The 144,179-nt window shown below is 42.4% G+C and overlaps 2 protein-coding genes across 4 annotated transcripts; one reads left to right on the top strand and one right to left on the bottom strand.

The window, feature by feature from the left end:
- Nucleotides 1-46,305: 46,305 nt before the first annotated feature.
- On the top strand, nt 46,306-106,802 carry RMND5A (required for meiotic nuclear division 5 homolog A). 3 transcript variants are annotated; one of them, XM_027555496.1, is made up of 10 exons: nt 46,306-46,728; nt 65,038-65,180; nt 79,778-79,912; nt 83,028-83,128; nt 94,788-94,954; nt 95,772-95,937; nt 98,494-98,596; nt 101,103-101,257; nt 102,103-102,190; nt 103,251-106,802. In XM_027555496.1, the coding sequence occupies exons 1-9, from the start codon at nt 46,587-46,589 to the stop codon at nt 102,164-102,166; spliced, it is 1,176 nt and encodes a 391-aa protein (XP_027411297.1). In that variant the 5' UTR covers nt 46,306-46,586; the 3' UTR covers nt 102,167-102,190; nt 103,251-106,802. The 3 variants fall into 3 exon arrangements, with proteins under 3 accessions (XP_027411297.1, XP_027411296.1, XP_027411298.1); XM_027555495.1 differs by having other exon boundaries at nt 102,103-106,802; XM_027555497.1 differs by lacking the exon at nt 65,038-65,180 and having other exon boundaries at nt 46,392-46,728; nt 102,103-106,802.
- A 10,544-nt stretch (nt 106,803-117,346) lies between these two features.
- Nucleotides 117,347-125,258, bottom strand: CD8A (CD8a molecule). The gene is made up of 6 exons (XM_027555494.1): nt 124,387-125,258; nt 123,908-124,273; nt 123,244-123,360; nt 122,919-123,029; nt 121,427-121,457; nt 117,347-118,664 (listed from the first exon to the last, which is right to left on the bottom strand). Exons 1-6 carry the CDS (start codon nt 124,436-124,438, stop codon nt 118,613-118,615), a joined length of 729 nt encoding a protein of 242 aa, XP_027411295.1. The 5' UTR covers nt 124,439-125,258; the 3' UTR covers nt 117,347-118,612.
- Nucleotides 125,259-144,179: the final 18,921 nt, after the last annotated feature.

The following is a 144,179-nucleotide window of genomic DNA, read 5'->3' as shown; positions in this document are numbered from 1 at the left end:
ACCCTCACAGTCAAAAATAAATATATATATATATATATATATATTTTTTTTTAAAGACTGACCTAATACAGTCTTCACGGAAGGGGTAAGTATTTGCTCTGTAACACATGAAATGCAAGCAATGTTACACTCTTTTATGTTCCAAAATTAAATCAAATTTGCTTCATTTGTCAGAGTTTGCAAAAAAAAAAAAACAGTTTTGTTGCAGACAAAAGTGTGTTGGAAGGAGTTCTCCTCACTCTCCCAATTCCATTAGGATCATGTTAGAGGTCTGGGAGCTTACATATAACCTAAAAAGAAATCAGCTTCCCTAGTAGCTCAGTTGGTAAAGAATCTGCCTGCAGTGCAGGAGACCTGGGTTCAATCCCTGGATTGGGAAGATCCCCTGGAGAAGGAAATGGCAAACCACTCCAGTATCCTTGCCTGGAAAATTCCATGGACAGAGGAGCCTGGCGGGCTACAGTGCATGGGGTCACAAGAGTTGGACCTGACTTAGTGACTTCACCACCACCACCAAAGAGAAATCACTCAACCTGTGGCCCAGACTTTGCTGTTTCTTCCTATCCTGGAGCAGGACCAGTTACATAATTTGCAGGGCTCAGTGCCAAATGAAAACGCAGAGTCCTTTGTTCAAAAATTTTTGAGAATTTCAAGATGGTGACAGCAGAGCATTGGATCCCAGTGTGGGGCCCTTCTGTGTGTGAGTGCACAGATCTGTCTCAGACCCATGAAGCTGGCTCTGTCTGAGGGCAGGCAGCCTCACATGGACTACTCTACTTAGCAAAACTAAGCTCCAGGAGTCTCTACTAGAGTAAGATGTGAGGCCAGCAGGATTACAGTGGTGCCCAAGGGGTCTATCTCTTGGAATGCTTCCCAAACCTTAGTGTGCATGCAAATCACAAGGTATTGCTAGGATGCAGATTCTAACTCTGCGGTAGGTCTGGGGTAGCATTTGAAATTCTGCATTTTTGCAGACTTCCGCATGCTGCTGTTTCTGCAGGTCTGTAGACCACATTTTGATCCACAAAACGTTACCCCATAACCCTGTGCTGTGTGCTTGGTTGCTCAGTCATGTCTGACTCAGCCCTATGGATGGCTCCTCTGTCAATGAGATTTTTCAGGCAAGAATACTGGAGTGGGCTGCCATTTCCTACTTCAGGAGATCTTCCTGACCCAGAGGTTGAACCCATGTCTCCTGTGTCTACTGCACTGCAGGTGGACTCTTTACCCACTGAGCCACAGGGGAGACTCCATAACCTTAGACGCGTGCAACCAACCCTCAGACTCTCCTCCTGACTCTCCAAGAATTCATCCCTGGTGTCCAATCTTTTATCTCACAAAGCCTCGGCTGCTAAGGGCAGGGAAGGAGGTCAATATCCCCCTTCAGTCTATAACCTAGAAGACAAGTAGTACTTGAATTTCCTCATCAGGGTACCTGGACTGGTCTGTTTTATAAAGATAAAGGAAATGTCAGTATGAGGCATGGAGAAAAAAACATGAAGACATGAGAGGCAGTTATAATTGTGCAAGTTTGATATGGCCCTGAGGATTAGAATGGAAGCAGACAGGAGAGGCTTTTCAAAGGTCAACCTAGCTGGCTGAGGAAGCCAACTAGGAGGAGAGGGAGAGGGAGGAAATGGAGGTAAGTCCAGAGTTTTGAGCCTGGATATGCCTACAATGATAAGGATGCCATTAACCCTGGAGGGCAGAAAGGACAGCAGCTCTGAGAATACACAAGTTCAGTTCAGGTAACACTAAGTTTTAGGGGCTGTACATCCTTATAGCTGGGCTTTCCAAGTGGCTCAGCAGTAAAGAATCCACCTACCAATGCAGGAGACATAGGTTCGATCCCTGGGTCAGGAAGATCTCCTGGAGGAGGAAATGGCAAACCGCTCCAGTATTCTTGCCTGGGAAATGCCATGGACAGAGGAGCCTGGAGGGCTACAGTCCACAGGGTCACAAAAGAGTCGGACATGACTTAGCGACTAAACAACAATATCCTTATACTAGGAGAAATCCTAGGCATCTAAGTAAGTAGAAAGCAGAGCAAAATGGTGAAAGAAATATATTAATGGGTATCGAATGAGTATGGATGTAAAATGCAAATTTTTTCGAAATAAGAACATGAGGACACATGTTCACTGAGTGGAAGAAATCCAAAACAATGGGTGGAGGACCTGTTTTGGTAGTGCAGGGCAGTGCTACTAAGAAGTTCTAGGTGAAATAGAAACCTTTGCTCTTGAACAGGTATGCAGCATTTTCTTCTGTCACAAACTTTGATATTATCTTTATAAAAATAGACTAGTCCAGGTTCCCTGATGAGGAAATCTTTCAAAAAATCTTTGAAGCTTCCTGGAAAGCCTATTCAGTCCCTGCCATATCTGCTGTCATTAAATATATTAATAGAATCTAGAATGCTGGAGTTACTTGTCTGCTGCCTTTTATGAGCACTGCTTGTACACAAAATGGTCTTCTGTGTTCTCATTTAATGTGGTCAAACGAATATATTTTGGTATGTAAATTTCTTATTTTTTTTATTTTAATGGCTAACAACTTTACAGGAAAAAAATCATATATATAAAACAGCTTGCTACAGCTGTTTGGAGGTTTCTTCTATCCTTATCAGTATACATACACATGATTAATATGTTTCTTGTGGGACTGGTTGTGACTCATTGGTGTGTAAGTTCTTTAATGACCACAAACTCCATCCTCTCTGTTTATAACAGTCCCTGCAGTGAGACCTAGATGTTCTTCCATCAAGATATGGAATCTATTTCCTCCTATCTTGAATCTCTTCCAGCCTGCTGACTAACTTTGAGTAACAAGAGAATGCAGTTTCTTCTTTCTTTTTTAATGAAATGAGGCAAGGTTATTATTACTATTTAAAATTTTGGCTTGCAGGTTCTTCATTGCGGCCTGAGGGCTTAGTTGCTCCAGGGCACGTGGGATCTTAGTTCCCAGACCAGGGATCAAACACACACAGCTCCTGCATTGGAAGGAAGATTCTTTTATTTTTTGGAAGGCAGATTCTTAGCCACTGGACCACCAGGGAAGTCATAAGAGATTTGTGATTTCTGCTCTTGCCATGTTGCTACCATCCTATAAAGAAGCTTGACCTAGTCTCCTTGCGGCCTACCCTTTACCCAACGCCAAAATCCAGTCATGTGAATGAAACTGAGACTGTCAAGCCTCAGGTGAGCTGCCAGATGACTGCAGTCACGAGTGTGACCCCAGGCCAGGCCAGCTAAAATCCAATGGAGCTTAACCCAGCCCAAGTGTGTGAGCAAATAAAAATAGTTGTTTTAAAACACTAAATTTTAGGGAATTCCCTGATGGTCTGGTGGTTAGGACTCTCTGTGGTCAGTGTTGAGGTTGTGGGTTCAATCCTTGGCTGGGGAATTAAAATTTTGCAAGTCACAGGATGTGTCCAAAAACCCATTAAATTTTAGGTAATTTATATGGAATATAGATAATTGATTAAATTTGGTACATTATATTTGCATTCTAATTTTGGAATTATCATTATTTAGGGTATAATTTTGTATGTATATGAACAAGTTGTAAGATATTTTATATGCTTATACACAATTCTATGGTATTCCTTTACCACTGTTTACTTAACCTTTTCCCAATAATTAGACATTTGATGTGTATACAGCTTTCCATTTTTATGGATAATACTGTTCCAAGAATCTTTTTACAACTAGTCTCTAATTTTTTTTGCTTGCTATTTTCTTAGGATTTTTTTTTAACCTAAAGTGGAATTAGTGGGTAAAATGATGTAAAGTATTAATTCTCACTACATATTGACTGACTGCTTTCTAAAAGATGGTTATCAATTTACTGTGCAGCCAGCAATATATTCATCTCCCCATACCCAGTTAGCAAACTTTCTAAAAATTTAGCAATTTTGATTGCTTAAAAACTTTTTTTGGCCTCACCTCTCATTTTGTGGCATCTTAGTTCCCCAACCAGGGACTGAACCCTGGGCCACGGCAGTGAAAGCACTGAGTCTTAACTACTGAACCACCAGGGAATTCCCAGCAATTTTAAAATTAAGATGTAACATATATGCAGCTAAGTATGCAAATCTTAACTATGTATCTTGATTAATATTTACAGATATAGAGAGATAGACAGAGTTCATGTAATCACCCCCAGATGAAGATTTGGAACATTTCTAGCTCCCCACGTATTTCTCTTGTGCTCCTTTCCAGTCAAACCACCCCCAGAAGTAATCACTTCTTTGATTTTCATCACCATAGATTTATCTAATCTTGAACTTCATATAAATAGAATCATACAGATTGTACTCTCCTATGTCTGCCTTCTTTTGCTCATTATTATATCTGTAAAATTCATTCTTGTTCTTGTTGTGTATGGAAGTGGTTCATTCTTGTCCATTGGTAATATTATTGAGTATGCTGCAATTTCCTTATCTATTCTTCATTTGATGGACAGTTCAGTAACTTCAGCTTGGTGCTATTAAACAAAGTGTTTTAAACTTTTTCATTTATTTTAATATTTCAGTAGTCATATGTTCGGAGAAGGCAATGGCACCCCACTCCAGTACTCCTGCCTGGAAAATCCCGTGGACCGAGGAGCCTGGTGGGCTACAGTCCATGGGGTTGCTAAGAGTCGGACACGACTGAGCGACTTCACTTTCACTTTTCACTTTCATGCATTGGAGAAGGAAATGGCAACCCACTCCAGTGTTCTTGCCTGGAGAATCCCAGGGACCGCGGAGCCTGGTGGGCTGCTGTCTGCGGGGTCACACAGAGTCCGACAGGCCTGAAGTGACGCAGCAACAGCAGCAGCAGTCATATGTTGATACCTTAGAAGTGTTTCAGTACTAATTTCTTCATTTACTGTTGGAGTACAAATGGCGAGGGACTAGAGAATGAGTCTGAGTGAGTGAGCAGGGCCAGATTATGAAGGACCTTGTGAGAGGTGCTGAGGAACATGAACTATGTGGCATGGACAGAGGGAAGTCACTGAGGGATCTGAAGCAAGAGAAGAACCTTATTAACCTTGAATTTTAGAAACATGTCCCTGCCAGGAGGGAGGAGAATGGATGGTGTGAGGAAAAGTCTGAAGGCAGATTTCTAGGCAGAAGACATGGCAATAGCATAGGTAAGAAATGAGCTGGGCCTAACTAACTAGGAACTAACACAGCAGCAACAGAACTTATTAGGTGTTGATCTTTGGGGCATGATGAGCTAACTGCTGGATAACTAAAATGGCAGTAGATGCATTGACTAAGGCAAGGAAGGCAGATGGGGAGGAGGATAGAGCACCACAGGAAAGATAATGAGTTAATTTTGGATTTGTTGAATTTGAGATACCTGTGGAACATCCAGGTGGAGAAGACTATTTGTCAACTGGTTATGCGGGTCTAGATGGGCTTCCTTGGTAGCTCAGTTGGTAAAGAATCCGCCTGCAGTGCAGGAGACCCGGGTTGGATTCCTGGGTTGGGAAGATCCCCTGGAGAAGGGAATGGGTTACCCTCTCCAGTGTTCTGGCCTGGATCACAAAGAATCCAACACAGCTGAGCGACTTTCACTTTCACTTTTCACGTGGGTCTAGAGGTCTGGAAGTGGTCCTGCTAGAAGCAGAGATTTGGGAGATCACCAGAGCATAGGAGGAAGAAGAACCTGGAAGATAGACAAGGTTAATTAGAATAGTAGTTGAGGTGGATGGACAGGCAGTGAGAAGGAAAGCCAAAGAAGCCCAAGATGAGAGGTCTGAGATAAATGGGAAAGTTGTGGCTCTCAGAAGTTCAGGGGTTGAAAATTTCAAAAAAGAGGGTATCTCAGAGAGGGAGGTGAGATAAAGACTGCATAGTAACTTCTGGATTTGGAAGTCAGATTGTTGTGAGCTTGCCATAGCAGTTCCAAAGAGGTGATAGGAGTGGGTGCCAGATTGCAGCAAGCTGAGAAAACCAAGGGCGGCAATTAGACTTTCCTTTTGGAAACTTCAGTTACAGATAAAAAGAAAGATGACATTATTGAGGCCAATGTCACTTTTGTTTTTGTTTTTTGGTTTTTTTAATTGATAGAGATCTGAGTACCAAGAGCAGACTGGGTGAAGCCATCCCCTCCTGGACTGCTCCCTAGGGACCACACCGCGGATCCAGCACCTCTATTGTCTTCCAAGCCCTCATTTCTGCCTTCTCTAGTTTTAATAGAGCATTTTATATGATTCCTTGTTGTCTCCTCTCTTGGTCTGTTAATTATACGTTTAAAAATATATTTAACCATTTTCCTTAAGGTTTGCAATCTACATTTACAGCTAATTCACTCTAATGCTTCACGGGTAGTGCAAGTATTTCATAACAGAGTATTATCAATGGCTCCCTCCTATTTCTTATAACTATTGCAATAACTTATTGCTATTATTTATTCCACTAATTCATAAACTATAATCGCTGAAAGCATGGGTTGTATTAGTGAATCATGTAGTGAAAATTTATCATTTGGAGTAATTTTTCTCACAAAGTTATTTGTTATGCTCTACCCAAGTGACTCGGTAGTAAAGAATCTGCCTGCCAATGCAGAGACACAGGAGACCTGAGTTCAATCCCTGGGTCAGGAAGATGCCCTGGAGAAGGAAATGGCAACCCACTCCAGTATTTTTGCCTGTAAAATCCCATGGACCGAGGACTACAGTCCACAGGGTCGCAAAGGGTCAGACACGACTGTAGCGACTTAGCACAGCACCATTTCGTATTTTATTAGTGTTGGTGCTTTTAAACATATGTGGTTTCTAACATGATGACTTTTAAAGACAAGATGTGAGACAGAAGAGAAAAATTCAGATTGAGTTTATGATGAAAATTTCAATCTTTTGAAGCATCTCATTGTACCTGAGGACAATGAGCTCAAGTTGCTCTGTTCCTTTGTGCACTGTATTAAACAGCTTGCAGAGTAAGCAATGTGTCCCTGCGAATTGCAAAGACATATAACTCCACATCCCAGTCATTTTGACAAGGAAGGTGGCTGATTATTTTATGTGGCTATTAGAATCTTGAAATAGAGTAAAACTGTTGTTTAAAAAAAGTCACAAACAAATGGTATTTAACTAAACTTAAAAGCTTTTGAACAGCAAAGCAAACCATAGACGCAATGAAAAAACAACCTATAAACTGGGAGAAAATATTTGCAAATGATGCTACCAACAAGGGATTAATTAAAAAAAATATATATATATACAAAGCAGCACATACAGCTTAATGTCAAAACAGAACAAACAAAATAACCCAGGGCAGAAGACCTAAATAGACATTTCTCCAAGGATAGCCAACAGTCACAGGAAAAGATAATTAACATTGCTAATTATTAGAGAAATGCAAATCAAAACAGTTCTCACACTGGTCAGAACTGTTGTGTCCGACTCTTTTCGACCCCATGCAGCACACCTGGCTTCCTAGTGCTTGACTATCTCCCCGAGTTTGCTCAAACTCATCACCATTGAGTTGGTGATGCCATCCAACCATCTCATCCTCTGGCACCCCCTTCTTCTCTTGCCCTCAATCTTTCCCAGAGTCAGGATCTTTTCCAGTGACTCGGCTCTTCACATCAGAATGGTCCCATCAAAATGTTTATAGGACTTCCGTGGTAGCACAGAGGATAAGAATCTGCCTGTCAGTGCAGGAGACCCAGGTTTGATCCCTGATCTGGGAGGACTGCACACGCAAGAGCAACTAAGTTACAACTGCTGAGCCCTTGCTCTGCAACCTGTGCTCAGCAACAAGAGAAGCCACCACAATATGAAGCCCGCACACCACAAGGAAGAGCAGGCCCTGCTTGCTGCAACTAGAGAAAGCCCAGAGCAGTCAAATATAAATAATGTGTGTGTGTGTGTGTATATATATATATATATTTTTTTTTTTTTTAAAGAGAGATTTGCTTTAAAAAAAAAAAAAAAAGTCTACAAAGAATTTCCCTGGTGGTCCAGGAAGATTCCACATGCTGCAGGGCAACTAAGCCAGATACCACAGCTACTGAGCCCATGCTCTAGAGCCCACATGCTGCAACTGCTGAAGCCACAGGCCCTACAGCCCATACTCCACAACAAGAGAAGCCACTGCAATGAGAAGTTTGTGAACCGCAACTGGAGAGTAGTCCTTGCTCACCCCAACAAAGACCCAGTGCAGCCAAAAAGTAGTCTACAAATAATAAATGCTAGCGAGGGTGTGGAGAAAAAGGAACACTCCTACACTGTTGGTAGGATGTAAATTGCTGCAGCAGCTACAGACAGTATCGAGGGCCCTTAAAAAACTGAAAATAGAGTTACCATATGATCTTGCAATTCCACTTCTGTACACATATCCAGAAAAAATGTCTAATTTGAAAAGATACATGCACCCTAGTGTTCACTGCATCACTATTTACAATAGCCAAGCATGGAAACAACGCAAATGTCCATTGACAGATGAATTAATAAAGAAGATATGATACATATACACAGTGGAATACTACTCAGCCATAAAAAGAATCAAATAATGCCATTTGCAGCAGCACAGATGGACCTAGAATTTATCATATTAAGTGAAGTAAGTCAGACACAGAAAGACAAATATCATATGATATCATTCATATGTGGAATCTAAAAAAAGGATACAAATGAACTCATTTATGAAACAGAAATAGACACACAGACATAGAGAACAAGCTTGTGGCTACCAAAGCTTGGGTACTGAAGTCGGGATTAACATATACCCACTACTATGTATAATATATATAAACAACAAGAACCAACTGTACAGTACAGGGAACCATACTCAATATCTTGTAATAACCTATAATGGAAAAGATTTATATACACACACACACACACACACATATATACATATATGTATATCTGAATTACTTTGCTGTACACTTGAAAACTAACACAACATTATAAATTAACTGCTGCTGTTGCTGCTAAGTCGCTTCAGTCATGTCCAACTCTGTGTGACCCCATAGACGGCCTCCTACCAGGCTCCTCTGTCCCTGGGATTCTCCAGGCAAGAACACTGGAGTGGGTTGCCATTTTCTTCTCCAATGCATGAAAGTGAAAAGTCAAAGTGAAGTCGCTCAGTTGTGTCCAACTCTTAGCGACCTCATGGACTGCAGCCCACCAGGCTCCTCCATCCATGGGATTTTCCAGGCAAGAGTACTGGAGTGGGCTGCCATTGCCTTCTCCGATAAATTAACTATACTTCAATAAAGATAAGAAAGAAAAATGTCACAATTGGTAAAAATGCTCAGGAAATACATTATTTATTAGCCTTTATTTATTGTCCAGAAAAGGAAAAATCACCCAACAGTATAATCAGTCAACATATTAGTGACATGTAACATTATGCCAACAAAGTTTTGTGTGATAAACTAAACAACAATTGCTTGTCTAGCCAGGTTGATGAGTCAGTAGATTTTACCAATAAATGTCTTAGCACAACATTTGTAAGATTTATAAATAAAGATGAAAATTGAGAGCTTTTTTTTTTTTTTTTGCTGCTGCTGCAAAGAGCTCCCTAAACTAGTCAAGGTCAACATACTTGTAATGTTTTGTCTTTGTACCTGAAGAACTGTGTGAACATTTGTAATGACCGAGCCCATCAATGGTTGTCTCCAGGAAAGGCTTTGCTTCTAATGAGCAAAGAAAATTCTGACTTTGTTCACAACATACTGTTTTTCTTCATAGAGAAGTGCTGATGTCAAAGCCTGTTAAACAAGAAATTTTAAAAGTCTAGACAATGTGACAAAAACCACCAACTTTATTAAAAAGAGAACAATTCACTCAAGAATATTTTTTAAACTGTGTGAACATCTGGATAAAGAGCACATAAATCTGCTACCAACAGGAATTTAGTGGCTTAGCAGAAAAAGAATTCTCAGCGGGAGTTTAGGTTAAAAGATGAATCATAAAATCCCAGAGAAAACATTTCGATTTCGAGAGATAGGTTCTTAGATTGAAAAGAAATGAAAATTTGAGAAATTATGTTCCAAAGGGAAATATTGACGTGTTTCCACTGTTGATTAGGTTTGAAGGTGAGGAAGGGTCTCTGCAAGCCTCACATCTTATTGAAAACCACTTGGCAAAACCACAGAATCTCACTGAATCACAGTCCCTGTGTTGGGGCTTCCCTGATGGCTCAGCCAGTAAAGAATCCACCTGCAATGAAGGAGACATCGGAGAAGCTGGTTCAAGGTTGGGAAGATCTCCTGGAGAAGGAAATGGCCACTCACTCCAGTATTCTCGCCTAAAAAGTCCTATGAACAAAGGAACCTGATGGGCTATACAGTCCATGGGGTCGAAGAGACTCAGACATGAATGAATATGAGTATGCACCACAGACAGTCCTTGTATGCACAAGGTATGACTTGAGCAACTCATACTCCTTGAATCTTTTGCTCAGCCTGAGAACTGTACCTTTAAGGGAAGAGAAGGAAGACTTCCCTGGTTTCCCTTCTCTTCTCTTAAACCACTTAATCCCTTAACCAGTGTTAAGAATCTGCCCTCTATGGCAGGGATTCCCACCCCTGGTAGAGGAACTAAGCTCCCATATGCAACTAAGCCTGCGCTTGGCAACTACTGAGCCCGCTCATGGAAAGATCCCGAATGCTGCAACTAAGACCTGATGCAGTCAAATAAAAAAATATAAATAAATAATAAAGTCCACTTTAATAGATTTAAAAAAAAAAAAAAAGAGGACTTTTTGAACTACAGTCTGTATATTTAAATGAGGTTTACAAGTTCTGGATTCCTTTGAAAAAAAATAGGACCCCACTATTCATGGGAAGGGGGCTTTCCTGATAGCTCAGTTGATAAAGAACCTGCTTTCAATTCAGGAGACCCGGGTTCGATTCCTGGGTCCGGAAGATCCCCTGGAGAAGGACCCACTCCATGGCCTGGAGAATTCCATGGATTGTATAGTCCATAGGGTCACAAAGAGTCAGACATGACTGAGTGACTTTCACTTTCACTTTTCATTCATGGGAAAACAATGATCATTTTGCTGAAGTGTTTAACTTCTCTTAAATGTGTAGATAAGCTTTGTGTATTTAACCAGTGTCAGAAATTGTCTCATTTTAGTTGAAAATGAAATCTCAGTGTTGGACCAGCCAAAAAAAAAAAAAAAAAGGCACGTTTCAATTAAAAGGTAAATTTCATTCTTTAGTTTTAGTTTCATAAAGAATAGTTTTAATGCTTTTATATAGTCTGATAAAAGAGATCATGCAAATAGTATATATGTTGTAATTTTGCAGTTGCTAGGCCTGTATGGGATCAAGTGATCATGTCACTAAGTAAGGAAATCCTTTCATATAGTGCTGAATCAAGCTGTCTTAGGTCAAGATTTTTTTTTTTTGGCTGTGCTACATGGCTTGTGGGATCTTAGTTCCCCGACCAGGGATTGAAACCAGGCCCTTGGTAGTAAAATCACAGAGTCCTAACCATTGGATCACCAGGTAATTCCCTCTTAGGTCGTATTTTTATTCATATTGCTTGGTTTATAATTTTTGTAACTTTTCAGCATTGTCAATAAATTTCATGTTGTAAATAATATTAATTAAAACAATATATGATCTTTACATAAATTAAATCTACTCCCCCCTTTAAAAAATTAAATTTCATTTTGTATTAAGCTAGTTATTTGACAAAAATATATTATATTTGCCTCATGAGTTTTAAATATTTATGACAAGGCAATAAGGAGATAAATTTCAGGAAAAGTAAGCTGATTTTAGCTATTTGATTCTTTTGCAAAGACATGGTTAAAAGAAACTTTAAGTGAGGAAAACAAACACTCTTGCACATATCATATATGACATACTAACCTCATTAGAATATCATTTAGTAGGAATTTCTGATAAGAATTTCAGAATAGTTGGTTAAGATAAAAAATCAAGTAGGTATTATGAGTTAACATCTTTGGTCAGTAGGGAGAACCACACAAAATAGTAGGCTAATCAGTTAGTTAAAATAAATGGATCCTCAAGAAAGTATTTATTCTCTACTCAAAAAAATCATTGGAAGTTATTACTGGATTGATGTATCTACAATTTACTGATCATGCTGAAACTGTGTAACTCATACTGGGACTTGAACCTAGTTGGCCAGGACTTGAACCTGGCCAAAATCCAATTTGGGACTCAAAGGCTGTCAAAATCCATGATCTTCCAACTGAGATCATACACTTGGTTTCAGCACTTAATGAAGCTCAGATTCCTGATGTTTTATCGTGGAAAGAATTGAGTGAGAGACAAAGTGATAGGTAAGAAGTGGATTTATTTAGAGATACAGAGTGTGGATAATTTCAGAAGGAGAGAGTGGCCTTGAAATATAGTATGGTTAGCTTTTATGGGGTGGGTAATTTCATAGGTTAATAACTGGGTTTCCCTGGGGGCTCAGATGGTAAAGAATCCACCTGCAATTCCGGAGACCTGGGTTCGATCCCTAGGTTGGGAAGATCCCTTGGAAGACGTCATGGCAACCCACTCTAGTATTCTTACCTGGAGAATCCCCATGGACAGCCCCCTGGCAGGCTACAGTCCAGGGGGTTGCAGAGTCGGACATGACTGAGCGACTAAGCACACACACAATGACTGGGAGGGTTATTCAAACGATTTTGGGGAAGGGATGGAGATTTCCAGGGGTTGGGCCACCACTCACTTTTTGGGCTTTGATGGTCAGCCTTGGAACTGTCATGGCACCTGTGGATGTGTCATTGAGCTGATGTGCTACAATAAGCAAATGCTGAGGCTCAGAGTTACATGGAAGTTGACTCATCGCCATCTTGGACCCATTTGGTTCTAATCAGTTTATATTATGCCCTTGGGCTATGCGATTCTTTTAAAGTTTGTGCCCTGCCCACTTCCTTCCTGTTTCAATGCTAAGGTACTATGTGTGCGTGCTCAGTGGCTCAGTCATGTCCAACTCTTTGTGACTCTATGGACTAAAGCCCGCCAGGTTCCTCTGTCCATGGAATTTTCCAGACAAGAATACTGGAGTGGGTTGCCATTTCCTACTCCAGGGAATCTTCCCAACCTTGGGATCAAACCCACTTCTCCTGCATCTCCAGCACTGGCAGGTGAATTCTTTACCACTGAGCCACCTAGGAGCTGTAAGGGAAAAAAAAAAATTATATAGACATTCTCTGAAAATTATTTCAAGAGTTCCTCCGGAGGGAAAAGATTGAGAAAGATTATGTGAACCTCTGCATGGTATCTGAAAATTGCTCTGTGCCTTTCCTTCTCAGTACAAATATTCTATAGGGCCTATCACTGAAAATTCTTTAAAAAAGAAAAGATGAATCATGTTCATGGCATCCTGTAGTAAATATATTGTGATATGTCACAACATACAGAAAGTAAAATAAGAGGTCTATCACAGGGTCAGTTGACAAAGTCGTCAAAAAGAAAACCAGGGCCCAAAGTGGTGTAACTTTTACTAAAGCCCAGGATACCAAACCTAGATTTAATACCTGACCCAATTTTAGCTTCAGCTTTCCCCAGGAATGTCATCTTAATGGGCCAGTCTGGGGTTTTCTGATCAACACCAATGAGGTAATCTGGTGGGCCCTCTCCCTACCCACACCCCACCCCCAGGGGAAGAATGCATAATAAAAGCTGTTTTGTTCCCTTCTCCACAAAAGAAGATGGCTTGGCCTAAAATAATCCTTTGTTTTCTTTTGCTAATCCTTTCTTGTCCCATTCTTCTAGTTACAAAAACTTCCCATTCTGTACAACTCCAGAGAGTGTCTTTCTCTTCGTTAGATGGGGTGCTGCTGATGAATCATTGAATAAAGCCAACTAGATCTTCAGATTTACTCAGTGGAGTTTGTTTTAGGCTCACCTGGTGGCTCAGTTGTAAAGAATCCACCTGCCAATGCAAGAGACATGGGTTCGATCCCTGGGTTGGGAAGATCCCCTGGAGAAGGAATGGCTATCCACTCCAGTATTCTTGCCTGGGAAATCCCACGGACAGGGAAGCCTGGAGGGCTACAGTTCATAGGGTGGCAAAAAAGTTTTACATGACTGAGTGACTGAACAACAACAACAACAAATACTAAAAAGATTAATTTGTTAAGGATAGATAATTTTAATTTATATATTGTGTGATACTGGAGTGGGTTGCCATTTCCTCCTCCAGGCAATCTTCCAAACCCATGTCTCCTGCATTGGCCTCTTCACCACTGTGCCACCTGGGAAGCCCATATGTGTAAATCATATATTAAATTAAAACCGTATATAATTTTAATAATTTATTTCTGTATCTTAACAGATCATTTAAATAACTTCTTTCTGTATTCTAGCAGATCAAGGGCATACACACTCACTTTGGAAACTACTGTCTTAATCACAGAATTCCTAGTCACACCCATATATCTAATGTCAGTTGATTTTCAGCAAAGGTGCCAAGTCCATTCAATAGTGAAAGAATAGTCTCGTCAATAAATGATACTGGAAAACTGGATGGCCACGAGCAAAAGAAGGAAACTGAACCCATAACTCACACAAAATACAAGAATTAATTCAAAATGCTTTAAAGGTCTAAATATAAGAGATAAACCTATAGAACTCTTAGAGGAAAACATAGGGGTAAATTTTGATGACTTCAGTTTGGCAGTGGATTCTTAGATATGACTCCAAAATCACAAGCAACAAAAGAAAAAAAATACATAAGTCAGACTTCATCAAAATTAAAAAAAACCTTTTGTACTTCAAAGGGCATTATAAAGAGAGTGAAAAATCCACAGAATGGGAGAAAAATATTTGTAAATTGTATCAAAATTGAGCAGGACCCTGCAGGACCCTCCGGGTACAAGTCCCTCTGTTTCCCCTGTTTCTTGTTTGTAGAAAGAGGCTTTAGTTTCCAGGCCCTTCATTAAGTTCGAAAGCGCAGATTCAACAGTTATTAATAAGAAAGTGAAGGAATGCAGATAGAAAGAAAAATCAGACAGGCACAGAAAGAAATGATATCTTAAACAATTGTTTATTGTTCAGTCACTGAGTTATGTCTAACTCTTTGCGACCCCGTGGACTATAGCAAGCCAGGTTCCTCTATCATCCACTATCTACCAGAGTTTGCTCAAATTCATGTCCATCAAGTCAGTGATGCTATCTAACCACCATCATCTTCTATTACCCACTTCTCCTCCTGCCTTCAATCTTTCCCAGCCATCAGGGCCTTTTCCAGTGAGTCGGTTCTTCACATCAGGTGACTGAAGTATTGGAGTTTCAGCTTCAGCATCAGTCCTTCCAATGAATATTCAGGGTTGACTTTCTTTAGGATTGACTGGATTGATCTCCTTGCCATCCAAGGGACCCTCAAGAGTCTTCTCCAACACCACACTTCGAAAGCATCAATTCTTTGGTGTTCAGCCTTCTTTACGGTCCAGTTCTCACATCCATACATGACGACTGGAAAAACCATAGCTTTGATAGACATTTGTCAGCAAAGTGATGGCTCTGCTTTTTAATACATTGTCTAAGTTTGCCATAGCTTTTCTTCCAAAGAGTAAGCATCTTTTAATTTCATGACTGCAGTCACCATCCACAGTGATTTTGGAGCCCCAAAAAATAAAGTCTGTCACTGTTTCCCCATCTATTTGTCATGAAGTGATGGGACCGGATGACATGATCTTAGTTTTCTGAATGTTGAGTTTTAAGCCAGCTTCTTCACTCTCTTCTTTCACCTTCATCAAGAGGCTCTTTAGTTCCTCTTTGCTTTTTGCCATTGGGGTGGTGTCATCTGCATATCTGAGGTTGTTGATATTTCTCCCGGCAATCTTGATTCCAGCTGAGTTTCATCCAGCCTGGCATTTCGCAAAATATACTCTGCATATAAGTTAAACAAGCAGAGGGACAATATATAGCCTTGACGTACTCCTTTCCCAATTTTGAACCAGTCTGTTGTTCCATGTCTGGTTCTAACTGTTGCTTCTTGTCCTGGTTTCTCAGGAGGCAGGTAAAGTCATCTGGTGTTCTCATCATTTAAAAAATTTTCCAGTTTGTTGTGATCCACACAATCAAAGGCTTTGGTATAGTCAGTGAAGCAGAAACATGTTTTTTCTGGAATTCTCTTGCTTTTTCTATGATTCAGTGGATGTTGGCAATTTGATCTCTGGATGTACAAGCTGGATTTAGAAAAGGCAGAGGAACCAGAGATCAAATCACTGCATAAGTGTGTCGAAATTACTCAAGATTTGGGAATTAACCATCTGAAAGGATTAGAGGAACTCACATAGGGCCAGGAACTAGGCCTGTTTCTATTAGCCAAATTGGATAGCCTCATAATTTATGGCACACGGGGTAGGGTACTTAGAAGGATCTCACCTCAGTAGTAAAAAATAATTAACCTTTGACTAAGCATGGCCCTGGTCTCACCCAACAATTGTAAATTGAAAGGATCAAAGTGTTTCCAATTATCTTAACTGCATTCCAAAACAAAGTTCATAGATATACATACACAAGGATAAAAATAGCCACCTCCTAACAATGCAAAACTCATAATGTCTGGCATCCAATCAAGAATTACTACACATACAAAGAAGCAGGAAAATATGACCAATGATGATGAGGATTGAATCAATAAATCAAAACCAAACCAGAATTTACACAGTTGTTAGATTAGCAGTCAACGACATTAAAGAATTATTATAACTGTGTTCCATGTGTTCAAAAACTTAAGTTGAAACATAAAATAAATTTTTAAAAAACAAACTAATTGAATTTGTAGAGATAAATACTATAGTGTCTGAACTGGATATCATTAATGGTAGATTATAAATTAACATAAAAAGATTAGTAAACATCAAAGCATAGCAATAGAACCTATCTAAACTGAAGCATAGATTTAATAAAAATTTAATAAAAAAGGAACAGAAAATCAGTGATCTTTAGGACATCTTCTAGTAGCCTAATATAAAAGTAACTTGAGTCCTCAACAGATAGGATTGGGTATCTACAAAATACTTGAAGAAGCATTGGTCAAAGTTTTTTTTTTTCGCATTCATGAAGAATATAAATTCAAAGGTTCAAGTAGCTTGACAAACCCCAAGCACAAGAAATACAACAATAACTACACCAACGTACATCAATGAAGTGAAGTCGCTCAGTCGTGTCCGACTCTTTGCGACCCCATAGACTGTAGCCTACCAGGCTGCTCTGTCCGTGGGATTTTCCAGGCAATAGTACTGGAGTGGATTGCCATTTCCTTCTCCAGGGGATCTTCCCAACTCAGGGATTGAACCCGGGTCTCCCACATTGTAGACAGACGCTTCACTGTCTGAGCCACCAGGGAAGTCCTAGGTACATCATTATCATTTTACAAAAAAAAAAAAAGTGATTAAAAACAACCTGAAAAAAGATACAAGTTATGTAGAAAGAAACACCAGGTTTCTTTTTGGAAACAATACAAGTTAGATGGCAGAGAGCAGCATGTTTAAAATACCAAAAGAGGAGCTTCCCTTGTGGCTAGTGGTAAAGAAAGAGGTTAAAGTGCCTGCCTGCAATGCAGGAGACCTGGGTTCTATCCCTGGGTCGGGGAGATCCCCTGGAGAAGGAAATGGCAACCCACTTCAGTATTCTTACCTGGAGAATCCCATGGACGGAGGAGCCTGGTGGGCTACAGTCCACAGGGTCGCAAAGAGTCGGATACGACTGAGCAACTTCACTTCACCTCACCTCACTTCACTTCAGTGCTGAAGAAGACACAGGTTCCATCCCTGGTCTGGGAAGATCCCACATGCTGCAGAGCGACTGAGTCGTTGCACCACACTACTGAGCTTTAACCACTGAGCCTGAGTGCCCTAGAGCCCAAGAAGCCCAAGCACCACAATGAAGAGAAGCCCCTGCTCACTGCAACTAGAGAAAAGTCATGCAACCAAAAGTAAATAAATAAATAAAAAGAGAGAGCTCTCCTGTACCATGACTTTCTAATCTCAGTTTATAGCTGAGGAAACAAAGTCACAGAGAAGTAAATGTCTCACCTAATGTGAAGGGCCAGCTCATTGGAAAAGACCCTGATGCTGTGAACAATTGAGGGCAGGAAGACACGGTGACAGAGGATGAGATGGTTGGATGGTATCACTGACTCAACGGACATGAGTTTGAGCAAACTCTGGGAGATAGTGAAGGACAGGGAAGCCTGGCGTGCTGCAGTCCAGGGGAACGCAAAGAGCTGGACGTGACTGAGCGACTGAACAGCAACAACAAAGGCTCAACGAGTGGGGGAAGTGGGCTGGAACCCCAAACTTTTGACTCATGTTCTATGCCCTTTGTACTTCTTCATCTTCTTCCACTTTCAACTATGGACTCTCAATTTCTTTTAAAAGGCTCTCTGCTTAATCTCTCCCATGATTCGACACTGATCCTTTCATTAGGTTTTGTTTTTTTTTTTCCCTTTTATTATTTGCTATGTTGCTGCATTTCTCTGGGAGGAGCAGACCCATGTGGTCTGAAGAAATTTTTAATAGCCTTTCCTCCCATCCTGAACATGACTTATTAAAATGACCTCTTTTGATAAGACCACCCTATCCTAATTTATAGTTCTCAGGTCTTGTTTTGCTTTTGTTTTCTTCCTATGGATTGAGTTGCTTCAGTATCATTGTGGTTCTTATGATCTTTTTTCATTTTTTTCCTTTTCTTTGGGCCCTTGAGGATAAAAATTCTTCCCCTCAACCCTATTTTGCTTTGTAAATTCATGTCTTGTTTAAGTTCATTTTGCTTGTTTTCCATATTCCTACTGTTATATTAGTGGATTTTTTTTTGAAACATTCATATTCATTCCATTTTCTTTATAGAACCCTCCTGCTTACAAATTACAAACTATCATGTGAAGTAAATCATAAGTAGAAATTGCAATGGTGATTCTGGTCTAATTCCAGTTAGTGAACCATCTCACTGAGTTTTAGTTGTCTCCCTAAAAGGATGAAAGCTTTTTGCCAGGTACAGGAAACAAAACCGATATGACAACAAATAAAAAAAGAAACTTGAAAATAATTTTTTTAACTTAAAAAAATACTGGACAAGATATCATCATCAGGATTATCCATTAACTAGCATTACTGATTAATTAACTAATGTTGAACTTTAAACTAAACCATAAAGGATAGTTACATGTATATTATAGTTAAATTAAATGCTGCTTTCTTGGTGACACAGAGTGGAGTGCTGTCCTAGAATTACTTTCCCAGAATCACATTCCAGAAGATAGTTTTAAAAGTTAGAAAACAATTGAAATGATGGCAAAACACATGATACATTCTGATTAATGTAATGTTCATGTAAAATAAAACGTGCTCACTTTCTTGCAATATATAAATTTTATATATAAAATTATGTATATAATATATACATATCTACTTTGTTGTTGCTGTTTAGTCATTAAGTGGTGTCCAACTCTTTGGGGATCCCATGGACCTTAGCCTGTTAGGCCCCTCTCTCCATGGGATTTCCCAGGCAAGAATATTGGTCTGGGTTGCCATTTCCTTCTCCAGGGAATCTTCCTGACCCAGGAATCCAACCCAAGGCTCCTGTAATGCAGGCAAATTCTTACTGGCTAAGCCACTGGGGAAGTACTGGCTGGTACTTCAGGAGCCTTGGGTTGGATCTCTGGGTCAGGATGATCCCCTGGATAAGGAAATGGCAACCCACTCCAGTAGGCTATAGTCCATGGGGGTGGCAAAGAGTCCAATTCTTTGCCACCCCCACGGACTGCAGCACACCAGGCTTCCCTGTCCTTCACTATCTCCCGGAGTTTGCTCAAACGCATGTCCACTGAGTCAGAGATGCTGTCTGTCTCATCTTCTGCCGCTGTCTTCTCCTCTTGCCCTCAATCTTTCCCAGGGTCTTTTCCAATGAGTCAGCTCTTTGCATCAGGTAGCCAAAGTACCAGAGCTTCAGCTTCACTGTCAGTCCTTCCAATGAATATTCAGGGTTGATTTCCTTTAGGACTGACTGGTTTAATATCCTTGCTGTCCAAGTGACTCTCAAGAATCTTCTCCAGCACCACAATTAGAAAACGTTAATTCTTTGGCACTCAGCCTTCTTTATGGTCCAACTTTCATATCCTTACATGACTGCTGGAAAAACTACATATATGTATATGTATATACATATATATATATATATATATATATATATAAATATGTGTGTATATATATATGTGTGTGTGTATATATATAAAACTTATTTTTAAGACCCTAAGCCAGAATCATCCAGTTAAGCCACTCCTGGATTATTTAACCACAGAAATTAAGTGGAACAATTAATGTTTGTTGTTTTAAACTCTTAAGTTTGGGGATAATTTGTTATATAGCAGTAGATAACTAATATAGCAACTCTATCATGACATTTCCTCCTAACCCCTTCTGGGTCCAGATGTCTGAGTAACAGGAGAAGACCAGCTCAGGAAATTGTTCCACAGTTTTCATTCATGGGAGTTGTTGGATCAAGGCTTTATCACTTCTTCTCTAACAGTGTGTTGAGTCTTAAATTTTACTGTTAGTGTGAAAGTGTTAGTTGTTTAGTCATGTCTGACTCTTTGTGGCCCCATGGACCATAGCCCACCAGGCTCCTCTGTAGATGGAATTCTACAGGCAAGAATACTAGAGTGGGTTGCCATGCCCTTCTTCAGAGGCTCTTCCCAACCCAGGGATCAAACCTGGGTCTCCCACATTGAAGGCAGATTCTTTACTGTCAGAGCCACCAGGGAAGCCTCCTAAGGAAGGCAGATGCCAGGTGTAACACTAATGCCCTGACTTGGAGTTGTGGCGCAGCTGGTAAAGAATCTGCCTGAAATGTGGGCTACATGGGTTCGATCCCTGGGTTGGGAAGATCCCTTGTAGAAGGGAATGGCAACCCACTCCAGTATTCTTGCCTGGAGAGAATTCCATGGACAGAGGAGCCTGATGGGCTACAGTTCATGGGGTTGCAAAGAATCAGACATGACTGAGCGACTAAGCACAGCACAGCACTATACTACTTAAACATTGTGCTAATTTGGGAGAAGTGAAGGAAAGAGAAAATTTAAAAGAAACCTGTAATTTAGTTATGGAGTATGATGAAATCAGCTATTTTTCTGTTTCCCAAAAGGGATACTGTCGCTTTAAATGTAGTATGACGCAAACCACTGAAATCACACACACACACACAAGTTCAAGTGCTATAACTCGCCAAGGAAAAAAGTTGTTAAACTGGTAACTTAGGTCAGTAAATAAAAATTGCCAAACAGACTCCTTGCCTGAGATGGCCATGGGAAAGGGTAAAATTAAGATGAAGTTTTCTAACTGGCTGAATATCACCTTCTGTTTGGTGGGAAATATATAAGAAGTTATGGCTGTTGATTATAAAAGTGTCCTACTTATATTATACAGAGAAATGACTGGAGAGCAAAGTAAGAGAGAGGTTGAAAAATTCCGGAAGAAGTTTCCCAAGAAAGATGAATAAAACCTGTCACCATTACAGTTTACTTCAGAAGTTTGTAGATGTTTTACTTCTGAGCCCAGGAGTAGTCACATAGAACCCTTGCCAGAAAACACTAGTAAACTTGACAAGCTGCTCACAAAAGGACTTAGTTTAAGTAAAAATCCAGGGAAATTTGAAAATTGCAGAGTTTCACAAATAAGAAACCACAAGGCAAGGAATCCTCATGTATCATGGAATACAGATACACAAATGTGTGCATAGGCACATATACTATATATAATATTTTTTAGTAAGATATGCTATAGAAATATCAACTTTAGGTGACTTGAATTTGAGGTTGTTTTATTTATTTTTTTTTTAGGTTTTTTTTTTTGAGGTTGTTTTAGTTTATTTCTGCATTGTGATTTGGATATCTAATTTTAATATTTCCGGCAGAAACCTACCTTTTAATTCAGGAAAGACACCTTCTTCTGCTCCTGCCGCCTTCGACTTCAAGAATATGCAGCACTCTTTATCACCACCCGGTAGCACTGTCCAGCATCTGCAGAACAAACTCCCACTTTACAACCTGTTCATCTCCACGGGTCTTTGAAAATTGAGAGCAAATATCACGACAAGATGGCTTTATGATGGACACATAGAAAATGTTAGATGATAACTTTAAAAAGAATATTTGTTTATGAACCAAAATAAGCAGTGACAAATTTTATCTGCGAGAGTAATCCACAGGTGACCTACTGTGGAGCACAGGGAACTCTACTTAACGCTCTGTCGTGACCTAAATGGGGAGGAAATCTTAAGAAGAGGGGATGTATGTAGTGACAGATTTTCCTTTCTTGGGCTCCAAAATCACTGCAGATGGTGACTGCAGCCATGAACTTAAAAGATGCTTGCTCCTGGGAAGGAAAGGTATGATAAACCTAGATGGTATATTAAAAAGCAGAAACATCATTTTGTCGACAAGGGTCTGTACAGTCAAAGCTATGGTTTTTCCGGTAGCCATGTATGGATATGAGAGTTGGACCATAAAGAAAGCTGAGCACCAAATTGATGCTTTTGAACTGTGGTGCTGGAGAAGACTCTTGAGAGTCCCTTGGACACAAAGGAGATGAAACCAGTCAATCCTAAAGGAAATCAATCCTGAATATTCATTGGAAGGACTGATGCTGAAGCTGAAACTCCAGTCCTTTGGCCACCTGATGCAAAGAGCTGACCTATTGGAAAAGACCCTGATGCTGGGAAAGATTGAAGGCAAAAGGAGAAGAGGGCAGCAGAGGATGAGATGGTTAGATAACATCACTAACTCGATGGACATGAGTTTGAGTAAACTCTGGGAGATAGTGGAGAACAGAGGAGCCTGGCATTCTGCAGTCCATAGGGTCACAAAGAGTTGGACATGACTTAGCAGCTGAACAACAACAAATAGCTGATTCACTTTGCTGTACATTTGAAACTAACACAACATTGTAAAGCAACTTTACTCCAGTGAAAAGTAATTAAAAAAAAAAAAAGAGTAATCCATAGGAGACAGAGATCCAAGAGGGTCCCCATGGTGTGGGGAGGCTTCAAGGAAAAATCGTCATATAAGCTATTCTCTGAAGGGTAGGCTCAGACTTCAGGGGATTGAAAAGGGCATTAGATTAGCAGAGAGGTGTGGGAAGAAGCAAGGACAATGTGAGCAGAGAAAGTGAGGAGACCCATTTAGATCAGAACTGAAGGTTCATTCTGGGAAGGAATTTCGAGAATATAAGGGTCAGTAGTGAGCAGGACAGGAAGGTTATCAGATTTAGTAAGTGGGCAATGCTCAGAAATCCCTAGAAGTGTTATTTCAGGAGACTGGCAGTCACAGACAGAACTAGTTATTATTTATAATATATTATTTGATTTTTTATAAATTATAATCTTCATTGCTTCTCAGGAAAAATAAAACTACTATCCTGAAGATCTCTATAGGTTTTTATTCCTGTGTTTGGGAAGGAGTAAATATGGACAGGGGCTTCCCAGGTGGCACTATGGTGAGGAATCTGCCTGCTAATGCTGGAGACTCAAGAGACTTGCGTTTGATCCCTGGGTTGGGAAGCTCTCTTGGAGTAGGAAATGACAACCCACTCTAGTATTCCCACCTGGGAAATTCCATGGGTAAAGGAGCCTGGCAGGCCCAGTCTATGGAGCTGCAAAGCGTCAGACACAACTGAGCGACTAAGCACACACAACACAAATAAGAACAGGATCTTTTTCTCTTTTTTAGTTTTTATTATTATTATTTAACAGAAGGGAAATTTTAAACTGAAGTGACTGTAGAATTTAATTAAAAAAACCATATTCCTTTTCATCTAATTAGAATTTTAAAATGGTTTCTTGTATCAAAGCTAAACTATCTGACCTCCCTTTGTAACATTCATTGAGAATTCTGATTTTGTAAAGTACAAGATATGAATAAATGAAATTGAGTACCAGTCTTTGGTTCTGATAGATGAAGTAGCTAAAAAATCTCCCTTTATATTGATCATTTAAATCTAAAAACTAAAATTTGTCTTAAAATCCCAACGTTTTAAAACAGGAAAAAGATTTTCTGGCCCATTGGACTGGGAACAAGAGAAATAGATTTTAATTATTGTGCCATCAATACACACTCCTTGAGGAGACCTGACAGCTTCAATGTAAATTTCTCTGGTTTTTCTCACGGCACTGAACTCAAGTCTTCATAAGGAGCAATCCCCTTATGTCTCCCCTTTCTCCAAGTGCCCTCTTCCAACTGCTATTACAGATCCAACCAGAGGCTCCATGGCAAAGCAGATGGCTTTTGCTTATGCGTTGGGAAAACACGTCTCAAGGACAGAGAGCAAGGTGTGTCAGATACCTACTTTGTTTCATACCGCAGGTTAATGAATGCACTTACAGCTAGAGATGGGAGAAATGCCCTAGAGATGACTGAATGAGAAGAGTTCTATTTGTTTTTATCATTTTATTTATTTATTTATTTTTGGCCGTGCAGAAACTTCTCTTGGCTTCTCTTGTTTCGGAGCACGGGCTCTAGGGCATGAGGGCCTCAGTAGTTGAGGCACATGGGCTCAGTAGTTTCGGCTCCCTGGCTCGGGAGCACAGGCTCAATAGTTGTGGTGCATGGGGTTAATTGCTCCGAGGCCTGTAGGATCTTCCGGATCAGAGATCGAAGCTGTGTCCCCTGCATTGGCAGGCAGATTTGCACAACTGAGCCGCCTGGGAAGCCCAAGAAGAGTTCTATTTGAATGCAATGCTGTGTTTTATTTGATTGTACCTTCTTGGACAACCATAATGAGGAGCTGTTTTGGAAAAGAGAGTTTAAATTATCCACATTTCTTGGCATCATGAATCCAACCATAAATAGACAAGATAAAAATTATGTGGATGAGCTTATTGAAATTTAAGATGTAAAATTAAGTTTTACCTCCTGATCTCTTGGAATAGCTTCACACTCAAACCAAATATGGGAAAAAAATTAAAATGATGGATGTTTAAAATTTGTGTAATTACTAAATTCTCCAGAAGGTTTCAGGGCACTTACAATAAAGACTCAGAAAAATCTTGTTCTTTATTTTTATTTATAGAATTTTGTTCTAGCTTTAAGTTGTAGTGACAAAAGATTCTATACTTTTGCTTCACAACACAGAAGACAGTGACCGTTTTCCGTTTGTTTGAATCTGGAAGAAAAGGTGGCAGTAGTTACAGTCCCTGCCTATAATGAGATGAGACTTAGGGAAATAATGAGTACAATTTGTACATGGGAAGAATGTGAATCACTGAGCAGGCGGCCTCTAAAATGGGCTCCAGGGAGCCCTGCCTCCTTTTATTCTTGCTTTTGTGTAATTCCCTCACCTAGAGTGTGGGCTGGACCTAGTGTTGTGCGTCTAACAAACAGAAGGCAGGAAAGGTGAAGGATGTCACTTCTGAGATTAGGTTAGAAAATCAGGGTGAATCCTCTTGCTCAGCCTGTCTCGCCGGTTCATTCAGTGGAAGCCAGCCACCGTGTGGTGAGCTGCCCAGGGGAAAGGAACTGAAGGCGGCCAACAGGTAGTGAGGAATGAGACCTGGGTCCGACATCCATGAAGAATTAATTCTGCCAACAACCACAAGATCCTCCCCTAGTGGGCCCTCTGCCAGCCAAGCCAACACCTTGACTTCAGCCTGATAAGAAACCTTGAACCAGGGGAGCTACCTAAGTGTTTCCAGATTCCTAACTCACAAAGCCATAAAATCATGTTTGTTGTTTTAATCGTTAAGTTTTGGAGTAATTTGAATATAGCAATAGATAACCTTCACTGCCCTCAAGTAGTTTATGAGCCAATTAAGCATACAAACATATAAATAAAATAAACATATAAAGAAAATAGGGACTTCATCAGTGGTCCAGTAGTTAAGATTCCACCTTCCAATGCAGGAGGCTCAGATTCAATCCCTTGTCGGGGAACTAAGGTTCCACATGTCATATGGTGTGGCCAAAAATTTTAAAACAGAAAATAGTTAACACATCATGCTTATTACTTGCCAGATGCTTTTTAAAGCATTTTACATATATTGTTTAATTTCATTCTTACAACAACTCTATGAGGTAAATATTATTACTATCACCATTTTATAAAAGAGGAAATTGAGGCAACAAGAAGTTAAATAACTTGGTCATGGTCACGCAGCTAGTGGAACTGAGATTCAAACTCAGATTGGTGCCAGAGTTCAAGTTCTTGATCACTGTATTGTACTGTTTCTGTTCCACTTTATGTGCGACAACAGAGGTATGTTGGTTCTACAGGAGTAGCATGTCATCATCATGAACACATGCTCAACCTTGTCCGATTCTTTGCAGTCCCATGGACTGTAGTCCCCCACGCTCTTCTGTCTGTGCAGTTTCCCTGGCGAGAATACTGGAGTGGGTTGCCATTTCCTCCTGCAGGGGATCTTCCCAAAGCAGGAACAGAACCCAGGTCTCCTGCATGTTTTGGTTTGCAGGTGGATTCTTTACCACTTGAGCCATCAGCATAGGAAATGATTATATCTGTAAGATCAAGAAAGGGGTCAGAAGGATTCAGACACCTGGGCAGTGTTTGAAATATGGAAGTAAGGCATTCCATTCAGGTGGAATAGCATATGCTGAGGTATGGGGGCAAAAGACTTGCCCCCAGGACACACTCCATTCAAATGTTTCAAATCAGTATATGTACTTCCTTACATTCTGACCTTATGTCTACTGGTAAACATTACTCTCTTGGAGTTTTAAAGTGTTACTCTTTTCCGAAAAGAGTAATGCCTGATTCTCAACCAAAGGTAAAGGCAGGAGCTCAGAATAAGTTGAGTTGTTTCAACAAACAAGATGATTTAGGGGATTAGTAACCAAGTCTTTGGCAGCAACAGAAACTCACTGTTTACATACTTCCCACGTGCTGTCCATTAGGGAGTATGATGCTCTCCCTGCCCTTGGGACAACAAGGAAAATCAATCATAAGTTTAAGAACTGCAATCAGAGTTTCTATATTTAAATGTAACTTTAAATAACCTTGCATCAGGCCCAAATAACCTATTGATAATTTGATAGGCAAAATGGAGAAGACAGAAGAAGGGGGATTAAACATAATTTAGAATTAATCACTAAGACTTCCCTGGTGGCTCAGTGGATTAGAATCCGCCTGCCAATGCAGGGGACATGGGTGTGATCCCTGGTCCGGGAAGATTCCACATGCCACAGAGCAACTAAGTCTGTGTACCACAACCACTGAAGCCCACTTGCCTAGAACCTGTGCTTCAAAACAAGAGAAGCCACTGCAATGAGAAGTCCACATACAGTAGCTAGAGAGTAGCCCCTGCTCACTACAACTAGAGAAAGCCCGGACAAAGCAACGAAGATTCAGTATAGTCAAAAATAAATAAATAAATAAAATTATTAAAACAGAAAACAAATGTTGATGAGGGTATGGAGAAAGGGAAACTGTACTTAATCACTGGAAAAAGGAGCCAGGTAAACCTAAAACCAAGGAGAAGAGGCTCTAGATACAATAATTAGAGACATAAATAGTAGTTGCCTTTCTGCTTTATTACCATGTGTGCATATGTGCTCAGTAACTCAGTGTTGTCTGACTCTTTGCAACTCTTTGGACTGTAGCCTGCCAGGCTCCTCTGTCCATGGAATTTCTCTGGCAAGAATACTGGACATTATTATTCTCAAAAGGCCAGTTAAAATTTTTTTGAGATAATTATGGATTCCTATGTAGTTATAAGAAATAAGGCCGAGAGATCCTACACAGTGCAATATCACAACCAGGATACTAACACTGGTACAGTGCATCAAATTTACTTAGTTTTAACATGCATGTGTGTACGTGAATGTGTACATGTGTATGATGAATCCTGCTGCTAAGTTGCTTCAGTCGTGTCCAATTCTGTGTGACCCCATAGACGGCAGCCCACCAGGCTCCCCCGTCCCTGGGATTCTCCAGGCAAGAACACTGGAGTGGGTTGCCATTTCCTTCTCCAATGCATGAAAGTGAAAAGTGAAAGTGAAGTCGCTCAGTCGTGTCTGACTCTTAGCGACCCCATGGACTGCAGCCCACCAGGCTCCTCCATCCATGGGATTTTCCAGGCAAGAGTACTGGAGTGGGGTGCCATCACCTTCTCCAATGATGAATCCTACTTATATGCTAATTTATCACATAAGTAGAGTTGTGTGGCTACCAGAAGCAACATCTAGAACAGTTCTATCACAAAGGTCCCTCAAGTTCCTCTTTCATAGCCACAGGCACCCTTGCCCCTCCCACTGTCTCCAGACCCTGCCATCTCGTCTGTTCTCAATCTCTATAATTTTGTCATTCAAGAATGATATATACAAATAACTTTTAAGACAAACTGAGTTTGAGCAAACTCAGGGAGATAGTAAAGGACAGGGAAGCCTGGTGTGCTGCAGTTCACGGGGTCACAAAGAGTCGGACACAACTTACTGACTGAACAGCAAACAACAATTTTTGAGACTGGCTTTTTTTTTTCACTCAGTGTAATTCACTAAGATGTATCCATGATGTCCTGTGTAGCAACAGTTCAGTCCTCTTAACTGCAGAGTAATATTTCTTGGTATGGATGTACCAGAGTTTGTTTAATCCGTCACTTGTTAAAGGGCATTTGGGTTATTTCCTGTTTGGGGCTATCACAAAAGTAAAGTTTTTACAAACATTTGCATACAAGTTATTTTTTTGTATGGATCTGGAATAAATGCCCCAAGGTACAACTGCTGGGTTACATGATAAGCAAGTTCAGTTTACAAGAAACTGCCATAGTCTGGTCCAGAATGACTGTACCTTTTTCCCATCTTCAGTGTGTGGGTGATCCAGTTTATCTTCATCCTCACTCACATCTGGCATATTGCTACATTTTGTTTTAGCCATCCTGATAGGTATAAAATGATACCTCATTGTGGTTTAAATTTGTATTTTGCTAATTGCTAGTTTTTCCTTTTTCTTGTTTTTTAAAAAATTTTATTTTATATAGGATTAACAACGTTGTGTGAGTTTCAAGAGTACAGCAAAGTAAAGTGCTCAATTCTCTGTGATAACCTACATAGGAAAAGAATTTGAAAAAGAGTAGATACATGTATATGTATAATTGCTAATTATTTTTGAACAGCTTTTTATTTGTTTATTTGCCATCTGTAAATCCTTTCCAGTGGCATGTATATCCATGTCCTTTTCTTCTCTTTAATATTTACTTTATTTATTTGGCTGCGTTGGGTCTTCTCTGTGGCATGGGCATGAGAGATCTTAGTTGCAGCGTGCAGGATCCAGTTCCCTGACCAGGAATTGAACCTAGCCTCCCTGCATTGGGAGCAAGGAGTTCTAGCCACTGGACCACTGGACCTCCTTTGCCTTTTTTCTGATTGGACTGTTTTTCCTTTTTTAAACTGGTGAGTTCTGAGAGTTCTTTATGTATTCCAGAAACAAGTCCTTTGTCAGATACAAGGTTTGCAATTATACTCTCAGTCTATAGTTTGTCTTTTTATTCTCTTTGCAAGATCTTTCCAAGAGCAAAACTTTTTAATTTTGATGAGGTTCAATGAATGATTTTTTCACTTTATGGATTATACTTTTGGTGTCAAATAAACATTCTTTGCTTATCCCTGTGTCCCAAAGATTTTTTGCCAAGTTTTTCTTTTCTTTTTAAGTTTTATATGACCTGTTTAACATTTAAGTCCAAGATCCATTTTGAGGCAATTTTTGTAAAAAATATTTGACTTAGATTGAGATTCACTTGTGTTTGGCCTATGAATGCCCAATACCTCCAGCTATATTTGCTGAAAAGGCTATTCTTCCTCTTTTGAATTTTTTCTAAATCTTTGCTAAAAATCACTTGGGCGTATTTGTGAGGCTATTTCTGTTCTCTATTTGTATTTCCCTGAACTATCAGTCTATCCCTGTGCCAGTATCATACAGGCTTGGTTACTGTAGCTATATATTTAGACTTAGCATTGAATAGAATGACTTATCCTAGTTCATTCTTTGTTTTCAAAATTATTTTAACTATTCTAGGTGCAGCACTTTTACATATAAATTTCGTAGCAAGCTTGTCTATGTTATACCATGTTGAGATTTTGATCAGAAGCACACTAAATCTATAGTAATCAATTTGGAAAGTATTCATATCTTTACTGAGTAATCATACATTACACAAACACAGTGTATTTATCATCATACACAGTAAAAATACATACAAATATACAAACACAGTATATTTATCCATTTGTTTAGGTAGCCATTCAGTTCAGTTCAGTCACTCAGTCGTGTCCAACTCTTTGCCACACCATGAATCACAGCACACCAGGCCTCGATGTCCATCACCATCTCCTGGAGTTCACCCAAACTCATGTGCATCCAGTCGGTGATGCCATCCAACCATCTCATCCTCTGTCGTCCCCTTCTCCTCCTGCCCCCAATCCCTCCCAGCATCAGAGTCTTTTCCAATGAGTCAACTCTTCGCATGAGGTGGCCAAAGTACTGGAGTTGCAGCTTTAGCATCATTCCTTCCAAAGAAATCCCAGGGCTGATCTCCTTCAGAATGGACTGGTTGGATCTCCTTGCAGTCCAAGGGACTCTCAAGAGTCTTCTCCAACACTACAGTTCAAAAGCATCAACTCTTCAGCGCTCAGCCTTCTTCACAGTCCAACTCTCACATCCATACATGACCACTGGAAAAACCATAGCCTTGACTAGACAAACCTTTGTTGGCAAAGTAATGGCTCTGCTTTTTAATATGCTGTGGTCATAACTTTCCTTCCAAGGAGTAAGTGTCTTTTAATTTCATGGCTGCAGTCACCATCTGTAGTGATTTTGGAGCCCAAAAAAATAAAGTCTGACACTGTTTCCACTGTTTCCCCATCTATTTCCCATGAAGTGATGGGACCGGATGCCATGATCTTCGTTTTCTGAATGTTGAGCTTTAAGCCAACTTTTTCACTCTCCACTTTCACTTTCATCAAGAGGCTTTTTAGTTCCTCTTCACTATAGGGCTATTCAAATGATCTGTTTAGGAAATTCCCTTGCTGTTCAGTTGTTAGGACTCTGTGCTTTCACAGCTGAGTGTGGGTTCAGTCCCTGATTGGGGAACCAGGATTCCACATGCCAGGAACACAAAAACAAAAAAGAGACAGATCAGATCAGATCAGATCAGTTGCTCAGTGGTGTCTGACTCTTTGCGACCCCAGGAATCGAAGCACGCCAGGCCTCCCTGTCCATCACCAACTCCCGGGGTTCACTCAGACTCACGTCCATCGAGTCAGTGATGCCATCCAGCCATCTCATCCTCTGTCGTCCCCTTCTCCTCCTGCCCCCAATCCCTCCCAGCATCAGAGTCTTTCCCAATGAGTCAACTCTTCGCATGAGGTGGCCAAAGTACTGGAGTTGCAGCTTTAGCATCATTCCTTCCAAAGAAATCCCAGGGCTGATCTCCTTCAGAATGGACTGGTTGGATCTCCTTGCAATCCCAGGGACTCTCAAGAGTCTTCTCCAACACTACAGTTCAAAAGCATCAACTCTTCAGCGCTCAGCCTTCTTCACAGTCCAACTCTCACATCCATACATGACCACAGGAAAAACCATAGCCTTGACTAGACGAACCTTTGTTGGCAAAGTAATGGCTCTGCTTTTTAATATGCTGTGGTCATAACTTTCCTTCCAAGGAGTAAGTGTCTTTTAATTTCATGGCTGCAGTCACCATCTGCAGTGATTTTGGAGCCCAAAAAAATAAAGTCTGACACTGTTTCCACTGTTGAGAAACATAAAACAAAATTATCTATTTCACACTGCACAAGTTGTGCTAGTCTGTGTTTTTTGAGGTTTGTTTCATCTAAGTTGTTAAATTTATGTGTATAGAAAATAGAGGTGTAGCATTTCCTTATTATCTTTTTTGAGGGGGCCGCACAGCATAGCATTTGGAATCTTAGTTCCCTGACCAGGGATTGAACCCACGTCACCTGCAGCAGAAGCTCAACAGTTTTAACTTCTGGACCACCGGGGAAGTCCTCTTATTATCTTTTAATGTTTGCAGAGTCTTTAGTGATATCCAGTTTCGTTCCTGATATTGTAATTAGTGTCTTCTTTTATTCCTTGTCAATCTTATTGGAGGTTTGTTAATGTTCCTCTATGATTTTCTCTATTGTTTTCCTATTTTCAATTTTATTCATACCTGCTTTTGTATTTATTATTTTCTTCTTCCTGCTTGTTTTCAGTTTATCTTGCACTCCTTTTCCTGGTTTCTTGAGGTGAGACCTTTTTTTAACCCTGTATCATTTAGAAGTGTGTTGTTTAGTTTCTGAGTCTTTGGAGATTTCCTGTTATCTTACTGTTATTCATTTTTAGTTTAATTCCACTGTGTTTGGATAGCATACTAGGTATGATTTCAATTCTTTTAAATTTATTGAGAATTATTTTATGGTCCAGGATATGATCTATCTTGATATTTCATGGACATTTCATAAGAATGCATATTTTGCTATTATTGGGTTCAGTTCAGTTTAGTTCAGTCACTCAGTTGTGTCCGACTATTTGCGACCCCATGAATTGCAGCAGGTTGGGTATCTGTAAATGTTGATCAGATTCTGCTAGTTGTCAGTGGTGTTAAGCTCTTTCATATCTTTGCTTACTTTCTATCTAGTTGTTTTACTAACTATTGAAAGAAGGTTGCTGAAGTCTCTAGCTATTGATGTGAATTTGTCTATTTCTTCTAGTTCTATCAGTTTTTGTTTCACATAATTTGTAACTGTTGTCTGGTGCACACTTATTTTGGACTGCTGTGTCTTCTTGGCGGATTGATCTTGTTATTATGATATAATGCCCATCTCTACCTCCAGCAGTTTTCTTTGCTCTGAAGTCATCTTTATATAATATTAATATAGCTACTCCTACTTTCTTTCAATTAATATTTGTATGATATGTCTTTTAAAATACTTTTATATTCAGCCTGTCTATACGATTATATTTGAAATGAGCTTATTGTAGATATCATATAAGTTAGGTCCTGGTTTTTAATCCACTTTGCCAATCTTGTCTTTTAACTGGTATATTTAGACCATTTATATTTAATGTAACTAATGATATGTCTTCTCCAACAGAGAAGACATATCTTCTCCAACACTAATGATATGTCTTCTCCAAAACAGAGAAGACATATCATCAGTGTTGGAGAAGACTCTTGAGAGTCCCTTGGACTGCAAGGAGATCCAACCAGTCCATTCTGAAGGAGATCAGCCCTGGGATTTCTTTGGAAGGAATGATGCTAAAGCTGCAACTCCAGTACTTTGGCCACCTCATGCGAAGAGTTGACTCATTGGAAAAGACTCTGATGCTGGGAGGGATTGGGGGCAAGAGGAGAAGGGGACGACAGAGGATGAGATGGCTGGATGGCATCACCGACTCGATGGATGTGAGTTTGAGTGAACTCTGGGAGTTGGTGATGGACAGGGAGGCCTGGGGTGCTGGAATTCATGGGGTTGCAAAGAGTTGGACATGACTGAGTGACTGAACTGAACTGAATGATATGTCAGAGCTTAAGTTTGCCATTTTATGTTTTGCTTTCTGTGTCTTTGTTTTCTATTTCTCTAGTTTTTTTTTCGAGCCATACTGTGGATTACTTGAACACTTTTAAAGAATTCCATTTTGACTTATCTATGGTGTTTTCCCCCAGCTTTATTGAAATATAACTGACATATATAACATTGTGCAATTTAAGAGATACAACATACTGATTTGATACATTTATATATTGCAAAATTATTACCACTGCTATGTTTTTAAAATTAATTATTTTAATTATTTGTGTTTAAGATTTTGGCAAAATATACACTAACATAAAGCTTACCATATTTAATCATTTTAAGTATGCAATTCAATACATTCACCATGTTATATAGCCATCATGTCTATCCATTTGAGAACTTTTTCATCATTTCAAACAGAAACTCTGTACCCCTTAAACAATAACTCTTCCTTTTCCCCTTATCAATAGTATTTTTGATTTTACTCTTTGTATATATTTTTTAGTCATCACTCTAGGTATTACATTATACATACCTATTAAATTCTTATTTGTGGTTTAGTTCTAACATGTGTCCAACTCTTTTTGTGACCCCATGGATGGCAGTCCACTAGGCTCCTCTGTCCATGAGATTTTCCAGGCAAGAATACTAGATTGAGTTGCCATTTCCTTCTCCATATCACAGTTTACTTGGGTCACTTTATCAATTCAACTTAAAGATAGAAACCTTATCTCCCTTTATGTCTTTGTCCTCCCTGTTAACATGATTGTCTTAAATATTTACTCTACCGACATTTAGAACCACATCAAACAGTGTTATAATTTTTGCTTTCAGTGCCAATTTAGAAATTTAGAAAACTCAAGAGAAGGGAAGTCTATTGCACATACCAACATTTTTGCGTATTATGTTCTTTCTTCCTTACGTTCCAATACCATTTTTGGTATGTCTGTGGGTGATTTTCAATGGACATAGAATGCTGGGTTGACAACCCTGTCCTTTTAGTATTTGAAAAATGTGCCACTTCCTTCTGACCTTCATGGTTCAGATGAGAAATCTGCTGCAATTTGTATTGGTTTTCCTCTCTACAAAATGGTGTCATTTCTCTTTGGCTGTTTTCAAGATATTTTCTTTATTTTTCAGAAGTTTAATTATCATATGTCTTGAAGTGGAATTCTTTGGGTTTATCATACAGGCTTTGGTATTTGTTCAACATCTTGAAATTATAGGTTTATATCTTTGCCAAATTAGGGAAGTTTTCAGCTATTATTTCTTTGAATATATTTTCAGTCTTGCTCTCATTCTCCTTTCCTTCTGTGATTACAATGATATGATTGTTACTTAAAAAATAATATCCCACAGTCCCTGAGGCTCTGTTCATTTTTATTCCAGACTACTTTCTGTTGTTTAGATTCAATAAGTTCTATTGGTCTGTTCCTCAAGTTCACTGATCCTAACCTCTGTTATCTTCACTATTTTTGAGCCCAAACAGCAAGTTTTTAATTTTACTTACGTATTTTTCATTCTATAATTTGTTTCATTATTTTAATAGTCTCTATATCTTTGCTGAATTGTTTTTGTTTCAAGAAACTTTGTCAGTGATTGCTAAAGTATTTTTATGATAGCTTTAATATATCAATAACCTCAGATATGCAGATGACACCACCCTTATGGCAGAAAGTGAAGAAATACTAAAAAGCCTCTTGATGAAAGTGAAAGAGGAGAGTGAAAATGTTGGCTTAAAGCTCAACATTCAGAAAACTAAGATCATGGCATCTGGGCCCATCACTTCATGGGAAATAGATGGGGAAACAGTGTCAGACTTTATTTTTTGGGCTCCAAAATCACTGCAGATGGTGACTGCAGCCATGAAATTAAAAGACACTTACTCCTTGGAAGAAAAGTTATGACCAACCTAGACAGCATATTGAGAAGCAGAGACATTACTTTGCCAACAAAGGTCCATCTAGTCAAGGCTATGGTTTTTCCAGTGGTCATGTATGGATGTGAGAGTTGGACTGTGAAGAAAGCTGAGTGCCGAAGAATTGATGCTTTTGAGCTGTGGTGTTGGAGAAGACTCTTGAGAGTTCCTTGGACTGCAAGGAGATCCAACCGGTCCATTCTAAAGGAGATCAATCCTGGTGTTCTTTGGAAGAAATGATGCTAAAGCTGAAACTCCAGTACTTTGGCCACCTCGTGCGAAGAGTTGAAGTGAAGTGGAAGTGAAGTCGCTCAGTCCTGTCCGACTCTTTGCGACCCCATAGACTGTAGCCTACCAGGCTCCTCCGTCCATGGGATTTTCCAAGCGAGAGTACTGTAGTGGGTTGCCATTTACTTTTCCTGACCCAGGGATCGAACCTGGGTCTCCTGCGTTGTACGCAGACGCTTTACCGTCTGAGCCACCAGGGAAGCCTCACTGGGAAAGACTCTGATGCTGGGAGGGATTGGGGGCAGGGGGAAAACGGGACGACAGAGGATGAGATGGGTGGATGGCATCACTGACTCGATGGACGGGAGTCTGAGTGAACTCCGGGAGTTGGTGATGGACAGGGAGGCCCGGGGTGCTGCAGTTCATGGGGTTGCAAAGAGTCGACACGACAGAGCAACTGAACTGAACTGAATGTAATTATCATGGGCTTATACAGGTGGCGCTAGTGATAAAGAACCTGCCTGCCAATACAGGAGATGTAACACATGCAGGTTTGATATCTGGGTTGGGAAGACCCTTTGGAAAAGGAAATGGCAAGCCACTCCAGTATTCTTGACTGGAGACTCCTATGGACAGAGGAACCTGGCAGGACAGGATTGCAAAGAGTCGGACATGACAGAAGCAACTCAGCGCTAATGTAATTATCAGATAATTCCAACATTTGATTCATTTCGTTGGCATCTATTGATTGTCTTTTCTCATTCATATTGTGATTTTTCTAGTTGTTGGATGAGTAATTAAAAAAAAATCACATCATGGACATTCTGGATAGTATATTTACAATGCTCTGGGTTACATTTAATCTTCTTTTTCCTTTAGAGCAGGCAGTCCCCTATTGAGATTTAACACATGGGCTGCTGGGTATGTATGTTTAGCTTCCAAGCCCTGCCAACACACTTTGGCAAAAGTGGAGCCCGGACTCATACTGCCTTGTTGCAAAGAGGTGGGGTGGAAGTTCAGCACTCCCCTTGCTCCCAGTGGAAGGGTGGGGGGTAACAACTCCCAGTGTCTTTTTGCCTCTTAACCAGGGGTATAAACTCAGCTCCCTGCTCAATCTGTTGGTACCACCTGCTGGGGGAACTGGAGCATCACCTGCTTTTGCCAGGCAGGAGATGGAAGGTCAGCTCCCTACTCTGCCTTGCCAAAACCATCCTGCAGAGGAACTGGAGCGCTGCCTCCAGGTCCATGGATTAAGGGGGGTTGAGTGGAAAATCATGTCCCTGCTCAGCTCTGCTGATACCATGCTAGGGGGAGAGGATGCAGTTTTTTGTGTTTGGCTGGAATAGGATGGATATTGCCAACAAAGTTTTCAGTGTCAGGCCATCCCTTTTCCCATGCTTTGGTTAGGAAAAATAGGCTTTCTTGGAGCCTTTATTGTGTGTGCCTGTTTGTGGTGCTCAGTGGGAGTCTTTTGCAGTACCCCATCTGAGATATGGGGGGCTTCCCTGATGGCTCAGTGGTAAGAACTCACCTGCCTATGGAAGAGATGCAGGTTTGATTCCTGGGTGAGGAAGATCCCCTGGAGAAGCGAATGGCAACCTACTCCAGTATTCTTGCATGGAAAAATCCCATGGACAGGGGAGCCTGACAGGCTACAGTCCATGGGGTTGCAGAAGAGTCAGACACGACTTGGCAACTAAACAACAATGACAACAACTGAGATATTGGAGAAAACCTGTGAATTAACCACCAGGTCATCTTTCAAGTCCTAAGATCCCTATACTGCCCAACTTCTTTCTACCTTTCAAAATATTCCTGTTTTTCTTCTGTGCTACATCCAGGGTTGTTTTTTTTTTTTTTTTTTTTAGAAACAACCTGGAGGAATGGGATTAGTTTGTGTTTGTGGAACTGGAAGTCTCAAAAGGCCATGTCTTAAGCACTTGCTTAGTTTACTGTCTGGAGTTTCCCCCAGGTTGTCAAAAGTCATGAATCTTGTACGTCAGCAATTTACAACCTAGACTCTGCCCTGAATAGATGCGGTAGGAAAAGGCAACCCACTCCAGTATTCTTGCCTGGAAAATTCCATGCAGAGAGGAGCCTGGTGGGCTACAGTCCATGGAGTGGCAAAGAGTCGGACATTGCTGAGCATGCATGCACACAAGATACATAAACAGATGCATCAAATACATACGTAAGAGGAAATAACAGCACCCTGGATTTTTATAGGGCTTCATGGTTTATGAAGAACTTTCTGTGAATCTATTCATATGTATTCTTATACATTTGCTAATTACATGTATACATTTACCATACAAAACACATTTAAATTACTTTAGAAATAAATATATATAACTCAGTGATGTTGCAAGGTGGGTGGAGTAGAAATTGTTATTTAAAAAAAATAAGACTGTTGGGTTAAGATTGTTGCCAACGGTATAAAAGCTGGCAAGTAGCAGTGTTACAATTTCTGTGAATTTTAGCCCTAGACTCCTATTACCTAACCACATTACTTAGAGTAAATGATCCTTTGTGTTATTAGGAACCACATGCCTAACAAGTAATTATGGAGCATAATTTTGCTTTTCGGAGGTAGAGGGCTAATGGGTTTTGGAGTCAAATTTAAATTCAAATTCCAGTTCCACTGTGTATTAGCTGTCTGATCTTGCAGAAATCCCTCTCTGCTTCAGTTTATTCCTCTGTAAAATACAGATAAAATAATATTTACTTCCAAAGTTGCTTCTGATAATCACATATTTAAAGCAAAGTGCCTGGCATACTGTAAGCACTCGATAAATGGTAGGTATTATTATTACTGGAGTAAATAAACAAAGCCAAAGGGGGGAAAAACACCCATTACACTTTTGCAATGAGGAAGTAGTGATTCAGCATCAAAATTTTCAAAAGCAGGGAGGGGGAATTCCCTGGTGGTCCAGGGGTTAGGACCCCAGCTTCCACTGCAGGGTGCACGGGTTTGATACCTGGTCTGGGAACGAAGGCCCCACAAGCCACAGGATGTGCCCCCCACCCCAGAAAAAGAGCAAGGAAGGTGTATCTATGTATTTCCTGCTTGGTTGGGTAGTGCCTCACATGTTGTCTAATAAACACTGGCGTCTCTGTAACTTTAGAACTGGAAGGGACTTAAAGGTCATCTATTTCAAGCTTCTTATTTTATAAACAAGGAAACTGAGGCCGGGCGGGGTTGAGTGAATTACTTCAGAATTACAGTGCTATCACCCTTCCTGCTATACCTGTAAACCACACAAAAGAGTGAGCAGCAAACAAAGTATAGAAAGACACCCAGATTCCAGAAAGAAAATGATCAGATCAATAAAACCTGTGGGACCAGGTCCAAAAGGTATAAAGAGCCCTACAGGGCGTAATATATGAGGGCAGTGCCTGCGTATCATCCTCACAGGGATCTTTAAGGGATGTCTAAACTAGAAGGTGGGCTTCCCTGGCAGTTCAGTGGGAAAGAATCTACCTGCCAATTTAGGAGACTCAGGTTCGATTCCTGGGTTGGGCAGATTCCCAGAAGGAAATGGCAACCCACTCCAGTATTCTTGCCTGGGAAATCCTATGGATAGAGGAGCCTGTCGGGTTACAGTCCATGAGGTCACAAAGGAGTCAGACACGACTCTGAGACTAAACAACAACAAAACCAGAAGGCAGCCAATGGAGAAGTGCCCCGGCCTCCAGAAGGGGTGAAGACCACATTGGGGATGGCTTTGCTGTTGAGAGGCTGTCTTAAACAATCTTTAGTGGTGCTGAAAGAGGGTGGTAGTGCATACAGAAGAAGAGGCATTATTGTTAACACTGCCTATCAGTAGGTCATAATGGCAGGCAAGGTATAATCCAGCCAGCCAGCAAACAGGCATGTAAGGGGCAATATGCCCCAAACCACACAGGAGATATAAAAGAACTGAAAAACATTCTGATCAATACTTTTGCTGGTAGTTATGCTTTTACCCATTTCTTAAATTAGTCTTAGCAGCAATTTCCAGAAATGTCTCATGTGGAGATTTCTTTTTTTTTTTTTATGGCTTGAGAATGATGAAAATTGATTTTTAAATAAATGATGAAAAGGAGTGTTATTTTCAAAATTTGATATTTCATAATAACACATTTTTTCAATTTAACCTTACTTTTTTGTATTGGCTGTCAGCTAGAACAGTCAGGAAATTAGCAAGGTCTCTTTCACAAAGTTTTTTTTTTTTTTTTTTTTTTTAGAATTATAAACATAGTCTTTCTTACTCATATCTGAAAGTGCATTTTGCATAAAAAGCATATTTTAAAAGTTTTCTTTATAGATTCTCAAATTTGAAAGATGAAATTTTTACTTTTTCTGTCTTGTGTCTGTCTACTTTCAAGCATCTAAGAGCAAGTTAAGATGAAAAAAAATATGTATGAGGTATACTGAATAAGGGTGAATGCTAAGCTATAGTTATGTATAACAGTTACTAAACATTTTGAAAAGATGTCACAAGCAGTTCTGAAAACTTTTTGTTAGAGAAATATGTGTGCTTAGTCACTCAGTCGTGTCCGACTCTTTGTGACTCCTTGGACTGTAGCCCGCCAGGTTCCTCTGTCTGTGGGATCTCCAGGCAAGAATACTGGAGTGGGTAGCCATTCCTTTCTTCAGGGGATCTCCCTGACCCAGGGATTGAACCCAGGTCTCCTGCATTGCAGACGGAGTCTTTACTGTCTGAGCCACCAGGGAAGCCCCAGAGAAATGTTGAAGACAATAAAAACAGTCTACAAAATAATTCTAAATAATGAGAAACATCCTTCACCTATGGGCCTATCTGTATATGCAAGAAAAAGTCTGGAAATTCATCCCAAGTGTTAAATCTAATTTTTTTTTTTCTGGGTTTTGGGATTTCACTGGATGATTATTTCTGTGAACCTATTTGTATTTTCTAATTTTCTAACAAAGAAGATGTATTTTGGTCATAAAACAAAAGGATTTTTTTTTCCTTTCTTTGGATTGTTTTCTTAAATGTTACAGAGAGTGGAATTTGGGGTGGAGGGGAGGACCAATGCAAAGTCTAGAATGATTGCAAATGAAACAGTCTCTAGCTTGAACAAATTATGGGGGGAGGAGCTCAGTTGATGCTGGATGGGGTTTTTGTTTGTTGGTTGGTGTTTGTGTGTGAGTGAATTATTTTTTGCTGTGTGGTAAAAATGTAGTCATAGAAAAATAATTTGCAGTTGTTCTGAAAATGGAATTTTTCTGCTGTTACTTCTAGAGACTTTTCTCTGAGAAATCAAGGTTTAGGCTGAAAGGAATTATGCACTAGGTAGGAAGGGCCAATACAAAGGAAAAAGGTAACAAAGATCTCTGCCCTTACAAGTACTATTTTTCTTTCCTTGGTTAAATTTGCAGTCTCTTCTCTTGTTGGGCTTCCCAGGTGGCACTAGTGGTAAAGAACCTACCTGCTAATGCAGGAGTTTGATCCCTGGGTCAGGAAGATGCCCTGGAGGAGGAGAGCAGGGCAACCCACTCCAGTATTCTTGCCTGGAGAATCCCATGAACAGAGAAGCCTGGTGGGCTACATAGGGTCGCAGGTCAGAGAGGACTGAAGCAACTTAGCACGCACACACTCCTCTTGTTTATCTTCTTTCCTTTAACAAGTACCTAGGGCACTTTTTCTGTGCTGATCAAATTATGGGAGAGAAAAGAAAATTCATCTATGACCTAGGAGCTAACAATCTATTTAGAAAACAAGGTACATTTTGGAAAAGTTAACTAAAAATATGGGAGCAGTATGCACTTAAGCATTAAATGGCTTAACAGAGAAGTCCTCCAGCAGTTAAAGGAGCGGCTGGTAACCCTTAGGGTCATGGTCTAGATCAGAACTGTTCAACTGAACTTTCTACAGTAAAAAAATCAGCACAGTTCTGTGCTGATTAACACAGTAGCCACTAGCATCTGTAGTTACTGTGCAGCTGAAATGTGGCTGGTACAACTGAAAAAATGAATTTTAAAAATTTAATTTAAATAGCTACATAGGGGGACTTCCCTGGTGATCCAGGGCTAAGACTCTGCATTCCCAATTCAGGGAGCCTGGGTTCGACCCCTGGTCAGGGACCTAGATTCTGCATGCCACAATGAAGACTGAAGATCTGGCATGCCACAACTAAGACCGGGTACAGCCAAATACATAAATAAATATGTAAAAATAATAGCTACCTATGGCTGATGATTACCATATTAAGGAGTGGCAGACCAAGATCTAGAAAGTATCAGTAGCGAAAGATATTAATAGTAATAGGATTTGTCTTATTACTTGAAGAAAGAGAAGGATTTGAGTAGCTGAGGATAAAGAAAAGCATTCTAGGAGAAGAAAAAGTATGACAAAGCTGTGCTTAATTCACCCTCAAAGTATGAAAGTGCCCAGTGGTTGGATGGGGGATTGTGATATTCTGCTATGCTGGGCAGACCACACAGCTAAGAATCAGGATTTGAAGCTGCAGGTAATGGGAAGTCTTGATTATTTCTCATTAGTGGATAATAATAGCTCTTACCATATACCCAGAATTATATTGAGTGCCTTACATGGATTGTCTGATTTAATTCTTATAACAACTTTTTCAGGAGAATGAAGATTATTATTATTTTTTTTTTTGAAGATTCATTTGATGGCACTGTAGAGGTAAGAGAAGCAATTATAATCTTGGAAGGATGACAAAAGTACTTATGAAGGGACTTCCCTGGTGGTCCTGTGGTTAAGAATCTGCCTGCCAATTCAAGGGACATGGGTTCGATCCCTGGTCCATGAACTAACATCCCACCTGCCATGGGGCTACGAAGCTCATGAGCCACAGCTACTGAAGTCCACACACCCTAGAGTCTGATTTCCACAACAAGAGATGCAACCTCAATGAGAAGCCCATGCACCACAACTATAAAGTCTGCCTGTAGCAACAAAGATCCAGCACAGCAAAAAAAAAAAAGTACTAATGAAGGTGAGGCTCAGATGGTTAAGAATCTGCCTGCAATGCAGGAGACCTGGGTTCAATCCTTGGGTTAGGAAGATCTCCTGAAGAAGGGAATGGCCACCCACTCAGGTTTTCCTGAGGTTCCCTGGTGACTCAGACAGTAAAGAATCTGCCTGCAATGCAGGAGACCTGCGTTTGATCCCTCGGTTGGAAAGATCCCCTGGAGGAGGGCATGGCAACCCACTCCAGTATTCTTGCCTAAAGAATCTCCATGGACAGAGGAGCCTCATGTGCTATAGTCCATGGAGTCACAAAGAGTCAGACATGATTGAGCGACCAAGCACAATGAAGGTGAAGGAAGCAGAAACTGAAAAGCCTCATTTAAGACATTAGGAAGTTAGACTCAATACAGAACATGCAGAGAAAATGTGGAGGTGAATGGAAAAGGGAGTGAGACAATCTGTATCCCTAGGCAAACTGATGAGGACATGTGGAAAGCACCAATAATTCTAGGGTGACTGAAGGCAGGTTAGTGAAGGAATCTTGAGAAGGATATAGGTGGCAATGGAAACAGGTCAATGGAGTCAAGGAATCTGATGGAGGAAAGGTTTTCAAGAACCCTAGAGGTAATTAAGGGCTTCCCAGGTGGTGCAGTGTAAAGTATCTGCCTGCCAATGCAGGAGATGCAAGAGACATAGACTCAATCCTTGGTCAGGAAGATCCTGGGGGAGGTAATGGCAACCCACTTTAGTATTCTTGCCTGGGAAATCCCCATGGACAGAAGTGGGTTGTAGTGGGTTGTAGTCCATGGGGCTGCAAGGAGTTGGACACGACTGGGCAATTGGGCACACACACTCACATACACACACACAGAGGTAAGTTAAAGATGAAGATGGTAAGGTGGCATAGAAACATGCGAAAGTTAAGGTAATGCTGTCAAGAGGAGGAGAGTCAGTTTTGGAAGGGAAATACGGATTCTGTTTTTGACATGTTCATTGGAGGTAACGAGTTCTCTGGATGATGATGTCTTGCTAGTTGGGGGGAATGTGAAGCTAGTTTATGAGAACAGATCAGGACAATTTTAATTTTAATGTGCTCTCACAGGACAGCAGGTAGAGAGAAAACAAGGCTGAGAATAGAACCTGGGGCAAACGCCCATCCATATAGGTGACTGAATGAGAAAGAAGAGCCAGTAAGAGAGAAGGGGTAACTGAACCATACCATGGCAATGCCCTGGAGGCCAAGGAAGGAATTTAAAAGTGATGGTGATTCGTAATTTTCATGTGTTGCAGTGAGATCAAGGGAAACAAGAGTGAGAAAGGGTGACTGAGCTTATCAAGGTGATCCTTGGAGAAACAGGAGGAACACATGTAGAGGATTTGTTTGGGCAGTTTGGCCTTCAAAGAACTGAGGATAAGGGAAACCGATTGAGAAGGGTTAAATGAAGGTTCCCCCTACATGACCAGGTCAGGCGACAGCTTAGGAAGGGAGAAGGGCCTCTTCTTCCTTCTGGTACTTGACAACAGTTCACCAAATGGATGGTATCAATAGACACATTTTGAGGAGAGGATTCTCAGGGAAGCAGGACTCAGGGTCACCTGCCAAGAAAGAAAGGAGAATGGGCAAGGGAGGGAAGAGAAAGGAGGTATGTAACAGCCACAGTTGGGGCTGCCCTTGAGAATCACCAAGAAATAAAGGACTGGGTGCAAGATCAACATGATTCCCTGACTAAACTGCCATCTCAGATTTATTCCTGGGAACTGACATCAATAGTAACAAACACCACCACCATTCATCATGTGGTTATCATGCGCTGCTTTCTGGGTGTTTTCATAAGTTATCTCACTTAACTTTCCTAACAATGGAGTTGAGTATTATTAATCCTAATTACTTACGAATTGTAAAAAAAGGAATTGAGGCTCAATGAGATTTTACCTAAATTAAAAAAAGAAGAAGATAGCATACCATGTCTCCAGGCACTGTTTACTGCACAGAAAACACAGGCAAGGGGGCTGCTTTATTGGAAATCTATTGAAGAGCTACAGACAGAAAAGTAAACGAATAAAACTAGGAAAAGGTCTTTTTTATTTCATTACGCATTCTTTACTTGAGAATTGATGGGATATAAATTATTCCCCAACATCAGTACTAAAAATAAAAGCACGCCGTGAGCATGTTTTCCCTTCTACAACTGGAACAATTCCGGAAATCCAGTATTTATTAGTTGCTTGTCTGAGTTAAGTTTCCAACTCTCAGAGTTTAATTTTCAGATTAAAGAAATCATTGTCACCTAATCTTCGGAATAACATTTTAAGTTGTTAAAATGATAATATCCTGAATAAAAATGAAAAAGAATAAGCCATTGAATACGAATAAAGGCTCACCTATGTAAAAAAAAAAAATGGAATCAAATCATTTCAGATTTTAATAATGGTGCGCAAAGAATAAAACTGATGATACAATTGATATTATAATAAATGACATAGCAATGGAGGAGGGAGTGTGGTCTGGGGAGGACCATCAGTGGGACAAGGGAGCTAATTTTAGGATGAGAAAGTATAAGAGTTTTCCAGGCCAAAGAAAATGCAAGTACGAGGCAAGCAGCAGCTTGGCTCCTCCTCAGCTGCAGCTCAGTGAGCGATTAGGTATAGACCAAGGTTGGAGGCACCATCGCCAAGTCAGGGAAGGATGTACGCAAAGGGGTTAACTCCAAACTATTCAATGGAATAAGGCGACGAAGAGGCAGGGGCCCGACTGCCCCAATCTCCGACTCGAGTTTCCTGTCCGCGAAGCTGCCCGTCTTACACGCAGGGTGAAGCAACCGGTCAGGAGAGGCTCCAGGCCCAGGGGCCAAAGGGCCGAGGCCTGCGGAGGTGGGTTGAGGGGTGAGGCGTGTGACCTCTAGTGTCGCAAGAGTCGAGGGAGCACCGCAGGCTGCGCCGGGCCACTAAGCACCCCCTTCTCCTGGCCCACAACCACCCCCGCCTTTCATTCTCTATAGAGACCCTCGGCCGTAGCACCTCCCACCCCGTCCGGCCCAGCTGGATTTCCCCCCTCGGGGCGGCGAATCCGTCTTCCAAAACTTCGGAACGACCGTACCCCCTTGAGTGATGGAGAGATGAAATAATACAAGGCTAGGGCGAAGTCCTACAGGAAACAGACCTCTTTATTTCTGCCTTGTTTTCCCTCATGGCTTCACCCAAAACGCCTAGCTTCCCGGGATGCTCTCCAAGTCACCCCCTCCAACAACGAGTCTATTGGTTTTGCCCTTAGTCCCGGATTGGCTGAAGGGTTACGCCTCGGCCCGGGACTGGAGGACGTTGGGTCCTTACGTATTCCCGGCGCCCATTGGTTCGTTTTCCCCGTTTCTGGGTGGAGTCGCTAGGGCCGGTTTCCACCCACTTGTTTACGGAGCGCGTAGTTGTAGCGCTCTCGGAGCTCTGGGGCTGTCTCTAAAGTTCTCAATTTAGCTCTTTGGACCAATTGGGCGCTGGCTCCACCCTCTCCCGCTCCCTCGCACGCTTCCCGCGTGGTACGGCCCATATCTTTAGAGCGGCGGCGCGAGCGGCTGTGTTCCTCCGCCCGCGCGCGCCTGGCTGACCCCCCCTCGACGGTGCTCTTGGTACGGCCCGCGCCGCCTCTTCTAGCTGGGGTGGTTGCCCCCCTCGGGTCGGCGGCGCTTGGTGCCGCCCGGGAGAACCAGGTCATCGGTCGGTTCCCGTGAAAACAAAAACAATCGGCGGCGCCGCTGCGAGCAGCCGAACGCGGCGAGCGGGGAAGCAGGGGCGCGGGGCCGGGTCTGACCAGCGAGCGAGAGCAGCGGCTACGCGCCGGGGCCGGGGCCGGGGCGCCATGGGGCAGGCGGGCGCGGGCTTCGCGAGGCTCCCCTGGCGCCAGGGCTAGCTCCTCCGCCGCTTCGGCCTCTCGCGCCGCCCGCCTGGGGGACGAGGAGCAGGACGCGGCCTCGGCCGGGCCCGGGCCGAACGGCTGCGGACACTCGCGAGCCGAGGAGCAGAACACCGCCACCGCCGCCTCCGGGATGGATCAGTGCGTGACGGTGGAGCGCGAGCTGGAGAAGGTGCTGCACAAGTTCTCGGGCTATGGGCAACTGTGCGAGCGCGGCCTGGAGGAGCTCATCGACTACACGGGTGGCCTCAAGCACGAGATCCTGCAGAGCCACGGTAAGGCGGCCCGGGTGGTCGCGCGGGACTGGGCCCACCCACCCCGAGCCCCTCGGGCCCAGGCGGGCCAGGAGGGTGTCTGCGGGCGGCCAGACCCGGCCTTCTCCGGGGCGCCGAGATCCCCAGGCCCCTGTGACTTTTCCTCCTCCTCTCCCCTCGAACTGTCTCGAACCTACCCCGATCTCGTTGTTAATTAAAAGTGAGCGGGAACCCATCCGGAAACTAATTCTGGAGCCACGGGTTCCATCCAGGTTTAAACCCGGGCGCGGGGCCGGCTCGTCGCACCTGCAAACTGCCTCCCTCCCGGGGTGGGCGCCCCTAGTTAATTGCCTTGGGCCCGAGGATCCGGGCGAAGAGAGGGTCAGTGCAGAGAGCCCCATCCCTCCTCCTCCTCGCCCCAAACATTTAGCCAGGGACTGACTTTCCTCGTCTTTCTTCATTTTTTTAAAATTAGAAACTCGCATGTTATTCTTAGCTGTGGGTTAACAAACAGCCGCTGCTTCAACTCCATAATTTGACTCTGTAGAAGAAGCCTTTCTTTCAACTCCGCAGCGGCATTGATGTGATGCCTAAGAAACTAGCTAAATCAAACTGTTAAGCTCTCCCAGTTGCATTCTGCGATGAGACTGGAGGTAGCCTCCCCAGAAACACATTGTGGAGCAAGTTGTTAGTTACATGTGTTACCTGGTCAAGTTTTTACTTGTTTTCCTTTCAGAAAGCAGGTTTTCAATGGAAGGTGTTTCTTCTCTATTATTATAGCCCTAGGCCCTGGGGGAAGATACTTAGCTGCAGTTAACTTGTGGAAGCTGGGTGGGATTCTTTGGGTTTGAGTTCTTTAAATAACATGAAAAGTCTGGTATTCTTTAGGTTAAAATATCTGTAGTGATGATTCCTTCTGAGCAAGAAGTAATGGACTTCATGGAATGCATTTGTTGAGTTTGGGGGCCCTGCTCAACTCAGAGGTTGAACAGAAATCTTTGATAAGGTTTGGTAGCTGGGGTCACGTGTGGACACTGGAGCGAGTGTGGTTGAGGACAGTGGCACTGGCTGACTTCTTTCCGCCTCTCCTTCCTTCCTGTACATTTTCCTTTCCCAGACTGCTTTCAGTTGAGAGTTAGTGCTCATTCATGGTGCCTGTGTGCGTGGGTCAGTCGTGTTTGACTCTGCGCCTCCATGGACTGTAGACCACCAGTCTTCTTTGTCCATGCAATTTTCCAGGCAAGAGTAATGGAGTTGGTTGCCATTTCCTCCTCTAGGGAATATTTCCGACCTAAGGATCGAACTTGCATCTTCTGCACTGGAAAGTGGATTCTTTACCACTGAGCCACCTGGGAAGCCCCATCCATGCTGAGGGAGTCTTATAACAGCATCTCATCCTGGACACGGCAGTCACTTGGGAACTCCAAGAAAGAAGCAAACCCAGTGACCATAGTGGGGTTAGGACTTGAAATAGGAACATGGAAAAATGAGCAGACCTAGGTGGCTGCCTGCAAGGGGGAAGCAGATGTGGGGTAGGATGGGTCTCCTGGGAAGGCTCTGGTGAACTTGGTTTGGGACAAGTGAGAAACTGAAGGACTGATGAAGATAGTCAAGGGCATCATGTTTCCTATTGGCTGAAGATGCATAGATGGAGTTTGGGAGCAAAGTAAGGTTTAAGATGGTGTCCTGGTGTCCTTCACAAAGGAGAGTGAAGGAGATCATTAGGTTGCACAGAGGAAAGACTGTAGGGTCTATTGAACTCCCTTTGAAGAGCGGAGGTCCTGCAGGTGCCAGCAGAAACAGAAAGGGCAGGCTTAGAGAGGTTGGTCAGCTGGTGTTTGGCTATTGGGACCAATAGTGACCCTCTTTGCAAGCAGTTTCATAGAATTGTTAAACTAGATGACTAGGAGTTAAGAAAAATAATACAGATTGAGGTGAGAGGGGCTGCTTAAGTAAGGGGGCTGAAGGTGTGCCCCATCTGCCCCTCATCTGGAGAGGCAATCTTTTTATATCTGCCTGCCAATGCAGAAGACAGAAGAGCTGCAAGTTAGATCCCCTTGCCAGGAAGATCCCCTGGAGGAGGGTATGGCAACCTACTCCAGTATTCTTGACTGGAGAATCCAAGGAGCTTGGTGGGCTACAGTCCATAGAGTCCCAAGGGTTGGACATGCTTCACCTGCAAAGACTGAAAAAGGTAGGAGTAGGTGAAGGGTGTAGACGTGGAGAGGTGGAAGGAGTGATTCCATTTTTAAGGAACAGGTTGAATATTGAGGGCTTGCAGAGCTTGAGAGAGAGAGAAGATAGAAACTGTTACAAAATCCCTTTCTTCATGAGAGAGAGAGAGCATATTAATTGAAGGCGAATGTGATTTGAACTTCATTTTAGGGGATTTGGGGCCAATCACAGATGGATAAAATAATTTTGAGAACTTGCTAAAGCAGGAATGTGTTTTAGACCTCTTTGGGACTTTTCGAGGAACTTATGGTCAGAGGGGTATTAGCCACAGAGTTTGCCGTGTTGTTCAAACAGTCTGATGTGAATTGTGGCGTTCCTGCCTATTTTTTACCTTCTTATCTAACAAATTGCAGTTTTATATTGATCTCTTTGATTTTCTTTAATTCTTTAAGAATAGGATTAAGAGACTAAGGAAATCTCCAGGCAGGAATACTGGAGTGCATTGCCATGCCCTTCTCCAGAGGATCTTCTCGACCCAGGGATTGAACCCTGGTCTCCCACATTGCAGGCAGATTCTTTACTGTCTGAGCCACCAAGAAAGCCCCTAAGAGACTAAAGGCACCAATAAAACATGAAAGAAAAATAAATACCACAAGTACTAGGTCTAGTTTTCAAAATAAAATCTTCTTTCTTATGATGTTCTATTGTATGAAGACAACAGATATCATGTCTTGGTGTCTGGAAAATAGTATTTTTCAAAGCAGATGATTTCTAAAGTTCTCTGCAGACAATGTGGGTATTACATTGAGTCTTAAGTATACCCTTCTTAAAGCTATATGGACTGAAATCTGATTTTGGAACTCCATTTTCAAGTTTAAAGGAAGTTTTCAAAGCTCTGAATATGCCTATCTGGGAGAGTGATCTGGTGGTTTCTCATGACCTGATGGAGAGGCTCCAGTTGGCAGCCTCTATAATTAGGCTTATTATAATAAGCTCATTCTTTGGGTTCATTTGTGATGATATTCTTGTAAGAATGTGATATGAATAAAGTAGAATCATGGGGACTCTACAGATCCCCCAACATTGCATCATACTGTTGGTGAGTAACTGCCTGATTCAGTAGTGTTCTTTAGTGAGGGCCAGGGGGTCAGGTCAGTTTTTGAGGTTGAATTACATTTTCTTATGTTTAAATTTCTGTTTCCTAAAGTTGTGAGCAGACAGCTATACCATGTGAGGATGGTTAGGATGGCTTGTGGTAGAAACTGATGAACCATCAAAGAAAACCCATTGACAACCGTGGTCCACTCGCACCACCCTTGTTCCAGATCGTGACGTGAACTCTGCCCAGAAGGGGCTTGCCTGTTCTCCCCTAAGATCCTCTCATCTGCTCTAAATTGCCCCACGTGGCATTTCCCTAACTCTGGGGGAAGAGGAGAGCATTTAGTGCATCATTTAGTGTATCCTCCTTTCAGTGAGAGTTTCCCTGTGAGCATGAAGTTTGCTGTAAGATTTAATACAGTCGATGCTGTTGGTGATTATTCTCACTCTGCCCTTGATCTCATTTGGATGATGCCCTGGTTCTTCTCCAACTTCTCTCACACATGCACACTCCTATTTTTGAGGTAGATTCACAGTTTCACTTCAGTAGATTTATCCTCATTCTGGGCAATAATTGTAAAGTCCTAGATTTGGTATGTTAGGTATGATCAACCTTATATTAAATATGTTAAAATACTTCACATACAGTTAAAGTCACTATTCACATCATTGGTAGGGGAACCACACTTTGGACAGCCCTTGATTAATAGATAAGTGGTATTAGATACATTTTGGTGATTTGCGTTGTGGGTATGTATTGTTAACTTTTGGGGGACGGCAAGTGTATTTGTATTTTGTTAATCAATAGCACTTCTGTAGTGGAAAGGAAAACATAAAAGAATCATAAATGATTTATTGTTAATATTCGAAATTCATGTTTGGTGATAGAAAATTAGGCTGGAACAACTGGGTAACTGTTTTATTACATGTATATAGTATACTTGAAAAAAAATTACAGTGTTTATAAGTGTAAAGGATGTACAGTATTTAATGAAATTGTTATTTTGGAGCTGTTATTAAAAGGAGTTCGAATATGGTTTCTGAAAGTGATTGTCAAGGAATTTTCTAAATTTAAAATTGTATTTCTTTTGAGTAGATAATACATTTAAATGGTATAAATTCAAGTGATAAAAAGGCTATGTAGTAAAAAAAAAAAATCTCCCTTTCAGTCATTCTTATTCTCGGACCACCTAATTGTCCATTTTGTAGCCAAAGATTTGGCTGTTTCTGGAAAAAATTTTAAGGTTCAGGGAAATGATATCAGTGTTTATTTTTTCTCTAAGGCATTGGACGTGTAGTTCTGCATACGGTGATTTAGGCTTAGTATTATCACAATTTGCAAGTTGGTAGAGATTGTTTCATTTGTGGGTGCAGTCAATGTATATTATCAGCTAAAACTCCGTGTGTTTCTGTGTGGTCTGATACTTAGAGTATGATCTTCTACCTTTATCTCTTTGGTGAATCAAAGAGAATTTAATTACTAATTACAGAATTGCTTCTTTTTTTGTTTTTTTAATTTGAGAGTGATAAATGAGAAGTAAGCAATTAAACATGAAAGAAAAAGCAAATTAGATGGTCACATTTTAAACTAATTTATGTGATATAGTATTGGGTCAGTAGACAAAAAAACCAGAGGTCTGGGGTTACATGTTAGGTATAACTAACTTTACATTCTGGAATTTGAATTGTATATATTACATATATATATTTAAAAGTATGTTTATTTATATATGCAGATTCCCTGCTTTTCAGCGTCTACCAGTGGTGAGTGTCTGTGTTGAACTAACTGTAAAAGGATCAGGGTTTGGTGGACTAGTGGTATGTCTTACTTAGTTATCCTTATTTGGTGTACTTTAAGTAGGCTGCATAGCTTGGTCCCCCATTTGTTAACTAAACTTTTTGCTAAGTACAAGACACTCTTGAAAGAATTAATGCCGTTCAAGTTTTGAATAAAATTTGGTATCTCCATTTAGCATCTAATCTGGAAAGTAGCAAGATAAGTAGGTCAAAAAAGTTTGTGTGAATTAGCCAGTATTCAGAAACTCAAAGAAGAGAATAGACCGGTCACCGATCTATTTGGGCTGTTTTATAGATGGTGAGAATCATAATAATAATAGGCTAGCGTTGGTGTTTCCAGTTGGGTTTAGAAGCAGATTTGTCAGCCATTCCTTTCCAGGCTCATTTGGGAGGTAACTGTGTCATCTGGCACCTTACTCATTCGGACTGCTGTATCACTCAGGATCCTTTTGGTTGCAGGTGGCAGAATGGTTTTAATTAAAATGGAATTTGTTGACTCATAACTAAAAAGGCTGAGGATAGGCCAGCGGCTCCCGGGGCATAGAGGGTGTCATGAGGACTGGTTTTGTTCTCTTCCTCTCTCGGCTGCGCTTTCCTCCATGGTTGGCTTCATCCTCAGCAGAGCTTTTTCCACATGGAAGCAAAGATGGCCCGTGGACTCGTGTCATTCTTGTACTGCTTGCAATCCCAGAGATGGGGACATGCCTATTTTCTGTATTTCCAACAAAATTACTAGGGAATATTTTTATTGTCCTAGTTCAGATCAGTAAGAGGGGCTGCTGGGTGAAGTCCATTAGCCGCCTTGGGCTGTGCTTCCCAAGTGTCAGATGATTCATGACCATGTGACGTGTTGTTGCTCAAATAAAGGAGAGAGTTCTAGAAAGGAAGACTTGAAGTGATAGATGCCCGCTGTAGTTGAGCCAGCTGCCAGTTACATCGATAACAGTATTATTTGAGATGGTTTCTTGATTAGCCCAGTCTTTACTTCTCAGCTTTCTCCTTGACTTGTAACTGTAGTGTTCAGATAATTCAAGCCCTGAGTTGCTGGTATGACTTTATGTGTAGACTCTGAGACTACAGCTTGATTCATGTTACCTTTGGGAACTTACTTGAAATGACTTTAATGCTTGGTATAATAAAATCATTTCCCTAAGGTTATCTTATCTCCTGAGTAGTTTCTAATTCTGGATAATAACCTCGGTAAGGGGGAAACTTGCCAACACTTCTGTGATACTATCTTACTAGAGTTAATAGAGAAATTTCTGTGTTTTCATGTTGCAGTCACTTAGTAGTTAGCATAGTGAAGTGGTGTTTTAGGCAGACTGCTCTTCACTTGGGATATTGAAACTTGTTTTTATTTGGGGCCCTGCTTCTTCATCTGTAAAATCTTTGAAAATGACCCCAAGAGGCAGTTGTGGGGAGACCTGAGGAGTCCTGGCTGTAAGCTATGTACTTGGAGGCCTGTGGTACTTCATGTTACTCCTCAAAGTTGAATACTGGGGAGGTGATAACTCTCAACCGAGCGTTTCTTCTGGCTTTCTTAGATTATGTGCTAGTCTAACAGCTCAGGGAACAAGAGACTAGAATCTCTGGCAGCACTTGAGGCTTTTAGAAATAAGCTTCCACTCTGTTTTGGTTTAGTGATCGTATGGCTGAGCTCAAAGTGGTTCTTTGGGAACATTGTTTGGGAAATCCATATGTCTTCTTTTGCCAAGTCTTTCTCCACCTAAGAGGCCTGGGGCACAGGATGTGCTGTATGTGCAATCCGTATAGATTTAATATCTTCTTATTGGTCTGTGAAGATGTTTGGGAGGAGATAAAGAGAGACTTTAAAAAAGAAGCATGGTATGCATGGCCTCAATCCACCAGGAAGGTAGAGGCTAGTTGAGGAGACAAGATGTGTTTGTGCTTGTGGAGAAGAACATAAAGTTTTGTCCTTGAGCTCAGGAGATCTGGATGTGAGTCCTTGTTCTATCACTTCACTGCCTCTCCATGTGTGTGTGTGTGTGTGTGTGTGTGTGCGCGCGTGCATGTGTGTGCACACACACATCTGTGCGCACTTGTGTCCAACTCTTTGCCACCCCATGGACTGCAGCCCATCAGGCTCCTCTGTCCATGGGATTCTCTAGCCAAGAGTACTGGAGTGAGTTGTTATTTTTTCCTCCAGGGATCTTGCCGACCCAGGGATGGAACCCACATCTCTTGTGTCTCCTGTGTTGGCAAGTGGATTCTTTACCACCAGTACCACTTGGGAAGCCCTCACTGCTTCTACAATTTCACTTAACTTCTTTCCTCCTCAGTAGACTGATAGCTTATATCATGGGTTGTGGAAATTAGATAGTGTGAACTGGCTTTGAACTCTGTAAAACAAGGTTTACTTGTTATTTTTAAGGTCCGTACCTTTAAGCAGTGTCTTAATTGAGACACTGAGTTTAGATATCTTTATTACTGGTGTATGTTAACTGCCATTGTGTCCAGTGGTCTGCTTAACACTCTTAGGAATATTCAAAAAGTATTAACAACAGTCTTCAAGGAACTTTATTTGGATAATGAGGCCAGAGTTTTACAGTTGAGAGGGGAAAAACCATGGCTGTGGAATAGTAATCTGCCTGCAATGCAGGAGACCTGGGTTTGATCCCTGAGTTGGGAAGATCCCTTGGAAGAGGGTATGGCAACCCACTCCAGTATTCTTGCGTGGAGAATCCTCACGGACAGGAGCCTGGGGTTGCAAAGAGTCGGACATGACTGAATGACTAAGCACACAGCACGCTTAATATTATTAGATGATAGTGCTTCTGGTTGGTGTAAATACTATCAGTTTAGAAAAATAGGAAGAGAAGGAGCCCTTAGAATGAACTGCTTAGAGGTGGGCTGTTTCAATTGCACTGTAGAGCACGTGGTTAGTAGCTACTAATCCCCAGCTATATGTGAAACTGGGCTAAATCTTGTGGGAGTTACAGAGGACAAGCAGTCATCCTCATGCTCCAAGCATGTTCTGAGTAGTTGGGGAGGTAAGCCCAGTATGTTTTTACAGTGCGAGGCCATGTGTATACAGTAAATGCTGATTGAAGGATACCAACAGGGTGGGATTTGAGACAGGGACAGGCTCCTCTAACCTGTGGGCAGTTTCAGTAACAGAGACTGAGTGAGGAGAGGAGGAAGATAGGATGGGGTGCTGGGAGAGGAGGTTGGCAGGAACAAAGATGCAGAGAAGTGAGGGTACAAGAGGCATCCTGGAAACAGTGAAGAATCAGAGTGGGAAGGTAGGAAACAGAAGAATGAAAATTAAGCTGGACTCAGGTTTTATAGAGTCAGGGCTGTCAGGGCAGGTGGTAAACTGAGAAGATACTGAGAGACTTGGGTTGGAGCCGGTGAAAAGGGAAGGACAGAGACATGATCTGAGACCAGTTAGCATTTTGGGTGATTGGAGTGGGAGTGAAGTTTGACTAGAGGCAGAAGACTAGTTAAGGTTCCTTGTCAGCATGTGCCTGATGAAATAGGGACCTATTCTGGGGTAGTGGTAGAGATGTAGAGACCCAGGTGTGGAGTCTCCTGAGGGAAGAAATTACCTGGACATGGGGCAGAATAGGAGAGAAGGGCTGGAAAAATCAAAGGTTCATCTAGGGTTCTGAGCATGAAAGAGAGACAATTATAGAACCAGGAGGGAAATGGGAAGTTCAGGAGAGGGGAAGGTAGAAATTTGGGTTTGATTTTTAAATAAGAAACCCATATTCAAGTGCTATAAGAAGCCCTATCTGGTTCACTCATTCATTTCAGAGATAAATAGATGTCTTGATTAGTTCTCTGTATTTTGAATTTGAAGGAAGTGAACAGGCTCTCAAAATATCTTGTTGTTTAGTCACTAAGTCGTGTCTGACTCTTGCAATCCCATGGACTGTAGTCCGCCAGGCTCCTCTGTCCATGGGATTGTCCTGGCAGGAATACTGGAGTGGTTGCCATTTTTTTCTCCAGGGGATCTTTCCGACCCAGGGATCGAACCCAAGTCTCCTGCATTGGAAGGCAGGTTCTTTACCACTGAGCCACCTGGGAAGCCCCTAAAAATATCTAACAGACATCTAAAAACTTGTTCCTACATCTTCCTTCTCTTCTTCTCTGGCCAGTTCTTGCCTCACAGACTCCTGTAGAGCCCTGCTTTCTTCCCCGTGCCCATCACATTGGTCTGGCTCTCTGCTCCAGGAGGACTGTTAGTCTGTGCCACGTCACTTAGCTCTTAGAGATAAACTGAGGTGATTTGTTTTCTCTTGTGTTTGGACTTGCACCCCCCTCGGCTGTGATTTGGTGCAGCGGATCCGAATACCCATCTGTGAATCTACCTTTGGGGTGGACGAACAAATGCTATACTTTCCTTTACTATGTACATTTGCCAGCTGTTAATATACCAAAAAGTTTATTTTGTTTTCAGGGTGTACTGCCTCTAGGAAAAAAAAAAAAAGAGTGTTTTCTATTTGTGCCTTTTCCTGCTTCCTCTGAGTATGTCTCTGTTGAGTGGTTACTGTGTCCTGAGTGCCAGGGTAGCTCATGAGAAGCCCAAAACCTCAGCAGGCCACAGTTTGGCTTGCTACTCGGGCTTCCCTGGTGGCTCAGACAATAAAGGATCTGCCTGCAATGCAGGAGACCCGGATTCCATCGCTGGGTTGGGAAGATCCCCTGGAGAAGGGAATGGCTACCTACTTCAGTATTCTTGCCTGGAGAATTCCATGGACAGAGGAGCCTGTTGGGCAACAGTCCTTGAGGTTGCAGAGTCAGACACAGCTGAGTGACTGACGCTAACTATGGTTTGCTACATACAGTATGAAATAGCCCTTTATTATAATTTTTAATACCAACCTTTTTAGAGTTTCAAGTTTTTCTGTTTTAATATCTTGCAAGCATATCCATGTTTACTTGTCAATGACTTTTTAAAAAAATTTTTAATTGGAGGATAATTGCTTTACAGTGTTGTGTTGGTTTCAGCCGTACAGCAACACAAACCAGCCATAACTATACATATATCCCATCCCTCTTGAACCTACCTTCCAACCCTGCCCTCCATCCTACTCCTCTGGGTCATGATGGAGCCAGAGTACCAGGCTGAGCTCCCTGTGTTACACAGAAGCTTCCAGTTAGCTACCTATTTTACATGTTGTCAGTGACCTTTAGAATCAGTCTTATCCTTGAAATTGAGACGGTGTAGTACACAATCTATTATGTTTCTATTCATTCAGTAAATAGTTATTGAATGCCTAATATGTGCTGATTTCCATGCTAAACATGGGAAATTAAATACTTACGTTTTCTACCTTCAAGTAATTTCATGGGAGTGATAAATAAATATTTACAGTGTAGTGTGGAACCCTGGTAGAGAAGTACAAGAAGCTATGCAAGCAAATATTTTTCTTATTTACTGTTTCCAGGTAACTAATGGACATAAATCCTGAAATGGATAGGCAGTGAAGCTAAGGGCAGAACTTGAAGTCTTAACTGGGTTCTATAAGAACAACTTAATGTTGTGTGCTTAGTTGCTCAGTCGTGTCTGACTCTTTGTGACCCCATGGACTGTAGCCTGTCAGATTCCTCTGTCCATGGGGTTGTCCAGGCAAGAATACTGGAGTGGGTTGTCATTTCCTTCTCCAAGTAATCTTCCTGACCCAGGGATCAAACCCATGTCTCTTGTGTCTTCTGCATTGTAGGCAGATTCTTTACCACTGTACCACCTGGGAAGCAAGGTAAAATCAATTTAGGAGTTAACTCACATATGTGTAATTTAGTTTGGCAGATGTCTGATTTTGGAGGAGACCATGTCTATTCTAATTTTAGAGAATATCATGCTTAAATTTTGTTTATAAAAGGTACTGTTCTATTGCACTAAAAGGAAAAGTATCTTTAACTTAGACCAACTGTGTATGTGGATTCTTTGCTTGGATTTAGGATCGATTATTGCCGTACTAATTGTTTTGCTTGTTGAATCAAGTCAAATAATAAAAGTGACCTTAAAAATAGTACTTCTGTGTTACAGCCACTTTGGAAGATGGTTTGGTGTTTTCTTACAAAACTAAACATTATTCTTGCAATAAAAGGCAACAATCAGTGTTCCTTGGTATTTACCTAAAGGAGTTGAAACTTAACTTCACACAAAAACCTGCACCTGGATGTTTATGGCAGGTTTATTCATAATTGCCAAAGCTTGAAGACAGCCAAGATGTCCTTCAGTAGATGAATGGCTAAAGTGTGGTTATACCCAGACAGTGGGCTAAATAAAAAGAAAAGAACTTTCAGGCTATACATGTGTGGAGGCAGGGTATACTGGGAAGTCTCACTGCCTCCCTCTCAATTTTGTTGTAAGTATAAAACTGATCTTGAAAAATAGTCTTTGAAAAAAAAGTATTTGTGGTGACAGTAAAAGGTGAGTGATTTCTTTTCATACTTGTGTATGGGTCCTGAGTCCAGGGAGGTTTATCGCATTGCCAGACACACTTGCACAGGACTTTATCCTGGGTAAAAAGTGACCACTCTCCTAGTGGCCAACATGGATCCCAGCATTCACCTTCAGCTCTGGTTGTTATGGTAAAGATGGCTGTCACAGGAACTGCCCAGTTTAACTTCTAGGAACTGAATCCAGTTAGTTTTCTTTCATAGAGAAGCAGGTTTCTGTTTCTCTTAGAAGCAGGTTTTGTTTTCAGACAAGTAAATGGAAAGAACATTAGGCCTCTCCCTTTAGGACTTAGAAGATTGGTCTCAGTCGGTTTGGTGATTACAGTGATTTCCAAACCTGTTTTTACCTTTGGCTGCTTTCCACCGAATCCATTTGAAAATGCATTAGTGGAATCCTTCTCTCTGAACAGGGCTTTCCTGGGGTTCTCTTTCAGATTATGCCATTACACTTTCCTTGTGCTTCCAAATACTTTGTAGAAATTATTCTCCTTGGGGCATACTGAAAACTCAGTGTTAATTAATTGACCTTATATTATTCCTCACATCTATGATTTATAAACATAGCAAACTGAGTCACTAAAATTTGAAAATATCAATGGATTTTGAGGTTGGGGCATAGAAGTTCAACTGGCAAACCCCAAATGACTTCTCTCCAGCTTGAGCTTTGCTTTTGTGTTCCTTAACCTTTTGTTTGTTGTCTCCTAATTGTAGAAATAAACATATCCAGATGTTATGGTTTGCATTTTTAGGCTTTTTAAAAAATTAAGTTAAAGTTCACATACCACAAAATCACCCTTTGAAAGTGTGAAATTCACTAACTTTTAGTACATTCAGACTTGTGTAGTCATAACCGTTATCTAATTTGAGAACATTTTCTTCACTCCAGGAAGAAACCTCCTCTCATTCACAGTCATTCTCCATTCCACACTTCTCCAGCTCTGGCAACTATGAATCTCCTCGCCTGTTCTGGACGTTTCACATAAGTAGAATCAAGCAATCTGTGGCCTTTTGCGTGGCGTATTTCAGCTTACTATTTTCAAGGTTCATCCATGTTGTAGCATATATTAGTGCTTCCTTCCTTTTTATAGCTGAATAATACTCTGTTGTATGGACTTGCCACATTTTGTTTATCCATTCATCATTTGGGTATTTGAGTTGTTTCTATTTTGGGGCTATTAAATGCTGCTGTGAACATGTACAAGTTTGTGTATGGATGTATGTTTTCATTTCTCTTGGGCCTGGCTTGCTGCGATTCATGGGGTTGCAAAGAGTCGGACACGACTGAGCAACTGAACTGATGTACCTACATGTGGAATTCTTGGCTCATACGGTAACTTTAACTTTCTGAGGAATGTTTTCTACAGCTTTTGCACCATCCCTCAGCAATATATGTGGGTCCACATTCTTGCCAACACTTATTATTGTCGTCTACCTTTTTTCATTATAGCTATCCCAGTGGGTGTGAAGTAGTTTCTGACTGTAGTTTTGGTTTGCATTTCCCTATTGATTAATGATGCTGAGTACCTTTTCCTGTGCTTATTGGTTATTTGTGTATCTTTTGTTTTGGCCATGCCACACGACTTGTGGAATCTTAGTTCCATGATCAGGAATTGAACCTGGCCATGGCAGTGAAAGCACCAAGACCTAACCATTGGACCACCAAGGAGTTCCCACTATATCTTATTTGGGAAAAAAAATCTATTCAAATTCTTTGCCTATTTTTAACTGGATTGTTCATCATGGAACAACAGACTGGTTCCAAATAGGAAAAAGAGTACATCAAGGCTGTATATTGTCACCCTGCTTATTTAACTTCTATGCAGAGTACATCATGAGAAACACTGGACTGGAAGAAACACAAGCTGGAATCAAGATTGCTGGGAGAAGAATCAATAACCTCAGATATGCAGATGACACCACCCTTACGGCAGAAAAGAAAGAAGAACTAAAGAGCCTCATGATAAAAGTGAAAGAGGAGAGTGAAGAAGTTGGCTTAAAGCTCAACATTCAGAAAACTAAGATCATGGCATCTGGTCCCATCACTTCATGGCAGATAGATGGGGAAACAGTGGAAACAGTGACTGACTTTATTTTTCTGGGCTCCAAAATCACTGCAGATGGCGATTGCAGCAATGAAATTAAAAGACACTTGCTCCTTGGAAGGAAAGTTATGACCAACCTAGATAGCATATTAAAAAGCAGAGGCATTACTTTGCCCACAAAGGTCCGTCTAGTCAAGGCTGTGGTTTTTCCAGTGGTCATGTGTGGATGTGAGAACACATCAGCTGAGCGCTGAAGAATTGATGCTTTTGAACTGTGGTGTTGGAGAAGACTCTTGAGAGTCCCTTGGACTACAAGGAGATCCAACCAGTCCATCCTAAAGGAGATCAGTCCTGGGTGTTCATTGGAAGGACTGATGTTGAGGCTGAAACTCCAATACTTTGGCCACCGGATGCGAAGAGCTGACTCACTGGAAAAGACCCTGATGCTGGGAAAGATTGAGGGCAGGAGGAGAAGGGGACGACAGAGGATGAGATGGTTGGATGGCATCATCAACTCGATGGACATGGGTGTGGGTGGACTCTGGGAGTCCTGGCATGCTGCCATTGATGGGGTCGCAAAGAGTTGGAAACAACTGAGCGACTGACAGAACATTCTGATATTGATGACTTGTAAGAATTCTTGTATACTAGATACTAGACCCTTATCTGATGCATGATTTGCAAGTATTTTTCTTCCATTCTGTGGGTTCTCTTTTCATTTTCTTGGTAGTGTTTGAAGCACAAGAGTTTTTAAGATTTGATGAAGTGAAAATCTCTCAGTTGTGTCCAACTCTTTGTGACCCCATGGACTGTATAGTTCATGGAATTCTCCAGGCAAGAATACCAGAGTGGGTAGCCTTTCCCTTCTCCAGGGGATTTTCCCAACCCAGGGATCGAACCCAGGTCTCCCACATTGCAGGCAGATGCTTTACCAGCTGAGCCACAAAGGAAGCCCTTGTTTTAATGAAGTCCAATTTAATTATCTTTTTGTCTGGTTGCTTTTGGTGTCATATCTAAGAAACCATCACCCAATCCAAGATCAAGAATAAAACCATTTTCTTACAAGTGTTTGATAGTTTCAGCTTTTAATTTCTGTCTTCATTCCATTTTGAGTTAATTTCTGTCTGTAATATGATTTTTTTTGCAAATGAGTAGCTAGTTATTCCAGCACCATTTGTTGAGTATGACTTTCTTTTTAACTGTTTTCTCCCCCTTACTTTATTTACCATCAATCTGTATACTTACATTAATAGCACCTGCAAATGTGTAGGGTACATAAGACTGTGGAGTATACAGTTTAAGAATTTGTCTTCCCTTTGGTTCTTAAATCTAGTTGAGACTAATGATGGTGTATATATCTGAAATTGTTAAATGGTGTTTGATTCTGTGCCAGAGGAGTGGTGGAGAAAACAGAATTCATTAGGAATTGAGAAGACTGAGTAAGTCTGTGGGCAAAGAAGTTCAAAGAGAAGATAAAGTCATTGAGGTTAGATAAGGGTTAGATACAGAAAGAGCAGAAATGGCCAGGACAGAGCTTACTGAAGCAATTAGGTTCTTTTGGCCCAAAGTATGTATAGGACATGTTTTAGACAGATCTAAATTTTTTTCCTGGATTACCAGGTCTTCCCTTAGCCTAAACTGCGTCACTAGAAATTGGAAGCACCTGATACATACTTTGTGCAGTTGTGTTTAGAAATAAGGGCAATTTCTGTTTTGGCCATCCCGTATTGAATTGGGTACCTTATGGATACATCTTCTCTTTACTTATTTTTTTACTTCTCTCAGTGGTTGTCATAAATGCTGGAATGCATTCCTCTGTAGGGAAGGAAAAAGTAATTTTACATCTACCCTTGCAAGTTCTTGGCTGAGACAACTCCTATAATAAAAAACAGACTAATTAGAGAAAGGCAGTCTGTTTACACGTATACCTCATGTGCATGTGGGAGGTGCAGTCAGTATTCCAGGGAGTCGTGAGTAACTCACAGAGGTGGCTTAGAACTCAGGCTTACAGACCAGCTTCGGCTAAAGACACAAGAAAGGTAGGTGTGGGTGGGCCAGTAATGGGGAGGTTAGCAGGAAAAGCACAGTAAACAGGGGTTAGGTTTTTTATGTAAATCTAAGTCTGAGCTTTCATAAAAAGTTCTTGTGATTTAGGAGAAGGTAATGGCAACCCACTCCAGTATTCTTGCCTGGAGAATCTCAGGCTCCCAGAGGAGCCTGGTGGGCTGCCGTCTGTGGGGTCGCCCAGAGTCTGACGTGACTGAAGTGACTTAGCAGCAGCAGTCATTCTTCTCTTCCTCATACAGAGATACCCTTAAAAATGGAGGTTAATTTTATACATTTAAATTTCCCTTATAAAAGGGTAACTTCTACTCTGTTTTCAGAGCTTCTCCTGTGTTTGTTGTTTCTCAGAAATAATCAGCTCAAGATCATCCTTACACCAAAAGGCTATTTTGGGGTGGCATATTCTGCTACCCTTCCCCCTCTTCTTTCAAGGTTTTGCCCAGATGTCACTTCCTCAGTGAGGCTTACCACGTCCACCTGTTTAAGATTACAGTGGCTCAACCCTATAATGGCTCACTCTCCATTTGTTTTACTCTGGTCCCCCACCCCTGCCAGGAGCACGTATCCTCTTTTGCAATATTGTGTAATTGACTGACGTCGTATTTATCTTGCTCACCAGAAGTTATGGTTTGCTGGGATTTTTTGCCTGGACACAGCTGTACCTGTCACGTAATTGAATGCTCAACAAATAGCTGTTCGATGAATGAAGATCCTAAGACTGCTTTTACTTTTGGGCTACTGTCTTTCAAATTCTTGGGTCCTATCCCAGACCTCTTAAATCAGAAACTCTGGGGATGTGGATCCATCTACTTTGTCTTAACTAGACCTCCAGATCACTCTGATGTAAATTATACTTTTAAGAACTACTCAGTAAGATTTCAGGAGCTAGGTCTGTTGCTTACAGGTGTGGATGTGTAGATCTATACTTGAGGTAACTGACAAGTATTACTGAATACAAATTCAGAGAGACAAAGAGAATACAAATAAAGAGAACAATCTCTTTTCAGACTTCTCTTTCTCTTCCTCCTGCTGCCTTTTTCTGAGGAGGTAGCCCAAGGAAAGAGGATATCAGCTGTAGTAACTTACTGTTGATTTATCAAGGAAAAAGTGTCCCCAAGACTACTTTGTTGTTGTTCAGTCCCTAAGTCCGACTCTTTGTGACCCCCATGGACTCCTGCACACCCCACTTCTCTGTCCTTCACCATCTCCTAGAGCTTGCTTAAACTCATGTCCATTCAGTCAGTGATGCCATCCGACCATGTCATCCTCTGTTGCCCCCTTCTCCTGGCCTCAGTCTTTCTCAGTATCAGGGTCTTTTCCAGTGAGTTGGCTCTTTGCATCAGGTGGCTGAAGTATTGGAGCTTCAGCTTCAGTATCAGTCCTTCCAATGAATATTCAGGGTTGATTTCCTTTAGGATGGACTGGTTTGATCTCCTTGCAGTCCAAGACTACTGTAGATTCCAGTAATACAGGAGGAGGCACTGGACTCAACAGGGAGTCACACTCATACTCGTGGCTAACATTTGTTACAGCAAAAAGGTACAAGACAAACAGCCAGGGAGAAAAGCACACGGGGCATTGTCTAGAGGAAACCAAGAGAAAGCTGCAGAGAGTTCTCTCCCAGTGGAGTCACACAGGGCATACTTAATTCCTCTGGCATCAAACACTAACAAGTATGAAGTGTTGTGGCATTCCCCGACTCAGTGGTAGAGAATCCACATGCCAATACAGAAGACACAAGTTCAATCTCAGGGTCAGGAAGATCCCCTGGAGAAGGAAGTGGCAACTCACTCCAGTATTCTTGCCTGGGAAATCCTGTGGACAGAGGAGCCTGGCCAGATACAGCCCATGGGGTCGCAAAGAGTCGGATACAGTGACTAAACAACAACAGCGTGAAGTGTTTATCTCCGAGGGAAGCTCGTTTGGAGACATAGTCTTCTGGTGTTTACTGGGTACTGTCATGTAGGCACCCTCTGTCTAGCAGATACCAAAATCCAGACTCCCAGAAGAAAAGCAGTTCAGCACAAACCACATTTTACAGTTTAGGCACAGCAAGCCATTCTTAACCAGTTAGAGTGGTAGGAACCCTCCTGAAGTCCAGATTCCCAGATGCCCACCAGAGACCAACCTTGCAAGCCAGCCTGAGGCTGCTAATGCTTAGAAAGACCTGCTTGCAGGGTGGGCCCTTGGCTGGCATCTGGGAACTCGAAGTTCCAGAGAGTTCCTCCCACCCTGACTGGTAGGGATGGCTCACTGAGGCTTACAGGTGGGGATATGTAAACTGTTTTCTGCCATGTTCACCGTTTCTTCATATTATCCAAAAAAGTTTGTTTTTCTTCTTTATGTAGAACATAAAGCAATTAGACTTCTCTCCTTATGAAATTTAGTAATAGAATATTGTGAGAATGATTTGGACACTTTAAGTGAATTGAATAAGTGAGTTTATTCACTTAGACATATTTTCTTAAAAATGCCTTGGCAGTATTATTCAATTTAGTTATTACATAAGTGATTTATGTCATAGTAAAATTTTAAAATGTATTCCAAATGATGCAAAAATTAAGCTAGCTTTCTTACTGTTCATTTGAAAAATATCCCCTCTGGCTGTTACTGATTTTTCTTCACATCTACCTTTTCATCTTCTAGAGGGCCAGTGTGATAACTTGCCATCTTTGGGTTTGCTTTTGTGAATAGCCAGTCTTCTTTCTTTCTTTTTTTATAGGTCAAGATGCTGAGTTATCAGGGACACTTTCACTTGTCTTGACACAGTGCTGTAAGAGAATAAAGGATACTGTTCAGAAGTTGGCCTCTGACCACAAAGACATCCACAGCAGCGTTTCTCGGGTTGGAAAAGCCATTGATAAGGTATGGAGTTGTCTGGAGTGTTTGGTGTGTTCTAGCATCATCCACCATTTCCCATGGCTGCTTTCATCCCATTAGCTTCCTCACTGTTTGTACTATTTCTTCCATCCTTGCTTTTAGTTATGTGGTTTTACTGTGGTACTCTTAAAGTTCCGTGTTGCTGTTATTTCAAAAAATACGAATAAAAGCAAACCGGAAACCTCTTTCTATAGCCTTTTTTTTTTAAAACCCATTTTCTTGTATGATGACCACTCCTAGTGTCAAGGTGAGTCAGTTTCCAAATTTTTAACTTACTCTGAGGGAGTTTGTTTATAGAAATAACTTTTCCTACTTCCTGAGTGACTCCCGGGGTGTGACTCGGCCTCTGTTACAGGATGATTGGGGTAACAAAGCTTGCATCTGTCTGCCCTGCATCATCCTAGTCTCCTTGTCTTCCTGTGAGCTTACTGGTCACTTTGCTCCAGTGTTGTTTGCTGTGTGAGTGGGTTGGTTGCTAGCCAGCAGAGCCGGTCACTTGAGTTGAGCGATTTTCTTGTGACATCTCTTAAATCTTTGACTTGGAGCTTTGCTTATAAGCAGTTGCCATTTTTAGCACTGGGCCAGTTTTGCCCTTGGGATTCTTAGTCTTAGTAGAGCCCAAGAGAAGTGGCTTAAGGTTACTGTGTGATACCTTGGAGTGTTTCAGCTATTGGGGAGTGTGTGACTGGTTGTAGACATTTTTGTTCACATGTTGTAAACTTCTGGGAGAGTAGAAAAAAATTTTGGAGAGAACTTTTTGTAGCAAAACATGTCTTATGAGCTGCTGCATCTGTATGCATGAGGACAGTAGCTGTAACATGGAAACTTGTGGAATCCAGAGAATGGCTCTTAACTCATGCGCAAGCCTAACTGTTAGAAATAATCTGACAAAGTGGTAGTATTGGCTGGCTAAAGTCAAGGCAGCCCAAGTGAGAACTATAACACAGATGCTTTTTTTTTTTTTTTTACTTTACAATATTGTATTGGTTTTGCCGTACTTTAACATGAATCCGCCACGGGTGTACACGTGTTCCCCATCCTGAATCCCCCTCCCACCTCCCTCCCCGTACCATCCCTCTGGGTCATCCCAGTGCACCAGCCGCAAGCATCCTGTATCCTGCATCGAACCTGGACTGGCGATTCGTTTCTTATGTAATATTATACATGTTTCAGTGCCATTCTCCCAAATCATCCCACCCTCTCCCTCTCCCACAGAGTCCAAAAGACTGATCTATACATCTAACACGGATGCTTTTAAGGAAGTATTGCTAACTTGTAGGTTCGGTATGACAGGACTGAATGGCTGGGGCTCTGCAGATCGTTTGGGTAGCTGGGCCTTCAGAAGTTTTAATGACCTTTGGGAGAGGTCTCACCACTCCCAGTGTGCTGAGGGTTTTGACTCAGTGAAAGAGGCCAGAGAAGTGGTGTTGGCTGCAGCGGTCCCATTTTTGGATCTGTGATGGCGGTTGCCAGCAGAGGCTGGAAGGTAGTGAGTGTTCTCTGAAATAGCTCTGAGGTTGTGGGGCCTGTCTGTTAACTGAGGATGTAAACAGGGCTTTGGAAGTGGCTTTGGCTTCAGACTTTTTGGAGACTGTGGCGTCGTATGTCTTCAGTTGATGCCTGAAGTGATTATTGGTGTATACTGATTCAAGGACCTTCTGGAAGAGTGGGGTTGGGGGTGCTTTAGGGATGATCTTAAATCACTGTGAGTGAGGAACTCTCTTTAGGGTTCCTTAGGGTGAAGTAACTACTGGTGATGTTTAGGAAGCTTCAGATATTGGCAGCTGCCGGTGACCAAGGCATTCTAGTGATGGTTCAGACCCCAAGAGGTTCCTGGCAGTGACCACTGGGCTACCCGCAGTTATGATGGTATGGGGACAGGCAGGACCAGAAGATGTCAGGACAGTGAGAGTAGCTGAAGCCTCCGAAGCAGCCAGTCAGAGAAAAGATCCCAGGTTCCGGAATAGGTGGGGATGGCCTCACAGTCATACCTCGTGTGTGGTCTCCTGGCTACCAAGATCTGGGATTCAGGGCTTTGCCTGGTGCCGCTGCTAAGGGGGCCATTGTGCCTTCATTTCCTAGCTTATGTCTTGTCTAATCCTAATTACCATCAGTGTTAGTCCCTCCATCTTGTCCGACTCTTTGCAACCCCATGGACTGTAGCCCGCCGGGCTCCTCTGTCCATGGAATTCGCCAGGCAAGAATACTGGTGTGAGTTTCCATTCCCTTCTCCAGGGGATCTTCCTGACCCAGAGATTGAACCCAGGTCTCCTGCATTGGAGGTGGATTCTTTACTGTCTGAGCCCCCAGGGAAGCCAGTTATCATCAGAGCCCTCTTTTACTCTTGTCCCCCAGCTACTGGCGACTTGCTAAACATGTCTTCTTTGGGATTTGGCAAGTCTTTATACATATTCGTAAGGGTTGTCATGTTTTGGCTAATTTTTGAGACAAAGCATTTAAATGTATTTGGTGCTAGAAATGGAAGTATCTTTTTGAAAGTGGACAACAAGAGATCCACATAGTGAGTAACCTACATTCTGACCTTTTTAGTGGGGAGATATTTGAGGTGAATATTGCTGATTAAATATTTTAATTTATTCATTTATCTTTTGGGTATATTTTTCATGTACTTGGAAGTTATAAGGGCTTTTACAGGTTCTTTTGGAGGGGAGGGGGTAGTTTTATATGTTCCTGTGAAAGTAGTTTAGGTTCTAGGTGACCTGGCTTCTAGATTCTTCTGATCTATCATGAAATGACACCATTAAGTTGATCCTGGGGTAATTTGTTGAATTATAGTCCTGAGGCACAGCCGAAAGCTTGGATGTCTTAGTGAAGTTCTCTAACATTTTTCAGTGTATTCTCTTCCCTTTTTGGGGGGTTAAGGGGCGGCATCTACTTAGCATTAGCTGTAAAGGAGGCTGTGACCCCACTAGAACTGCCTAGACCTTGTACACGAGCTTCTCGCGCACCTGAGGAATTCTGTGTTGACTGATGTTGTCCAAGATTCCATTGGTTTGTAAAGTCTTCCTGCCCTTCTAGCTTGCACCTCGTAAATTTGTGCAAGCTTCTGGAGCCACCTGTCATAAAGGCTGGGTGGACTCGTGGGTTGGCGAACAAACAGGATGAAGCTGAAGCCACTGTGGCTTAAGCCTTTACGTATCACAGTAAACAGCCTTGAGTAATAAACTGGAATGTTGTCCGGCAGCCTGTGAGCACCATGTTATGGGCACATGTTCCCACCCTGCCGAGAGGAGGACAGTAAGGAAGCTGGTGACTCATATATGAGCAGGCTGGTGGTTGAGTGAGGAACTTGAGTAAATTTTGACATGCTTAAAAAAATTTATTTTTTCCTTTAATGTTTTAATGCGTCCTTTAAACTTTTTTAGTCATCACTTCCTTGAAAACGTATGCAAAAAAGTTCATGATGTTAGGCAAGACACTTTCTGGCTTTTAATCATTGCCAACATAAAAAATTATTGAAGATTTCTGCTTTAATGTGTTGAGAGTTTTTAGATGCCTGTATGGCAACCCACTCCAGTATGTTTGCCTGGAGAATCCCAGGGACGGGAGCCTGGTGGGCTGCTGTCTATGGGGTCACACAGAGTCAGACATGACTGATGTGATTTAGCAGAAGTAGCAGCAGTATAATCACAATTTAAAATAAATATCAACCGCTGGGTTTTGTAGCCAAAAAAATGTGTATGTGTTTTTGTTTTTGTTTTTAAGTAAAAACGAATGTGTTTTTTATTTCCTTCTCTATTTTTAAGAAAATCTAGAACTCTTTCCTGTTTAGGATATTTTATTTAGTGCTTTACTTATTAGTCTTTTGACTTTTTTTAAGTTTAATTCCTAAGTAAGAAAAGTCAGTAAACATAATTACTGCTTTAGACTTCTGTGTGTGGGTGGATGAAATCATGCTAAGATTCAAGTATCTAACATTTGCTGTGGGACAGTTGACAGTGAAAAACAGTACCTGTTCTTTAGAAAATTGTGGTGTAGTGTATTCGTGTAAGGGTGCTTTTTGTACATGTCAAAGAACTAGAAAGATTCTGAGGCAACATAAAGTAAGTTTGCTTAGGACAGACTCTGCTTACTAATAAAAAGAAAAGAGATGATCATTGAGTTCTTGATTAAGGTTATGGAGTTGATATTTTATTTTATTTATTCATTCATTTATTTTTGGCTGCCTTGGGTCTTCGTTGCTGTGAGTGGCTTTCTCCAGTCGCAGCAAGCGGGGGCTGCTCTTCATTGTGGTGTGAGGACTTCTCGCTGTGGTGGTTTCTCTGGTTTCAAAGCATGGACTCTAGGCACACGGGCTTCGGTAGTTGCAGCATGCAGGCTCGGTGGTTGTGGCACATGGGCTTAGTTGCTCTGAGGTATGTGGAATTTTCCCAGACCAGGGATTGAACCTGTGTCCCCTGCATTGGCAGGCAGATTCCTATCCACTGTGCCACCAGGGAAGTTCCGTTTAGTTGTTTTTAATTTTTTAAAAATTGTTTATTTTTTTGGCCACTCCACAAGGCATATGGGATCTTAGTTCCCTTATCAGGGATTGAACCTTCGCCCCCCCTGCATTGGAAGGCAGGGTCTTAACCACTGGACCACTGGGGAAGTCCCTGGAGTTGATATTTTTACATTTGACTTGTGAGAGTGGGTAAGATTTAGCACAGCAGAGCAGTGAGGTGTGGTCTTCTGTGGGGCCAGGCAAGGAACTGAACAGCTGAGAAAATGCTTGACTCCTGTTAAAGACTCTCAGGAACTGACTTGACGAGAGTGGCTGCCCCTGTCAGGCAAGGTCAGGCTGGGGAAAAGGCAGTGATGGAAGGCCTAAAGATTTGATCCAAGGAAATTAGGGGAAAAGGGGAGGGAATGATAAAAACATTTGAGGATTTGCCTACCCTCCTTAAATAGGATGAAAATAGACTAAGGAGAAGGCAGAAAATATGGCTCTCACTTACGGAGAATTGACCATGTTCCACATGCTGAGCTGAGAGCATTACATACATTTAGACGGCTTCCCTGGTGACGCTGCTGCTGCTAAGTCGCTTCAGTTGTGTCCAACTCTGTGCAACCCCATAGACGGCAGCCCACCAGGCTCCCCTGTCCCTGGGATTCTCCAGGCAAGAACACTGGAGTGTTAAAAGAATCCACCTGCTAATGCAGAAGACGTAAGAAACTCCAGTTCGATCCCTGGATTGGTAAGATCCCCTGGAGGAAGGCATGGCAACCCACTTCAGTATTCTTGCCTGGGAAATCCAATGGACAGAGGAGCCTGATGGGCTGTAGGCCACAGGGTCGCAAGGAGTCGGACATGACTGAAGCGACTTAGCACGCACATACTCGCATAGCCCATGATGTGTGTCAGTCGCTCAGTTGTGTCCGACTCTTTCCAGCCGCATGGACTAGTTTGCCAGGCTCCTCTGTCCATGGAATTCTCCAGGTAAGAATACTGGAGTGGGTTGCCATTTCCTCCTCCAATAGCCCATGATACAAGCACATTATTCCCTTTTCACATGTGAGGAAACTAAGATTCAGAAATATTAAGTAACGTACCCCAAGGTATGCAAGTGGTAGATGAAGGTTTGGGAAAAGGTTTCACTCAAGCATTTGTTCTTAAACACTGTGCTGTACTAGGAAATCAGGCCATTGCAGGGCTGGTAATGTTTTATAAAGGGGGCAAATAATGGTTTTAAAAAAAAACCCTTTTTGTACACCACTTTTCCTAAACTGATCTTCTGCCACTAGATGGAGCATATGCATTGGTGAGGCAAAATGATGACTGTTAAAAAAAAAAATGGCGTAAGGCTATACAAAATGAAATAGAGAACATTGTAAAATAGTTCTGAGTGAGCCTTTTATATAGGTCTTCCTGGGGTGTAAGAGGAGAAAAAAGTAATGGCAGGAGAAAATGTTTTGCATTTAGCCTTAAACAATAATTAGAATGGGTGAGGTCAGCTAGCTCTGAAGTACTATTATTGTATAACGGATAAATCCTTATGTAGTAGAGAGATGGTACTGTTCATCAAGGAGGGAAATGAAAAAGGCTAGAAAACTTACTCTGAGCAAGGCGAAAAAGAACTGAGTTCTGAAATATAGGCAGATAATTTGATACATGTATTGGGTAGAATTTTCAGAATTACTGAAAAGAAATGGCTAACAAAGCTGTAAAAAGATCACAGTGATTAGAAGCTAGGAACAAATTCCCTAAAAATAAAATAAAACATCAGACTAACCACACTACTAGTAAGACATTTAGTAAAAATCTCATATTTTCTCCCATTCTGAGGGTTGTCCCTTTGTTTTTGGTTTCCTTTGCTCTGCAAAAGCTTTTGAGCTTAATTAGGTCCCATTTGTTTTCATTTTCATTACTTTAGGCAGTAGATTGAAAAACATCTTTCTGTGATTTATGTCAAGAGTGTTTTGCCTGTGTTTTCCTCTTAAATTTTATAGTATCTGGCCTTGTTGCATTCAGGTCTTTAATGCGTTTTGAGTTTATTTTTGTGTATGATGTTAGAGAGTGTTCTAATTTCATTCTTTTACTTGTTGCTGTCCAGTGTTTGCATAGTATCTTTTTTTTCTGTTGTGTGTTAAGTAGTAGATAACTTTTCCCAAGCTGCATGGAGCCAGAGTCCAGGTCTTCTTCTCAGTTAAATGTTCTCTGCAGTACCCCTTTCACTGCTGCTACTGCTGCTAAGTAAACCAGATGTTTAACTAGGTGCTTGGAAGGGAAATTGATTCCTCATAGGTGCAACAAGAGCACATTGTTAGGGTCACATCCCAGTTTTTCTGCCAAAGTCGATGGAGAAGTTTTTTAAAGATTAGCAGTATTAAAGAATTGGCAGGGACTTCCCTGATGGTCTAGTGGGTAAGACTTCTTGCTCCTAATGCAGGGGGGCCGGGTTCCATCCCTGGTCAGGGAACTGGATCCCACATGCCACAACTTAATAGTTCTCATGCTGCAACTAAGACCTGATGTAGCCAGATAAATAAATATTAAAACAGAAAAGAATTGGCACTTAGGCGTTAAATCAAATACTGAGTTTTATCATGTACTTCTTTTGTCACTGCTTACTCAATAATTATAATTTCATAAAATGTATTTCAGAAAGGGATTGGTTTTGGATGATGAGCAGTGAAAACCAGTCCTTAAGTCTAATCAGTTCATAAGCATGTTTAAGCAAACAGGTAGGGTGGTTTGTTTAGATTTCATAGTCTTGTAAGGATCGTCTAAGTTATTTACTTCTCCTCTGTCTAGCCTCCAGACTTTGAAACCTTTAATCCATTAAAAACGTGAATGATACTAAAAGTACATGAGATAGTATACAGATTTGTGTGTCCTGAATTTCTCTAAGCTGTAATATCTTCTCTAGACAGACACACCCTTGAATATGTGCTTTTTATCTTTTGAAAATGTGCCTTCACATTTAAGAACATCCTTCCATGCTTTTTCTTTTCTTTTCCTTTATAAAAGAAAAAATGGAGTAAAACAGAAGTGCTAATAGACAGGTGTTTCTCTTCACTATCTACTTCTTGGCTGGTTTTCGATGCTGCTGATTTCCTGGGCAGCCATGCAGATGACTTTGGTCACCTAGCAACAGGGCCTGGAACTGATCCTTGCTCTGATGCAATAGTAAGAACATGCACTTATAACAAAAGGAGTTCTCATACTATATTGCATTTCCTTGACCTCTTTTTACAGTTTTAGCTTTAATTTTTACTACATGTGAGCAGGAAATAAGCTATGAAAAAAATTTACTCATCCACTTTAGTGGTTTAAACTGCAAGATCTAAATGATAGAAGGGAGCTCAGAAATTTTCATCTAATGCTTTGCTTAGTCATGCTTAGTTGTGTTTTCCAAGACTAGCAAATAAGTTCTAGAACTTAAATGTCGTACAGATGTCTTGAGTGTAAGGGTTTTCGATTTTTCTTACCACCAGTATAGTAGTGAAATAAAATTACATGAAGAGCATCCTTGTAAAAGAAGTGTTTACATCTGTTTAAATGTTAGACTGTTTTAAATTTTTCTAGATGATCAAAATTTACTTTTGGTTTAAGTACATGAAGGAAAGATTTGGAGGAATTGTTTTGTTTGAGCAGTTCCTGCCTGGTGGTAGCTATTAGAATTATGACTAAATGTAAACGTATACTGCTGGAAAAAACTATTTTCATATGGTCTGTGCTTTGGAGTTGACCATTGGGTCTTCCAAAGTTATCTCTTTCTTTCCTGCTGAATAATAGACACTTGATTTGTTGGGGGTTAATGCGATTGGGGAATAATCAGTAAATGAATCAGTAGAAATCTGAAGGTTGTGTTTGGATTGAATGAGGTTGATAGATCAGTGAGAAATCTTAGTCTCAATGATTCTTGCCTATGGAGTGCATGCAGACATTTAGAGAGTTATAGACAGATTCCTGCTGCTGCTGCTAAGTCGCTTCAGTTGTGTCCGACTCTGTGCGACCCCATAGACAGCAGCCCACCAGGCTCCCCGTCCCTGGGATTCTCCAGGCAAGAACACTGGAGTGGGTTGCCATTTCCTTCTCCAATGCATGAAAATGAAAAGTGAAAGTGAAGTCGCTCATTCATGTCTGACCCTCAGCGACCCCGTGGACTGCAGCCTTCCAGGCTCCTCTGTCCATGGGATTTTCCAGGCAAGAGTTGGTAATAAATTCTGTCATCCTCTGATACCATTCCTTTATTCATTTGATTAGCCTTTTATCTGGGGGAATAAAATACAGGAGAAATCTGTGATATTGTTACTGAACCCAGGTCTGACTGTGTCCCAATAAAGAGGTTGGTGAGAAGGAAAGTTTGCTTTATTTTGGATGCTGGCAGTGGGAGGTGGAGAATGCTTGTCCAAAGGCTGACTCCGCACCCCCAATCAGGGGCAAGAGCTTTTATAGACAGAGGGAGGGGCTCCATGCAGAAACAGCGCAATCAGCTCTGACAGTCATCTTGGTCATCAGTGGTCTAATCGGCGTCATCTTCATTGTTTTAAGAACAGTTAGTCTTCCATTCCAGGATTGGTTGGTTCCCGTTTCCTTGAGGCCAGTTCTTGGAATTGTGCAGCTGTGTCGTGGTTACAGTCTGGTCGTCATGTAGTTAACTTCTCTACCTGCTGGTGGTTTCAGGATCTACAAGGGCAGCTCACAGGATATGGCTCAGAATATTATGTATAGCCTTTGAAAAGAAACTAAGGGTCCCTGACTATGCTTAATGACTAAACTATTATTATTTGGTCTCCTTTGACTGTTTTCCTTTGTTTCTGCATTTTCTTGCTTCTCTGATTAAACTTAATTCTTTGGCTAAAGTTTTTCCACAGGCAAAAGGCAGGCTGAGGACATGGGGAGTGAGGCCCTTGGGCCCTGCTCCTTTTCACCATCAGTCACCCTTGTAAGGCCTGTATCCCACCCAGGCCAGAGGAGGAACAAGGTAGCGGCATCTTTACTTCCAGTGTTCTGATTGTCATAGACAGCATAAAGGTGTGATGATTAGCTTAAAGGTACTGATAGACTGCTATAAAGTCATCTCTCAACAGGCAGAATCTGGTAAGCAGATTGGATGAGGAAAGTAGAGAGCCACACCAAGCAATTCTGATTTTTTCAGTGCTAAATACAGTCTCTTCAGTATGGGCATGGATGCTATTGCCTTAGCATCTAGGTACTTTGTATTATCTCATTCTTTAGATTAAGTACCAGGCCAAGAAAGAGGTCTATAAAAAGAAAAGGAATAAAAATTTAAGATTCTGAGAGTAATTTTGCTTTTTTGTTTTTGTGTTGAGTAATTCCAAATGTTAAATTTGTATATTTAGTTTTAGGCTACTGACTTGACATCTAAGAATAGATAGATCTTTAAAGAAAAGTGGGCTGAATTTTGAAGAGGAGAGCTGTGCTGTGTTATGGTGATTGTAAATAGTATGTGGTTTGCAGTTCTATTGTGGATTACTTACCACCTGTTCTTTTGTGCGCTGTACCATGCTTAAGCAATGATTAACTAAGGATTGAATTAATAATTTCAGTTTAATCTAAACAGAAACTAATTACATTTATGTGCTTAAAAAACAGTTCAAGAGGCTTATCAGGTTAACATAGGTTAACACCTATGAAAGATAAGGGAGTGGAAGTAAAATTGGACACAGAAAGCTTTCAGAGGTAGATTGGCCAGTTTCTTGACTCTTGATGTTTCGAGTTGCCTTCTACTGGGGTAATTTCCCCTTTGTCAGAAGAACTTTAGCAGTTCTTTTAGAGCAGGTCTTCTTTCAGCAAATTCAGCTTCCCTTCATCTGAGAATGTCTTTATTTCATCTTCATTCCTGAAGGATATTTTCACTTGATATAAAATTCTGGGATTCAGTTCTTTTCTTTTAGTACTTGAAAAATGTGTCACTTCTTTCTGGTCTCTGCATGGTTTCTGTTGAGAAATCTGTAGTCCTTTTTTCTTTTTTAAAATATGAATGTATGATAACACATTTACAGGAGACTTGGAAAATACAGAACAAAGTTGCATATGGTTCCACTATATATTACAATTATTTTTAAAGTATATAAATTAGGATTTTTAGTTGAGAAATCTGTAGTCATTTGAATTATAGTTTCCCTATAAGCAGTGTATCACTTTTCCCTAGCTACTTTCAAATTTTTTCTTGGTCTTTAATTTTTACCAGTTGGATTCTGTGATGTCTTGAGTTTGGATTTCTTTGAACTTATCCTTTTAGGAGTTTGCTGAGCTTCTTGAATCTGTAGGTTTATGTCTTTTGACAAAATTGGGAAATGTTAAAAAAATTTTTTTCCTACACTACACTCTTCTCCCTCTAGCAATCCATTGACATAATGTTAGATCTTTTGTTATTGTCTTACAGGTCCCTGAGATGCTATTCATTGTTTTTTTTTTTTTCAATTTTTATTTGGTTGTTCAGATTAGATCATTTCTATGGATCTCCACTGACTTGTGCTATTCACCTCTATTCTGCTGTTAATTACATCCTGTGAGGTTTTTTTTTTTTTTAAATGTTTATTTATTTGGCTGTGTTGTGTCTTAGTTGCAGCATGGGAGACCTTAGTTCCAAGTTTTGTTTTAGTGGTCACTACCTTGTTGGGCTCAGACTACAAGTTCTGACCAGTCTTCTCTGAGTTGTAGTTTCAATGTCAGCTTATTTCCAAAGCCATTACAGAGCTGTTCAGATATGTCTTGTTAGTGGCCATTCTAGGACCTGGAAGCTAGGTCTGACCCCTAGTTCCTCTTTCAAAGTCTGTGCTGTGCCGCTGAGGGTCAGACCCATGCCTTTGCCACTTGAGGGCAAGCCCAGGGGTTCATAAACAACTCTGGATGAGAGTGTTACTTTTCTGAGTTTCTTCCTCTCTCTGATCTCCCTGCTACTTTAGAGTTCTCTGGAGCTTCCTATTTAGTCATCCAGCCAGAGAACTGGGCTTTATATACCCTGATCATTTCAGTTCAGTTGCTCAGTCGTGTCTGACTTTTTGCGACCCCGTGGACTGCAGCACACCAGGCTTCCCTGTCCATCACCAACTCCTGGATCTTAACTCAAACTCATGTCCGTCGAGTCGGTGATGCCATCCAACCATCTCATCCTCTCTTGTCCCCTTCTTCTGCCTTCAGTCTTTCCCAGCATCAGGGTCTTTTCCAATGAGTCAGTTCTTTGCATCAGGTGATGTACCCCGATCCCCTGTATTTTATCATAATTCTGCCTGTATCTGGGGCTACCAGGTAGAGGAACAGAGAGAAAAGATGCAAGAGGAGTTTTGGCCCCTCCTTCTTGGGACCATCACTCCTCTGATTGGAGAGAAAAGATCCCTTCCCTCAGAGTTTTAACTTGCCTACTGTGGTGGATTTCCCAGGTGGTGCTAGTGGTAAAGAATCTGCCTGCAAGTGCAGAAGACATAAGAGAAGTGTGTTCAATCCCTGGATTGGGAAGATCCGCTGGAGGAGGGCATGGCAACTCCAGTATTCTTACCTGGAGAATCCCCATGGACAGAAAAGCCTGGTGGGCTACTGTCCATGGGATTGCAAAGAGTCAGACATGACTGACTTAACACGTGCAGAGTTCTGAAGATCTGCCGAGTCTTGTTTCCTGCTTATTCAATCAAACATAATCTAGGTACTGCTGTGAAAATTACGACACCATTTCTTTCTTTTTTTAATGACACCGTTTCTGTTTGGGGGAAAAAAAAAAAAGCTTACAAATGCTTCTTATTCACAACAGAAGCTTAACTTTAGACTGCCTTGAGCTAGGGGTGCAAGAAAATGGAAGGAAAAAAGCATGTGATTTATTTCCACCCCCTTCTACATGATAGGAAAACCCACTCCTGTTCCTCATGCCAGCCCTGGAGGGCTTCTCCTGGAGGTGCCCGTCCTGTTGTGGGTTTTGGTTGTACTACCTCCAGACTGAGAGATAGATGTTGGAGGGAGGAAAGTAGTAAGCTCACCTTCAGTTCTTTGCCTTCCTCCCCGATCCAGTTACTGCTCTTCAGAGTTGCCTCGAGTAGCCACTCCCTTCAGTCCTGATTTTGGAAATGCATTCAGAGAGTCAGGGTGAGGTGTACTTGCTTGATCTTACCCAGAACCAGAACCTTCAACACCCTCTCTTTTTGTAATAGATTTTGACGAAATCCTTTAGCTTGCTATAAAAGGAATGTTTGCTCTTTGTGTAAGAGTGGTTATCTCCAGTGATAATCTCTGCTAGTACTTTATATATTCTTTTCACATTTGTTCTGTGAGCATTTGTGTAAGCTTTTTTAAAAACAGAAATGGTGTCATTAAAAAAAGAAATGGCATCATAATTTCTGTAGAAGTTGCTTTTTTTTTTTTTTTTTTTCATTTAAGGGTAAGAACATTTTTCCATATTAGTAGATATAGAGCAATGAACCTTACTTTTTAATTGTGAATAGTAAGATTAACAGAGTAGTAACTACCATTTCATTGCACCAATAAGGGAGCATATTAATTTCCAAGAGCTGCTATGACAAAGTACCACAGACTGGGTGGCTTACACAGACATTCTTTTCCCCACTGTTTTGGAAACTATAAGTTCCTGATCAAGGTGTGGCAGGCAGGGTTGGTTTCTTCTGGGGCCTTTCTCCCTGATGTGTAGATAGGCATCTTTTCTTCATGTCATCACGCAGTGTCTTTATCTGCTTGGGCTGCCATGACAAAATTCCAAAATTCCATTTAAACAACAAAAGTTTATTTTCTTCTGGTTGTAGAGACTGGGAAATCCAAAATCAAGGTGCTGGGCAATTCACTGCCTGTTGAGGGCAGGCAGCCTTCTTCCTGGCTGGCAGATGAGCACCTTCTCCCTGGGTCCTCGTGGTGGAGAGAGAACAGATGAGCCCTGGTGTTTGTTCCTTGTCTCATAAGAACACCGGCCCTACTGGATGAGGGCCCCACCCTTATGACTTCATTTAACCTTTATTACCTTCTCCCAGACTCTGTCTCCAAAGCCAGTCACACTGGTTTCTAGGGCTTTGATGTAGGAATTTGGGAGGGACACAGACATCTGGTGTATAACAGGTGGTCTTCCTTCTGCACCTGTATGTGTCCTGCGTGCGTGCATGCTCAGTCACTTCAGTCATATTTGACTCTTTGCAACTCTTGTAAACTGTAGCCCGCCTGTCCGTGGGATTCTCCAGGCAAAGATACTGGATCGAGTTTGCCATTTCCTCCTCCAGGGGATCTTCCCTACCCAGGGATCAAACCTGTGTCTCTAAGTCTCCTGCATTGGCAGGTGGGTTCTTTACCCGCTAGTGCCACCTGAGACATCATTTGTATTGGATTAGGGCTCAAAATGGTCTCCTTTTAACTTTATAAGGCGCTGGGAGAGGATACAGTTAAGTCCATAAAAGTATTTTCTCTGCTTAAGCTGAGGCTCAAATATCTTGAGTGATTTGGCCAAGAATGGCAACCTACTCCAGCCAGTATTCTTGCCTGGAGAATCCCATGGACAGAGGAGCCTGGCAGGCTATAGTCCATGGGGTCGCAAAGAGTCGGACACGACTTAGTGACTAAACCACCACCACCACCACACAGCTAGTTAGATGGAACCAGGGTCCAGACCCTGGTGGATTGGCTCCAGAGCCTGCTCTCTGAGCCATCTGTCCAGGCTCTTTTTCCCCAACCCCCACCTTGGCACTGCAATTCTTGGGATAGGCCAAGGATTATTGAATAATCCTATGTTCGATATAATGGCTCTTCCTTTTTTTCCTATTAGACAACGCTGCATTGAACATGCTTTTGCAATTATCACTGCACACCTGTGAAAATATTGCTGTCATATAATGCCTAGAAATCAATTTATTTACAGAATCATTATAAAGTTTATTTTTCCAAAATACCCTCAAAAATGAAAACATTTACCCTTGCAGCAATAATGAATGAGAGTGGGGGTTTCAGAAAAGAACACTGGAAAAGACTGCTTCCTGTCATAGGCTGCAGACAAATTGGAATTGGGGACTTATTGGAGGTGTCACAGAGTTAAACAAAGGTGGTGGTTTCTGTCAAGGTAGGTGGGGTGAAAACGTATCAAGTGATGCCTCCTGGTCAATTCATGACTCGGTATTTTGCCTTTCAGAATTTCGATTCCGACATCAGCAGTGTGGGGATAGACGGCTGCTGGCAGGCAGACAGCCAGAGGCTTCTCAATGAGGTGATGGTGGAGCACTTCTTCAGACAAGGAATGCTAGATGTTGCTGAGGAGCTCTGCCAGGTGAGGATGAAATGAAAACAAGGGAGATCCTTGGGGTTTTTAAGTCTTCTAGCTGTAAGTAGATTGTTACATTTTAATCACTAGTGCTGACCTCAGTTTACTAGAAAGTCTCTCTCCTTTTTTTTTTTTTTAAACTTGGTTAAAAATTATAGTCCTAGAACTTGCTATTCAAATTATTTCCTTATTCTTGCCCCAGAATGTTGGTCAAGGGTCAGAAGTGGTGCTACTTTTCCAAACATCTCCTCTTTTGTTTTTTGGGAGGGAGCCAGTGCATTTTACTTAATTTTTAAAACAGTTTTTTATTATTATTATTTTACAGTTGATTTACAGTGTTGTGTTAGCTTCAGCTGTACAGCAAAGTAAATCAGCCATATATATATATATATATATCCACTCTTTTCTGGACTCCATTTCCATATAGGTCATTACAGAGCACCAAATAGAGTTCCTTATGGTATACAGTAGGTTCTTAACTTGTTACCTCTTACATATAGTACTGTGTATGCTCAGTCATTTTAGTCATGTCTGACTCTTTCTGACCCTGTGGACTGTAGCCCACCAGGCTCCTCTGTCCATGGGGATTCTCCAAGAATACTGGAGTGGGTTACCATTTCTTCCTCCAGAGGATCTTCCCGACCCAGGGGATTGAATCCTTTTCTCTTACGTCTCCTGCATTGGTCAGTGGGTTTTTTACCACTAGTGCCATAAAACATCTCTTTGACGGGAAGGTTAGTATAGCAGAGAAGAGGACAAAGAGGATTATATTTGCTCTTCTAATCTGGCCCAGCTTAAAGAACTTTATCAAACGAATTTCAAGCTAAAATAGACATGAACTTAGAACAGTTTACCAATACCACATAGTCATAATACCAGCAATATGTATTAAGTATTTACTGCCAGCCAAGCCCTGAGTTTATTCCTTACTGTAACCCTGTGAAGAAGAAATTATTTCCCCCATTCTACAGATGAGGAATCTGAGGTCTAGAGAAATAACCTGCCCAAGACGGTACTGCCATTCCCTCAGGATGATGGCATCGGCGATTAGAATAGCGATAGCTTAACTAGGTATTAATTAGAGATATAAAGAGTGGTTAAATAGGGATAGCTCAGTGAGAAAATTCAGTAGAGAAAAGAGGCCGAATAACTTGGTTTATGTGGAAAACCAATAAAACTCCAAGACAAGGAATTTGCATTACCTACGTAGGCTGCAGGCGTCCTCCCGTTCTCCCCAAGGAGAGAAGACACTAAGGCCTCCCCGGTCAGATTTTAGAAGCCCAGGCAAAATTAGTAGGCTTGACGAGCCTCCACGCTCCAGATGGGAATTCAGCCAGAAGGTGAGAGAAAGAACAACCTGGGGAGACCAGGCTTTGGTGAGCAAGGCCCGTAGCTTTATTTTCAACAGGGGCTTTTATACCCTAAGTTGCACATAGAGGATAATAGGGGGTGTGAAATCATGCAAAGTCAGCAGTTTTTGATCCTTATTGAGACCAGGCTTTCTTTTCTGCAAATTTATCGTATACAAATGGTTTAGGTGATTTACATCATCTTCTGGCCAGAAGGCCTATTAACGTTTTATGACTCTGATAAAGGTTTGTCAGCCATAAGACTTACTTTCTCTAGGAGTAATTATTTTAAAGTTTGGCACCATCCTCCGAAGGTGTTAGACAAAGTTGCATTCCTATAGGGCAAAGGTGCAGTGGGTTTACAACAAAGGAAAGAATTTATTACCTTAAGGGTCTAAACTTGTTAACACCAAGGCCACTACTTATTTTTTCTACATACCAACTATGTTAATTAATACACTTCCAAGGATACAATACAGGGGATGTGGAAACTTGGCAGCAAGCATTGGCTCAACAATGAAATCTTCTACTAGTTCTATTCTGACAATTTCTAACTCTCCGAGAGGCTCTATACTATTTGAATATCTTAAGCTTCCCCTGCCTCTTCCAGTTGGGAGACTGTAAACAATTGTATGCATAGCTGTAGGAGTCCAGGTAAACCTGTCAGGCAAGTTAGAGAGCCATCTGAGGGGTTTGTGAACTAAAACACTCTTGTCACGCCCAGGAACTTTATTAACTGGAGCTATAAGTTAACTCTTTTTTCAGAGAGAGAGAGATGGTGGTGGGGGACAGCCCCCCATAAAGTCAGAGGTGTAGGTGACAGCACAAAGCAGTAAAGTAGGCAGAGTCTGGTTTTGGGGGTAGATGCTCGAGAATTTCCAGGGGGACTCCTGAGGCTCGATCCCGCCTTTGCGTATGTCGAGCCTCCTTCCTCATGACCTTTGCCATGGGCGGAGTTCCTCATGCTGGCTCCCGCCACCGTACAGGTTCTTAGTGGAGGATCTTGGATTCAGTTCCATTTCATGTGTCTTCAAACTCTCTTCTGTGGCTTACATTTTGTGCTGTTGTATTTTTCATTTAGAAGAGTGAAGGACCATAAGGTTTAAATAATCTAAAGGTAGTCTGTAAACCAGACCTCTAAGACTTTGCTATTTTAAACAATTTAGATAAGTAGTAACTCAAGTCTTTCTCTATACATTACAGGATTCTGTGTCCATATAAATTTCCTAAAATAAATTGTGTCATTTAAGATTGTTTGTTTACAAGTATCAGAGACCCAAAATACCAATGGCTTAAACAAAAATGAAGTTTATTTCTCTTACACAAGAATAGGAAATAGTAAGCCATCCATGACTTATGTGGTAGCCACATACCATGAAACTCTTAGGGATCTCAGCTCCGTTTAGCTCTGCTGTTTCTAAGGTGACCCCTGTCCTCATGGTCCAGGGAAGCCAGAACCCCAGCTTGACCTTTTTGTATTCCAGGAAGGGACAAAGACATATGTTTGTGTTTCATTGGCCAGAACTTACATTTTGCAAAGCCCAGCTTTATTCCATATGCTTAAGTGCCCAGCTAAAATATGGGGTTTACTACTATCATAGGAGGAGGAAGAGGGATACTGGGGCTTAGTCCTCAGTCTCTGCCAGAGAAGTATATGTTAAAAAGAAACTATCTTTAATTATTTACCTCACATTTTATAATGTAGAATATGCTTTTACCATATCTCTTTACTCTGACTTTTGCTAACAAAAGTTCTTTTGATTTTTTTTCAGGAATCTGGTCTTTCTGTAGACCCAAGCCAGAAAGAACCATTTGTGGAGTTAAATCGAATATTAGAAGCATTGAAAGTCCGAGTTTTGAGACCTGCTCTGGAGTGAGTTACTGAGTTTGTTTTCCTTTGAATACTTTGTGAGAACTCTGTAAGAAAACGGAATTAGAAAACACGTTGAAGATTTTGAGATCTCTCTCTCTTAATCTCATGTGGGGTAGACTTCAGAGTAATCAAGGGAGAATTATTTTATTTCTTTTAGTCGAGTGCATTTGGGGGATATGCAATTTGAGAAAATGGTTAACACTCATTTCACTTATCAGTTGGTCTGAATTCCCATGAGAGAAGAGGGTTTCTTGTAGCCAGACTAGCTTTATAACTGAAGTACTGTTGTTCAGGGCATCTGAATTTGATATTTGAACTTGCAGAATATGTGGGGTTTGGTATACATGAAGAGAACAAATGTTGTGGAGTTTTACTCTAATTACCATCATAAAATAGTTCATTGTGAACTTGTCATTGATGTGAATTCTATGAAATTACTGGGTTAGCTGTGTTAAGTATTATACTAGAACAGGGTCAAGGAAAGTTTTTCATAAAGAGCCAGATAAGTATTTTAGGCTTTGCAAGCCATGTATGGTCTCTGTTGGATGTTTTTCTTTATTTCATTTTATAACCTTTTAAAAAGGTAAAAAAAAAAAAACCAAACAACAAAACCCACTTTGGCCATGTGGCATATGAAATAGACAGCAAGTCCTGTTTGGCCCGTGGCCATGGTTTGCTGACCCCTGTCCTAGAATTTTTTAATGTGATAATAATCATGTTATTTGTTTTAAAAAGGAAGAAAGGAAAGCTACAAAGTAACAGAAAGAATCTGGGTAATAGAAGCAGTGATATTGTTGTGAGGGCACAGCCTTAGAATCGTAGGATTTTAAAACCGGAAATACATGAGTGCATTGTTGCTGCTAAGTCACTTCAGTCGTGTCCGACTCTGTGTGACCCCATAGATGGCAGCCCACTAGGGTTACCCCCGTCCCTGGGATCCTCCAGGCAAGAACACTGGAGTGGGTTGCCATTTCCTCCTCCAATGCATGAAAGTGAAAAGTGAAAGTGAAGTCGCTCAGTTGTGCCCTACTTGTAGCGACCCCATGGACTGCAGCCTACCAGGCTCCTCCCTCCATGGGATTTTCCAGGCAAGAGTACTGGAGTGGGTTGCCATTGCCTTCTCCGAGCTCATTGTTTCCGGGCGGAAATATAGTTGGGAAGATCCTTGATGAGTTTTATAAATTACACCTTTTTCCCTTCTATTAACCCATTTAAATCTTCATAGCTTAGTTTTTTCTGTTTCTCATCATTTCTCAGTTCTTAGGAAATTCTGAAAGTTCTAAAACCAGCCTAGATGAACAGGCAGAGATAGTAAAAGTCACTCAGTCGTGTCCAACTCTTTGCGAACCCATGGACTATACTGTTCATGAAATTCTCCAGGCCAAAATACTGGAGTGGGTAGCCTTTCCCTTCTCCAGGGGATCTTCCCAACCCAGGGATCGAACCCAGGTCTCCCTCATTGCAGGCAGATTCTTTACCAGCTGAGCCACAAGGAAAGCCCAAGAATACTGGAGTGGGTAGTGGATCCCTTCTCCAGCAGATCTTCCCGACCTAGGAATCGAACTGAGGTCTCCTGCGTTGCAGATGGATTCTTTATCAACTTTCCCTGAGCTATCAGGGAAGCCCTGACAGAGATAGAGCCCTATGTAAATTTATAAATTACAAATTTCTGTATAATTTATAAATATCAGGTAGCTCATTTATTTTCATTCTTTAAAGATATAAATGTCACCCAGCACCACTGTGTACTATGCATATCACTTTTTAGTTTATTTTTATAATGGATTTTTTAGCAGGTTTCATTGTGACACACCCTTATAAGATGAAATTTAATCAAATGCCTCAAACACCCTCTTAAATATGGCAGTCACTCTTGTCTCTACTTTCATATTCCACCTAAATGATTAAACTCTAAAGGAGAGTGAGGGAGCCTAAATATAAAAGTGTGATGGGTTTGTCAGTTGTTCTGTAGTGATTTAGAAATGATATGTAAGTTGTTAATTGAGGTAATATTCATTTATCTATTAATTTCTCAGATTTTTCATCAGACTTTTATTGAGTGCTTATTACTATGTATCAGAGACTATACTAAGTATTTGGACTGCCTTAGCCCTCAAACTACTCAAGGTTTTTTCCTTTTAGACTGAAGAAAATTCATAAGACTCTTTTAACTGTGTATTTTTCCTGTAAGATCTCAAGTTTCTTACTGATAACGATATTATATATATCAGTTATTTCTGTAAATGTCTTTTGTTATTTGTAGCCTTAAGCAGTGCCTCTCAGGCAAAGGAAGGACTCATTCCATCTGCCTGGCAGTAACAGTGGAAATTTCTCTGCAGTTGTCTCTTAGTATCCATGGGACATTGGTTCCAGAAACCTCTGTGGATACCAAAACTCACAGATGCTCAAGTCCTTGATGTAAAATGGCTTGTTACTTTTGGCCCTTTGTATTTGAGGTTCTGCAACCTTGGTGCTGAGGGCCAACTATACAATAAAAATGTTCTTGTTACATTTTTCTGGGAATAGTGCCACGTTAAATATCTGCATGTGGGATGTAGTGATAATTACAGTTACCTCTCTTGGAGTGCTTACTATTAATATATGCCTCACGTTGTTCTAAGCGGTTTGTATGTATTAACTTATCAGTCCTCATAATAACCCTATGAAGTAAGTACTCAGTTTACCGAGGAGGAATTAAGCCTGGAAGGTGCTCCATGGGAAAAAAGGATATGGAGTCCGAAGGTTAACTGAGGAAAGCTTCATGTGGTAGTCTCCAGTACTCTCCTCTAAAAGATTTACTTTCGCATACTAGGTGGGCCATCTGCAGTTCTACGATAAAGAAACTCATTTAACTCTGTGAAATCCGTGTTTCCCGTGCATAATTAACCAAAGAATCCTTCTCTCCTTTCACCCCCAATAATACCTACTAAATAAAACTCACAAAATTGGAGATCTGTGGAATTATAGGGGTTTCCTTGGTGGCTCAGATGGTAAAGAATCCGCCTCCAAATGTGGGAGACCGATAAGTTTGGAAAGTGTTAGTTTAATACAAATATCCGTTACAGAAACTCAAACTTTTCCAGTTCTTGCCAGTTATTGGTGGATGCAAAGCAGGTATTTACTCAACATCTTTTATGGGCAAGGTTGGGACTGCCCAGGTGGCTCAGTGGTAAAGAATCAGCCTGCCAGTGCAGGAGACGCATGAGACACAGGTTCGATCCATGGGCCAAGAAGATCCCTGGAGGAGGAAATGGCAACCCACTCCGGTATTCTTGCCTGGAAAATCCCATGGACAGAGGAGCCTGGTGGGTTATAGTCCATAGGACTGTAAAGAGTCAGACACAACTGAGCCACTAAGCACATAGCTCCCACGTGGGCAAGCACCCACGTACTCAGCTTGAATCAAAAATTTAAAAATGTGGGACATGAATTTCCAAGATTCTGGTTCAGAAACACTGGAGAGAATCTTTCATATTTCACGTGTGGCATCTTCTCTTTGTACCCGGAAGCATCGTGGAAGCACCCAGGAGAGGAAGAAGAAGGTGAGAGACTGCAACAGTTCCTTCAGGCAGCCTGGCAGGTGAGACAGAGGCCAGCAAGAAAGGTTAATATGGCTGGAGTTGACTAGATGGGAGGACTAGATGAGAAGGAAGTCTGGTGAGTGTTGTCAGCTATTAATTGCAACCAGTAAAAGACAGTGGAAAGAAGGTGGTAAAGAAGGATGATATGGCAGAGAGAAGCGACAGAAGAACAACTAATTATACATACAGTCAGGATCCTGCACACTCTTTTGTTCCTGCCCCTGTATTTCTGAGTTTGTGTGCAGATTTTTCTCCTCACTCAGATCACCCTATTTTTTGAGTTCCTCTTGGCACCTCGCAGAGTGCTTATTTCATTGTAGGCATTCAATAAATGATGGAATAATTTGAAGAAGAACTTGGAACAAACATGACCTCCTCCTTCATGTGGCAGATAGAAGCAAAGTCAAAAATAACTAGAGTCGATGGGAGAATAACAGTAACTTAATATGACGAGATGGAGAAAATTAGAAAAATAGAAACTGTCCTTGTAGACATGTACCAGTTGCTGACATTTTGCAAGTGCTATCTTGAGAGGAAGCCAGATGGTTGCCTTCCTAAATATTGCCTTGGTGGATTTGCCACGGTCTAGAATTTGACTTTCAACCTTGCATACTTGGAAACTCATTTTCTTTTTCCTCGAACACCCAAAGCAGGCCCAGGGGCCTCATAGCACTTGTTTAGAGGAATTTGAAGTTCTATTTGCTAAGCTTCAGGGGAATGCCATAAGGAAACAAAAACTAATTGAATGATTATAATACAGAGGGATGTTCTAGAATTTTTTCACAGAAGAAAGAGTATTTCATTAGTCTAGACCACTGCAAGGTTTTAGATTGAACAGGCCATGAACAGTACAGGCAAGCTCTGAAATATGAGAGGACTCCATCTCTAAGCTTAGCAATTAGGTGAGGCTGGAAGTAAAAGCCACAGGGGGGTATGAGGTGAGCTTGCCATTGTGGTTTCTTGGCGGTGTGTGTGAACAGTGGTTTTGAAGTGAAGAAATTACTTGCTGGAGTTAGAGAAATTGTGGTATCAGTGACTAAAACACTGTTTATAAGCAGAGAAAAGTTTTAGAAAATGGAGGTTTTAGAAAAGTTTTAGAAAAGCCAGCAAGGATGTCTGGTCACGGAGCCTTGACTACTACTAGAAAAGAGAGTGACCGTGATTAAGCTGTTTCTGGTGTCTGTTTTGTTATTAGTTTCGTCTACCTGCAGGTGGCAGTCTTGCTGACTCGGGTACTTTTAATAGCCACATAGACCCACAGAATAAAGGCTCTCATAGGTGTCGCCTGTACCACTGGAGAAAAGGGATCAAGGTTTCAACAAGTTGGGTTTGTCTCCCCTCAGTTTGAGCGTTTTTGGTTTTGTTTTCTTCGTTTTTGGTTTTGTTGAGTGGTGTGTGCATGCTTAGTTGCTCAGTCACCTCCGACTCTTTCCACCCTCATGGACTGCAGCCTGCCAGACTGCTCTGTCCATGGGAGTTCTCAGGCAGGAATCCTAGAGTAGGTAGCCATTCCCCTCTCCAGGGGATCTTCCCAACCCAGAGATGGAACCCGGGTCCCTGCGTTGCAGGTGGATTCTTTATCGTCTGAGTGCTGGCTCTTTTTAATTCTGAATGGGCCAAAGAGGTAAGTTGAGGAATGGGATACAGTTTTAACTCACTGTGTCCATGCATTGAATCCAGTGGAAAAAGAGCAACTCTGTTAAAAAGAAGATAATTGAAAATGGAAAGAGGTGCCCAGTGGAAAGAAGACAGGACAGAAGAAAGGTCAATGGAATGTAAAGGCCAAAAGGGGAAAAAAAAAAAAATCTGGTGTGAGGACATCATTTTCTGTTGTCTGGCCAAAGTTTGCATGAAGTTGCAAGGACAGTCAGTGCTTCTCAGGAGGAAGAAGAGACATGGCCATCTCTTATCTGGATGCATCGTCACCAAGGACTTGAGGATTACTGGAAACAAGTGGGCAAACCATGACTACAGAGAAACTGAGAATTTTCTTTTCAAAAGAAGGGAAAATTGAAATAAAATATCCCTGAGAGGAAGTGTTTAAAAAGGATAAGGAGCTGAACTAGGCCAGGAGGGGAGCTAAGGGAGACTCTGGAATTTGTTCTTATACAATGCTGATGTGTTATTAATTTAGGCTTATCAAACACTTGGTTTTGTGGTGGGAAATTAGCATTAAATAAGGCAATGTCATAAATAAATACTTAAATAAATAAAGTACATACTTAAATATGTACTTTATTAAAAAAATCACCCGTCTGTAGAACTGTACTGTCCAACATGCTGGCCACACATGACATCTGTTAGGCATGCCCACCACACTCTGCGTGACTAAGACCCTCATGTAAAAGTTAAGTGTGAATGTGGTGGTTTAAAGAGGTTCAAATGTGAATCACTGCCCTTTGTGTGGTTTCTTAAATAGCATATAAGAAGGACAGAGATTCACACCAGCTCTGAGATGAGTGAAATGTTAGTAGTTCCAGCGATGGATTCAACTCATATCTGAGGAGTTACCATTTGCCGGTAACCTCAGAAATGAAATGTTTAGCTATCCTAAAGCAAAATGATAGGGTTCCTCACTGTTTTGGGCTGAACTTTGGTTTTTTCCAATCTCTGAATTTTTTAAGCCCTTGATTTTGGTCACCAGTAACATTCAGCCAAGTCTACCCCTGTGGAGTAATGCCTGCCACTCATTTCCCTGACCTTCTGCTTTTACCCCCAGGAAGATAGCCCCAACATAGATAGAAAAAGAAGATATTTTTGAACCTTTTAAAAAATGCTGTGAGACTTAGAGAATGAACTTACGGTTGCTGAAGGGGAGGGATAGTTAGCGAGTTTGGGATGGACGTGTACGCACTGCTATATTTAAAATGGATAACCAACAACGACCTATTGTACAGCACATGGAACTCTGCTCAATGTCATGTGGCAGCCTGGATGGGAGGAGATTTGGGGGAGAATGGATACATGTGTATGTATGGCTGATTCCTTTCACTGTTCATCTGAAATTATCACAGCATTGTTAATCAGCTCTACCCCAGTACAAAATAAAAAGCTCAAAAGGAAAAAAAAAAATGCTGTGAAAGATCGTAGTGGAATGTGCCGTAGGAACTGGCAAGAGGCATTTTTCATTGGAAAAGACTCTGATGCTGGGAAAGATTGAGGGCAGGAGGATGAGATGGTTGGATGGCATCACTGGCTCAGTGGACATGAGTGTGAGCAAACTTGGGGAGATGGAGAGGGACAAGGAAGCCTGGCATGCTGCAGCCCATGGAGTTGGAAAGAGTCAGAGACAACTTAGCAGCTGAACAACACCAACCAGAAACAGAAACCAACCCAGGCCGGCAGGATGGTGGGAGGAGAGAGGGAAGCAGACCAGTGCTGTCAGTTAGTCCTGGAAAAGAACAGCTAGCTTGAAGGTGGAATCTTGTTTTAATTATTTTTGGAATAATAAGGAAATGCTAAACATGGAACGAACAATGGGCCAAGTCCCTTTGGAGGCCTGACAGTGAAGATAACAAACACTTCCCGTTTCTGTATGATAATTGTGTGGACGTGGGTTGCCTCTGACTTCATCACCTAATTAAGTGGTGTTGTTTTGGGGTCTTTTTATGAACGAGGCCCAGAAGGTCTCCTTATTAGCGCTACAGTGAACCAGAACTGTGACATAGGTGACCTTACTGGGTGTCATTTTGTTTGGTTTGCAGTGTTTCTCTAAACCCGGAATGGTTTCACAGCGGGCGGTGCTCTTGTGGTGAACACTGGGAGATTTGGAAGCAGATTTTTTTTTTTTTTTAGAAACTACAGTAAAGCTAATAATTTACCTGAATGTTGACATTTACCTTGCTGCTCATAGTGTGCGTGTGTGTGTGTATTTGTGTGTTAACGTTAGTCGCTCAGTCGTGTCCGACTCTTTGCGCTCCTCTGTCCATAGAATTCTCCTGGAAAGAATACCGGAGTGGGTAGCCATTCCCTTTTCCCGGGGGTCTTCCTGACCCGGGGATCAAACCCCAGTCTCCTGCGTTGCAGGCAGATTCTTTACCATCTGAGCCACCAGGGAACTGGTTATAGTGTAGTGGGTGTTAGTGTTTTAAAAAATGAAAGATCAGAAATCTTCTGCCAGAAGTGCCATGAACCAGAATACAGCACCCATTCCTTTATTAACTGTTTTTTTGTCTTTCGTCGTGTGTCTCCGGAGCTGTGTGGACAAGTAGTTTTTGGTGCCGATTGTAGTTTTGTGCTCTTGTAGTTTCATGTGCCTCATTGTTTTTGGATTTGATGATTTTCAGGTTAATTAAGGTGGTGACTCCCTTCTACCCCTTACTCCTGCTCAGTGAATCAAACACCCACATATTCAGTGTGAACTTCTAGTGGAGAAAACTTCAAAAATTTTTGAAGGGAGTTAGCCGATACATGCTGATTCCCAGAGAGTTGTTTTTAGAAAAATCAAAGTAACACTGAGTATTATATAGAAGTGCCCAAGTAACTTTTAGATTGTCACTTTTTAATTAATGATTTTAGAGAATATTATGCTTATCTATTCAGTAAACACATATTAAGTAGCTGATGATTGTCGATTTGTGCCAGTCTCTGGGCTCACTGCTTTAACTTGCCCCGTCATTTAATGCTCATAACACTATGAGTTGCCCCCATTTTATAGTAAGGAAACGGATGTGAGTGCATTAAGTAACAGATCACCACGATTCACACCACGGAGCCAGCATTTAAATCCATGCATGTTTGGAGAAGGAAATGGCAACCCACTCCAGTAGTCTTGCCTGGGAAATCCCATGGACAGAGGAGCCTGGCAGGCTATAGTCCATGGGTCGCAAAGAGCCGGACACGACTTAACAACTAACAACGACATTTGGCTCTACTGACCTGCTCTGTCTTGTGCCCCTTCAAAGTAGGGGGTGCCGAGCTGAGCAAGGCAGAACCCCTGCCTTAAGAGACCATCCTCCCAAGTGGATTGTGAGAGGTTCGAATAAAAAACATCTAGAGTTCAGTGGACGAAGAGATTATTAGGAAACTTACAGAAAATGTGGTAATTGTGCCTGGGCCTTGAATTTTTCAGGCTCTATTCTCTATTCTGTTCTCAGCTACTCAGTTTGTTCCATTGTGCTTTTGTAGAAATACACCTGCTCCCTACACTGGGAGAAGGGACCATGGCTTCTCATTTCATGGAAGGAACAAGCGTTCTTGCCAAACCAGCTCTGCTCCACCTAAACTCGGCACTGCTGATGGTGATGCAGGTTGCTGCATCAGGTTGTCTGAATATGTTTGCATGTTTTTCTTGGCGTGCACTTCTCTCTACCTCCATTCTGTTCTCAGCAGCCCTCTTAATTTCCTCCTTTGATTCTTCACACCACATCACAAATGCCTCCAGCTCACCCTATTGGCCCGCCACTGTGTTTTCTCCTTCCCTATGATGCATAACCTGCCCTCTGGGTTTTTCAGCCTCCGCTCCTCCCAGAAAGAAGAATGGATGGGGCAGAGACCTCAGTGGTGGTAGACCCAGTTCCTCAAACTTCTCTGTTCTTTGTACCACTCCGGGCCATCTTTGTCTTTATAAAGTAACCTCTTGCCTCCGAAATCCTTATTTTTTTTCTCTCCTATTTCTTTTCTCTACCGAACCTATGGGCAATTCTCACTGCACAATTCCCAGTATGCCCAAATTTCACAGTTTAGTGAGATAACACGAGTTCCTTAGCAACACAGTTCAGATTTCAGTCACCATGGTATATTGCGAGTAGGTACATAAAATACAAACTTCTCTGCCAGCTTTTCAGTCGTGGATCACAACATAAATAACAGATGTGCAGCATGGTCACGGCCAGTCACGTCACTGCTCTTTAGTCTCTTGGTGCTTGGTCACAGCATATCTGTTACTCAGTTCACCCTCAGACAGCAAGTGTGTGGCTCTATTGCCTCCTCAACTCCTGGTAATAAGCCCACGTGACATATTACAGAAAGGGATCATTGAAAGACAGGCTTGGACAACAAAGATGAATTACTAGAGGTGAAATTGAATGCATTGAGGATGATTTGAAAATGATGACAGCAAGGGAAAGCTGGGATGAGAGCTAGACTTACAGGAAGCTGTGGTATGAGGCATATTGAAAAGTCCTATGGGGACTTCCCTGGTGGTGCAGTGGCTAATATTCCATGCTTCCAGTGCAAGGGACCTGGGTTCAGTCCCTGGTCAGGGCACTTGATCCCACATCCAGCAACTAAAGATCCTGCATGCCACAACTAAGATCCGGTACAGCCAAATAAATAAATATTAAAGTCCTATGAATGTAAAAACCAAGTTGAAGTTGCTTCAACACCTTTTAATGTAAGTTGCACTAGGAACAGAAAGCTGCTTGTGGTTTAAATGATGGAGCATTTACTTCTACTTTGGATTGAAGACTGTAAAAACAAACAAACAAAAACCCATAAAACCTTGCCATTCTGGGGACTTCCCTGGTGGTCTAGTGGTTAAGAATCTGCCTTGGTGTTACAATTGGACTGCATTAACCTTAGTGCCAGTTAAGGATCCAAGGCTTACTTAAATTTAAGTAAATATTTCCAAGATCCAAGTGATTACTATTTTTAAAAATTACTTTGATTTTGAGGTCAGAGGAGCTTCATGATTAGACTCTAAGATGAGGCTGCATCAGCAGATTGATTAGAGTATTGATATATGGATTTGCAGTCCTTTGGGGAAGGATAGGATCCAGTGAGGGCTTCTCTGGTGGCTCAGACGTAAAGAATCTTCCTGCAATGCAGGAGACCTGGGTTCCATCCCTGGGTGGGGAAGATGCTCTGGAGAAAGGGATGGCTACTCACTCCAGTATTCTTACCTGGGAAATCCCATGGACAGAGGAGTCTGGAGGGCTATAGTCCAGTAGGTCGAAGAGAGTCGGACGTGACTGAGCAACAAGCACACATACAGGATCCAGTGAAAGTGCTGTCTGTGAAGTCTAATGCCAGTCAACTGATTCATTACAAGTAACTTGAAACATTTTACTCTCGTATTGGGTTGACCCATAAGTTCATTTGAGATTTCCGTAGCATCTTAATGGAAACACCCGAACAAACATATTGGCCAACTCAATAGTAGAGTAGCTCAGTTTAGATTCTGAGGGTCCTTGGTGAATTGGGTTAAATGGGGAATGTCTAACTGAAGATCAGATTAGAGAAGAATGTGATACTTGACATCTTCTACATGTCAATATGTTTAGAGAAATAAAGCAGTGTTTCTTACCACTTGCTTGCAAATTTGATTTTAACAGCTGGCTGATAGACTTTTCTGCTTTAGCGCTCACCTTTAACTGGTAGTCCCGGCTCAAGATAGTAATTCCAACTTTCTGTACTACAGAGGCTGATGTCACTGAACTTTGGATCATTCAGAACTGCTGTATTGTTCCTTCTCTTATTAGCAGTGTTGGTACAGACCTTTCTGGCACTGAACACACTACATGGTATTTTTATAGCTTTATCTGCCTGATTAGATCAAAAGCATCTTGAGGGTAAATACCTGTGTTTACTATTTTTAATCTAAAAGCAAGTAGCACAGAATCTTGCAGCAGTGCAATGTCGTGTTAGTTTCTGCTGTTCAGCAAAGTGAACCAACTATATGTATACACATATCCCCTCTTTTTTGGGTTTCCTTTTCATTGAAAATTTAAACATAGATGATTCTCCTTCAGAATCTTCTGATACATTTATAAACATAACAGTTTTAACAGGACGAGTAGTGGATCTAGGCAGCCGGTAGTGAATCTCATGAGTGACGTCGGCTTCAACGTGTGGCCTTGTACAGTTCCAAATATGTCAGAATCGATCTTGTCTTGATGTAAAACCTTATTAAATAGTAATTGTCATCTAATTTAATGTTTTTCTTTCTTTCACTGGCTGCAGAGCATCTTTTGGTATAGTTTATTTTCTTTACAAAGCCTCTGGTCCTAAGGGTTGATGTTACCACCAACTTCCACAAGATGGCAGACTAAACACACTTCTGTTAGGTTTCAAACCACTTTTAACATACATGCCTGTGCTTTTTATTACTGTTGAATCATTTTTTGCTTTTTCTTCAGATGGGCAGTATCAAACCGAGAAATGCTCATAGCCCAAAACAGCTCCTTGGAATTTAAGCTACACAGACTCTATTTTATTAGCTTGTTAATGGGTGGAACTACAAATCAGCGAGAGGCATTGCAGTATGCTAAAAATTTTCAGCCATTTGCTCTAAATCATCAAAAAGGTGAGTCTAGAGTCTGAGGGTTTTAATGGTTGAAACAGGGCTAAAGCTGCCACTGGAATTTGTTTGTCTTAAGTAGATGTAACATGTATTTGCTAAGAAACTGAAACAATTGTAGATGATAATCACTTAATTAAAAAGCTCTTGACTGGCTCTAGAACAGAAGTAAAATACTAAAGCCTCTTGATTGAGGGAATTCCCCGAAAGTCCAGTGGTTAGGACTCTGTGCTCTCACTGCCAAGGGCCCCAGGTTCAATCCTAGTTGGGAAACTAAGATTCTACAAGCCATGCGGCAAGGCTTAAAAACAGAAAGTCTCTTAATTGAAAAGCCAGAAAGAAACCTTACATTTTGGAGGATGCTGTTAAACTAAGAGGAAATAAGGTGTGTTCTTGCTCCACCGCTCGCCCCGCCACCTCCTGTGCTGCTGTTGTCACACAGCCAGACGTCTGAAGGCGCACCAGGGTGGCAGCACTGAGCCCCAGGGATCAGTGTGGGGCTGGCTGGTTTCACAGCCAAAGATGGTAATGGCCCCACTTACGACACAGTGGTTACTCCTCCAGATAATGGTAATCACACTGTGCTGTAAGAATAAAATAATTATACATTCAATATTTAGTGCTTTCCTTTTCTTGTTTTCCTCTGCGCTGCTTCTTTAAAAGACAGCAAGCTTAAGGACCAGAATTTTAAAAGACATTGTTAATAAGTTATTTTTATGCTGTGTCCACTGGGGAAATTCTTGCCTTTTTCAGTGTATAATTTGCAAACTCTTGTTTCAAGTGTGAGCATCCACACCTCCAAATTGCTGCTGCTTCTGTTTAGACATTCAGGTCTTGATGGGGAGCCTCGTGTACCTGAGACAAGGGATTGAGAACTCACCGTATGTTCACCTGCTTGACGCAAACCAGTGGGCTGACATCTGTGACATCTTCACCCGGGATGCCTGTGCCCTCCTGGGGCTCTCCGTGGAGTCCCCACTCAGTGTCAGGTATGCACACTGTCCGGTCTAGTTTTTGTTTATTTTTGAGGGTTCGCTGTGCGCTATAGTTGGTTCTCGTTTGTTAACTATTTTTACGTAGTAGCATGTATATGTTGATCCCAGTCCATCCCATCCCCCCCTTCCCCCCTTATCCCCCTTATCCATAAGTTTGGTCTCTACACCTGTGACTCTTATTTGGAAATACTTTGCAGATAAGCTCATCTCTACCATTTTTCTAGATTCCACATGTGTACGTTATATACATAGTATATATTATATATAATTACATATATATGTTATAAATTATATATAATATATATAAATAATATACATTATATATATCATCCATTATATATACAATATTTGTTTTTCTGACTTGCTTAATTCACTCTGTGTGACAGTCTTTAGGTCCATCTGTGTCTCTGCAGATAGCACAATTTTGTGCTTTTTAATAGCTGAGTACTATTCTATTGTATATACGTGTCCTGTCTCTTTTTGAAACGTTCATCACATTGATCAGTTCTGCTTAATTTGTGGTCTGGTTCTTGATGTTTAAAGCTGAGAGAACGTTTGTCTTTCTCAAGAAGAGTATAGTTGGTATTTCAGGAGATCATCACACTTGGCGACAGTTTTAGAGGAGCAGTTAGCAGAGTGTGATCCTTTGAGTCTGTGATCCTTTGGGGGTCTCTGAGAGCCTTTCCCACTTTGTTCACATGGTGGGTTCAGTAAACTCCATGTTTGAATTATGAGCTCAAGGACTAGTTGCTTTTTCCTGGAACACAGTTTTTACTTGAAAATCCACTGAAACACTACAGTTACTCACACTCAGCCTTTTGGCAGACATCTATTCAGATGAATGAAGTAGGCCTCTCATGTCAGGGAAAGCAACTGGTGGTGTCTTTTGCCACAGTGATGGAATTTTTAAGCTAAAATAGAAATTTGGGGAAACTTGAACCCAGCATTGTGAGCTTGACAGCTTCCCAGTGCTTAAAGACATTTCCGATGAAATTGGTGGTGATAATAATTTTAATTTTTCGATGTATAATAAAACGTGCTAGCTCTTAGAAGAGCAGTATGATCTTACAAAATCACGCATGAGTCAAGGATTCATTCAGAGTTCAAGACCACTGGGTTTTAGTAGAGCAGAGTACAAAAAATACTCGACGTAACAGCAAGGATTCAGATTCCACTTTGCAGCTCACCTTTTTAACAGACTGCTACTTTGTGGTGTTTCAGTGAGACATTAAAGAAGAAGATCCACAATTATATGAAAAGGCAATTAAAGTGCTACATATCTGTGTGAGGCTGGATTTTTTTTCCACTTCAACGGAAAGAATACATTGCAACAGACAATGCAGAGGAGGGTATAAGAATCCAGTTGTCTTCTGTTAAACTGGAGGTTAGAAAGATATGCAAAAACAGAGAACAGTGCTGCTCTTCTCACAAGGTTATTTTTGGCTTGGAAAATATAGTTATTTTTTGTGAGAGTGTTATCTATCACATGTAATATATTTATTATTTTCAACATTTAAATTTTAAACATTTCCCAATTTTACTTTGTAATACAATAAATAATGATGGAACCCACAAAACCAAACACCCTTTGAGATCCTTAATGTTTCAGCCTGTAAAGCATTCCTGAGATCAAAAGGTTTAAGAACCTGTTTCAAGAACTGACTCTTGCAGCTCTTCGATTCGTTTGATTCCTCTAGTGTTTTGAATCCCTGCTCTGTCCAGGCATTGTGTGGGACACAGAGATGAATCGGGGCAGCCTGTGTTCACAGGGGTCAGAGTCCTACGTAGGAGACAGTGCAGTTCACTTTAACATGCTGTGGGGCTGCAGGGTCGGGTTCCCTGGGACAGACTTGAAGTGGGGGGAGACAGACGTGCAGGAGGTTTACTGGGATCACCGCCTGCAGGGAGCGAGAGCAGCAGGATCAGGCTGAACTCTGAACTCTGTCACCAGAGGCCTCAGCCCACCCCTGCGGCACTCTGAGCTGCAGTGGCCGGTAGGGTCATCCCAGTTGGGACAACTTCTGTGTGATCAGGCGGAGCTGTTTTAGAATGTGACCCTGGTCAGGTCGCTTCCTTCAGGTGAGGGCAGTCTTGAAGAGGGACTCAGCAGAGAGTTGACTGGACTCAGCAGAAAGTTGACCGCCAGCACTTGTAAATCTGAGAAGTGTGTACTTTCTGCCCTGGCTCTCCAGGGTGATCCAGGTCTGGAAGGGGCTGTGCAAGGAAACGTTTCAGAGTGTCATTAATGCTAAGAATTCTGTGTGGGGGGCCACAGTTCCTGAGGCACTAGCCTGCTGTTTCCCCTTTGCCTGGCAAAGAAATCCACTCTCCTTCTCCTACGCTTGAAAGAAAAAAAAGAATGTGCATGTGTGGACATGTGCACACATGTATGTGCGCACACACTACTTCAGCAAAACAGATGGCTTTATCATACCTAGAATCCAATGGGACCCTCTGCACACAGCATGCAGGCTGGAGGAATTGGTGTTGCCTGGGACCAAGCTTTCTGCCACCTGGTCTGGCTTTAACATTTCCTTTTCTGCCCTCCAGTTTCTCAGCAGGTTGTGTGGCGCTGCCAGCTTTAATTAACATCAAAGCTGTGATCGAACAGAGGCAGTGTACTGGCGTTTGGAACCAGAAAGATGAATTACCTGTGAGTGCCATTTCCTATTGGTTATTACCTCTCCCATCAAGAGAAGAACGTGGATGCGATGGATTTTAAATGCTTATTTTGCCTTTTAATCAGGAAATTTTATTGTAGCCATTTGACAGGGATTCTTTTATCTGTACGGAGACATGATTAAACAGTAAAAGCAGGGTAGGTAGTAGTGTTAGCCACTCAGTCGTGTCTGACTCTTTGTGACTCCGTGGACTGTAGCCTGCCAAGCTCCTCTGTCTATGGAATTCTCCAGGCAAGAATACTGGAGAGGGTTGCCATTCCCTTCTCTGGGGGATCTTCCCCACCCAGAGTTCGAATCCTAGTCTCCTGTATTGCAGGCAGATTCTTTACTATCTGAGCCATAGGTACATTTTGGAGGCATTGGAGTTTTCTTACCATTTTGATTTATAGCAGCAGCGACAGCTAGTGAAGGAATAGGTCAGAAGGGGGAAGGGTGGATATACTGAGGCATGAGCGGTGTTCTAAGTGCTGTCGACTTCAAAAAAATGTATGAGAGTTGTGAGTTAAGTTTAATTGGAGACAGAATGAGGACCACAGCCTAGGAGACAGCACCTTAGATAGATATGAGGAGATGCAAGGATTGGGCTCAGAATATCAGTTTCTGAAAATACTTGACTATCTGAAGACGTGTTGCACCAGTTTTCCTGGAGCACAGAGTGCCTCACTCCTGTGCTCCACCCTGTACTACCTTTCAGGGTGTCTGGAAGGTCAGCATCTACTCTAGTCACTTGCCAGCTCTCTCTCTCCTCAGAGTGGTAGTTTGTCCATCTCTAAAATGGGACCATCCTTCTCTTTATGGGGCTGTTAAAGGCTAGATAGAGATAACAGAGGAATGCTTAGAATAATATGGAACACACAGTAGGTAGTTAGGTTTTGTTGCCATAGGAGTTATGACATGGAAGCATAACATAGGTCATCGTGTGTGTGTGTGTGTATGTGTGTGTGTGTGTGTGTGTGTGTGTGTTTGTGTTTTTCCACCAGGCCTCTGACAGTAGGCACTGGATCTTTGACAGGAATTCTCATTCCTGCCTGACCTGGTCACGGATCCCAAAGGCCAAAAATATGTATTTAGCTTTTCGCTTTTCTCCTACCACCTCTGTGTACAGGTTTATCTGCAGTTCCCTTGTAATTCCAGCTGATAACTGTCAGTTGGTTGCCCCACTTCTCAGAGACCAGTTCTGATGAAAGGCACAGGTGCACGCCCAGTCCTGAGTGTGGTCAGGACACAAGCAGTGCCCCGCGTGGCAGCTGCTCGTTGAAACGAGTGAGAAGAACTCGAGCCTCCCCTCGCTTTGCTGAGGCAGGTGCCTCTGAAAACCTGGCACTTTCCCAGTTGTATTGTCAGTGTCTGGCGCTTGCACCCTAGAACAGAGCGCACCGAAATCTGAATTCACCCGGCGCCTGTGTGTCAAAATAAAGCAGTTGGGGGTTGGGGAGAATGATCTGGTTATTTTATCTCGGGATCATTGTTACACTCTGCCAACTTTCTTGGAAGAATCTGGGCAAGATAGACTTTTCTGTTGATAGCCATTTGAGATTTAGAAGAAGAGAAAACAGAAGGAACTGCTGTTTATGAAGCCTCTGTCCCATGCTAACCACTATGCTACGGCGATCTCATAGCTTTTGTTCTGCTCACTGCAGAGAGAGCGAGCCGGTAGAGTGCTGTGGGCGCAGATGGATGGGGTGTGAACTCTCCGGCTGAAATTTAGTTTGAAGCCCTTGTTTCAGGTGGTTTCTCTGGAAGTTGCATACAGAACACGGGAAACCCAGATCTAAAGCCCACACAGCAATAAGCAATATTTAGTCTGCCTTTAATGAATTAGCACACTGAATTGTATCAGTGTGTTGTGAAAACCATCAGCATTTCTGGTGAGTTTATTTATTTGGCCATGCCATGCAGCGTGTGGGATCTTAGTTCACTGACCAAGGATCAAACCCCTGCCCTGGCAGTGGAGGCACGAGCTCTAAACACTGGACTGCCAGGGAAGTCCCTTGGTGTCTCTTTCGTACATCTTGATGAGTCCTTCAGGTGAGGGCAGTCTTGAAGAGGGACTCAGCAGAGAGTTTACTGGACTCAGCAGAAAGTTGACTGCCAGCACTTGTAAATCTGAGAAGTGTGTACTTTCTGCCCTGGCTCTCCAGGGTGATCCAGGTCTGGAAGGGGCTTTCCAAGGAAACGTTTCAGAGTGTTAAGAGTGTTTGACTTCCAGAGTATTGCCTTGCCCTTGACCTTTGCTTTCAGGCATTAGAATTTGGTTTGCTATATCGTGTTATAAATAATTTTGAAGGTTGATTTAGAATGATGAGGTAATACTTTGAGTCCCTAAGACTGTCCATCTTTGAGTTAGTTTAGAAGGGTGCTGTAAAAAGTTACCTTCGTATGAGCAGGTTTGATGAATGTTCTTTGCTGCAGAGTGCATACTGGCATGTGGATGGTTTCCTGAAATATAACTTGAGTCCTTTACCTTTTTAAAAACAGATTGAAGTGGACCTTGGTAAAAAGTGCTGGTATCACTCAATATTTGCCTGTCCTATTCTTCGTCAGCAAACAACAGATAACAATCCACCCATGAAATTGGTCTGTGGTCATATTATATCAAGAGATGCCCTGAATAAAATGTTTAATGGTAGCAAGTAAGTGTCTTGACTTTTTAAATGTTAGTAATATATATATGTGGAACTTGTTGGGACAATAAATAATAAGGATAAGTAAACATAGCTAGAGTTTAGAAATATATAGATTTACTTATTTAGTGCGTGGTATGTGATCTTTTCTCAATCTAAAGACTGAGAAATTTGTTCAAGAATTTATTAATTAGATTTAAAAAAACAGTTTCGAAACTCTATTTCTAGCATAGGCAGCTAAAGAATTTCTCATTGGAGTTCATTTCAGACCCTTTACAGCGAAGCCTTTTCTTTGAAGAAAAGGCCCTGAAGCTGTTTGTGTCCTTCTTAGCAGCCGAGTGCAGGTGGATGGCAACTTGGTTCAGACCATGCTGGTTTCTGATGCCACCACAGCATGTCGTGTGCCACCACGTGCATGTAGGCCACTCTGGGTTGGCTGTGTGCCGTGTAGGCCTAGCAGCTGGCATCAGTTTTGCTGCATGTATGTGGATTGTGACACCAGTACATCTGAAAGTCATTCTGAGATAGGTGCAAGCTAAACCTTGGAGGAAAAAAAAAAATTGAATTTGCTTCTGAAACCCCAAAAGCAATTTTCACAGCAGTTGTCTTTGTTTTCAAAATACTTTTCACTGATTGCCACTGAAGAAGAGCCTTGCAATTTAGGGTCTGGTTTGGATGGTGTTTATTTTTAACTCTTCAAAGCATAGCTGTTCTATTCAGGGAGAGCACAGTTATGTGCACAAACAAGCATATCTGTGAGTGTGATTGTTACAAGATACTCTGTAACTAGATAAAAATTGAATGCTCAGTGCTGATCCTGTTTCTTGATTCAATGTTTTCTTTCTTGTCTTTAGATTAAAATGTCCATATTGTCCAATGGAACAAAGTCCAGGAGATGCCAAACAAATATTTTTCTGAAGAAATAACGTTAGTTTGCAATTTGTAAGTGAAACTGAATCGAGGGTGCATTTCAGAAGAGAACGTTCCATTTAATGCAGCTAACCAAGGACTCCCATGTTTCTATAAGCTAACGCTCCAGAAACTTTGCCAACATCTTAGTGTGTACACACAGTGGGGAGTGCTCCAGTTGGATATTATCATAGGGCTTTATTATATTCTTGGTCTTCATTTCTGATCAAGTAAATACACCAGCAGTTGTCATTCAATGCAGGTTTTTGTACTTAATTATATGGTGATTTTTTTACTTTTTAAGAGCAGAAACAGAAATTTACCTTCCTGCCATGTGTTTAATAGTTCTCCTGCTTTTACTTTTGTCATTCTCCTGATAACTGTAAGCCTTGAGAATGTTTGTGAAGAAGTTTTATTTCCTGTTATGTAACATAATTCAATGAAAATCCTTCAGAAAAAAAGTTTGATAAAATGAATTGTGGTTATGAAACTCATCTGCAGGGTTTTGTTTTTGTTTTGCTTAAGGAAGAAAGCTGTGATAAATTGCGAATTTGCTTTCTGATATTTTCCTCTGCTCCAGCTCTCACTGAGAAGTCAGCAGACCTGCACCTGAGCTCTGCTGGTGGCCCCAGCAGGCTGCCTGTTGCAAAATTCCATAATGAATTTATTAGCAGGTCGGCGTGACCAGTCTTCCACTAGAACACAGTGGAAGCAGTACTATTGTTTCTTTGCTTTTATTGCCAAGAGATGCTTGTTTTAAGAGTGTGTTCAATAAAACAGAATTTTAATGTTAGAAGTGTTAAGTTGACATTTGCTCTCTTGGTCTTGGTAGCCCTCTTCTCTGAAATCTGCCTTCAGGACTTGGCTGTGTATATTGCATTTGTATATCATTGCAGACACAGTGTTGTGCATGTGTGTGTACATATATATACATGTGCACCAGCATCAAACATTGTGTATCTGGAAGGGAAGAAGCATGTTCCAGTCCTCAGATGCAGTTATCAGACTCATCACTTTCAGTCCTTAAAGTTAGAAGTTAGCAAATTTTCTGTAGCACAGAATGTTTATTGCTGTTTTTTTTGTATTTGAATAGCATCCTGTTCAATGCCTCTCTTCTGCAAAACGTATCATCTCATTGACTGTGAATCTGTATATTATTCTGATGGATACAGATAATGATCGTTTCTCTTGTGAGGTATCTTCATTTAATGCACTGTCCGGAAATAGCCATGCGTGAGAGTCTTTCTCTGTATGATGAACTACAAGGAAAAGACGTCTGTGGACGCAATTCTGACTTAAACCCATGAAGTTACTTCATTTTGAGAATGTCATATGGAAATCACCAAATACTTTGCAACTCTATATCATCTAACTCAGAACTGACTATCAATATAGGAAAACTTCCACGAGAAAATGAAGAAAGGAGACGACACGGAAGCAAAGAGAAACGTGACGCTTCACATTTTAAACTGCAGACTGACTTCGTTTGCGCGGGCGGGGAGGAGGGTGATACCGGATTTGGTGCTCAGTTATTGGAAACTGGCAGCATTTGCTGTCATATATACCAGCCTGGATGGTTCATCCCGAAATGTTTACCAGGGAGAGCTGGGATCTGTTTGTAAATGAAGGGGACTGCTTGGTTGCTGTGTGTGGTCAGGCTGACGGTGAGGGTTGTTACTGTATGCTGCGGGGCTGAGCCAGGACTTGATTGGCCTGCTCAGTGCTCGCTTTGCCCGACTTCCTGCTTTGGCCAACTTCCGGCTCAACTCCACAGCTCTCCTGTTGGAACCCTCTGTCTGGTAAAGCAGTGAAGGAAGAGAGCGGAGAGTAGCTCCTCGGACTCCAGGAGAAGGTAGAGAACTCCAGGCAACACGTGGGCCGAGGATATAAAAGTGATTTATCTTTTTTCTTTCAGTTAAACCCAGAGTGTCTTTTTTATTTTTATTTTTTTTTTTACCTTTTGCTCACTAGGCCAGATTTAGTTTTAGTTACAACTTATTCTCAACTTTCCACCTCGAACACCCACACAATATTGAGGCTTTGTGTAAGGTTCCTACATTACTGACATTGCTCTGGAGGCCAGTGGTTTGTGTTTTTGACAGCCAGACCCCACAGCAGCTGGCTTAGGCCCCTTTCAAGAAGAGAAGCCAGAAAAAGCTCTGCTTTGTCCCTCTCGCAGTGTTGGCAGCCCCATTGACAGTTTGCTGTGCAGCTCGTGAAACTTTAGAATATGCTTTAATGGAAGCATCTGATTTTGCATTTGCCCATGCAGGGTCCTTGTGGTTCCCACTGGGCAGGGTTAGGGCCAAAAATTTGAAACTGTTGATCTGATAATTTAACATGCAAATGATGTCTTGTGTCCTTCTATAATTAAACATACGGACTTAAAATTCACTGGTGACTAAATGTGAAGGAAAGAGGTGGATTTGAAGAGACCAGAGCTTAACCAAAGATACGGAAATGCAGCATGCTGCCCTTTCAACTCTAGAAACACCTTCCCCAATGGTGTCAGGACCAGGTCGTCACTGAGACTGTCAGTGCAGTCATTGCACTCTGCTTTCTCTTGAAAAAGGTTGTGATAGAGCCAAGGTTTTTACAGTCAGATTAATGATAACAGTGTGCATTTAAAACAGAATCTGAGTGATTTCTTAAATCTCTTGGAAACTATTTCCATTTCCCAGGCTCCGACAGAGGCCATGGAACTATGCTAAACCAATAAAACCTTATCAGATCCTTACATTCTGATTTAGAGCCACTGTGCTTTCAAGTACACACTCAAGTGCGGTGGCAAAAGTTGTCTTTTGATCTTTTTTCTCCTTTGTGCAGTCATCACTGATGCCATTTCTGTCATTTTAGTGGTGATTTTATGATACTTCTAATACATAAATGAACGGGTATTGGTGCCTCTTGATTTTTAAAATTTTGAAGAGAAGAGCCACCTCATATTCATAGGGTGTATGAGTATCTTGTGAGTGTATGAGCATTTGATTGAACCTAAGAAAGTGATGAAGCAAATCTTACTGATTTTTCTGTAGCAGCTGATGTATACGGACACACTAAAACCCACATCTCATTATGTGGGGAATGAAGATCCTTTTTTTTCTCTCCAAGTAGTCCCACGGGTTATGCAGTTTAAGTTCAGTATATTGTATGCTGTGAGTTATTTTCCACCTCGGTGATTTCACCCTCTGGGACAGTAGATTTTGCAAAAACCAAGAACTCTTGGTTTATCTGCACAAGGCAAGCTGCTGGTAGACATTAACCCTCCGGTTTTCCAGCTCAATCTCTGATTAAGTGGATTGACAGGCTGGCCAGTCTGCTTAGTCAGCTGACTCAGGTTAATTTCAGGGAAGGCATGGAGGCATGTTTGGTTAACTTCATCGCTAGGCTGTGTAAGGTGAAGACACAAACCAAATATCTTTCATTACTTATCTCTACTTGCATCATCTTTGGGAACACTAGAATGCTGTGGTCTTGAGGGAATGTTATTAGCAAAGAACACGCAGAAGAATTGGTGCTTTGTAAGGCCGTCCAGTGAGGGCAGGCGTTTTGCGGCACAGTGGTGTTTACCATAAACAGGTACAAACTTCACAAACTGTGCTTATTGAAGGAGAATGGAATAGATACCAAAAATAGAATGACAAATGTATTTTAATTGCAGATGAGGCAATTAGTTTTAGGGCAGGTTTTTCTGCTGTTGATTTTACTTCAAGACATACGGAGAGAAAACTGTGTCGTTTTCAAGACATTTCCCTCTACAGTTTTAAACTGTAGTGAGCATATGCTTCGTTTACTTCCAAAGAGGCAGAAACAGCTGGAATTGGCTTATAGCACATGCTTTGTTTGATGTTATGGGTGATGACCTACACTCTTATTTTAGCAGTCACTTAATGTTCTCCAGCAAGGCAGATGTGGGGTTCACTAGGACTTAGTGCCTGATGTTTTTCTTTTGGGAAGGGGTGGGAGTGAATGTGTCGGGGATGGGAGGGTAGCAGGAGAAGAAACGGGAGAATGAGTGAGTGTGCATGTGTCTGAAGTTCACCATTTGCCCCCACCTGTGTCTCGCTGAACAGGTATTTAATGTATTTTGCTCCTGACTGCAGTGTGCATGTATTTTTTTCCCCTCCTCCATGTTTTCTAAACCTACACTTAAAAAGATTCATCAGATCATCTTTTTCAGATGGCTCAGGATTGCATTTCTTTTGCTTACCCTGTGCTCTTGGGTTCTATAGTATTTCTATAATTATGTAACAATAGTGTTGCACTGTAATCTATCATATAGAGCTATATGTATGGAAAATTTTGATCATTTTTTTTTTAAGAAATGTATTCTGTTTGCAAAGGCACAATAAAGTTGCATCTTATAGACTATAGGCAATAAAGCTAACAATAAACCTTATTTAACACGAACCATATTCACATTCTCTGTTCATTTGATTTTGAGAAAAAGTCGAGCGTATCTGGTAGTTTCAGGGATCTCATTTTAACTTAAAAGGTTCTGATATATTTAATTTATAAATTTCAGACATATAATAGAGTTTTGGGAAACTATAAGAAATGCTTTGTTAATGTGTGTATTCCTATGTAAAACACATGGCTTCTCCTGTGTATATTTTTCAAAATTAAAGAAATGCACATTTGAAAAGTGTTTTGTGGAACCAGTCTGTATAAATGTGACAGGTGCCAGAGGCAGGAGGGAGGGAGGGAGCATGGAGGTGAGAGAGCATTGCTGTCTGCCTCTGCTGAGGGTCTGCATGTAAACAGTTTAAGAAAATATCTTTGTCACCATCTCATCCTTTTCCTGTTGCTACCAGCAGTGTGAGAGGACGTGTTGGCTGGGCACCGTCCCCAACTTCTAGAGAAGGGGGATTGGGTTGATAATTATAGGTTCCTGCCCCTCATGCTCATGCTGTGGGTGCCTGGGACCCCCTGACCAAGCAGACAGTGGGAAGATGCACCCAGAAATAGCTGCTGGTGGGGGAGGGTGTCTACACCCAGCTTTGCCAAGGAGGAACAGAGGACGCATTGTCTGTCTTCCTCCATGACACCCTGAGGTGGTAGAGACCCAGAATCTTTTGTGCTGCTTCTGTATTTTCTGAGAGAGAAAGACTCATTCTCATCAGATATTTTCTGATGAATCCCACACCCAGTAGCATCTGGAGCTAGGAGGTCCAGGAGGTATAGATGAAGCCTGGCATTGCCACCTACCCCTGCAGCATTTGGGGTTTCTCTAGATTCAAAGTGCAGCTTTCCCTGCTGGCTCAGCGGTAAAGAAGGAGCCAGTGCAGGAGACATGAGTTCAATCCCTGAATCCGGAAGTTCCCCTGCAGGAGGAAATGGCAACCACTCCCAGTTTTCTTGCTTGCAAAATCCCATGGACGGAGCCTGGCGGGCTACAGTCCATGGGGTGGCAAAGAGTCGGACACAATTTAGCAAGTAAATAAGAGCAGCAGCATCACCTGAGAGCTTTTAGAAATGCAGAATTTCAGACCTCAGCCCAGACCTACTGAATCCGCATCTGTGTGCTCCTGAGAAAACTTTCTTCACGATGAGTTCCCTGGATGCTCCCTTATTTTGTCTCATTGACCTGGGAGTTTTTGCAGAAACTAACAAACTGGCCGGCAATTTGCTATGTAAGTGAATATTGAAATGTCTCCAGTGAATAACGTTTGGATAACAAAAGCAAACTTGGGGAGATAATGATGGACACAGAAGCCTGGTGTGCTGCAGTTCATGGGGTCACCAACAGTTGGACATGACTTAGCAACAGAACAACAATAACCAAAGACGTATTACTATGTCTCTGGTCACTAATCTGTTGTATGTGCATGCATGCTAAGTTGCTTCAGTCATGCCCAGCTCTTTTTGACCCCAGGGACTGTAACCCGCCAGGCTTCTCTGTCCATGGGATTCTCCAGGCAAGATTACTTGTGTGGGTTGCTATACCCTCAACCAGGGGATCTTCCAAACTCAGGGATCAAAACTGCGTCTCTTACATCTCCTGCATTGACAGGCGGGGTCTTTACCACTAGTGTCACCTGGGAAGCCCGTTATAAAGTACTGATTGATTGTTAGTCGCTCAGTCTTCCGACTCCATAGATTGGGGCCCTCCAGGCTCCTTCGTCCATGGGGTTTTTCAGGCAAGAATACTGGCATGGGTACCCGTTCCCTTCTTCAGGGCATCTTCCCGACCCAGGGATCAAACCTGGGTCTCCTGTGTTGCAGGCAGATTCTTTACCATCTGAGCCACTAGGAAAGACGTTATTAAATATCCTCCCTCTTAAACGTGGCAGATAAGGGTCACGTGTACTGAACAAAATTTAGCCTTGATGACTAAGTTATGAGTCATCGAGAAAAGTTAAATTTAGTGTGCTTAGAACTCTTAGTACAGTTATCTTAAAAATCAGTGTATTTCTTTAGGCATCCAGGTAACTGAGAGACTATTTGTTGTATTTGTTGTTCAGTCACTAAGTTGTGTTGACTCTTTGCAACCCCATACACTGCAGCACAACAGGCTTCCCTGTCCTTCACTATCTCCTGGAGCTTACTTAAACTCATGTCCGTTGAGTCAGTGATGCTATCTAAACATTTTATCTTCTGCCACCCCCTTCTCCTCCTGCCTTCAATCTTTCCCAACATCAGGGTCTTTTCCAGTGAGTTGACTCTTCACATCAGGTGGCCAAAGTAATGGAGCTTCAGCTTCAGCATCAATCCTTCCAATGTATATTCAGGGTTGATTTCCTTTAGGATTGACTGGTTTAATCTCATTGCTGTCCAACAGACTCTTCAAAAGTTTTCTCCAGCACCACAGTTCCAAAGCATCAATTCTTTGGCACTCAGCCTTCTTTATGGTTCAACTCTCACATCTGTACATAACTATTGGAAATTTGCAGCGTGGCAAAATGCATTTTCCACTCCTTTCCACCAAAACAGGGAAGCATGAGCACCAAAGATGTAAAATACTGGGTTTTTGTCATGGCAAAATAAAGACTGAAAAATGCACCCTCTAATGAACAGCTTGATGCCCCTCACCTCCCCCGCTACCCCCAGAGAAGCTTGAAGATGAACAGTATCCCAGTAAGCAAATGTCACTTCCCAGAGGACACTCTTTCCTACTTTTTTCTGACAACCAGTAAGAAATTAGTATAACCCTGTATACATGTAAAATTTATAATTCTCAAAAGTTTTGCAAAAAACTACCTAGTGCTTATTATTTGGTTTATGCTTATCAAGACAATTGATTTCATGACTCTAACGGGTCAGAATCCACTATTTCAAAAAGCCTTGCGTTGGGAATTCCTTGGCGGTCTGCATTTTCACTGCCAAAGGCCACAAGTTATGAGGCACAGCCAAAATAGGAAGCCTTGCACTAAGGGATGATAATGGAATGATCCATTCACAAAGCTTCATTGAAATCACTGTTAATATGTATGATAATATTTTTTCTCTTTTTCCAAAAACCTTTTCCTTGCAGTGGGATGTGCTGCTTCTGTGAGTCTTCCATACTGCTGCTGCTAAGTCGCTTCAGTCGTGTCCGACTCTGTGCAACCCCATAGACGGCAGCCCACCAGGCTCCCCCGTCCCTGGGATTCTCCAGGCAAGAACACTGGAGTGGGTTGCCATTTCCTTCTCCAATGCATGAAAGTGAAAAGTGAAAGTGAAGTGGCTCAGTCGTGTCTGACTCCTAGCGACCCCATGGACTGCAGCCTACCAGGCTCTTCTGTCCATGGGATTTTCCAGGCAAGAGTACTGGAGTGGGGTGCCATTGCCTTCTCCGGTCTTCCAAAATAGGTAAACATTAGAAGCACTGTCTTAAGAAAGGGCGCTTGTGTGTCAGGGAATTTCTTGTTTCCTTAGCTATGTTTTCCTCCAGCTCAGAAAAGCGCAAAGTGCTTCAGGCTAAGTATCGGCTTGTGCAACCGAATCCATTAGTAACTTAGGCAGATGTGTGCCTGTGAAATGCAGAAAGTAACATAGTATGACAGCTTCAGTCATTCAACATAGAATTTTTTTTTTTCCTTAAGTGCCAGGCATTAGGAAGAAGCAGAGTCCTGGGCCTCCAGGAGCTTATGGACTGCCAGTAGGTGCAGAAAAGTAGAAGAGAACCAAGGTCCCGTAGTGTGGTTAATGCCCACCAGTGACCTAACTACTGCAGGATGATGGGAGGGAAGAGAAAGGTGAGATGCAACGATGCGAGGCGGGGTGGCAGGTGGGAGCAAGTGCACAATCTTAAGTTCCCCAACCAGGGATTGAATTGGTGACCTCAGCAGTGGGAGCTTGAAGTCCTAACCACTGGACCGCCTGGAAATTTCCTGATTTGTGCTTTTTAACTTACTTTAATGGAAGTATAATTGCTTTACAATGTTGTGTTCATTGCTGCTGTACAACAGTGTGAATCAGCTGTAGGTTGAGCTGCCTCTTGAGCCTCCCTCTCACCCCCACCCCCATCCCACCCCTCTAGGTTGTCAGAGAGCACCGAGCTGAGCTCCCCGTGCTGTATATCAGGTTCCCATTAGCTATTTATGTGTTTTTAAGGTCCACTCTGGCCACAGTGGGCTGAAAGGTGGTTGGGGAGAGGATGAGGTTAGACCCTGGGAGAGCCTGTTTGGTAGGTAATGAAGGTGAGTGTGAGTTTTTGTTGAGCACAGTAGGTCCTGGTGGGCAGCATGGTGAATAAGACAATCTTGGTCTCTCCTCTCAATGAGGGTAATCTGAGAGAAATTAAATGAAAATACAGCAAGATGATGTTTTTGTCACATACAATGCTCAGAAGTCTCTTTCAATATAGTGAAACATTAAAGTGTTCTTGTCTCTCAAGTGTTGGAACTCCTTGCTCTGATTGTTCTAAAAATCATTCCCATTTCTTCCTATTGTCTTCACTTTTTGGGTGAGTTTCTAACTTCTCCACACTCTCCTTACTTCATTGGCTTCCGTGAGCTTAGTGATGTTCTGCCAGCCTCCTGTAGGGATTCACCTTTTCACTCCATTTGGAGACCGCATTCAGCCACCAAGCAAGTGCTGCTTTTCAAATGAAGGACTTTGATGTCATTTCCTGTTGGAAGCAAAGACGTGCCTTAAAAAGAAGTGTGTTATTTGTTAGCATTCAAGACTGATTTGGGAGCTTTCCCTTCTGAACAGATTAGAAATGACGTATGTATATCACCATGTGTAAAATAGATAGCTAGTGGGAAGCTGCTATATAACACAGGAAGCTCAACTCAGTGCTCTGTGATGGGGGTGGAGGTGGAAGGCTCAAGAGGGAGGGGGGATCACTCTGGGAGATCGTGAAGGTCAGGGAAGCCTGGCGTGTTGCAGTCCATGGAGTCAAAGAGTCAGACATGACTTAGTGACTAAACAAAGCCCAATTTTAAAAAAATGTATTTCAGGTTTCCTGTCGTAGCACAAGACTGTGTTGCTTTTAGTTAATTTAGATCAGTGAGCGCATCAGCCCTGTAGAGGAACTTCACAGAAAATTATTACATTGTCATGAAAGCTTTGAGAGGTGGTTCTGGAAATTTGGGCTGAGGGCCTGTGTCTGTGTTGGTGAGCATCAGCAGCACACATGCAGTAGGCCATCAGGTTTGTGTGGTGGCTTCATGCCATCAAGGGACCCACAGTCTTGCCGTGTGGCCTGTTTCACCTCTGATCGTGTCTGTGTTCCAGGCAGCAAGGAGGAAGCAAGTGGGGAAAGAACAAGCTTCCACCTAGGTTAGCCCTTTTGAAGTCTTTCCTGGAAGCTCTACCCAGGGACTTACTAGCCACACTTGGCTGCAGGAAAGTCTGGGTAATGTAGTCTTTGAGCCAGGCACATTGCTGCCTATAATAAAAGGAAGGTTCTGTTAGGAAGGAAGAAGGGGTGAATGGTTGTTAACAAGAGTAACTTGTGGTCTCTGCCACAAGACGCACTTAACTGTGCATCTCAGCCAGGTAACAGGTGAAATTTCGTTCACAGAATGGAATTAAGTCATCAATACCAGTAGTCAATGCAACTTCTTACCTGTCCTGAGATGTGAGACAAACAAGTTTGCTATTACTGGAATATCTCCTTGACATACATTTCTTGGCCTCTGGTGGTATTCATGGTAGAAGCAGGAACCTCACCCTAACTACAGACAAAAGCCCTATTCTACCCTTGTTCTAGAACATTCTTCTTGCCATGTATCAAATTTCAGAGCCAATGATGACCTTTGTTTTGTATCTTGGTATCTGCGTAGGTAAAAAGTGTGCATCTTGGTTTTGAGATGCTTACAAAGCTTTAAAGCATTTTTAAATGCTCTACTGGAAGACCCTATTTTATCGTATTTTGCTTTATTGTGCTTCACAGATACAATGCTTTTTTTTTTTTTTTTTTTTAACAAATTGAAGGTTTGTGGCAACCCTGCATCTAGCAAATTTACAGGTACCATTTTTCCAAGAGCATTTGCTCACCTTGTGTCTCTGTCACATTTTGGTAATTCTAGCAATATTTTAAACTTTTTCATTATTATGTTATGTGATCTGTGGTCAGTAATCTTGGATGTTACTGCTGTGACTTGCTGAAGGTTCAGATGATGGTTAACATTTTTTAGCCACAAAGTTTTAAAAATTAAGGTATGTGTCTTTTTTTAGACATATAGTATACATTTAATTGACTATGGTATAGTATAAACATTACTTTTATATGCACTGGGAAATCAGAAAATTCTTGTGATTCACTTTATTGTGATATTCACTTTATTGCAGTGATCTGGAACCAGATCTACAATATCTCAAGTATTCCTGTATTTGCCTACTTTTAAAATTAAAGACAGACTATAAAATAATCAATAGAGCAGGGCATTTAAGAATTTGGCATATGGGATTAGATCTGAGTTCAAATCCTGATTCCACCAAATTCCGGTTGTGTGATCTTGGGCAAGTGATAGAAACTTCCATCCAACTTCCCTCGTGGTCCAATGGTTAAGAATCTGCCTCCGATCCCTGGTCCAGAAAAACTCCACATGGCGTGAGGCAACTAAGCCCATGAGCCACTGCTACTGAGCCCACACTCTAGGGTCCACTCACTACTACCATTAAAGAAAAGCCTGCACAGCAGTGAAGACCCAGCACAGCCATAAATAAATAAAGTCTATGCCTTTAAAAAAAAAAAGAAAGAAACTTCCTATCTATGCCTTAGTTGACGCATCTGTAAAGTAGAATAATAGTTTCTACCTCATGGTTTTGCATTCGTGCTAAGTTGCTTCAGTCGTGTCCTACTCTTTGTGACCCTATGGACTATAACCTGCCAGGCTCCCCTGTCCATGGGATTTTCCAGGCCAGAATCCTGGAGTAGGTTGCCATGCCCTCGCTCCTCCAGGGGATCTTCCCAGTCTGGGGATGGAATCTGCATCTCTCATGTCTCCTGCATTGGCAGGCAGGTTCTTTACCACTAACACCACCTGGGAATCCCCACCTCATGGTTTTGATGAGGCCTAAATGAGATACCTCAGAGAAGGCAATGGCACCCCACTCTAGTACTCTTGCCTGGAAAATACCATGGATGGAGGAGCCTGGTAGGCTGCAGTCCATGGGGTTGCTGAGTCGGACACGACTGAGTGACTTCACTTTCACTTTTCACTTTCATGCATTGGAGAAGGAAATGGCAACCCACTCCAGTGTTCTTGCCTGGAGAATCCCAGGGACGGGGAAGCCTGGTGGGCTGCCGTCTATGGGGTCACACAGACTCGGACACGACTGAAGTGACTTAGCAGCAGCAGCAAATGAGATACCTGGCCCATGGTAAATGCTGAAGAGTGGGTAGGTAGGTTTTATTTCATTAAGCCAATAAAACATGAGACACATGACATATGCAAATATAGCTCAGAGAGAGCAGAAAAGGGGAACTGGTAGCTGGCATCTTAGAGGTGAACTAGGCCCACAGGGACAGGGCCTTCAGTAGGTGCTGAGATGACCAGCAGTTGAGCACAAGCTTTTCATACTGTTTCTGCTGTACAAGTTCACATATGCCTTGCTGGAGAATATTAAGTGACTGCTAAATATCAATAACCTCAGATATGCAGAGAACACCACCCTTATGACAGAAAGTGAAGAGGAACTAAAAAGCCTCTTGATGAAAGTGAAAGTGGAGAGTGAAAAAGTTGGCTTAAAGCTCAACATTCAGAAAACGAAGATCATGGCATCCGGTCCCATCACTTCATGGGAAATAGATGGGGAAACAGTGGAAACAGTGTCAGACTTTATTTTTGGGGGCTCCAAAATCACTGCAGATGGTGACTGCAGTCATGAAATTAAAAGACACTTACTACTTGGAAGGAAAGTTATGTCCAACGTAGATAACATATTCAAAAGCAGAGACATTACTTTGCCAACAAGTCTAGTCAAGGCTATGGTTTTTCCTGTGGTCATGTATGGATGTGAGAGTTCGACTGTGAAGAAGGCCGAGTGCCGAAGAATTGATGCTTTTGAACTGTGGTGTTGGAGAAGACTCTTGAGAGTCCCTTGGATTGCAAGGAGATCCAACCAGTCCGTTCTGAAGATCAGCCCTGGGATTTCTTTGGAAGGAATGATGCTAAAGCTGAAACTCCAGTACTTTGGCCACCTCATGCAAAGAGTTGACTCATTGGAAAAGACTCTGATGCTGGGAGGGATTGGAGGCAGGAGGAGAAGGGGACGACAGAGGGTGAGATAGCTGGATGGCATCACTGACTCCATGGACATGAGTCTGAGTGAACTCCGGGAGTTGGTGATGGACAGGGAGGCCTGGCATGCTGCAATTCATGGGGTCTCAAAGAGTCGGACACGACTGAGCGACTGAACTGAACTGAAAATGAGTGTAGGTCATCACATGAAACAAAGCATGTGCTATAAGCCAGCTGTTTCTGCTTCTTTGGAAGTAAATGAAGCATATGCTCACTACAGCTTATAACTGCAGAGGGAAATGTCTTGAAAACTACACTGTTTCAAGGATGATAAGACTCTTGCCACACAGAAAGGGTGTGGCTCTCAGGATGCCAGGCTGAAGGGAGCTTCTCATCACGCAGTTCGAGGCCGTGTCCATCTGAGACTGAGCTCTTGTGCGATGTGTATGACAGAGATCCCTTTGTATGCATAGTACATGGACCCCTCAGGAAGGACTATTGTGTACCCCTTTTATGGATATAAGAGAAATTAGAAGAATCAGACACGAGTGGCTGTGTTCAGAGTGTAACTGGTACAACAGTAATTTTGACAAGTTTAGTACACGTTCATTTTTTCAGGACACGTTTGTTACTGTATTCCAGAAGCTGTTCTAGGCTCTGAAAAAGATACATATATTCTTTCCAACAACCTTTTGAGATAGGGACTATTGTTACCCCCATTTTACAAGTGAGGAAACAGGTATCGAGGCATTGTCATTTGCTGGAGAATGCACAGTTAATTTCTAGCACAGCCAAGAAACTGCTTTCAGTGCCTCTGCATTTAACCTAATCTCTGGTAATTGAGGCCTCCTGCAGTTCCCTTTGGTGGAGAAGAACGGTTCAAGTCTGCTTTTAGGAATAGCTTGTAAAATCATGGCTGTCGTAAAATTGGCTATTGTAAAATCATGTGCAGAAAAGATTTGCACACAGGCCCAGTGCAGAAAGGAGGGGCAGCTTCTTGCTGGTTAAAAAAAGAGAGAGAGAAAGTTCTCTGTGACCCACTTGTTGAAGTGTCACAGGGGATTTCCGTAGGGTGGGCTCTCTTAAAGCAGTTTAAAAGCTGGAAAAAAGAAACAACCAATTTCTCTTTTTCTTCAACAATTAGACTATGGTCTTGATAAGAGAATGCATCCTTATTAAATGTTGAAACTGGATTCTGGCCAGCTGAACCAAGCTTACTGCCTAGTACATAAGTGATTTCTCTAAGTTCCTGTTTTTCGGGGTCCAAAAATGTGCTGTGGGCATCTTTCACATAGGAAAATTGGTAAAAACCAGTGCTTCAGGCTACAGATCGGCAAGTAAAAAAAAAAAAGAGACTGTTGGGACTGAGGCCTCCGGCTCTGAACTGTCGGTCCTCCTGCATGTGTAGAACGAGCAGGCTGGATGTCTGTGGTCTCCGTGAGCCCTGAGCCTAGATTCACAGCCCACCCCTGGCGTGCCTTAGGCCTCCTGCTCTGTACACTGCTGCTCTATTTTCTTCCTGGTCTCGAGGGCCAGTTCTAAGGCTTGCTTTTTCCTGTGTTAATATTTTTAATCTCCAAATTGTTGTTTTACCATTTTATTTGTGTTGAGTGAAGAAGTCCTTTCATGTGTGTGTCAGTTGCTCAGTCGTGCTGACCTTTGCGATCCCAAGCACTGTAGCCCACCAGGCATAGATTCCTTACTGCCTGAGTCATCAGGGAAGCCCAGCCCTTTCGTGGGGGATATGAAAAAAAAATCAGGGAGTATTTAATCCTTTCTGGAGCCTCATGGCTCCCAGTTGCTCACACCTGAGCTGCAGGTTGGAGAAAAAATGTAGAAGAATGTAGCCCAGAAAGAATGTGGCCCTTTTACTGTCCCTCCCTTTGAGGAATGCTCCTCCTCACCTCTTTCAGGAAACACAGAGACAGCCCAGAGCCTGCAACCCTCTCCAAGCTAGGCCTCTGTCCCTGGGGTGCGCCCCCTCCATCCCCATTCTGGTTAGCTTGATGGGTTTGGGAGGAGGGGTCAGAGCCAGATTTTGTCTTGAAGAAACCTTCCCAGTTTCTCTTCTGCTTTCCCACACTGATGATACTTTTTCCTCTAGATTTTTGTTCTCTAAAAGTAGACTGCTTTTTAAAATTAAGGCTGTGGAAGGCCATTTCTAGAGGGCAGGGGAAGTTCTGTTTCCGATGTGGTGCCGGCTATGTGAGAGTTCATTGAATAATGACTTGGAATTGTACGCTTACAGTTTGTGCACTTTTCCGTATGTCTATTTCACCTGAAGGACAAAATGAAGAGTTTGTGATTTATTACGAGAGGAGTAGCAACTCATCTGTTACCAAGGAAGAACAAAATGAAGGAAGATGATACAAGAAGAGACGAATTGATTTTGATTGATGTGAAAATGGGGAGTCTGAGGTGAAAGTGGGCAGTGACCCAAGAATTTCAGGTATTTGTCCTCAAGATGTCTGCAACTTTTTAGTAGTATTTGTTATTACAGTAGTGGAAGATTGGAAACAATGAAATATCAAGTCATGGTTAAATAATGGCACAACCAAAAATGAAATACGACTTTGCTATTAAGAAGTAAGCCATAAATGTTTGTTTATTAAAGCCATTTATAAAAGCATAGTGCAATCCCATTTTTAAAAATTATATATTTTATATGTAGGCACAGAAAATAATCAGGAAGAATGTAGCCCATAATATTAACAATGGATTATCCCTGAGGTAAAGAATTACGGATGATTCTTACTACCTTAGCTACATTTTTTCTCCCAGTGAGCATGCATTTTTTGCAGAACACAGTAAGAAAGGAAATGCCTTGTAGGGCTGCAGCTGGGCTCGTAGCCTCCTCACCAGTGTCTGCACATCCCCTCAGCTGCTAGCCTGGGGTGGCCAGGGCCTGTGCCAGCTGCTCGGTCACAATTCTCCCTTTACAAACTATAAAAACTCACCGATAACCCAGGAGCATGTTTGAATACGGAATCTCAATGTTTAGAGAGACTTGAACTCCATTCAACTTTCCTAACACTCAAATCATGCTTGCAGAGGGTGGCCTCTCCTCTTTCATGGGTCCTTCTGCAACACAAGGGCTGGGAGAACCATCTCCAGGCTGGGATTTCCCAGAGATTTTCTTCAGAGGTCAGGTTGCTCATTTTCCATCATTCAGTTCACTCCTTCCACTTCATTGGAAGAATTCCTATTATCTGTATCATTTCATGCTTGATTATAAAAAAATAATCTGATCCTGTTCAGCAGTATCACAGAACTCTGTCAAGTTTTCTTGTCCTATTTCATTACCTCATCGAGGCTCTGGGTGCAGTCATGGGTCTATCACAGATGCTTCAGAAATAACTAGTTCTCTGAGGCTTGAGATCCAGCTCCCCACGCTGAGACAGAGGCCTCCAGAAGAAAGATCTCAGTTGTGTGGAGCCCTGCTAGGACTCTGATCCAGCTGTTCCCCATCTCTGGGCCTCAGCGTCCTCTTTTGTAAAATGGGTGGAGGAGAAGTTGGGGCTGAGTGGGTGCCGAGGCCCCCACCAGTTCTCACAGCCAGGTTCTGAGAATAGAGCTTGCGGTAGCTCTGGCCTGCCCGCCCTCTACCCGAGTATGGGAGCACAACAGCATGATAACCCTTGTGGTATGCCTTAGACATGAGTGTCTTGTTTTGTATCAAAGTAAATAATAAAGAAAAAGTAACTCTTCCCACCCCACCCCCATGAAAAATAATAATAACGAGAAGGAAGGAAGCAGGGAGAAATCAAAAGGGAAGGATCTCAGGAGAGTTCTCAGTGCGAAGTCTTGTAGTGGCTGTCACACGGGGCCCATCGCCATGTTAGACATATTTCTCTGAAAGGTTGGGCTTGCCTCCTTGTCGGACCACAGGCCTGAAAGAGAGGTGGGTGACTGTCAGTGCAGCAAGAGCCCCTGAAATTTGATGCAGCATCCACTCATGTCTACCCACACACACCTCCACCAGCTTCCCAGCCTTCAGGGTGGTCTGAGGACTTGTCCTCAGGCCACCAGCATGGGACTAGGTGAAGGACCTCAGCAACCCTGCCAAGAACTTTCCTTGTGCCATCTTGAGATGAGAAGCTGGAGAATGTGCCCAAGGTCACGTAGCTAGGAGGGGTTGGAGGCAGCATCTGAAGCCAGTTAGTCTAGCTTCTTGGGGACTTTGTCAAGGTCCCCATGGAGGTGTGAGAAGCAAGCTGATAACCAAGCCATCATCTGAGTTGATTCTCAGCCCTTGAGAGGATCACAGCGATAGGGGAGGATGTGAATGAACCACCGTCTGTCAGTCAAGTAGAGCTACTTTACCTAAAATTCCCTTTGATAACCCAAATTTGATGTGTTAATTCACTACTGGGCTAGCACCTTCTAAACGGGCTGATTCATCGTGAGTGTCATGTCTGCACACACCATCCTCCAAAACATCTGGGTTGAAGCTGAGCTGCCCTTGGTCATCACTGAGCTTATTAACTCAGGTGTGTGAATTTCTCATAGTTTTAATCTGCATGGTTTTGTATTTTGGGACAGAGTTTTATTCTCACTCATTTCAAAATTTCAGAAAAGATAGAGATAACGGATGATTCTCCTCCAAAAACTTTCCAATATTGAAACTGCTAAAAAATCCTTCTCTGCTCTTAAAGGGTATCCATTGGTATATCACCTTTAGTATATGCATTGGAAATTCATTACATTTCCATTGTTAAAAAATAACAATGTATAAGACACTGAACTTGAGTTTCTGCAGAGAAATATCAAGGAGTGTGAAATGCAAACCTCAGGTATAAAACTTGAAACATTTTCATCTACTGAAAGGAATTGGTGAATAGAGTTGGTTATCGTTAACCCTCTCTGCCCTGGCCCCCAACCACAGAGAGGAGCCTGGGCTTTGAACAGAAGTTGTAACTCTCCTGCTTGCTAGCAGTATGGCCTCAGACGAGTCACTAAAGGTCCTAAGCCTCAGTTTCCTCATCTATAAAATGGTAACCACACTGACTACTTTAAAGGTTGTTATGAAACTTGAAACTTAAAAACTTTATATATATTCAGATATATAAAGCACTGGTAAACTTTAAGGTTGTTATGATTGAGTTGGCCAGAAAGTTCATTTGGGTTTTGGGATAAACTTAAATGAACTTTTTGGCCAACCCAATATTATTGATGGGTGGATCAGTGGTAAAGAATCCACCAGCCAAACAGCAGATGCGGGTTCAATTTCTGGGTCAGGAAGATCCTCCGGAGAAGGAAAAGGCAACCCACTCCAGTATTCTTGCCTGGGAAATCCCATGGACAAAGGAGTCTGGTGGGCTATAGTCCACGTGGTCGCAAAGAGTTGGACACAACTGAGCAACTAAATAACAGCACTGTTGATAGCTAACGTGTAAGCATGACTCTGCCACCTTGACTAGATTTCCTGATCTCTGAGCCAGTAATCTGTGAGATGGCACTGTGATGTTCCCCTATTGGGTTGCTGTGAGCATAAGGAATTCCCTGGGTGTGACTCCCATCACTGTGCTGGGCTAGCGAGGGCACTTGCTAGATGTTAGGGCAGTGCTGCCTCAGACTAAGCTGGAAGGAGAAAGGAGACTGAGGCCTCTCTTTCAGACACCATTTTTCACTTATGTCTTTTCCTGATCATGTCAGAATGATCATGGGCTGGAATTGGATGAGGGAGTCACTTGAACTGCCAGGTAGTTCTTTGCCTCTATCCCTGACTTCCCCTTCTTCCCCTTCCAGTCCTTGGCAGTAAATCAAGGCCCTGAGTTGCCACAGGGAAATGAGCAACTAAGGCCATTTTTTTTTTAATCAAGTGATATTTGGTTCAGGTGATAAAACTGACTCTCCCCTCCCACCCCAAAAAGCTAGACCAAACCAATGGGAAAATAAAAAAAGTTTTCTTAAGAAAACAACAAGACTCAGACTTCCTTAATAGTCCAATGGCTAAGACTCTGTGCTCCCAATGCAGGGAGCCCAGGATTGATCCCTGGTCAGGGAACTAGATCCCACATGCTTGCAGCTAAGAGTTCACATGCGCTGCTAAAGATCCTGTGCACCACAATGAAGACCCAGTGCAGCCAAATAAATAAAAACTTTAAAAGAAAGAAATCAATATTTATGAAAGAAAGGAAGACAACAAGATTCAGACGGAATCATGCAGATAAAAGAACCTCAGGTCTTTGGGGGCTTCCCAGATGGTGCAGTAGTAAAGAATCTGCCTGCCAATGCAGAAGACAAAAGAGAAGTGTGTTCAAGCCCTGGGTCAGGAAGATGCCCTGGAGGAGGAAATGGCAACCCACTCCAGTGTTCTTGCCTGGAGAATCCCAGGGACAGAGGAGTCTGGTGGGTGTCCACGGGGTTGCAAAGAGTCAGACATGACTGAGCACTCATGGATATAGGATTAAGTGGGGGAATACTTCAGGTTAGGTCAAATAAGATGGACATTTCCTGAAATCACACTGCTCTTTCCATTAGTCCAGCTTCACCTCCATGTCCTCCCCAGTGTCACCCTTCTGCCTGCATCTGTTCAGACACATTGTAACTCCCTGGACCTCAGGACCCTGTTGCCATGGCCTCTGTCTGGAAAAGATCCCCACCATCTGCTCCCTGGGATGAGCAGGTCCAGAGATTATAAGAGACTCACCTGGGACATTTGCAGACACGTCTTCGGTTCCCTGGTTAAGGAAAAAGAAGGGGTAAAATGATTATCTCACCATGACCAACAGTTCCAAACATGATTTCTGCTTCACTTTTCCTGTTTATTTAGGATTATAAGTTTTTTCTAGTGTGGCTATGACTATTTTTTTCAAAGCAAACAATAACTACATCAACATTATAAAAAATACATCATAGGTGTTTGGTGGTCAGGTGTATTGGACTCCACACTGCCAATGCAGAGGGTCAGGGTTTGATCCTTGATCAGGGAACTAGATCCTACATGCTAAAACTATTAATAAAAGATCCCACGTGCTGCAGCTAAACCCAGCACAGCCAAATAAGTAAATATTTGGAAAAAATACATCATAATAAAGTAAACTTGTAAAATGACAGTGCATAATAATGATTGACACTGAAAAGAAGATTAAGTTACTAAAACACAAGCTATAAAGCATAATATATTTACATTTTATGGTTTTAATAATTATTACTAAAAGTAAAAAATTGAAGTATAGTTGATTTACAGTATTGTGTTAGATTCAGATGTATAGTAAAGTGATTCAGTTTTTATATGTGTAAATATATATATATATGTAAATATATGGGGCTTCCCTGGTGGCTCAGGTGATAAAGAATCTGCCTGCAATGCAGGAGATCCAGGTTTGATTCCTGGGTCAGGAAGATCTGCTAGAGGAGGAAATGACAACCCACTGTAGTATTCTTGCCTGGGAAATTCCATGGACAGAGGAGCCTGGTGGGCTACAATCCATGGGGTCCCAAAGAGTCGGATGTGACTGAGGGAATAACACATATACATATATATGTATATGTGTATATATATATATATATATATATATATATATATATATGTAAATAAATATTTCAGGTTCTTTTCCCTTATAGATAATTACAAGATATTGAATATAGTGCTATGCAGTAAGTAGCATTTAACTCTTGAGAACTGAGGTGAGGTCTTCTTTCCCACCCCTCTTTACATCAATTTAAAAAGCATTGCAAATACAGACGTGGGTGAACGTGGGTTAGTACGGCCACCTGCAGTAGGATCCAAATTGGGGTGGGGGCTCACAAGAAGGGGGCCAAGGATAAACCACTGCCTGTAGTGGTTTTGACCCGGGCTTCCTGGGCACTGGTCCCCGGGCCACAGCCGGGCCCCACCCTGCCTCCATCCCAGGCATTTGTAATAAGCCCAGACCTGCGGGCTTTGCGGGTGTAACACCCACCCCTGCCGCTGCCGCTCCGGGGATGGGGCTCTGCCTTCCTAAAAACTTCCCGGGGTGTGGAAAGAGAAGGGGTTTTCCCCGCGTACTCTCTCCAGGAAAGACATAGGCAGTGCCTGGCCCTGCGGTGCAGCTCAAAGTTCCAGAAATCCGAACCCAACTGAACTGCCCGCAAGGGCGGCCTAGACCAAAGCGCTGCAAAAATCGGGCTGTCTTCCCGCGCGATTCCTCAGGACTTACGGCGGTAGCAGATGCCTGTGATGACCAATGACAGGAGAAGGACGCCGCAGGTCCCGACCAAGGGAGCCCAGATGTAGATATTGCAGGCGAAGTCCAGCCGGCTCGTGTCCACTGACGACACAGAAGACGCGGACATTTAGGAGAAGGCTCGGGATCCCCCTCCGACCCTGGGAAACCTACCCCCCCCACCCCGCCCCGCGACCGTATCCCACCCCGCTGAAGCGGGCATGTCCCTTTCCCGGTTCCGGCTCTAGTTTCCCCACCGCTTGGGCTGCTAGGAAGATCAGTGGGGCCCCGGCGAGGGCCTTTGCCGCGTCCGCCTCACCTGCGCTGCCCGCCGAGGTCCGGCACACCTCTGATCGCGGAGAGACCGACCTAGTCTGCGGCGCGCTGGTGGGCGCCCGCGTGGATGGCCGCATGGCCGGCGTGGTGGCCGGCTTCGCTACGGGAGCAACGGAGAAGTGGTTAGGGGCCGCGTTGAAGCTGTGGCCGCGAATCCTTCGGATTAGCCACTGGAGGAGCCGTAGAGGCTCAGCGGAGCTCGGCGCTCAGCGCAGGGAGATGCTGAAAGACCACCTGGTCGTCTGAGTGCACTGGGTGCCTTGGACATGAACACAGAGGCCCGTGCCCCTCCGCCCGGCCTCCTTCCAGGGCCCCACCAGAAACCTCGAGGGCTTGGAGGAGGCGGGGGTGGGACGGTGGGACACCCGCCTTCTACTGACCAGCAGAGGGAAGCTCAGATAATTGAAGTGCAATAACTTGCCAAGGATCATACTAGCCCGGAACTCGAGCCCAGATCAACCAGACCTAAAAAGTCACCTTGAATTACTACCCAGTCACACCCTAGCCTCAGTTTTCTCCTCTGTGAATTGGGAACAGTATCTAAGTAGCCCCCAGAGGCTCGAACCCCAAGAGACTCGAACGTAGCGGTGTCCGTGTGAAAAACGGACTCAGACGTGAAACCCAAAGCCCACCCGGGGCGCCCGAACCTGGCAAGAAGACAGGCACGAAGTTACTGAAGTACAGTATCGAGTTGCTCACGACCGAGCAAAAATAGTAGCCTTGGTCCTCCTGGAGGAAGCTGCTCAGGGTGAGCTGGAATTTGGTGCCGGAGACCCTGGCGCCGGAAATGTGTCTGGGGTCCAGTCCCTCGGCTAGCTTGACCCGTTGGGCGGAGAGGTACATTAGGAAGGTGGGTCTGGGGTCGTCCCCGGGTATGTGGCGGAGCCAGGAGCACCCTGTCGCCATGCCGGACTGCAGCAACTCGCATTGCAGCTCCACCTTCTCGCCCAGTCTGGTCTCCTTCTGCGTCGGCGACATCCGGAACGAGAGCGACCCGAGGACCTTGGCGGCATCTGCGGGACACGGGCAGCGAGACTGAGCCGGGAGCCTCGTGCCGCACCACCCCCCCGACCCCCCCATCCCATGCCAGCCCCGCCCCCGCTTCCCCCAGGGGTCGCCAACTCACCGAGCAGCAGCAGGGCCAGCGGCAGGATCAGGGCGGTCAAGAGTGAGGCCATGGCGCTCTCCCCGCCGCTGAAACTCCGAGGCGCGCAGGAGCCGGTGGATCACCGACCGGGCCGCGGGAAGTTTCGCCCTTCGACCGGCCGCCGAGCCCAATTTCGCATTCGGAGGATGTGATGTCACTTGAAACCCCGCGGAGAAAAGAGTCGCCCTCCTTTTCGCGGTTGTTACCCGCCAGCCCAGAGAGGGGTGGGCGTGTGGGGGTCCGTGAATGGGGGCCGTCGAGGCAATCTGGCCGGGTGGAGAACTAGGACAAGGATGGTTGGACGTGGCCCTTGGAAGGGCTCTCTTGTGGGTGTGACAGAGGCAGAACATAGAAATGAGAGATTTCTAGAAGGGAGGGTGAGCAAGCAGGAAGGCAAGAGAAATGTCCACTTCCTTCGACCTCATTCAAAGTGGCCCTGGCACCGACAACTTGGGGCTTTAGATCCCTGCGAATTGGGCCCTGAGGGCTGAGACTAAGAGGAGTTAGTGACTGGCCAACGTCTGGGGAACTCGGACAGGGGAATCCGGGTGCCCACAGAGGAAAAGACCTTCTTCCTTCCATTGAGGAGACTTCCACCAGTCAGCCGGTCAAGCAGTGTGTGGGGCTTGTGATTTTCTGCTCCTCGTGCTCTTTCCTCAGCAGTTAAACCTGGCCACCACAGCCTCATTCCTTCGAGGCCACTGCAGCAGCCTCCACACTAGCCCCTGTTCTGGCCAGTCCCCCAACCACACTGCTGTGAACAGTATTCTCCAAAAGGGAATGTGATGGTGTCACTCTTGAAGCCTCCTGGTGACCTGCAGGTCTGCGTGGAAGCTCAGCCCTGCCTTGGCTTGGAGCCTCTGAGTGCTGGTTCTGCCCAGCCTCCTGCCCAGGCCCCTGCCCTGGTCTTTCCTATTCACCCCCCACTACATGCCCATAACGCACGACTGATGGTGCTCTCAGTCGTGTCCGACTCTGCGACCCCATGGACGGTAGCCTGCCAGGCTCCTCTGCCCGTGGCATTTTCCAGGTAAGAATACTGCCAGCGGGTTGCCATTTCCTACTGCAGGGGAATCTTCCCAAGCCAGGGATCAAACCCCGGGTCTCTTGTGTCTCCTGTGTTGGCAGGCAGATTCTTTTTCACTAGCGCCACTGATGATCTGAACTGTGGGCTCCCCATGCTGAAATGCGCTTCTGTTTCAGCCCCTGGCCAGCTCCCAAGCCTTGGAATCTGAATCTCATTCTGGCTCTGGGTGCTTGGCAGGCACATGTGTCAGCCTGGGTGGAGATGGTTCTTCCTGTCTGAACCTGATACACCCTTGGCCCCTTCCTTTTTTGTCTGCTGCTGTCCTGAAACCTTCCACCCCATAGTGGGTCCCCTCTCTCATTTCTTCCGGGTCTTCCCACTTTGCATCCCACAGTGCAGCGATCCCCAAACTTTTTGACATCAGGGACCAGTTTGGTGGAAGACAAGTTTTCCACCGACTGGAGGCAGGGGATGATTTGGTGATGATTCAAGCACATTTTATTTATTGTGCCCTTTATTATTATTATTACATCAGCTCCACTTCAGATCATCAGGTGTTAGATCCCAGGGGTTGGGGACCCCTGCCACAGTGCACGCCCCTCATGCTGCTGCCCCGTTTCTAGAGACAAACCACCTAGTGTTATCTGTTCCATGTGTCTGCCCCATCCATGAGGTCTGCCAGGTGGCTAGGCCTATGTCCCAGACACCCTCCCAGATGTCACATGTCATATCACGGCAGGCTGAGCTGTGTTTGCAAAACTGCAAAACTCCCTTCATGGAGTCTGAGCTTGAGTCTTGGATGGGATTTATTTATTTATTTTTTACTTTGATGTCAACCCTCTCCCTCACCCTCTACCCAAGGCGTCTGAGGTACTTACTCTAACACACACTATTTAACGTCTTATATTTAGAGATTTTTTTAAAAGTGTCTTTTAAATTACAAAAGTTATATATTTTTGAAAAACTTCAGACAATACAAAAAAAGAGTATGGGGAAGTTTCCCTGTCTCAACTCTCCTCCCATAGTCCATTGTCTAGAGAAAACCACTTATGTGTGCCCCTCATATATAGTCTGTGCACAAACAGATGCTTATACATCATTTTAGACACATGGTTGTACTATACACATATTTTTTTGCAACCTGCATTTTTTATCTAACAGTAGAAGAGGAAAGCTTTTCATGTCAGCACCTGTAGATCCACCCATACTTCTAAAGGAGCGTATTTTATATGCTTAGTCGTGTTTGACTCTTTTTTTTGACCCCAAGGACTGTAGCCCACCAGGTTCCTCTGTCCATGGGATTTCCCAGGCAGGAATACTGGAGTAGGTTGCCATTTTCTTCTCTAGCATTTTATATGAGTGTTCCATAATTTAGTTTCCCTATTATCAGACATTTAAGGAGTTTCTCAATTTTTAAAAAAGCACTTCTTTACTTATTTGGTTGTACTGGGTCTTAGTTGCAGCATGTGGGATCTAATTCCTTGACCAGGGATGGAACCCCGCGTTCCCTGGATTGGGAGTGTGGAATCTTAGCCACTTGACCACCAGGAAAGTCCCAGCAGTTTCTCAGTTTTTCCAATTACTAGTAAGGCTGTAGTAGATCCAGGGCATCTATATCATTGAGCAATCACTCATGTACATGGAACATTTTCAAATGGAAGACTAGGGAGGTTGAGGAAGGAAATCCCTTTGTAATAATGGATATGACTGTGGCACACAGCAGTGGTTCCCCTGGCATACCAATATGTGTGTGTGTTTGTGTCCCTGGCTGCGTAGACACAGAGCTGTGCCTTAACTCACATGAGTGAGGGTCACAAGGAAACAGCCAAGTCCAGATAGGCCACTGACAAGGCAGTCCTCATTTTAGATAATTTTCCATTTTACTTCATCTCTGTTCCCACTGCAAAAATGGCCCTTTTGGCCAGGGTGCCATCAGGAGGAAGGTGAAGAGGATGGCCGGCCACGAAGGTGCACCTTGCTGGTGGAGGAAGCATTGGAGGGGAGCCAGAGTCAACCTGCAGATATTTGGATCTTGGGGACCGGGTTCCTGAAGATGACAATGCCCAGATTCTGAGGTACAAAGCTTGAAAACAGAATTGTCCTGTCCCACTCTCCCGGAAGTGAGCTGTAACTGGTGTGGAGGTCTTCTAGCCTTGCTACTTAGAAAAGTGTCAACCAGGGGGCTGGCAGCCCCCTTGTGCAGAGCATGACAGAGGATGGGGGGATGTCAAGGCAACATGTCAAACCCACCGAGGAGGCTCTGTGACCCCAATGTTATTTTTCAGAGAGCTGGTAGATTTTCGGCATAACCACAATGACATCCGCCCTGTCGCAGACAGAACAGATGCAACTGTGCACGTTCTGGCGCAGCTTGTTTGCTGTAGGGCCAGGTGTGCAGAGGGCTGGGTGAGGACTGCCAGGTGAGCTCCGCATCCCACACCGGCACTCACATGGGGTGGATGAAGAAATGGGAGCAGCCTCACTCTCAAACTCCTTATTTTTAGACACATTCAGGGAGTGGCAGCGTAACAGAGTCACCAGTTTCTATGACAGAGAGGCTAGCACTCTTCCAGTGCTTCTGGTCCCTTCAGTGAAGATCTTGTCCTGCTAACCTGGTCTGTGCTCCATCCTGCCAGGGCTTTCCATGGTCCCTTAGAAAACACCACTTTTTATGCTGATTTAAACAGGTCACCAGTTTCTAGGCCAAATTTAAGCAGGTCTTTGTTTTCCTCAAGGTATACGTTATTTTTTTTAAGATTTTTTTTAATGTGGCCCATTGTAAAAGTCTTTATTGAATTTGTTACGATATTGCTTCTGTTTTATGATTTGTTTTTTTTTTGGCGATGGGGTATGTAGAATCTTAACTCCCTGACCAGGAATCGAACCCACACTCCCTGCACTGAAAGGCAAAATGATACCCAATGGACCACCAGGGAAATCCGAAGGTATATGTTCTTAAACCACGGAACTACTCAGTGGTAAAGAAACCACTTGCCAAGCAGGAGACGCAGGTTCAATCCCTGGGTCAGGAAGATCCCCTGGAGAAGGAAATGGCAACGCACTCCAGTATTTTTGCCTGGGAAATCCTATGGATAGAGGAGACTAGTGAGCTACAGTCCATGGGATCGCAAAAGAGTTGGACATGATGGAGCATGCACACACATACACACACACATTAATTAAAGACCTATTCAGAATGTATAACTGGGTGGGGTAGTGGCAGGAAATTAGCCAGGGCCCTGTGCCCCAGCTCGTAAGATGCTGACCCAGGGCCAACCTGGAATCATGGTGTTGGAAGTTAGCTGTTGTCTCCCCTTGCTGGTCCAGGAGATATTATCATCTCCTGGAAGGGAGTTAGCTCACTTGGGCCTAGAAAGGTCTTTGAACTCTAGAATTATCAGGGCCTTGCTTTATCTCAATCACAAACACCTGTTAACTCTACCTCACTTCTGCCATTCCCACTTTTCTCTACCCTCAACCCCCCAAGTTCAGCTCGGCAATTGCCATCTCTTATCTTGACATTTTGCAGTGGTCTTCTAACTGAGCACCCCATTTCTACTCTGGTCTCTTCCAGTGCTCCTGGTCCCTTTCAGCGAAAATCTTGTCCTGCTAATCCTGTGCTCCATCCTATAAGGGCTTCCTATGGTCCCAGGGGGAACACTGGGTGATTCTGAATGTTGTTGGAGGCCTGCCCACCATCTTCATCTTCTCCTGTTTGCCTTCTTCACACCTCCTTAGCTTGGTGTCTCTTGGTTTCTCAAAGAGACCTTGCTCCTTTCCACCTCAGTGCCATTAAACATGCTATTCTTTTAGCCTGGATTGTTCTCAGCTCTGCTGTCTGCTTAGTAATCTCCTCTTCCTCAAGTTCCAACCCAAGCATCTCCTCCTTCTGGGGCTCAGTCCCTTACCCACCCCTTCCCCCTGATCCTAGGAAGTATAGGCCATAGGCTTCTTGGTGTCACCTGGACCTTGGGCATTCCTAGACTGAAGCACTTACTCTGCACAGCAGTGCTTTATTTGTTCATCCAGCTTGATGAGCAGAACCTTGGTCCCTTGAGGAAGAGACCTCGTCTTGTTCATGGTTGTTATCATGGTGCCTAACAGGACGTGCTACACATTTGGTCTTCAAGAACCTTGTTTGGTAAAAGCTAAATCAGGTAAAAGCAGAGTAGAGCAGACAAGAAGATGTGGAGATAGTTCATTTCAGATAAGAGTGCTCAGGAAAGGCTTTACGAAGTGGCTGGCTTGTAGATAAAGTAAGAATAGGGAGAGAGGTTATTTTTAATGAGGCATTTAATACATTTCCCTGGTGGCACAGGGGACAAGAATCTGCTGGCATTTCAATGCAGGGGACACAGGTTTGATCCCTGGTCTGGGAAGATTCCTCATGCTTTAGAAAAACTAAGTCTATGTGCTACAACTGCTAAAGCCCGCGTGTCTAGAACCCATGCTCTGCAATAAGGGAAGTCATCACAATGAGAAGCCCATGCACTGCAACCAACTTGCCACAACTAGAGAAAGCCTGCATGCAGCAATGGAGAGCCAGCACAGGCAAAAATTAGATAAATAAATATATATTAAAAAAGAAGAATGAGGCATTTGACTCCTAATCAAGATGGTGCTAACACCATGTTTTAATACGTAGTGATGGTATGGTTGAAGGTAGAAGGAGGAGAAGGAGGAAGGGGAGAAGATGGACTCATTCAAAAGCACGGTGAATATATCCTCAATGTAGGGGTGGAAGCAGGGCTGAAATCAGGAGCCAGGGGCTCTGTTCTTGAGCCCATGTCTTGAGGGTCCATCTTGAAGCAGTGGCACTGAGGGTTTGACTTCTTCAGCTAACAGGGTCCCAGAGTGCTTCATCTATGGAGAGAGGCTGAAGCCAGGCTCTCTATTTGAAACAGGGGGTTGGGTCAGGATTCCTCAGTGAAAGGCTGGAGAAAGCTGTGCATTTTTCCACAGTCATGGCTCATATGGGGCTGTGTCCCTACAGTGATTGCCGGGCAGGCCAGAGACTGCAGTCACCTGATCTCCAGTGTCACCACTGAACAGAGCCCAGAGCCACCAGAATAAGGCCCAGTTCTGACTGTTGCCCTGAAAACAATAGGAGGATGGAGTATAAAGAGAGAGAGCTTTTGCTTTTTTTTTTTTTTTTTAACTTTCATTGTGTCCTGAACTTTATTACCAGTGTCATCATTTCTGCCTACATCTGCTGAGAAAAGGAGAAACTGACATTTTCTGAGCACCCTCAGTGGTCTAGAACTCGGCAGGACTTATTTCAAATCTCATGGGCCCTCTGAAGTGGGTTTCATTCTCCCTTTTTTCAGAGAAAGAAACTGAGGTTCAGAGATGTGAGAATAACTTACCCACGGTTGCACAGCTAGTAAATGGTGGAGATGAGATGGAAACCCAGCCTGGCTCCTAACTGATCCTTTAGTCTCACATTTCCTCTCTCTCTCTCCCTCTCCAAAAAGAGAGATTTTTAAAGTTCCCATTCAAAGTGAGATTATATACACACTGAAAATTCAAAATACATGTAAAGATAACTTACTAAAATTGGGATGGGAGTTCACTTCAGAAGAGATACAAATTACAGAGCAATCTGAAAAGAGTTTAAAACAGAGAAAAAGAAGGTACAGAAAACACAGAAATTAAACAAGAACAACTGAATATGATAAATACTGAGAATACTGGAAATAAAATCTATATACAGTTTAGATATAAACTAGGATACACCCTACACTGGACAGAGTTGAAGGAATAATTAGTAAAATGGAAACTGGTGCTGAGAAACTAACATTGCAATGTGAGAAGATACAGAAACAGTTTGAAAAGCTGTTAAGATGTGGATGAGCACTGTGAAATATTCAATAGAATTTCAGAAAGAAGAGAATAAAGAGAGTGTGGAGAAGGGACACTGGAAGAGATCTTGGGTGTAGATTAAAAGACACAAGTGCTCGGATCAAAAGGGCTCCCAGAATGCCAAACAGGATAAGTAAAAAGATGCTCATCTCTGAACATGCCAAGTTGAACCAGAAGACTTCAGAAGCACAGAGAGGAAGGCAGCCCAAGAGGCCAGAAGAAGTTGAGATAATATTTAAAATACCCTTGGGAGAACCTTAGTCACAGCTTGGATGGAGTCAAGAGAGTAAGAAACTGATCTGTGACGGGAAAAACCCACATGTCGGTTGACAACTTATAATGATGCTGTGTCATTCTCTTCGTGCAGACACGAGCTTGCTGTAAAATTGGGGGCCAGCTTGCTAAGAATCTTTAATGTCAAGAACATTCAAACAGAAGCATCCTGAATGCAACTGGAGAGGCAGGATTTGAGTTTGAGAGAGGGACCAGGGCTGGGAACCCAGCCTGTGCAAGGTTGTCTTCATCTAAGTTGTGAGAGTGGGTCTGATTGCAAAGGCAGGTAGAGCAGAAAGGAGAAGCAAAGGAGCATGTTGAACCTTTAGGGAAGGCGCATTTTTAAGAGGAGGGAAGAAAACATTGGCAGTAATTCAGGCGGTGTAGGAACTTCAGGATGGGGCTTGAGAGGTGGCAATCCTTTATGGAGAGGTGGCTGCTGTGGATTTGGGCTATAAAGGAGCTTTGGGAGGACATGGAAGCTTGGGACGACTTGAATGCAGCCTGTGGCAGGAAGAGATTGTAAGCCTGTGTTCAACACCTGGCCCACTAAGGACATCGACTCCCACATGTTTGTCAGAGGAAGACTCCCAGGTAAAGAGGGAGGTGGGGGCAGGAGGGTGGGCTGGAGAGGGTAGGGAGCTAGAGGAATATTGGATGAGGTGATGTTGATGTCTGGATTTCATTTATTGTTCGTTCACTTAAATGTTTCTTCCATTCACCCTTTAATTTTAAAGAAAGCATTTGAACACAGAAAAATAGAGCAAATAATATAAAAACACCCAAAGGCTCCCCAGAAAGCACCTCTCAAAACTAATGTGTTATCATTTTGTCACATTTGCTTCAGATGAACATTACAGATAAAATTGCACATCCTCAAATACCTTGCCTCCTGTCCAGAAGCAGCATTTGGGGGTCTATCAGTTATAAAATTTGGATGTTACATTTCCAGTCATGTTCCTGGAAATGTCTGTTTCTCCCTTTAAGTCTGTCCATTTTTTGCCTCTCATATTTTGAAGCTTTGTTGCTGGGTACAAAAATTAAAAGACGCTTACTCCTTGGAAGGAAAGTTATGACCAACCTAGATAGCATATTCAAAAGCAGAGACATTACTTTGCCAACAAAGGTCCGTCTAGTCAAGGCTATGGTTTTTCCAGTGGTCATGTATGGATGTGAGAGTTGTACTGTGAAGAAAGCTGAGCGCTGAAGAATTGATGCTTTTGAACTGTGGTGTTGGAGAAGATGCTTGAGAGTCCCTTGGACTGCAAGGAGATCCAACCAGTCCATTCTAAAGGAGATAGGTCCAGGGATTTCTTAGGAAGGAATGATGCTAAAGCAGAAACTCCAGTACTTTGGCCACCTCATGCAAAGAGTTGACTCATTGGAAGAGACTCTGATGCTGGGAGGGATTGGGGGCAGGAGGAGAAGGGGACGACAGAGGATGAGATGGTTGGATGGCATCACCGACTCGATGGATGTGAGTTTGAGTGAACTCCGGGAGTTGGTGATGGACAGGGAGGCCTGGGGTGCTGCAGTTCATGGGGTTGCAAAGAGTCGGACATGACTGAGCGACTGAACTGAACTGACACACACATTTAGGATTGTTCTGTTTTCTTGGCAGATTGACCCTTTTATTGTTACAAAATGTCCCTCTTTATCTTTGATGATACCTTGTTTTGAAGTCTAGTTTGATATTCACATGGCCATTCCTGAGCCATGTGAATTTTTTCTGTTTGTTTTTTTCTGGTTTGTTTTATTTTGTCTTTAATTTTTAATTGGAGGATAATTGTTTTACAGTGTTGTGTTGGTTTCTGCTGTACAATGTGAACCAGCTGTAAGTATATGTATCCCCCTGTCTGTTTTCTGTTGAGTTTTTTAGTTTTTGAGGAACCTCCTTACTGTTTCCATAGTGGCTGCACCAGTTTTCCTTTTCACCCACAGAGTAAATACATAATTTTAAGGGGGTTGTTTTCCAGATCCTCAAAGCCTATTTTCCTTTTTCCTGAGATGGATCTGCCCAAGAACAAATGCCTTTGTCTAGTTTTTGCAGATTCTCTTTCTCCACTCCACCTTTCATGATTGCTCTTTTTTCCTGCTTTAAAACAAAACAGCAGACCTCCCAACCTCCTATATCTTACTGTGGTGCAAAGAAAAGAGATACATGCACCCCTACGCTCAAATATTTTTCATTTAATGTCTATTTGCTTAGGAATTGACAAAGAATGCATTTCTTTTGAAAAGAGTCTCTGAGATGCTGGAAAACAGGACATTGGGCAGAAATGCTGGAGGCTGAGCTCCTTTATGGCCATCTCCGGAACCTCATCACTCTACCAACCTCTCTACTATAGAGCTGGAGTTCAGAGAGAGACAGGTATTACGGGATGCACATTAACATGTTCATTGGAGAACTTCCCTGGTGATGCTGAGGATAAGAATCTGCCTGCCAATGCAGGGGACACAGGTTCGATCCCTGATCTGGGAGGATTCCACATGCCACAGAGCAACTAAGCCAGGGACCATGACGACTGAGCCCACGCTATACAGCCTGAGAGCCACAACTACTAAAACCCGTGCATCTAGAGCCTGTGCTCCACAACAAGAGAAGCCATCACAATGAGAAGCTTGAGCACGGTAATGAAGTGTAGCCTCTGCTCACCGCAACTAGAGAAAGCCCATGCAGCAGTGAAGATACAGTGCAACCAAAAATACATAAATTAATTAATTAACTTTAAAAACATGTTCATTGGAATTGCAAAAGGAATCAGTCTTCTTTTTTAACAGAAGGGAAGCCTGATTTGCTAGTTGGTTTGACATTGAAGCCTGTGCCAATGAGGATAGTTGGCAGTTTTTTGTTTTTGTTTTTTTCCCATGAATCAAATGAGAGAAACCTTTAGATCCAAAGTTTTGGTGAAAACAAGGTGGAAAGCCTTTGATAAGATAAAAATTTTTTTTGGTAAATTTTCATGGTAATAAAAAATATTTATATTTCCCCAACAGTTTCTAACTTCATCAGGGTAGGCAACTGCTTTTCAGTGAGAGAGGGACAGTAGCTTTGTCAATAGCTACTTGAGAGGCTATAGTATAAAGCCGATTTCAGTGACTCCAGAAACTGAGAAGTGAATAAGTCTAAAGATATGACCAATTCACATGTAGGTCAGTGCTTCCTGAGTCTTTGATTCCAAAACAATTGAAAGAGGACCTGCTAGAGTTGGTAAGTGTTATAGATTGACTTATGTTCCCTGTCCCCTCCGGGCACCCACAAAAAACTTACATATGAGTGAAGTCCTAATCCCCAGTACCTCTGAAGTTGACTTTTTTTGGAGATAAGATTTTAAGAGAGGTAATCAAGTTAATCGAAGAAGGCAATGGCACCCCACTCCAAACTCTTGTCTGGAAAATCCCATGGATGGAGGAGCCTGGTAGGCTGTAGTCCATGGGGTCACTAAGAGTCCGACACGACTGAGCGACTTCACTTTCACTTTTCACTTTCATGCATTGGAGAAGGAAATGGCAACCCGTCTTGCCTGGAGAATCCCAGAGACGGTGGAGCCTGGTGGGCTGCCATCTATGGCGTCACACAGAGTCAGACATGACTGAAGCAACTTAGCAGTAGCAGCAGCAATCAAGTTAATGGGCTTCCTTGGCGGCTCAGACAGTAAAGAATCCACCTGCAATGCGGGAGACCTGGGTTGGGAAGATCCCCTGGAGGACAGCATGGCAACCCACTCCAGTTTTCTTGCCTGGAGAATCCCATGGACAGAGGAGCCTAAGTGGGCTACAGTCCGTGGGCTCGCAGAGTCAGACACGACTGAGCGAATGAGCACCAATCAAGTTAATGGGTTTCCCAGGAGGCACTAGAGGTAAGGACTCTGCCTGCCACTGCAGGAGACACAAGATTGGGTTTGATCCCTGCGTTGGGAAGATTCCCTGGAGTAGGAAATGGCAACCTGCTACAGTATTCTTACCTGGAAAATTCCATGGGCAGAGGAGCCTGGCGGGCTATAGTCCATGGGGCCGCAAAGAGTTGGGAATGACTGAGTGACTGAGCACGTACACAATTAAGTTAATATGAGGTCACTAGGAGGGGTCTTAATCCAGTTTAACTGGTGTCCTTAAAAAGGGAGAAATTTGGATACAGGCACACAGCCAGGGAGACCATCAAGTGGAAATAAAGACATAGATGGGATGACTCTTCTACAAGTTAAGGAACCCCGAAGACAGCCGGCAACCCCCTAGAAACTATGAAAGAGTCATGGAACAGATCTTCCTTTCAATGTTCAGAAGGAACTAATGTAGCCAACCCCTCAATCCTGCGTTTCTAGCTTCCAGAACTGCGAGATAACACATTTCTATTGTTTAAGCTACTTAGTTTGTGGTACTTTGTTAGTTGCAAACTAACGAAGCAACTAATAGATCATTAAAACTACATTTTGATGATATATCACTATTAGGGGTTATTGTTGGTTTTCTTTGGCCAAAATTTTTTGGAAAAAGTGAAAAAACTTAATGACTCTGCTGTAACAAAGTGTTAGTGTTAGTCACTCAGTCATGTCTGACTGCAACCCCATGGACTATAGCCCGCCAGGCTCCTCTGTCCATGGAGTTCTCCAGGCAAGAATACTGGAGTGGGTTGCCATTCCCTTCTCCAGGGGATCTTCCCAACCCAAGGATCAAACCTGGGTCTCCTGCATTGTAGGTGGACTCTTTACCATCTGAGCCACCAGGGAAGCCTGTTGTAACAAAACCAACTATTTATTTTGGGGAACAAAATTTCTCAGTGCTTACACTGTGTGAAAAAACAAAACAAACAGAAAATAATTGATGCTGAGTCCTGTCTTATTCTAACAATAGGTCGTATTATCCCATGGGTTTATAAACTAATTGGACCCCATTCATCTCATTAAGAGCTGAATTTCCCCTCCAATTTACTTTTAAATAAAGCTTATTATTTTGAGATGATTATAGATTGACATTGCAATTGTAACAAATAAAATAGACAGATCCTATGTATCCTCCACCTATTGGTAACATTTTGTATAACTATAGTACTTTATCACCATAGATTACCTTTTATGTTTAATAATTATTCTTTAATAATTTAAACTTTTATAATTAATAATTAATTTTATTTGTAGTTTGTTATTTTTGAGTAATTGTGTACTATGTTGCAATGGTGGCATAATCTAAATTTTTAGTACTTAGGAATTTATCGTTCTAGAAATTTAAAACTTCAATTTGTTTGCTTTTGTGGGGGCAGAGAAGTATGATCAATAAAAGTTCTTCAAGCATAAGAACATATCATATTAGAATAAATGTCTATGGAAGAAGTGGGATAGAATTCATAAGTTTGAGGGGAAAAAAGAATGATGGAAAATTTCCAAAAGTTAAAGAACTTGTTCTTATATTTTCAAAATGGGTGATTACTGAAATAAAGTTGATATATAATTTGTTCTATTAGGAACAAAAAGGGTGATGTAAGGTTTTATTTTAAAATATTTATGGGAAATTCCCTGGCAGTTCAGTGGGTACGACTCCTGGCTTTCACTGCCAAGGGTGAGAGTTCAATCCCTTGTTGAGGAACTAAGATTCCAAAGTCTGTGTGGCTAAAAAAAAAATTATTTACAACACATTGGAAATTATGTACTTTACAAGTATTTATGATGGAAAGTGTTTGATGTCAAGTTAAAACTTAGTGAAGAAGTATACCATATTCACAGCAATATTATTCACAATAGCTAAAATGTGGAAGTGACCTAGATGTCCACTGATGGGTGGATGGATAAGCAAAATGTAGCATATACGTACAATGGAATATTATGCAACCTTAAACTGGAAGGAAATTTGACATATACTACAGCATGGATAAACCTTGAGGATGTTATGCTAAGTGAAATAAGGCCATCACAAAAAGACAAATACTGTATGCTTTACTTAGGGCTAGCCTGGTGGGTTAGATGGCAAAGAATCTGCCTGAAGTGCAGGAGTGGAGAAGGTCATGGCACCCCACTCCAGTACTCTTACCTGAAAAATCCCATGGATGGAGCAGCCTGGTGGGCTGCAGTCCATGGGGTCACGAAGAATCAGACACGACTGAGTGACTTCACTTTCACTTTTCACTTTTATGCATTGGAGAAGGAAATGGCAACCCACTCCAGTGTTCTTGCCTGGAGAATCCCAGGGACGGGGGAGCCTGGTGGGCCGCCGTCTATGGGGTCGCACAGAGTTGGACACGACTGAAGTGACTTAGCAGCAGCAGCAGCAGCAGCAGTGCAGGAGACCACAAAGTACCTGGAGTAGTCAAAATCAGAGACAGAAAGTAGAATGGTGGTTGTTGGGGGCTGGAGGGGGGGGAAGGGGAATGAGGAGTTATTGTTTAAAGGGTACAGAGTTTCAGTTTTGCAAAATGAGAACTTCTGAAGGTGGATGGTGGTGATGGTTGCACAAGAATGTACTTCACACTGCACATTGAACTGTATACTTAAAAATGGTTAGGATGGTAGATACTATGTTCTGTGTATTTTACTACAAAATTTGTTTTTTTCATGAGTGGAGCACAGTCTTTCATATTTAGGGGGATACAAGAGAAGTAATCAATCTGATTTTGGTATTGAACATCTGCTGATCTCCATGTGTAGAGTCTTCTCTTGTGTTGTTGGAAGAGGGTGTTTGCTACGACCAGTGCCTTCTCTTGGCAAAACTCTATTAGACTTTGCCCTGCTTCATTCTGTACGCCAAGGCCAAATTTGCCTGTTACTCCAGGTGTTTCTGGACTTCCTACTTTTGCATTCTAGTCCCCTATAATGAAAAGGACATCTTTTTTGGGTGTTAGTTCTAAAAGGTCTTGTAGGTCTTCATAGAACTATTCAACTTCAGCTTCTTCAGCTTTACTGGTCGGGACATAGACTTGGATTACTGTGATATTGAATGGTTTGTCTTGGAAACAAACAGAAATCATTCTGTCGTTTTTGAGATTGCATCCAAGTACTGAATTTCATATTCTTTTGTTGACTATGATGGCTACTCCATTTCTTCTAAGTGATTCTTGCTCACAATAGTAAATATAATGGTTATCTGAGTTAAATTCACCCATTCCAGTCCATTTTAGTTTGCTGATTCCTAAAATGTCAGTGTTCACTCTTGGCATCTCCTGTTTGACCACTTCCAATTTGCCTTGATTCATGGACCTAACATTCCAGGTTCCTATGCAATATTGCTCTTTACAGCATCGGACTTTACTTCCATCACCAGTCACATCCACAACTGGGTATTGTTTTTGCTTTGGCTCTGTCTCTTCATTCTTTCTGTAGTTATTTCTCCACTGATCTCCAGTAGCATATTGGGCCCCTACCAACCTGGGGCATTCATCTTTCAGTGTCATATCTTTTTGCCTTTTCATACTGTTCATGGGGTTCTCAAGGCAAGAATACTGAAGTGGTTTGCCATTCCCTTCTCCAGTGGGCCACGTTTTGTCAGAACTCTCCACCATGACCTGTCCATCTTGGCTGGCAGTACACGGCATGGCTCATGGTTTCATTGAGTTAGACAAGACTATGGTCCATGTGATCAGACTGGTTAGTTTTCTGTGATTGTGGTTTTCATTCTGTCTGCCCTCTGATGGAGAAGGATAACAGGCTTATGGAAGCTTCCTGGTGGGAAAGACTGACTGAGGGGGAAACTGGGTCTTGTTCTGATGGGTGGGGCCATGCTCAGTGAATCTTTAATCCACTAGAATCTTAAATTAAGCTTTAAATTAAAGGTTAACAGAATCTTTAATTCTGTTGATGGGCAGGGCTGTGTTCTCTCTGTTATTTGACCTGAGGCCAAACTATGGTTGGAGGTAAAGAAGATAATGGCGATCTTGTTCAAAAGGTGCCATGCATGCACTGCTGCACTCAGGGTCCCCAACCCTACAGTAGGCCACTGCCGACCCACGCCTCCACTGGAGACTCCTGGACACTCATCGGCAAGTCTGGGTCAGTCTCTTTGGGGTTACTGCTCCTTTCTCCTGGGTCCTGGTGCACACAAGGTTTTGTTTGTGCCCTCCAAGAGTCTGTTTCCCCAGTCCTGTGTAAGTTCTGGTGGCTCTGTGGTGGTGTTAATGGCGACCTCCTCTAATAAGGCTTATGCCATACCCAGGTCTACTGCACCCAGAGTTCCTGCCCCTGTCGCAATCCACTGCTGAGCCATACCTCTGCAGGAGACACTCAAACACCATTCTGTCTCAGTCTCTGTGGGGTCTCTGGGTCCTGGTGTGCACAAGGTTTGTTTGAGCCCTCTGAGCATCTCAAGTGGGTATGGGGTTTGGTTCTAAACATAATTTCCCCCCTCCTACCACCTTTCTGGGGCTTCTCTGCCCTTAGACATGGGGTATCTCCTCAAAGTCACTCCAGCACTACACAGCTGCCACTCCAGTTGGTGATGGATATCCCCAAGAAAAAGACTCTACACATGGACATCACCAGATGGTCAATTCTGAAATCAGATTGATTATATTTGTTGCAGCCAAAGATGGAGAAGCTCTATACAGTCAGAAAAAACAAGACCGGGAGCTGACTGTGGCTCAGATCATGAACTCCTTATTGCAAATTTCAGACTTAAATTGAAGAAAGGGAAAAGCACTAGACCATTCAGGCGTGACCTAAATCAAATCCCTTACAATTATACAGTGGAAGTGACAAATAGTTTCAAGGGATTAGATCTGATAGACAGAGTGCCTGAAGAACTATGGATGGAGGTTTGTGACTTTGTACAGGAGGCAGTGATCAAGACCATCCCCAAGAAAAAGTAATTCAAAAAGGCAAAATGGTTGTCTGAGGAGGCTTTACAAATAGCTGTGAAAAGAAGAGAAGTGAAAGGCAAAGGAGAAAAGGAAAGATATACCCATTTGAATGCAGAGTTCCAAAGAATAGCAAGGAGAGATAAGAAAGCCTTCTTCAGTGATCAGTGCAAAGAAATAGAGGAAAACAATAGGGTGGGAAAGACTAGAGATCTCTTCAAGAAAATTAGAGATACCAAGGGAACATTTCATGCAAAGATGGGCACAATAAAGGACAGAAATCGTATAGACCTAACAGAAGCAGAAGATATTAAGAGGTGGCAAGAATACACAGAAGAGCTATACAAAAAAGATCTTCATGACCCAGATAACCACAATGGTGTGATCACTCACATAGAGCCAGACATTCTGGGATGTGAAGTCAAGTGGCCTTAGGAAGCATCATTACGAACAAAGCTAGTGGAGGTGATGGAATTCCAGTTGAGCTATTCCAAATCCTAAAAGATGATGCTGTGAAAGTGCTGCACTCAATATGCCAGCAAATTTGGAAAACTCAGCAGTGGCCACAGGACTGGAAAAGGTCAGTTTTCATTCCAATTCTAATGAAAGGCAATGCCAAAGAATGTTCAAACTACTGCACAATTGCACTCATCTCACACACTAGTAAAGTAATGCTCAAAATTCTCCAAGCCAGGCTTCAACAGAAGGTGAACTGTGAACTTGCAGATATTCAAGCTGGATTTAGAAAAGGCAGAGGAATCAGAGATCAAATTGCCAACATCCGCTGGATCATTGAAAAAGCAAGAGAGTTCCAGAAAAACATCTACTTCTGCTTTATTGACTATGCCAAAGCCTTTGACTGTGTGGATCACAACAAACTGTGGAAAATTCTGAAAGAGATGGGAATACCAGACCACCTGACCTGCCTCCTGAGAAATCTGTATGCAGGTCAAGAAGCAACAGTTAGAACTGGACATGGAACAACAGACTGGTTCCAAATCAGGAAAGGAGTATGTCACGGCTGTATATTGTCACCCTGCTTATTTAACTTATATGCAGAACACATCATGAGAAATGCTGGACTGGATGAAGCAAAAGCTAGAATCAAGATTGCTGGGAGAAATATCAATAACCTCAGATATGCAGATGACACCACCCTTATGGCATAAAGCAAAGAAGAACTAAAGAGCATCTTGATGAAAGTGAAAGAGGAGAGTGAAAAAGTTGGCTTAAAGCTCAACATTCGGAAAACTAAGATCATGGCATCTGGTCCCATCACTTCATGGGAAATAGAAGGGGAAACAGTGGAAACAGTGTCAGACTTTATTTTGGGGGGGCTCCAAAATCACTGCAGATGGTGACTGCAACCATGAAATTAAAAGACACTTGCTCCTTGGAAGGAAAGTTATAACCAACCTAGACAGTATATTAAAAAGCAGAGACATTACTTTGCCAACAAAAGTCAGTCTAGTCAAAGCTACGGTTTTTCCAGTGGCCATATATGGATGTGAAGCACCAAAAAATTGATGCTTTTGAACTGTGGTATTGGAGAAGACTCTTGAGAGTCCCTTGGACTGCAAGGAGATCCAACCAGTCCATCTTAAAGGAAATCAGTCCTGAATATTCATTGGAAGGACTGATGCTGAAGCTGAAACTTGAATACTTTGGCCACCTCATGTGAAGAACTGACTCATTTGAAAAGATCCTGATGCTGGGAAAGATAGAAGGCAGGAGGAGAAGGGGATGACTAGGATGAGATGGTTGGATGGCATCACCAACTCAATGGACATGAGTTTGAGTAGGTTCTGGGAATTGGTGATGGACAGGGAAGGCTGGCATGCAGCAGTCCATGCAGTCACAAAGAGTTGGACACGACTGAGAGACTGAACTGAACTGAAGAGAAGATTTGATGACAAATGCCACTGTTTATTTCTCTAGTCCTCTGTTGATGACTTTTGGTTGTTTTTAGGTTTTGCCATTGTAAACAACACTGCAGGGAACATCCTTCTACATATACTCCCTAGAGTCCATATACAAAATTTTCTCTAGTGTATCAACCTGGGAAAGGAATGACTTAAGGAAGACACTGGCCTTGAGAAAAATGATGACTTCAAGCATCTCCCTCTGTTATCCCCGTGTGTGTGCTCAGTTGCTCGGTCATGTCCAACTCTTTGCAGTCCTATGGACTTGTAGCCTGTGAGGCTCCTCTGTCCAGGCAAGAATACTGGAGTAGGGCGCCATTTCCTACTCCATCTTACCCCCATCAGTTCAGTTCAGTTCAGTTCAGTCACTCAGTCGTGTCCAACTCTGCGACCCCATGAATTGCAGCATGCCAGGCCTCCCTGTCCATCACCAACTCCCGGAGTTCATTCAAACTCATGTCCATCGAGTCAGTGATGCCATCCAGCCATCTCATCCTCTGTCGTCCCCTTCTCCTCCTGCCCCCAATCCCTCCCAGCATCAGAATCTTTTCCAATGAGTCAACTCTTCGCATGAGGTGGCCAAAGTATTGGAGTTTCAACTTTAGCATCATTCCTTCCAAAGAACACCCAGAGGACTGATCTTCTTTAGAATGGACTGGTTGGATCTCCTTGCAGTCCAAGGGACTCTCAAGAGTCTTCTCCAACACCACAGTCAAAAGCATCAATTCTTCAGCACTTAGCTTTCTTCACAGTTCAACTCTCACATCCATACATGACTACTGGATAAACCATAGCCTTGACTAGACGGACCTTTGTTGGCAAAGTAATGTCTCTGCTTTTGAATATGCTATCTAGGTTGGACATAACTTTCCTTCCAAGGAGCAAGTGTCTTTTAATTTCATGGCTGCAATCACCGTCTGCAGTGATTTTGGAGCCCCCCAAAAATAAAGTCTGACACTGTTTCCCCATCTATTTCCCATGAAGTGATGGGACCAGATGCCAAGATCTTTGTTTTCTGAATGTTGAGCTTTAAGCCAACTTTTTCATTCTCCTCTTTCACTTTCATCAAGAGGCTTTTTAGTTCCTCTTCACTTTCTGCCATAAGGGTGGTGTCATCTGCATATCTGAGGTTATTGATATTTCTCCTGGCAATCTTGATTCCAGCTTGTGCTTCTTCCAGCCCAGCATTTCTCATGATGTGTTCTGCATATAAGTTAAATAAGCAGAGTGACAATATACAGCCTTGATGTACTCCTTTTCCTATTTATTCACAAAGTTCTTTTCAAAGTAATGGTACCTGCTTATACTCACACCAAGCTATGGATGAATTTCTGTTTGCCCACATGCTTTCTAATTGTTGGTTTTGCCAGTCTTTTCAATTCAGCCAATCTGATAAGTGTGAGTAGGTATCTTATTGTTGTTTAAATCTGTATCTCCTTAAACATGGTTGAGATTGAGCCTTTTGTCAGATGTTGGCCATTTAGCCTCTTTCCCAAATGGCCCGTTTGCTTTCCTTGTCTTTGAGTGTCAACAATGTTTAAGTAACTCCCTCACACCAGGTGCTGTCCCTGCCTTCCCGAACTCACATCACTTAAAATGCAAATATCATTGGTGCTTAAAGAACCTGTTTTCTTTTCAATCAGTTGTTTACTACTAATTTCAACAATCAAATGAGACTTCAGCTCTTCTGTCTGTCCACAGAATCCAGAGTCCTGCTGTATTCACAGTTCAGGCTCTGTGAAAAAAACTTGGAGGGGCAAAATAAACTATTAAAAGGCTCCTTTCTTTCTGTCCTCTCCCCCGCTTCCTCCCCCCACTTCCTCCCTTTTCACCTCCTCTTTCTCCTCCTTTTTTTGGTGAGATGATTTGTTGCCTGGAAACAGTTTACCCAAAATAGAAACTTTAAAAAGGC

Source organism: Bos indicus x Bos taurus, chromosome 11 (genome assembly GCF_003369695.1).
Source record: "Bos indicus x Bos taurus breed Angus x Brahman F1 hybrid chromosome 11, Bos_hybrid_MaternalHap_v2.0, whole genome shotgun sequence".
Taxonomy (NCBI): domain Eukaryota; kingdom Metazoa; phylum Chordata; class Mammalia; order Artiodactyla; family Bovidae; genus Bos; species Bos indicus x Bos taurus.
The sequence above is the reverse complement of the archived record's forward strand: the minus strand, read 5'-3'. Positions and strand labels throughout refer to the sequence as shown.

Bases quoted from the DNA above. Each gene is read 5' to 3' on its own strand.
- CD8A (XM_027555494.1), bottom strand. From the start codon at position 124,438: ATGGCCTCACTCTTGACCGCCCTGATCCTGCCGCTGGCCCTGCTGCTG. The intron at 123,361-123,907 runs GTTCGGGCGCCC...TTGCTCCCGTAG, and splicing joins CGTGCCTGTCTTCTTGCCAG to CGAAGCCGGCCACCACGCCG. The intron at 118,665-121,426 runs GTGAGTCTCTTA...CCTCTCTTTCAG, and splicing joins CGTGTCTGCAAATGTCCCAG to GCCTGTGGTCCGACAAGGAG.
- RMND5A (XM_027555496.1), top strand. From the start codon at position 46,587: ATGGATCAGTGCGTGACGGTGGAGCGCGAGCTGGAGAAGGTGCTGCAC. The intron at 65,181-79,777 runs GTATGGAGTTGT...TTTGCCTTTCAG, and splicing joins TTGGAAAAGCCATTGATAAG to AATTTCGATTCCGACATCAG. The intron at 101,258-102,102 runs GTAAGTGTCTTG...TCTTGTCTTTAG, and splicing joins AAAATGTTTAATGGTAGCAA to ATTAAAATGTCCATATTGTC.